The sequence below is a fragment of the Schistocerca nitens genome, chromosome 5, assembly GCF_023898315.1.
Source record: "Schistocerca nitens isolate TAMUIC-IGC-003100 chromosome 5, iqSchNite1.1, whole genome shotgun sequence".
Taxonomy (NCBI): Eukaryota; Metazoa; Arthropoda; class Insecta; order Orthoptera; family Acrididae; genus Schistocerca; species Schistocerca nitens.
Genome location: NC_064618.1, coordinates 585,152,049 through 585,286,338, shown reverse-complemented (window position 1 = coordinate 585,286,338; position 134,290 = coordinate 585,152,049). Strand labels below are relative to the sequence as shown.

The following is a 134,290-nucleotide window of genomic DNA, read 5'->3' as shown; positions in this document are numbered from 1 at the left end:
AGCGTCAAACGAAAAAACTACAAAGAACGAAGCTTGTCTAGCTTTAAGGGGGAAAACAGATGGCGCTATGGTTGGCCCATTAGATGGCGCTGCCATAGGTCAAACGGATATCAACTGCGTTTTTTTTTTTAATAGGAACCCCCATTTTTTATTACATATTCGGCTAGTACGTAAAGAAATATGAATGTTTTAGTTGGACCACATTCTTCGTTTTGTTATAGATGGCGCTTTAATAGTCACATACATAGGGCTCACAGTTTTAGACGAACAGTTGGTAACAGGTAGGTTTTTTAAATTAAAATACAGAACGTAGGTACGTTTGAACATTTTATTTCGGTTGTTCCAATGTGATACATGTACCTTTGTGAACTTATCATTTCTGAGAACGCATGCTGTTACCGCGTGATTACCTGTTAATACCACATTAATGCAATAATTGCTCAGAATGATGTCCGTCAACCTCAGTGCGTTTGGCAATACGTGTAATGACATTCCTCTCAACAGCGAGTAGTTCGCTTTCCCTAATGTTCGCACATGCATTTACAATACGCTGACGCATGTTGTCAGGCGTTGTCGGTGGATCACGACAGCAAATATCCTTCATCTTTCCCCATAGAAAGAAATCCGGGGACGTCAGATCCGGTGAACGTGCGGGCCATAGTATGGTGCTTCGACGACCAATCCACCTGTCACGAAATTTGCTATTCAATACCGCTTCAACCGCACGCGAGCTATGTGCCGGACATGTATCATCTTGGAAGTACATCGCCATTCTGCCATGCAGTGAACATCAATTGTCCTTCCTCCCATAATGCCGCACCATACATTAACCCGCCAGGGTCGCTGATATTCCACTTATCGCAGCCATCGTGGATTTTTCGTTGTCCAACAGTGCATATTATGCCGGTTTACGTTACCGCTGTTGGTGAATAACGCTTCGCCGCTAAATAGAACGCGTGCAACAAATCTGTCATCGTCCCGTAATTTCTCTTGTGCCCAATGGCAGAACTCTACTCGACGTTCAAAGTCGTCACCATGCAATTCTTGGTGCATATAAATATGGTACGGCTGCAATCGATTATGATGTAGCATTCTCAACACCGACGTTTTTGAGATCCCCGATTCTTGCGCGATTTGTCTGCTACTGATGTGCGGATTAGCCGTGTCAGCAGCTAAAACACCTACTTGGGCATCGATTCACATGTGGCTGGACACTTACTGTTTCCTTAAATAACGTAACTATGCGGCGAACGGTCCGGACACATGGATGATGTCATCCAGGATACCGAGCAGCATACATAGCACACGCCCTTTGGGCATTTTGATCACAATAGCCATACAGTCTATGAACAGTCTAATGAGTACACAGTATGGTTTGAGAGTAAATCGGAGAAAGGCGAAGGTAATGAGAAGTAGTAGAAATGAGAACAGCGAGAAACTTAACATCAGGATTGATGGTCACGAAGTCATTGAAGTTAAGGAATTCTGCTACCTAGGCAGTAAAATAACTAATGACGGACGGAGCAAGGAGGACATCAAAAGCAGACTCGCTATGGAAAAAAAGGCATTTATGGCCAAGAGAAGTCTACTAATATCAAATACCGGCCTTAATTTGAGGAAGAAATTTCTGAGGATGTACGTCTGGGTACAGCATTGTATGGTAGTGAAACATGGACTGTGGGAAAACCGGAACAGAAGAGAATCGAAGCATTTGAGATGTGGTGCTATAGACGAATGTTGAAAATTAGGTGGACTGATACGGTAAGGAATGAGGAGGTTCTACGCAGAATCGGAGAGAAAAGGAATATGTGGAAAACACTGATAAGGAGAAGGGACAGGATGATAGGACATCTGCTAAGACATGATGGAATGACTTCCATGGTACTAGAGGGAGCTCTAGAGGGCAAAAACTGTAGAGGAAGACAGAGATTGGAATACGTCAAGCAAATAATTGAGGACGTAGGTTGCAAGTGCTACTCTGAGATGAAGAGGTTAGCACAGGAAAGGAATTGGTGGCGGGCCTCATCAAACCGGTCAGTAGACTGATGACCAAAAAAAAAAAAAAAAAAAAAACAAAAAAAAAAAAAAGCCATACATCAACACGATGTCGACCTTTTCCGCAATTGGTAAACGGCCCTTTTTAACACGGTTAATGTATCACGAAGCAAATACCGTCCGCTCTGACGGAGTGTTACGTGATACCAAGTTTGTGACTATTACAGCGCCATCTATCACAAAAAAATGGCTCTGAGCACTATGGGACTCAACTGCAGAGGTCATTAGTCCCCTAGAACTTAGAACTAGTTAAACCTAACTAACCTAAGGACATCACAAACATCCATGCCCGAGGCAGGATTCGAACCTGCGACCGTAGCGGTCTTGCGGTTCCAGACTGCAGCGCCTTTAACCGCACGGCCACTTCGGCCGGCCCATCTATCACAAAGCGAAAAAAGTGGTCCAACTAAAACTTTCATATTTGTTTACTTGCTACACGAATATGTAATAAAAATGTGGGTTGCTATTTAAAAAAACGCAGTTGATATCCGTTTGACCTATGGCAGTGCCATCTAGTGGGCCAACCCTTCAAGCTAGACGAGTTTCGTTCCTTGTAGTTTTTTCGTGTGATGCTTATTTCGTGAGATATTTGGCCCGGTCACTATCAATGGACCACCCTATATATATATATATATATATATATATATATATATATATATATATATATATGAAATAAAAAAAGCGTATCTCTCTGTTTTCGGAAATTCAGTGTCTAAGGGGGTGAAATAGGGGCTGAAAAGCTTTATGAAAATATTTCATTGTGAAAGCAATCTACAGCTTTTGAAACATTAAGCTTTAGACTGCTTTCACAATGAAATATTTTCATAAAGCTTTTCAGCCCCTATTTCACCCCCTTAGAGACCGAATTTCCAAAAACAGAGAGATACACTTTTTTTTATTTCTAACAGAGAAACCCAAAACACATTTTCATAGCTCGTGCTTCAAAATTACTTGCATAAGGAAATATTTCCATAAAAACTTGCATTGCTTGTATCACCCCCCCCCCCCCCCCCCCGGCAGTTGAATTTGCAGTAACAGTGAAACACGTGTGTTATTATTTCTAACCTGGAAGCCAAATTCAAATTTACAGAGATTTAGCTTTAAAAAAGTTTTCTTAATGAAACAGTTTCTTAAAACATTTCATCCCTTATCCCGGTTTTCAAGAACACAGCAATCATCTTTAAAAAAAAAAAAAAGAAAAATTGCTGCCGAGAAGTCAAATACCAGTTTTCAGAGATGTAGCTTCAAAAATACTGTAGCAGTTCTTTAAAAATCATTTATTTTAAAAAAATATTTTCACGCACTATTTCACTCCCATAGGAGCTAAATTTCCAAAATTGTTGAAACAGGTATTTCATTATTTCTGGACAAGAAACGAAGTAGCAATTTTCGTATGTCTAGTTTCAAAATTGTCATAATAGCGACATATTTTTTTTTAAAAAAAACCTTCTTTCACCCTCTTAGGGGTGGAATCCCGAAAAAATCCCTTTTCAGACGACGCCTGCAGTATAAGATCAACATTTTCTATAAATTTAAAGTGTTTAGCGATTCGGAATGAGTGATGACACAGGACACACAAAGGAGCAGCAGCCACAGGAAACGAAACAAAAGACGACAGTGTCTCGCAACATCAAAACAAAGTACACGAGATGTACGTGCGACTACACAACATGAAAACGAAGATGCTTTATATCCAGGGTCAGTGAAGGGCAGTGAAATAAAAATCGAGCCATTATGTGTAAAAGAACATTTATGAATGAAGCAGGAAGTGAATAATCGTGAATATTGGTTGTAATTTAATACATTTACATCTATCTGCCTGACTGCTCTGCAGTTCACAACTACATGTCTGGCAGAGGTTTCATAACTACCTTCAAGTATTTCTCTTCCGTTCCACTCTCGAATAGCGCTCGGGAGAAACGAATATAAATCTTTACGTCTGAGCTCTGAAATCTTCGTACGTCACCAATTGTATGAACACTTCGTAAGTATTTCAAACTGACTACTTAACTTCATAGGATCATGCATCCTAGTTTGATGGTACGCTGCGTTTTCTTCTGTGTTGTCGTTGTACAGTTGTCTGGAGTATGGTCAATGACCGAAACGGTAGTAATAAACAGGTATTAGAAGGCAATATTGCGTCATGTATTTTATCATGTATATACTATGCTGTTTGTCTTACAGCCAATCTACAAAAAGGAAGTTTAATGACTCAATGCACATAACTGAAGTTAGTGAAGTGTGGAGCTGCAGTCATGTTTCTCGAGAGATGCATTGCGTCAAATATTGTTTCAACATTCACCCAAATGAAAATCAAGTTAAGGAATAAAGTTTCCAATAGACCAAAGGAGTAGTGTGATGAGAAATTTCTAAAATCAGCGCTTGAAGTGATGTATAGATTGGAGGCCGCTCTTAATAAAAGCCTGTCTATAGCTCACTTATTTTTAGTGAAAATGAGTTTGTGTATGAAGCAGTTGTTTCATTGACTTGGAAGGTGAGACTCAGTGTGAGACACAAAAAAAGATGGACAATTTGATTTTACAGCAGTGCTCCTATACTGAAAATCACATACATACAAATATCATATTGTAAAAAGCTTCAGTCCCGGAGACAGATAAAGGCATTCCTTGGCCATTATGTATAACATGAGTAATCTTAATTTGATTGAAGTTTTTGCTGCATATTATGTTCTAATATTAAATTGTGTCCCTAGAGATACTATCAAAAAACTTAAAAGAAAAATAAGTAACATACAAATTATATTCACTCAAGCTCAAATATTGTCTTGTGATGAACCCACAACCATCCAAGCTCAGGATCCATTCAAAAATCCATATAAATGGCACATCATTCAGGTAAACTGTTAACTGCATTAATAGCCCAGGCTATCTATTTTGCCACAAATGTAAAAAAATAAGAACAACTACGTTTTCCAGGAAAAATGTGTAATTAGAAATACCAGTGAGTTAGCAGATATCCAGTTCCCAGATAATACTATTTTATGTGCCTGTGATGTGGTAAATCTGTATACAAATGTACCAGATGATGAATCTATTGAGCTGGTCAGAAAAACCCTACTGCAAATGCAGAAAGTAAATATCTCATAAATTCATGGCACTAAGTGTGTGCTTGACCCATAATTACTTCTCCTTCAGTAGAGAATATTACAAGCAACCTGACTGCCTTTTCATGGAATGCTGTCTGCTCGACAACCTTGCTAATATTTTCTGAGATAACACTGAACATTGAACACACAATACATTATAACTCAGAAGTCATTAAAAATAATTCATCGTTGATGGCATGTAGATGGCACTAGCATTTTAATACATGGCGACATTAATGATCTCCACAACTAACTTCAGTTATTTGATGATGTATATCGATCTCTAAAATATGTGACTAAAATTGAAGACAATAGTGCGATGAATTTCCTTGATCTAGGAATAGAAATATATTATGGCAAGCATCAATTCAATATTTACAGGAAATTGGGAACTATTAACGATTTATAAATAATGACACCCATTACCCAACCATGTATAAGCATGAATTTTTCCCCTCCAAGTTAGACTGAATTATCAGAGTACCACTGAAGCTGAACTTGGTTTCTTGAGATAGAAATGGATATAACCTGCGTATTGTGGACAAATTAGCAAAAAAATATGAAAACCAAAGAGAAGACTGATAAATATGAAATAAATTTGAAGTAAATGACAGACGGAAACTAAGTATGCTATCCTTCCATATTGTGGGAAAGTTTAAGATAAGATTAAACAGCTGTCTAAGAAAAGTAATATGATATAGTCATTTCAGACTGACAACAGCCTGTGGACAAACTACAACACAGTACTCAACATGTGCCCATTTATTCTCAATTTGAAATATATTGAATCATTTGTCTACAGTATGACAGAAAGTAGGAAATTAAGGAAAAGATTTAGAGAACATTCATTCCATAGCAAATATATCCATTTGAGGCTCACATCTGAAAACGCACAAGTACATCCTCGGCAATATTTCTGACCAAATGGAATTGCTACACAAATGAGATATATGTGTGGGTATGAGTCATCTAGAGTAGACAGAGATTTATGATAGTACGGTTGCAGGTCCAGAAGGAATCATTCAGGACCACAGACCTAAGTAAGAAAAGCTATCTCAATAATTTTACAAATGATTTCAAAAGCACAGTTGCGATCAAAATGATTCCCATTCATAGGAAGGACAGTGCCGAAACGGTATGTGAATCAGCCAAAATCACCATGAGCTTTGGGGCAATCATCCCACCGATACAAGAAGTTGAAGAAAGCCATTTGTTAAAACAATTATGTGTATTTCTGTGTGAAGAAGTCCGTGACCTGCTTGCTCTACAGCCCCGTCCGATAGAAATAATCGAACCTCCAAGAGTTTTAAGGTCTTGAAGAAGTGATAATCGAATGACGAGAGATCAGGACCATACGGCAGGTGCATGGGTTTCTCCCACTAGAGTTGGAGTAACTTCTGTTTGACTCTCAGATCGATTAGCACCTTGTGTCGAATCGCGACCAGCACGAATTTTGGTGCACCATTCAACAATGGAGGTTTTCCATAGACATGCAGAACCATACTTATTCTACATTCTCTAATGGATGTCGACCGGTATTTTTTCTTTGGTAGACAAAAAAAGAACAATAGTACGTTGGTTCTATTTTGACCCTATTTGGCAATAACGTCACCATCGTTCACGTTTTCACATTTACCGCACACATGTCAGAAAGCCACGAATGCCACATTAATCCCTTAGCTACATGTTGGTCCTTGTACACCCGCATTTGGGTCGTACTACGTTGCAATGCCTTCAAACGACAACTTCTTGATCGCGCTTTATATACATTGTGTTTCACAATTCAACCAACGGCCTTTCCGCAGTGGTAACACCAGTTAAAGTCAGATCACCGCAGTTCAGCGCTGTCGGTTTGGGCTAGCAGTTAGATGGGTGACCATCTGGTCTGCCGAGCGCTGTTGGCAAGCGGGGTGCACTCAGCCCTTGTGAGGCAAACTGAGGAGCTACTTGATTGAGAAGTATCGGCTCCGGTCTCGGAAACTGACGTACGGCCGCGAGAACAGTGCGCTGACCACATCCCCCTCCATATCGGCACCCAGTGACGCCTGCGGACTGAGGATGACACGGCGGCCGGTCGGTGCCGTTGAGCCTTCATGTCCTGTTCGGGAGGAGGTTTTTTTTAGTTTCACAGTTCACGTTACACGCTTTTAGAAGTTTTAGAGAGGACGTAGTAGATTAGGTTTTACATAAGAACACATCTCCGGAAACGTCATCCAACGACGTCACAGATTGTCAAAAGTTATAGGCATCGGCGCCTGTAAATGCATGTATATAAAGGGTGATTCCATGATGATGGTACAAACTTCCAAGGACGATGGAGAAGGATAAGTATATCATTCTGTACCGGAAACGAATGAGTCGATATTACAAGCGAAAACCTTTTTAGAACCTTCAACAGTAGACTACATGTACTGGTACTGTTGTTGCTAAGATTGTAGGGTAGGCAACTTTAAGAGGTGGTAATATGGACCAGGACAAGAAAAACTGTCTAGTGACCATGGGCCAAAAATGCATTCCTGAGGAGCTATGAGCTTGTGTTAGACACATTGTAACCTCCCAGCAGAAATGTTTTAAATGAAAATGTAGCCAAGTGTAACCTCCCCACAGAAAAAATGTTAAATAATAATGGAGATGAGCCAAGTGTAACCTCTCAGAAAAATAATAATTAAATAAATTTTTTTTAATATTGTGACCTCTGTACAAAATTGGCTCCCATTTAGTAATCTGTGTGCAGAAATGCATTCACATTTAATATTCCCACAAAATTCTTTTCTCGTTTAATGTCAAATTCGAAACAGAAAAATTCCTAAACACCAAAATAATAAAAAAGTTTTGCAACCTAATGAATTTATAAGGACAGCAGCGCTGACTTCGGCCCTGTATTCTGAATAAAAAAAGCAAAAATTCTTACCTCAATAAAACTGCAATTATATCTGCTCTTAATTAGTCATTTTTCGACACAGCTTCGTGCAATGCTGGCGTATATTTTTTTTTTTTTTTTGATTCTTGGAAGCAATGATAATGCATTGGAAATTCTTTAAATTGAAATGAATGTTTTTCTTTAAAAGAGTTGCTTTATATTATAAAAATTATTATTGGGGCATTTTTTGAACAAATTAAATTACAATTAACATACATTATTAAATATGCGCAAGGCTGCTTCTTTACCTTGTAGAACAATACTCATCCTCCAGAGTTCTGACCAGAGTCGCGAGCAGAGCACACAGCCGACGCATGCCGACTTCCGCAGACTATTACTGTCCACTCGCTACTAAAGCCGACCGACTACTACTGTATCCGGCTGATTACTACTGTCGACTCGCGCAGTCAAGCGCAGACTAGCGACAAGCAACAACTAACGATAAACTACTCTCTGGTCAGAGATTCTGTCATGCCTCGCCCATTGCCGACAAAGCATACGTCTTACATAACCCTCCACTGGGCGGGGGGGGGGGGGGGGGGCAAAAATTTGGCAGCGATGGTGAGTCAATTGGACTTGCCATGAGCAACAAATTTTTTCTTAATTAATTAACTTTACAATCACAGAATATATACATATATATAGGTGCAGAACATGAAATAATATATAGTGCACATGCACTGAGGACAGAACATATCAGGTAATGACAAAAAGTATACACAATGAGTACAAAACATATTAACAAATGGCAAAAGTGCACACGCACTGTAAAACTCTTTAGCATTTTTACAACAAATAAACGTAATGAGTACAAATCATATTGACAAATGACAAAAGTGCACACGCACTGTAGTTCAGAACATATCAGAAATCACAAAAATGTATATGCAATGAATACAAATCATGTTAACAAAATGACGAAAGTGCACACGCACTGTAGTACAGAACATATGAGGAAATCACAAAATGTATACGTAATGAGTACAAATCATATTAACAAATGGCATAAAGTGCATACACACTGTAAAATTCTCTAGTATTTTTACATAACATATCATGGAGTGAAATAAAGTGCACACGCACTGTATAAGTCTTTAGCATTTTTAGGACAACTAATCTTGTTAACAAATGCACTGTATATGTCTTTATCATTTTACAAGAATTGGGAAAGGAATGGGAAGGATTGCGTCATGGTTGTAGCACTTTAGGTTGCACGCAGCTGCACTGAAAGGCCATATCTTTCTACAGAAGCACAACACTAAGTGAGACAATCTAAAGTTCTTTTCCTTGAAGTATTAATCAGTGTAGCCAAGACACTGAAATGTCGTAATAATATTCCATGCTATCATTTTGGTAGTACACTAGGTACACCAAATAGTGGGACCATAATAACATCTCCATCGCTCAAGGTGGTGGACAGCATGTCGTGTCAACACCACTTTCTTGTAAAGTACACCAACGTAGAATTAGTGCAAAAACCAAATATAGTGCTCCATGATCATGAGGATAGACAGGACAAACGGATATTGCAGTAATTTCTGGTAATTAGGTCAGAAGGTGAAGGACATTAAGTCACATAGTAGTCTTCATTGAGAATTACACTAGTCTAACAACTGAACTGAGTAATTGGTGGCACTCATCGCCCAGTCACTGAACATTTCTGTACCATGTATGTAGTATTACAGAATAATGTTCATAAATTATCTGAATATAATAATTATTGGTACTCATTGCCCAGTTACAAACCATCAGAAGTCATCATTCAAAACGGAAGCTAATGAATGTCATAGTATTAACATAATTCACTTAATTATAGTAATCATTGGCATCATAGGTCATCTTATTACAATAAACAGTGGCATTCATTGGCCAGCTACAAAGCATTTTTTAAATGCATTATCCAGAAGTCATTATTCAAAATGAGTTAATTATTGGCATAGCATTTATACATAACTAATCTAATTATAGTAATCATTGGCATCATAGGTCATCTTATTACAATAAACAGTGGCATTCATTGGCCAGCTACAAAGCATTTTTTTAATGCATTATTCAGAAGTCATTATTCAAAATGAGTTAATTATTGGCATAGCATTTATACATAATTAATCTAATTATAGTAATCATTGGCATCATAGGTCATCTTATTACAGTAATCAGTGGCATTCATTGGCCAGTTACAAAGCATTTTTTTGTATTATTCAGAAGTCATCATTCAAAATGAGTTAATTATCGATATAGCATTTATACATAATTAATGTAATTATAGTAATCATTGGCATCATAGGTCATCTTATTACAATAAACAGTGGCATTCATTGGCCAGCTACAAAGCATTTTTAATGCATTATTCAGAAGTCATTATTCAAAATGAGTTAATTATTGGCATAGCATTTATTCATAATTAATCTAATTATAGTAATCATTGGCATCATAGGTCATCTCATTACAATAAACAGTGGCATTCATTGGCCAGTTACAAAGCATTTTTAATGCATTATTCAGAAGTCATTATTGAAGTGACATACTATTCAGAGCTGGTCAGTATTACTCAGAACTCTCTTAAACTAGTAGCATTATTTGGAACTGGTAATTCCTTTGTTTGCTTTTGAGTATTGCTGCAAATGAAGATGTGTAACGTCATTCGTCATGAGTCAGCTGTAGCAAGGTTATGAAACAAGTAGAGTATATGTGATCACCTTCATAAACGACATAGGTTTAATAAACAACAGCTTATAGCACATTAATTTCATGAATAATTTCTCCTGCCAAATATACAAAATGGATTATTAAACTGAAAGAAGAAACGCATATTATGCTGAAAAGTAGTGAACTTCGAATTAACAGGTAGTGAAATGTGTATAAAAATATATATGTTCTCTAGCTGTCCTTTCCAAAACCTTCAGTCATCATACCATGCGATATGAGACATACTGTTAAAACGAACTGCAACAAATACTTAAATAACTACATAGCATCTCTTAACTAACAGTAAATATATAAACTTCATCATTATTTTCATCTGCAAAGAAAAAACTTCATTATCCATATTATCATAACTCCATTATTATCATCCCCTGTAAAGAAAAACTTCATTATCCATAGTAGCATATTCTTCATCGTCATTCATCACCATTCATTATCATCTGCAAGAAAGTCACTTCATTATTCATTATACAATTATTCCTTATTTCTAGCAGATTTCATCACTAAAACTAAGATGTGTAGTTCTGTCTGACAGCCTGCATCAATCGCCTCGTATTCTGAAAGAAAAAATTAGTTAAGACTGCTATCATATGATGTGTATAGTATATTCTTGTTAATGCTTGTTAATTCTGATCCATTTACTCTTCATCACGAGGTATTGCATCCTCTTTCGTTCATTCCGAAGGTGAAATTCCCATTTCTGTTTAATTTATTTCGTTTACACGTTATTTCTTTCTGAAAATGATGAACAAATATTAATGTCTTTCATTTAATTCATATCCCCATTAGATAATAACTGGTTTATAGTAACATAATTGAGCATACAGCATAGCATGACAGAAAATGTAATATGTCAAAAACATCGACAGTGTTCAGAAGCAAAAATGTACACAGTGTATCACAATGTAGCAGCAAAAGAAAAAGTAAAGTAGTCACGATGTTGAGATATCATATGGCAAAATGTTAAAGTCAACTGGTGTTTGTTATATCTTAAATATTTCATAGTGCATACAAACAAAACAGGAAAACAATCATACATACATTAAAAAAATGGAAAATATGCACGGTCTAGGGTGTATAACGACAAGAAATGTGATCTTCTTTGTGTACAGCTTGTACGTTGTGTAGTTAATAGAGGCGAGAATTGAAGACTTTAATGAAGAGAAAATTTGATAAAATTAATATGTCACTAGATAGAATTGCATAATTATTCGTAAGATACGTAATTTTATCTGGAAATTATTTTATGCACGGTCTGATGTGTAACGACAAGAAAAGCGACCTGCTAACCTTACCTTGCCGGGCACTTGCCAAGAAAAAATACGACAATCATCATTAAGTAGTCACATAAATATAATTGCATAAGTGCTCATAAAATGTGTAAGTTCATCTGGAAAAATATGCACGGTCTGATGTGTAACAACAAGAAGAGCGACCTGCTAACCTTACCTTGCCGGGCACTTGCCAAGAAAAAATGCGATAGTCATCAGTAAGTGTTCATGTGCTTTATATTATAAAAATAATTATTGGGGCATTTTTTGAACAAATTAAATTACAATTAACATACGTTGTTAAATATGCGCAAGACTGCTTCTTTACCTTGTACAACAATACTCATCCTCCAGAGTCCTGACCAGAGTCCCGAGCAGAGCACACAGCCGACACGCGCCGACTCCCGCCGACTCACGCAGACTACTCAAGACTACTACTGTCGACTCGCGCAGACAAGCGCAGACTAGCGACAAGCAACAACTAACGATAAACTACTCTCTGGTCAGAGATTCTGTCATGCCTCGCCCATCGCCGGCAAAGCATACGTCTTACAACATCTCCTCTATTGAACAGGTGATCGTAGATGTTAACGTATGCGTTTTAGAGCAGAAATTTTTTCTTGTTTTGGTCCATACTACCAACTCTGAAAGTTGCCTACCCTACAATCTTAGCAACAACTGTACTGGCACATGTATCCCACTATCAGGTGTATTAGAATGGGTTTCGCTTATAACTTTCGAATCATTGATCTCCGGGAGAGGGATCCTTACCGCATATAGAAACATTGATGCTTCTCCATCATCCCTGAAAGTTTGTAACATCATTACGGAATCACCCTGTTTACATGATATTCACCGGCGCTGGCGCTTATAACTTTGACGCTGTGTTGCGTCGTTAGGCGACGTTTCCGGTCAAGGTTTCCTACGTAAAACTTGATCTACTAAGACCCCTCTACAAACCTCTAGAAGAGTTAAACATTAATTATGAATGTGTCATATGACTCTCATGTGTGGCCATGAGAAACATTAAAAAAATGTTTGCGTTTTCGTATCCCCCTACAGCGTCGCCCCAATTACTTCTCTGCACTTATACTTTGCTCACTCCAGTAAGGTAGTTTTCTATGAGTACGAATTCATGTGTTGTTAGATAACTTGTGGCAGATACAACTGATTATGACTCATTATGGCTATCTCCACTTACAGTGTTGTACATCATGCTATTAGATTACCTTAGACTATTCTGAATCTTATATGAAGGTGCACAGGAATGCAATATTTTTATTTTTGTCCTTTTACCTTTCTCATTACACTAATCTATCACTATACGCTTCACAAAGCCTTATTTTTGTTTTAGGCAACCATACTGTTCACAGTTTCAGTCGACTTGAATTGCAAATACGGTTCTCAGGTGACACTCTGTTTAGCTGAATTACATTTGAACTTTGTTCTGGGTCAGTCTATTTCGCATTGTTTTAATGCTGGGTTTTAGTTTATTTCTGTGCATGTGGAGTAATTATTTTCACTTCCATTATTGACGGCAATACTATTTCCCCTTTTCATCCCCCATACCACATCTCATCCCCCCTATTTTCTTATGTGAATTAGGAAAGTGACTGATGTATTACGAAACTATAAAAGTCCTTATGTTATCTCTGGAGTACTGCCTAAAAATTGGTGTGTTGTAAGATATACTCCTGAATACTGGGTTACTCTGCAACAAGTGTATTATGATTCGATCATTACAGTTCCTTTATAAGAATATTTACTCAAGAAGTAGACATAGATTTGCTACTACATTTATTCCTTAATATGTCTCCATCATATGGGACTTATGTAAAGTCAGTTAATGGAGATCCATTAATGAGTTTGATTTTCATATGTTCTTGAAATGTGATTTATGACTTCATGTATTTTATTGCATGTACAACCAGTGACTTATATCCTAATTTTTTTTCTTCATCTATATTAGTTAATAGTTTTTAATTCTTTATGATATGGAATTTTATACAGTTTTTTTTATTATAATCTACGAGTTTTTCAAAGGTAGTCTGAATCTTATGTGTAAGTGCATAAGAATATAATGTAATTGCTTTCCTGCATTAAAGCCCTTCCCATTTTCCATTGTCTTTTAGTGCATAATTCATGAACTCTGGATACATGTCTTACACAACCATAATGCTACAGGTTTTTTCATCACATAAACACTCACCTAAACAGCTGAACATGTTCCTGTACTTGCTTCAATACTGGAGAGGTGTGCCAGCCCTATATCGAATATGCCCAGCAAATGAATAATGAGGGGTTCTATTTACAAGCAGTTCTGCTTTTAGCTTATCATTGTGCACATGGAGTAATAATCTCATGTCACCCCTCCATCCCCAAACCCATGTCTTATTATTTTGGAAGACTATTGCAATTAGTCGTTTTTTAATATTGTTACCAGTTCTGGGTACCAGCTTGTTTCCATATGTGAGGGTGTACAGGTTTGGCTGTCGAAATTTAGTGCTGTTTTATCGTTGTATAGTAATGCTGTTGTTAATGTGAGTGTGTCTTCGCGGTGAGCGTTGAGAGTGCCTCGATTTATCTGGTGTTTTGATTTAATTGTTTAGCTTGTTTTGTTTTTATGTCTGCTTGTATTTTCTTATTTAATGTCATAATTAGAGATTCTTTGTATCCATTGTTTTTTGTAGTTTGTGTTATTATGTCTAGCCTTTTATTGTTGTGTTTCTCTAGTGACACTGTGTTTAATCTGTGGAGCATGTATCTGTGAGTTGCTAGTATTTGGCATTGTAGTCATTTGACGATTTGTGTAGTGTTATGTCTGTAGTGGTGTTTTTCCTGTAAATACTGGATTTTAATTATAACTAGGAAATTATTTGCCCTGCTTCTTCTTTCATTAAAGTGAACTTTATATTTTGGTGTATTTTGTTTATCTTTGTTTGTAGTAATTCTATTTTACTTTCTGTTTCATCCACCATGGGTACAATGTCATTCATGTATCTCCACCAGTACATTAGATACATTAAATGAGATCAATGTAGCTGTATCTGGAATGTATATGTCCTTAATGTGGACTATTAGTTCCTCTGTGGTTTTTACTGTTCTTTCATTTTGTGGTTTGTACAGTTGTGTTCGACTTTTAACATACATCTGGTGAGGTTTATGTCTGTCAACAAGTGTGTTTTCTATAGTCCTCAGTACATTTTTTGTTCTTGTGTTGGACCTTTTTATTGGATCTGACTTTGCTTTTTTTATTTTATTCTGTGTAATAAATTATTGTGCTTTGTCATTGCACTGTTGTTTGTCCATGATACTCCCTTTGTCTGCCTTGGTCATGATCTTGTTTTCTCAGCGCATTTTTCTCTAAGACTATCGAGAGTTTTAGGTTCTGTCGTTATCTCTCTCATTTTATTTCGTTCATATCTTCCACCTCTGTTTTTGATTTTATTTGCCTATTATCAGTAATAAAAAAAATTTCTAAAACTACAAGAAAACTTTAAATTCAAAACGCTATCACAGAAAGGAAACATTCAGTAAACGACCAAACAAACATCAGGAACAAAACGTTATTTAAAGTAACAAAACAAATAGTAGGTACATTGGAATCTGGCTAGCCAACACATCAACAGTATAGAATGAAAAAGTCTACACATCCACTCATGATCGCCCGCCACACACACACAGAAGTTTGGACTCATATCCCTCCTCCAAGACAAAAATGAAGCCATATCTTTCCCCTCACTCACCGAACCACATCTTTTTTTTAAAAAAAATGTATAATCATCATCGCACAAATGCCCATATGGACGACATAGTAACAGCTAGTACGAAAACAGCAGAAAGATTTGATGGTAAGTCACCAGGTCGTGATGGAATCCCAGTTCGGTTTTACAAATAGTGCTTTAAAGTTTTGGTCACTTACTTAGCCTGCATTTATTACGAATCTCTCGGCCAGCGCAAAATCCCGAGCGACTGGAAAAAAAGCGCAGGTGACACCTATAGGTAAGAAGGGTAAAAGAACGGACTCGCAAAATTACAGACTAATATCGTTAACATCGGTCTGTTGCAGGTTCCTTGAACATATTCTCAGTTCGAATGTAATAAATTTAGTTGAGAAGAACAAGCTTGTGTCCCCAAATCAGCATAGATTTAGAAAGCAACGTCGGCAAATCTCAGCTTGCCCTTTTCTCACATGGGATTCTGCGAGCCATGGATGAGGCGTAACAATCGGATTGCATATTCCTAGATTTCCGTAAAGCGTTTGACACGGTGTCATACTCCCTACTGTTAACGAAGGTACAAGTATACAGACTAGGTTCCCATACATGTGGGTGGTACGAAGACTTCTTAAGTAACAGAACCCAGTATGCGGTGAGTGTTTATCAGAGACAAGGGTATGGTAAGGAATGTCCCATGGAAGTATGGTAGGACCACTGTAAATGATGTGGCGGCTGTCTACTGACGAATCTGTGGTTTACGGGAATGTATCGTAGTTGAGGGACCGTAGAAGGATACAAGATGACTTTGACAAAATTTCTAGTTGGTATGGTGAATGGCAGGTAATTCTAAATGTAGAAAAAATGTAAGGTAATGCGTATCAGTAGGAAAAACAAGCACATAACGTTGGAGTACAACGTTTGTAATGTGCTGTGAAACACAATCATGTTGATTAAATATCTAGACGTTACGTTCCATTACAGTATGAAAATAATGAGCACGTAAGGATTACATTACAGAAGCCAAAGGGCGGACTTTGGTTTATTCGAGAATTGTGGGAAAAATGGTTCAAATGGCTCTGAGCACTATGGGACTTAACATTTGTGGTCATCAGTCCTCTAGAACTTAGAACTACTTAAACCTAACTAACCTAAGGACATCACACACATCCATGCCCGAGGCAGGATTCGAACATGCGACTGTAGCAGTCGCGCGGCTCCGGACTGAGCGCCTAGATCCGCTAGACCACAGTGGCCGGCGGAGAATTGTGGGCTTGTGTGGTTCATCCGTAAAGGGGACTGCTCGTAGGACACATTATGGAGTATTGTTCGACAGTTTGGGATCTGCACCAGGTCGGATTAAAAGAGAACTTCGAAGCAGTTCAGAGGAGGGCAGCTGGATTTGTTGCCAGTAGGTTCGAACAACACACAAGTGTTACGGAGATGCTTCGGAAACTCAAATGGGAATTGTTGGATGTTAGGCGACCTTCTTTCCGCGAAGCACTATTGAGAATATTCAGAGAACCGGAATTTCAGCCTGACTGCAAAACGATTCTACTGCCGCCAACGTACATTTCTCTTAAGGACTACTAAGATAAGATACTACACCACTGGCCATTAAAATTGCTACACAACGAGGATGACGTGCTACAGAAGCGAAATTAAACCAACAGGAAGAAGATACTGTGATTTGCAAATGATTAGCTTTTCAGAGCATTCACACAAGGTTGGCGCCGGTAGCTACACCGACAACGTGCTGACATGAGGAAAGCTTCCAACCGATTTCTCATACACAAACTGCAGTTGACCGGCGTTGCCTGGTGAAACGTTGTAGTGATGCCTCGTGTAAGGAGGAGGAATGCGTACCATCACGTTTCCAATTGATAAAGGTCCGATTGTAGCCTATCGCGACTGCGGTTTATCGTTCCGCGACATTGCTGCTCGCGTTGGTCGAGATCCAATGACTGTTAGCAGAATATGGTCTCGTATCACTAGCAGTCGAGATGACAGGCATCTTATCCGCATGGCTGTAACGGATAGTGCAGCCACATCTCGATTCCTGAGTCAACAGATGCGTACGTTTGGAAGACAACAACCATCTGCACGAACAGTTCCACGACGTTTGCAGCAGCATGGACTATCAGCTCGGAGACCATGGCTGCGGTTACCCTTCTCGCTGCATCACAGACAATAGCGCCTGCGATGGTGTACTCAACGACGAACCTGGGTGCACGAATGGCAAAAGTCATTTTTTCGGATGAATCCATGTTTTGTTTACAGCATCATGATGGTCGCATCCGTGTTTGGCGACATCGCCGTGAACGCACATTGGAAGCGTGTATTCGTCATCGCCATACTGGCGTATCACCCGGCGTGATGGTATGGGGTGCCATTAGTTACACGTCTCGGCCACCTCTGGTTCGCACTGACGGCACTTTGAACAGTGGACGTTACATTTCAGATGTGTTACGACCCGAGGCTCTACCCTTCATTCGATCCCTGCGAAACCCTACATTTAGCAGGATAATGCACGACCGCATGTTGCAGGTCCTGTACGGGCCTTTCTGGATACATAAAATGTTCGACTGCTGTCCTGGCCAGCACATTCTATAGAAAACGTCTGGTCAATGGTGGCCGAGCAACTAGCTTGTTACAATACGCCAGTTACTACTCTTGATGAACTTGTTGAAGCTGCATGGGCAGCTGTACCTGTACACGCCATCCAAGTTCTGTTTGACTCAAAGCCCAGGCGTATCAGGGCCGTTATTACGGCCAGAGGTGGTTGTTCTGGGTACTGATTTCTCAGGATCTATGCACCGAAATTACGTGAAAATGTAGTCACATGTCAGTTCTAGTATAATATATGCGTCTAATGAATACCCGTTTATCATCTGCATTTCTTTTTGGTGTAGCAATTTTAATGGCCAGTAGAGTAGTAATGAGGGCTCGCAAGGAGGCATATAGATACTCGTTTTTCCCTTGCCCTGTTTGGGAGTGGTACAAAAAAGCACATAACTGGTAGTGGTTCAGGGTACTCTCCACCATGCAGCATACGGTGGCTTGCGGATTATGAATGCAGATTAGATAACAGTTTCTGAAGAACTGCATGACATACCGCAAAGAGCTGCGCATGAAATTTCGTTATTGAATAACTAGTTTCGGTCCATAGACTGTCATCAGGTTCAGAAACAATAAATCCAAGTAGGCAATAAAATCAAATTCGTCAAATAATAAAATCCGAGAATTCGTTACTGTTAAACAGTAAAAGGTATATCGTCAATGATAAAAATGTGCCAAGCAGTGCACTTATTCATATTGCATTAGCAGCTTCCCCTTTTAAGGCCTACAGCCCGCTGCCCACTTTTCGGTGTGTGGCGGAGGGTACTTTGTGTACCAGTGTCCCGTCCTCGTTTTCCTGTTCTAATCGCTTATGGTTCACAGGAGGTACTATTGCTGGTAAGCCTTCGTGTTGGGGTCGAATCTTCTTAATGTCTTCATGGTCTTTTCGATACGTAGAAGGAAGCAATATAATGGTTGACTCTTCTAGAACATACCCTCTTAGAACTTTAAAAGCGAGCAAAATCATGATGCAGAACGCCTCACTTGCATCATCTGCCACTGGTGTTGGCTGAGCGTCTTCTTGACACTTTAGCGCTTACTAAATGAACCTGTAACGAGACGTCCTCCTCATCTTTGTGTCTTCTCTGTTGCCTCTAACAATTCTTTCTGGTACGGATCCCACACTGACGAGCAATATCTAAATATTGGTCGAAGAAGTCTTTTTCTCTTTTTCTTCCCTGAGGATTCTACAATGACTCTCAGTCTGGCATCTACCCTCTATTAATTTTATGTGGTCATTCCACTTCAAACTGGTACTTAAGCAAACTAATAGATATGAGGACTATTCGGAAAGTGAGGAACGATCTGTCACGAAATGGAAACCACTGTGAAAATCCGACGAGGGAGGCTTTTCACAGACGTTTTGGGCAGTGTCTCTGGTATGCCTGGCGATCGCATGAAGACGCTCTTTTCAGTTGTGAGCTCAATGTGAGCGAGTAAAGGTGCCCTCTGAGAGGCTTCGCCTTAATGAATGCAGCCCACCTAACACAACTGCCACACACTTCCTTCTTCATGGCAATTCTCAGCCGCACTCTGCAGGGGCAGTGAAGACGCTCCTGCAGCCTTTGCGATGGAAAGTGTTCGATCACCCACAACACAGCTCTAATTGGCTCGTAGTGAGTGTCATCTCTGTTCAGATGAAACGCTGGATACGAAGACAACACTAGGGCGCAGTCTATGCGCTATAGACGAACGTATAGAATTATCGGAAAACACAGGCGGCTGCCTTCTATGACAATGGTGTTGGAAATTTGGTATAACGCTCCCACAAATGCCTAAGTCGGGACGGCGACTATGTAGAGAAGTACCTGGAAGTTGTAGCTAAATGTGCAAATAAAACAGTTTTGATTTTCACTGTAGTTTCCATTTCGTGACCGATCTTTCCTTACTTTCCGAACAATCCTCGTATTTTATAGAAGTAATGGCTTCCAGTGATTGTTCGGAAAATGTATAATATCCAGGAAAGTGCCTTTTTGTCTGTATGTATATAGTACATCACATTTGTTTATGTTGAGGCTTAACTGCCACTCTTTGCACAACGCGTCGATCCCTTGCTGGTCCTCCTGCATTTCACTACAGTTTGCGAATTCTCCGTATACAGCAGAAATGCATCCACACGTTGTCTACTAGGTAATTGATGTATACTGTGAAAGGAAATGTTCCTGTTATCCTCCCCGGGTGTACGCGCGAAGTTACTTTTGCGTCTTCGAATCAATCCCACTGTTGGCCTTATAATCCGTACTCTCGTATTTTGTTCGTCCAGCAGCAGTGGGAAACTATCGAACGCTTTGCGGAAGTCGAGGAACACGACTTCTACCCTCGTGCCGGTATTTACTGCTGTGTGGATCTCAAGGGCGAACAGGGTGAGATGCGTTTGACACAATCGTAGTTTCCGGGACTCATGATGATTGCTACTGTTTTCTGGGTGTCATGGACGAACGGAGTGAGCTGGGTTTCACACAATCGTAGTTTTCGGGACCCAGAATGATTCCTACTCCGGAGATTTTCAGGCTTCAGAAATGTCATATTACTCGAGCTTCACGATTCTGTAGTAGACCTACGACTGGGATACAGGCCAATAGTCTGGTGAGCCTGGTCGACTACCTTTATCAAAAACCTCCTCTAGAGACCAACGATATGCTGCTGCTAGAAGAGAAACAAATTTTTCGTATACTCTGTGTAAAATGGAATTTGTATTCCGTCGTATCCAGCAGCCTTTTTTCTGTCTAGTGATATTAGCTGCTTTTCTATCACTTGACCACTTGTTTCAATATCTATCATTTTGTCATTCGTGTGACTATTTAAAGGAGGTATTTCAGCACGATCTTCCTCTCTGCAACAGTTTCGCACAAGACGTTTTGTATTTCGAATTTTCTGTGTCATCCTCTGTTTCAGTGTCATTATGGTCACAGAGTGTTTGGATAGGTTTACTGATTTAACATAAGACTAAACTTTTTAGAAATTTCCGTCAAGTCGGACTGAAGAATTTTCCTTTCGAATTCATTGAACGCTTCAGGCATAGCCCCCCCACCCCCCCTTACATTAATTTGCTCTCAGTTGTTTTACGTACGTCTCCGATTAAGTGGCATAACATTTCATGCTCTGTCCGCTTGGATCACAAATATCTTTTTCTGATGGCGACATCCTTATGAGGAGTTATCCCTTCCTGGATATTTCATTCAGGAAGCCATTATCATCAAACGACACGGCAGTGCTGTACATCCGTCCATGAATATCAAGGCCTCTTTTTCTATTGCCTTTCCTAAGTACTGGTGTGACCTGCGCAACTTTCTAGTCATGAGGTGTGGTTGTTTCGTTCAGAGAGCTGTATTTATGATTGCTGAATATGGAGGTATTACCTCAGTATACTCCGAACAGAATCTAGTTTGCACAGGAAGACTTCAGTAAGTGGTTTATTTTGCATCGCTACACCGACTGTATCTGCTTGTATGAGGACGTGGTGAAAAGCAATGCCTCCGAATTTCTTACGTGAAATCGCTTATGGCTTTTTCAATGAAGCAAGCGTTATTAGCTTTCTACATCATTATTGTTCGTGTCTGCATATTTATATCTCAATCCAGCCAACACGACGATGAATGTATTTTTATCAACGAGAGACCTTTTTGTTGATACCCTCACAGTAGAGAATGTTTGACTTTGTTCACGGAGTTGCAATCTTACCTCTGCTTGCAGCGCTTCATCACTAACAAAGTGAAATCCTCGGAGGTGCTCTTTAAGTTTTGGAAACAGATGAAAATCGGATGAGGCCAAATCGAGACTTCTCGAGAGAGAATGAGCAAAGACGGTGTACCCAAGGCGTCGGATTGTTTCAGATATCGCATTATTAAGATGCTGAAGGAGACGGCGCTCTGTGCGTGGACGAACTCTATGAATTCGAAATTTGATCACAGCACGCTGTTTCTCACTCACAAAGTTATACATCGCCGTTTTACACGGTAGAATTCGGAGCAGTCTAGTGGTAGAGGGCTACAATTATGTGGACGTGAAGAATTAAGATGGAAGATGTTTATAACGTTTTTTTTATTTGAAAAGCTTTAAGAGCTTTCACACAAAAAAATTCGGAGTCATTACTTTTCAGCACGTCCTCTCGAATTATCCATATTGGCAGCTGTTCTAGAATCTATTTTTTTGAATATTGATCTTCATCTTAGCTGGTAAAGGAATTTTGCAAAAAACATGTTTTGTAACTCCGCTGTCATGTAACGTTACCATGACTACCCCGAAGTTTCTGTAGGTTCTACTTCCTGATCACGAGTCAGCGAATGAAAAACCGCCAAGGGCAAAAAATGGCTCTGAGCACTATGGGACTCAACATCTGAGGTCATCAGTCCCCTAGAACTTAGAACTACTTAAACCTAACTAACCGGAGGACATCACACACATCCATGACCTAGGCAGGATTCGAACCTGCGAGCGTAGCGGTCTCGCGATTCCAGACTGAAGCACCTAGAACCGCTCAGCCACTCCGGCCTGAGACCAAGAGCAGTTGTAATTTTTGAAGACAACTAGCAAGACACACCTAACAGCCTATCTGTCTACGATTCAGTTTTTCTATAGCCACAGCGCCAGTCACCGGCTTGCTTACCAAAAATACCAAAGCGTCGTTCCGACATAGTCTTGCGCGTATCAGACGCCACTGAGCATCGTAGTAAGTGTTCGACTCTATTCTCAGACTGATTATTTAGCAGAGGACTTCATCATTATGTTGTGAATGATATAGCAGTTAATGTTTCTTAACTCAAGTCAGGTTGGTAAACTATGTTTCGGGACTGTTATGTAAACTACTCAAAAACAGTTTTCCAAAATCTTCATTTTGTTACGTCTTTTTCTTCATTATGCTCTTCCGGTGATAACTCTAAAAACAAATTGCGATCAATTTTGAGAAACATACATCTGCTTGCATGAACCGATGACCGTTGAAGAATCTAAGAACAATAACGCGCCCCAGGCTAACTGCACGTGTCACGAACAGGCAACATTCTAGGTACCCATATAATCAAATAAAATTCTTCAAACTCTATTTCCTTCATCCCATAGCGAGATGTGGCTCTCTTTCCAGTTTTAAAAGTAGTTTTGGTATGTCAGCTACATTTAGTATGGAGCAATGTAGCATCTAAAGTGAACCAAACGTAAAGGAGCTAGCGAATAAAGTTTTCACTGCAGATCCTTCAAATTTAATGACGTAGACTTCTTGGAAATTAAATGTCTCAGTAACTACGACTAGTATCGAAAAAACAATTCATCATCAAGATGTGGTGTGAAGTTATAAGATACAAAAACATCGATGCTGTTGTAACCTCCCAACAGATAAATTCGGTAACCTCACAATAATAACGTGACTAATGTCTCAATAATAATTGTGGCTTACTTATAACCTTCCAATAAGTAACTGACTGTCAATCTAAACTGCTAACTTTAGACATCAGCAGTGCTGCGTCATAGCCCTGAAAGATCATGCTGAATAAATTGAAAATTCTTACCTCAATAAGGTCGCCGGATAACGCGTATATATCTGCTCCTATAAGAAATTTTTCTGGCATAGCTCAGTGCAATGCTGGCCGATAGATTTGTCATGTATAAAAAGAAACAACTGATTTTTCTTTACAATAATTGGGATGACCATGGATTGGAGAAATTAGTAAAATCTTTAAATTGAGATGAATGATTGTCAAAAGTTACTTTTTATTAGAAAGATTATTATTATGAGATTTAAGAAAACGTTTACATGGGACTTGATTTTAACAATAGTAAATACTATCGAGGCTGCTTTTACCTTATACTACAACGCTCAGCTACCGCCATCGCTCCCCACGACCGGCCCAGCCAAGTCGATACACCAGACTGCTAGCTACTACTTACTCCCACTGCTACACAGTTCCTACTGCAGTCAACACTGCTCTTTGGTCTGACATTCTCTTATAGCTTACCTATCGCAGGCAGCGCATGAGCAGTCCATCGAAATTACATCAGCTCGAGTTCGCTAGCAATAAATTCCTTGGTCATGGACCTCTTACATAACCCTCTACTGTAGGGGAAAAAATTTGGCAGCGATGGTGAGTCAATAGGACTTGCAATGAGTAACAAATTTTTCTATAATCTATTTAGTTTACTAAGTCTACAGTCAAAGAGTATATACATGTATATAACATTTTTTTATAAATAATATTAGTACAGAACATATTAAGAAATGAAATAGAGTGCACACTTACTGAGAACAAAATATATTAACAAATTACATAAAGTGCACGCGCACTGTAAAAGTCATTAGCATATTTACATGAACTGAAGACATTAAGAAATGAAATAAACTGCACACTCACTGTAAAAGTCTTTAGCATTTTACAAGAACTAGGAAAGGAATGGGAAGGATAGCATCATTGTTGTAGCGCAGTGGGTTGCAAATACGTAGCTTCACTGGAAGTCCATATCTTTCTACAAAAACACAACACCAAGTGACACAATCTGAAGTTCTCTTCCCAGAAGTATTTATCAGTGTAGCCAAGACACTGAAATGTTGTATTATTATTCTGTGTTATCATTTTGGTAGTACATTAGGTACACCCAACAGTAGGACCATAATGACATCTCCTTCGGTCACAGTGGTGGACAGCTTGATATGTCAGCACCACATTCTTGTAGAATCCATACTCTTACATCAACGCAGAATTAGTGCAAAAACCAAATATAGTGCTGCATAATCATGAAGATGGACAGGACATACGGATATTGCAGTAATTGCTGGTATTAGAGCAGAAGGTGCAGTACATTAAGTCTTATGCTAGTCATTATTCAGAATTACACTAGTGTATCAACCGATTTGAATAACTATTGGCATTCATTGGCTAGTTACTAAACATTTATGTAGTATAAATGGAGTATTACAGATCATTATTCATAAGTCATCTCATTACAGTAATTATTGGCGTAGCATTTATGCAGTATTGTAAAACATCATTCATAAGTCATCTCATTACAGTAATTTTTGGCATAGCATTTATGAAATGTAACAGAACATTATTAATAAGTCTTCTCATTACAGTAATTATTGGCAAAGCATTTATGCATAAGTCATCTCATTACAGTAATAATGGTATTCATTTATGCAGTATTATAAAACATCATTCAGTATTACTCAGAAGTCATCATTCAAAACAAGATTTATTGCGTTTAGCATCAAGCTGCTTGTGTTTATGTTTGATATCATGCAAGTGACATAAAACATATTGAAAATGTATACTGGTAATAGCTGGGACTGGTAAAAAAAATGTTTTTCGTGCTAGCATTGCATTGGAATCGACAGTCGATTGCTGGGGCAAGGAAATATTTGCTTTTGACTTATTGCTGGAAATAAGGATTAACAAAGTCATTCGTCACGAGTCAGCTGTAGCAAGGTTATGAAACAAGTAGAGTATATGTGATCACAGTCATAAATGATAGACACCTGGGTAAAAAGAAATGCAAGTATTAGAACAGGTTTCATAACAAAGTGCTTATAGCATATTAATATCATGAAAAGCTTCTCCTGGAAAAAATACAAAATGGATTATTGACCTGAAAGAAAAAATGTATATAATGCTGAAAAGTAGTAAACTTCGAATTAACAGCAAATGAAACGTGTACTTAACATGTATGTACTCCAGCTGTCCCTTCCCAAAACATTCAATCATTATACTATGCGACATAAGACATTCTGTCAAAAGGAACTTCAACAAATACTTAAATAACTACATAGCATTTCCTAACTAATAGAAAACTTCGTCATTATCATCATCTGCAAAGAAAAACCTCATTATTCATATTACCATATTATTAATTCAACTATTCATTATTTATCATCATCTGCAAAGAAAAACGTTATTATTCTTAATACCATATGCTTCATACAACTATTCATCATAATTAATTATCATCTGAAAAAAAAGACACTTCATTATTCATTATTCATATTCGTATTACCATCCTCCTCATACAACTATTCATTATCATTCATTACTTCATATATTATAGAGTTTCTTACTGCTAGCACATTTCATCACTAAAATTAACATGTATACTTGAGTCTGGCAGCCTGCAATAATCACCTCGTATTCTGAAAGAAAAGTAATTAGTTAAGACTGCTATTATACAGTGTGAATAGTATATTCTTGTTAATGCTTGTTAACTCTGATCCATTTACTCTTCATTGCAAGGTATTGCATTTTCTTTCGTTCATACCGATGGTGAGATTTCCATTTCATAGTAAACCACTGTGGTTGTTTAATTTATTTCTTTTACTCGTCATTGCTTTCTGAAAATGGTGAATATGGATTAATATCTTGCATTTAAATCATATACCCATTAATGAAAACTTGTTTCTAGTGATATGTCTAAGCAAACAGCATAGCATGACAGAAAACTTATTAGGTCAAAAACATAGACAGTTTTTAAGTGCGAAAATGTAAACACAATATCATAATGTAGTAGCAAAAATGCAGAATAGTGAAGATATTGAGATATCATAAGGCAAAAATGTCAAAGTCAACTTGTTTGTTACATCTTAAAGATTACATGGTACATACAGAGAAAATTCTACTTTCAATACGAAAACAATCATACAAAAAACAAAAAAAATGGAAAATGTGCACAGTCTGATACATAACGACAAGAAAAGCGACCTGCTAACCTTACCATGCCGGACACTTGCCCAGAAACAATATAATCATCATTAGGAAGTGGTCATATAAATATCTGGAAATGGCATTACAGTGTGATAAATCATAAAGTATATTTATTCAATAAAGGATTTAATATTGGAAATATGGTGATTGCCCTTGGTTTTTCTGGTTCTCAAAGTTTCGACGTGTACTACACTGGGGTGAGGAATGCTGCGAATTCTATATGGACCTGCGTATAGAAGCTCAAATTTAATGCACCTACTCTTTCCTTTGTTCGACAAATAGTGAGTGCGTACTAATATCTTCTGTCAAATGTGAAAGTCACGGCGTGTACAAACCTGTTTTTGCTGTCTTCTCCGCCGTTCTGCGGCACGTTTGATGTTGCTGAGCGCAATGTCAATTATTTCATGGTGGCGTAGTCGACGTGATGTAGAAAAGGATACTGATTCTTTAATTTTGTAAGGTGGTTCAACATTTTTCAATATAACAGTCGGAGATAGCATAGTAGATTCATTTGGTATGGAGTTAATTACATCCTGGAATGAGAGTATGTGTCTGTCCCAGTAAATACGTTTTTTATGGCAGTATATTCTACATAGTTTACCAATTTCTTTCATTAGTCGTTCACAAGGATTCGAAGAAGCGTGATACTTGGATATATGGATCGGAGAAATGTTTCTAGCTCGTAACATACGTGTCCATATTACAGATCGAAATTGTGATCCATTGTCGGAAATTACTTTCAATACATGCCCTACATGAAATAGAAAATGTTTTACAAATTCACTCGAAATAGAGTTAGCAGTAGCTTTGCGCAACGGAGTGAAGGTAACAAATTTCGAAGTGAGTTGAACAGCGACAAAGATGTAACAAAAACCTCTATTAGGTCTGGGAATCGGACCAAAAATGTCTACAGCGGCCGTATGTCTCAATTTAACGGGTACAATGGGATGTAACGGAGGAATATGTGAAGTCGTGTCTAATTTAGCTTTCTGGCAGATTTTACATGACGCAAAAACTCGTCGAATACGTTTCTCCATGTTAGCAAAATAACAGTTCTGTCTCAGTATAAGGATACGTTTTCTGGCTCAATAATGTGCGTAACTTAAATGAGAAAACTAAATTAATTTGTTAACAAGGTCGTGAGGAATACATAATAACCAGCTGTTGCTGTCAGGGTGAGAGCGGCGAAACATAATGTTATTGCGTACTGTGTAATGGTTTCTAATGCTAACGTTATTCTTATCTTGCCAAAGGTGTTTAATTTCTTTCCGTACGTTGTCTTTGCTCTGCTTTTGTGCCATGTCTCGTAATGATGACGAAATGAAATTTTCAAATGCAATTCGTTGAATATACATGACGCTAGAATTTTCTTGGCATAAGTTGGTTGCGATGTCTTGCTGATTGTTGCTGAGAGAACGGGATAGTGCGTCTGATACAATATTTTGTGTACCGGGAATGTAAACAATTGTAAAATTAAATTCCTGTAAATAAAGTTTCCGTCTGCTTAATTTGTCATGAGTAAATTTAGCGGAAATTAAAAACTGTATAGCTCTATGATCTGTGTAAACGGTAGTATGTCTTCCGTAAAGAAAATGCCTAAATCTGGTAAATGCCCATACGACACATAATGTTTCAAGTTCTGTAACAGAATAATTGCGTTCAGCAGGTGACAGAATGCGACTTACAAAGGCGATGTTTTTAATTACTGTAGTACCGTCTTCTTCAATTTCCTGAAAAATGTGTACGCCTAAATCTATGTTAGAACTGTCGGTGGCAATTGAGAAAAATTTCTGGTAAGATCTGGGTGTGATAAGAGTGGTGCATTCAACAAGGCATGTTTCAGATTAACAAATTCAGACTGTGCTTGGCTATCCAAGGACCATATAGCGTTTTTACCCGTCAACTGGAATAATCTAACGGTGTTTAAAGCAGAGTAATGAATAAATTTACGGAAAAAGTTAATTAATCCCAAAAAGCTGCGTAGTTGTTTCTTCGTCGTTGGAACAGAAATGTCACGTAAAGCTTGAAGTTTTTCCGGGTCAGGCGCAATGCCTTCTGCTGAAATTACATGTCCAAGAAATTTTATAGAAGTTTTGAAAAAGTGTGATTTGCTAAGATTAACTGTGACTCCTTGTGCACGAAAAGTTTGCAACAATTGTTCCAGAATCAAATTGTGTTTAGACCAGTTAGCTTCTGCAATAAGGATGTCGTCTGCATACGTTGTGATTCTGTCTTTAAGTTCTGTCAGAAGTATAGTATTCAAACCGCGAATAAATGCTGCTGAAGAAATCGTTAAACCGAACGGTAATTTGCAAAATTGATAACAATCACCAAAACAGAGAAATGCTGTGTACTTTCTGCAGTTCAGATGGAGCTGAATTTGTCAAAATCCCGATTTAAAATCTAATGTGGGATAAATGGCAGTACCATGAAATTTCTGTAGAAGTTCCTCTACTGTCTGTGGGCGATCTGTTTCATTAATAATAATGTCGTTCACATGACGCCAATCAAGTACTAGGCGAAGTGATCCATCCTTTTTCTTAACAATGTGGAGCGGGTGTATGTACGGACTAACTGCCGGTTCAATAATTCCTTGGTCTAGCACAGCTTGTAATTCTTTCTTAACTTGTTCTCTGTGGATATAAGGAATGGGATAATGTTTGGCTTTAAATGCGTCGTGCTGTTTAACTTGAAATTCATACATAAAACCGGACATAGTACCAGGAATGTTGTCAGAAACTGGAGCTTGCTGTAAAAGAATATTGTGTAGTTGAGTACGTTCGTCGTCTGTACTTGCGTTGCTCTGTTTTACTTCATCAGAAATCATTTGCGTAACTTCATAATCAGCTTCTTCTGGTGTATTGTAGTTGTGTACGTACGTGTCTGTGAACAATGTGGAATGACAGTTTGTGTTACGCGACGTAGAAATGACCTCTGTTCGATTAATTGCTTGCTCTTCTGCAGATAAAGCGTGCTGAAATTCTACTGCCTGTTGTACATTCGCATCCTTTAACCTTAAATAGGAATTTTGGAAGTCAATAGTTGCGTCATGTTGTACCAAAAAATTCGTACCTAAAATAACGTCTGTTGTCAATAAGGGAACAATCCAAAAATTTGAGTGGAACGTATGACCTGCAATACAAAATGATAAGTGTGTGTGATTTTTTACATCTATTCCATTACCAGAAACTGCCCCTTTTACTTTAGTTTTGCCTAATGGTAACGTAGGACAGGTGTTCTCTTTGTTACATTCGTTGAAAGTTTCTTCATTTACAACTGACATAGGTGATCCAGAATCGATTTCTGCTGAAAATTTGGATGATACAATCTTTACTTCAATAACAGGGTGGGAAATGGTTTTTTGTATAACTGGTTTTTCTTGTACAAGTGTGTCTCTGATGTCGTCAAAAGTAATAACATTTTCGTGAACAAGATTCTGTGTGTCAGAAGTATTGCTTACGTTGCTGGAAGATGAAACCTGTACTGTATCTAGTCAAATTCTTTCTGACGTGCTGTTATTTGCTGGAGAATGCTGTGGGATTTCGACTATTTGTACAGTTCTGTTATTTCTTCCTGACGTATTAGGTTCGGGATGATACCGACTGTCTGGTTCATTCATGATAATCTGTTGTTGCGGATGATTCTGCTGCTGATAAGATCTACTGTTATTAAATGTACGCTGAAAACTGTGCTCATTACTTTTACGTCTGTCATAATAATCATTGCTATCCGGCGCATTACGATAGGAGTTGAAATGATGTTTTTTCTGTTCGTAGTGATTTCCTTGTTTCTGTGCGTTGCTATTTGGTAGGGCCGACGCTATACGTGTAGGTGGTGAAACATTAAAGCTTGGTTGACCTATCACATTAGATTGTTTGTTAGGTATGCTAACCGGCTGGTTTTGTTGTTGTTGTGGGGAATAACCTCTATTGTTGCCAAAATGAGTTTGCTGTTGCTGATAATTTTGAGGATACTGCTGATTAAAATTTTGTCTGTTATTAAAATTCTGGCGGTTGTCATTCCTGGTGCGACTATCACCTTTGCTATTAAAATAGCGTGGCTGATCGTAATTACTGTATGCTTGTTGGCCTTGGTTATTATGTGAAAAAATTTTGTTTATGAAGGAGTAGTCTGATTGCTGAACTTCCAATAGCTGTAACAGATCTCTAAATGCCGAAATATTTTCTTTCTGCTGTCCTGTTAAAAGTGATTCTCTTAACGATCGTGGTAATTTAGAAATACAATATTGTATAAGTGCTGATTCACTGTATGGCTCACGTAAGTATTCGTTTTGTTGTACCATGTGTTCAAAGGATTGCGTCAAGGTGGGTAAATTTGAGTTCTCATAATTCGGTAAGCTAATTAACTGATCCTTGATTCCGCGCTGTGTCGTCTTAGACCAATACGCTGTCAGAGAAGCATTCTGAAATTCGTCTACCGAATAACATTGTCTCGCGATCGGTCTCATACGAGTTGCCGGTTCGTCTTCCAAAAAACTGCAAAAAAATTAAAGTTTATGTGTTACTGGCCAAGTTGGTGGAAATGCAAAACTAAATTGTTGTATCCAATCCAAAGGGTGAATCTGTGTTCTGTCATTTTTAAATACCTTGAATTTCCTAACGGATAGAAAGTGCTTCTAATCATAATTATCGTCTCTGAATGTCTGAGCAGGTTCAGGATTGTATGAGAATATATTTGTCTCTGTCTGTTCGGGGTCTAAGTCATGTACTCTCTGTAAATTACCTAAATTATACTGGCTGTGTGAGTGTGACAAATGTTCAGAATGTGGCGTATGCTGTGACGTGTTAGTGGCTGAAACATTTTTCATTTCTGTCACTTCTTGCTGTAAAGATGACAATTTTCTACGTAATGTATTATTGGATGTACCTATCTCATTGATTGTCTGCTGTAAATTTTGGAATTCGGGTGTTTGATTGAACGAAACTGGAGACGAATCGTCTGATTTGGTGTCATTGTTATTTTCTATAACGTCAATACGACTGGGCAATTCATCAAATTTTTCAGTCAGTGCTTTTACCTGATCGTCGTTCTTAGTGTCACAAGCATTAATTTGTTTTTGCATTTTACGTGTGGTTTTGTTTAATTTCTTAACGCCTGCTTTAATGGCATCGGGATCCTGTATTAATTCCAATTGTTCAAGTCTGCTGGTCGCTGTCTGAGAGTCTATTGCGTATTTATTTTCCAAAGTCTGAATATTAGTATCTGTTTTTGTTTTTAGGTCGATAGTTCATCATGCACTTCAGTGTTCAACTGTTTGATCGTATTGACTTCGTCTGATACTGTATCAATGTTGTTGTCTACGTATGTTTTTGCTTTCGTAAATAACTTACGCTTATCTTCCTGTCTCTGTGCAGTAATTGTTTCCATGACTTGTTTCTTTACTGTGTTCTGTTCCTGAATCAATTTACGGTAACGCGTTTCACTGTTTTGTAGGTGGTGATTAAAACGTTCGTCAATTTGGCTGTTCTGTTGGTCAAATTTCGTGTCTACTTTCGCATCCAGTGTGCGTGAAAGTTCTGCTGCCATTAAGTTAAACTCGTTGCGAAACTGTGTTGCGTTTTCTGAACATTTTTTAGCAACTGCACTAATTTCATCTCTAAGTAATTTAGTTGTGGCAGCATGTGTACTGCGTATCTCTTCACTATTGTTCCTGGTACAGGCCTTAATTTCCTCACGTAATTGTTTTTTAGTTTCATTACATTGCCCCGCAACGGCTGTAATTTGTTCAGTAAGCTGTTCAACACAGGTGTCAAGTTTTTCATTAATTTGTTTGAACGATCTGTCCTGGTTTTCATTCGACTGTTTGAAACTTTCATTAAGTTTTTTGAAATTGTTGTAGTGTTTTTCATTCGACTGTTTGAGATTTTCATTAAGTTGTAGCAATACTGCCAAAATTACCGACTCTACTTTCTATGCTGCGTGATGGTGTATCTGCATTTGTCGCGTTTGTGTAACCATTAGGTCATTGTCTGATTCACTAAAAGGTTTGGTAATTCGATGTGCACTGTTCGCCACTACATCGGATCCAATAAATCTGACGTATTTTGAGTACATTGTTCATCTTCGTTAGAAACATTTATCAGTTCACTGTGTAAATTTTGGAAATCAGGTGTATCACTCTGGGCAGCGTTCATTGTAGCGGAACGCGCCGCGTCATCGAATATCGTTAAATTTAGTGTGCACATAGCTGAATTCGTTTGTTCAATATTTGGATTAAAATCATTACTGGTGGTCGGCACGCACTGGTTATCTGTAATTGGAAGATCACTATGGCACTGAGTGTCGCTAGTATTATCAGTCAAATTATTCAAGTCGACTTTTTCACTCATTGCGCATCGCGATGTACTGTTGGCAGTTTTTCGTGGCATTTTCACAAGTAAAAGATAAGCACAAAATCAAACAAAGACAAAGCAAAAATGGATCAAATACAATAACAACAAAGTGCAATAAATTGCCGATGATCTGTGAAAGAAAGAGCGACAAATTAGTAAATGCGCTGTGCCAGATGCAAACTACATTTAACATTGAGTAAATAACAGCAGATATATAAGTGACTACTTGTCAGAAATTCACAAAAATACGATCCTGGCCGGTTGTCGACAAGTGTAACCTCCCAACAGATACATTCCGTAACCTCACAATAGCAACGTGACTAATCTCTCAATAAAATTGTGGCTTACTTATAACCTTCCAATAATTAACTGACTGTCAATCTAAACTGCTAACTTCGGACGTCAGCAGTGCTGCGTCATGGCCCTGAAAGATCATACTGAATAAATTGATAATTCTTACCTCAATAAGGTCGCTGGATATCGTATATATATCTGCTCCTATAAGAAATTTTTCTGCCACAGCTCAGTGCAATGTTGGCCGATAGATTTGTCATGTATAAAAAGAAACAACTGATTTTTCTTTACAATAATCGGGATAACCGTGGATTGGAGAAATTAGTAAAAATGTTTATTGAGATGAATGTTTGTCAAAAGTTACTTTTTATAAGAAAGATTATTATTATGAGATTTAAATATAAACATTTACATGGGACTTGATATAACAACAGTACATACGCTCGAGGCTGCTTTTACCTTATACTACAACCTTCAGGCACAGCCATCGCTCCCCACAAACGGCCCAGCCAACTCGATACACCAGACCGCTAGCTACTACCTACTACTACTGACACACAGTTCCTACTGCAGTCAACACTGCTCTTTGGTCTGAGATCGTCTTATAGCTTACATATCGCAGGCACCGCTTGAGTAATCCATCGAAATTACATCAGCTCGAGTGCGCTAGCAATAAATACCTTAGTCATGGACCTCTTACACTGTGTAGCAATAATTTCGTCAGAATCAAATGAGGAATAGTATACAATGAAGGAAACACACCAAGCAGAAAGAAGTGTTTTTTAAAGAAAAAGGAGAACCTCCACATAAAAACTAACTCATTGACCACGTAGTTTTTCTTCATTTAGATGCAGTATTTTTTACAGCAAGAAAATCGAGTAAAAAGCCCTTTCTCTCACATATTATTATTAGCCGCAGGTCTCGCTAATTCATACGACCCGCTCATAATGCGTCTGCCGTGAGCGTCAGTCGTACTGCGACGACTGCCTCATTGGAACCACATCTTCAAAGTAGCAACCTTTGTGTACGGCTTGACAATGATGAGTCAATGTACAAGGTATAGCAACGGATGGGTTAATGTTACTTAGCACCTGAATTTGATTTCACAAATGACCACTTTTGAACAGATTGCTTTCATTTTGGTTACTGTTTGTTATTTACTTCACTTATTCGAAAAAAGTATAAGGCTTATGTTTCAGTTTCTGTTCCCCTTGAATCTATTCCCACAGTCGCTTGCAGGTGTTCAGCTGATGCTAAACCTTTCTTCTGCAGACTGCGTCATACATTATGAACTTTGATTGAAGCTAAACGGTTTTGTATTAAAACACAATACTTACAACTTCTAAAAAATAACTGCTTATTCTAGTTATCACGACAGCTACAAAACTGTATTTAACGTTGAGTTATTAAACAATAGATATCATCACATAGACAACAGATCTGATTTTGGATGGTATCCACCGTCGGCCAATACGAGTACAATATTTTCATCTTCTTCGCAAACACGTTTCGTTTAAGTTACAGCATCATCAGAATTTTTTTTCTTTTTCTTAAAAAAATTTGTCTTGTTACCACATGTTCGCCGGAAAAAATGACAGACTCTGAACACAGAATATCAGAAAAAGCACAGCATGTCTTAACAAGAAAGAAAATAAGAAAACCCACTGATGGAACTGTAACTTTAGCGAAACCTGTCTGTATAAAAGTCTGGAACCGCACGACCGCTACGGTCGCAGGTTCGAATCTTGCCACGGGCATGGATGTGTGTGATGTCCTTAAGTTAGTTAGGTTTAAGTAGTTCTAAGTTCTAGGGGACTGATGACCTCAGATGTTAAGTCCCATAGTACTCAGAGTTTTTTGAACCATTTGTCTGTATAAAAGACGAAAAAAAAAATTGTTTGTTCAAAGCGGATTCTATCCAAAAATAAATTTACTTATAAGCAACACGGACACGAAATCTTCAACTTCAAGTTGAGAAGAATAGATCATTATTTTCCGTAAAAAGTGTAAATTAGCTGACGTCCAAATTTTCTTGAGGCGAGATAGGAAGTGTAAGATTAAAAAGATTGCTATAGATTTCAGTTCCCTCATGAACTTCCTTTTCCAGTTTTGCCTGGATAACTGTGACAATGAAAAACTTTTGAAGGTCGTTTATGTTCAGTAAATGTGTCATTAGATATGATAAAAATATTTCGATCCTGTCATTATTCATTCATAGTGACGTAGTTATTCGGACCGATGTATACTACACATGTATTGTCACTCCTCAGCAAAGCTGATTAGTCTTCGTCGAATTTGGGAAGTAGAAAGTACTGAGACGCTGAAATTCTGCATCAGCCCCTTGCACTGATCCTCTGGAAACAGAGATATTTATATATGATTGACATGACACCTTTAAACGAACTGTTATTTTGTGTGCAAAAGCACAGGAAAAAATTAATTATATGACTGTGATGTATGTGAAAAGTAGTATCGATATTGCAGGATTATCCGTGGTTTTAGAACAAAGAAACAATAGATTTTCAGAATTATCTTGCTTTTGTTCGGATCTTCGTTTGACAGACGTGGATGGAGACATATGAAGCTTGTAACACACTTCTGGCCAATATATGCTGTTATTTATAACCAAACCACTCATTTCAGTAACGGCAGCATCCATACATGTTAGAAAATTTAATTGTACGTTTTTTCAGAGATTAATGATGTGCGGTACAGTGCGAGCTATAATTTTTACTGGCCGCCATTTGCAAGACGGCAGATTCTTGTTCGAATTAAACCAATATTAAATGGCGTAAGCAAAAATGGAGAGGGTTTACAAACAATTATTGAGTAAACATACTAAATCAAAATGAATTTAATTTATTTTGCAAAGAGCAAAATGGCTCTGAGCACTATGGGACTCAACTGCTGAGGTCATTAGTCCCCTAGAACTTAGAACTAGTTAAACCTAACTAACCTAAGGACATCACAAACATCCATGCCCGAGGCAGGATTCGAACCTGCGACCGTAGCGGTCTTGCGGTTCCAGACTGCAGCGCCTTTAACCGCACGGCCACTTCGGCCGGCGCTTGCAAAGAGCAGTATCGATATTAAACATTCTGTGGTTGCCGCTCCACAGCTACTTTTGGTTCAAGTGACGATATTTTCACATTTTAGAAAGTTATTAGGTTTGAACTAATAATAAGTGTACCATGCAAAAGGTGTATCTCCACTCCTTTCATTCGAATTAAAGGATATTACAACTCTGAGATATTTCTAAATGTAAAAGATTAAGTTGCTTCACACCGATTGTTCCTAATTTATTTTATGTAGATACCGACATTCCAAGGTGGTTTATTTATCGTGAACTTGGATATAGATAAAGACTTAACAATATCAAAAATAATAATACTCGCTCGTGATAAGAAGTTGTTGTGAATATGTTGTGTGTATCCTCATGTGAACTTGCGAGGTATTATTAACAACACAAGTATACACACACTCACATACAATACACAAACACACACAAAAAAATCACTACACCCTCAGATGCGTTCCGATGATTCGGAGGAATTTTCTCATCAAAATCGAACTGTCTCGCCCAGAATCTCAATGTGTTATAACGTTTTAAACTGTAAGAATGCCTCGTCATCTACGAATGTTAAATGGCATGAGTTAAAGTTAATTGAGTACACTCATTTATTATGCAGTCGGGAATCGGGAACCTGGGATCGAATTAACTGGTATTAAGCGATTTGGAATTACAAACGTATTTTCTGCGAAAAAGTTTTAATTTACATCGCACAACCGTAAAAAAAAAAGAAAATAGGCAAAGGGATTCCTTTTAAATATCGAGCATAGCAATAACAGTCTAAAGGTAAGGAGATAAAATACACTTAAATTTATGCATTTTTACACTCTGTCAAATAATATATATTCATTACAGAAGACGTATGTCTTTACAGGGTAATGCACTTCTGCTTTATGTTTTTTTATCGAGACATTCGATGTTAACAGACGAGATCTAGACTGCGCCTGTCCCACGTCTCCCTATGCGACAAAGTGTCCCACTGCGGTGGCGACGCCGCCGCTACTCGGGCCTGGAGTTGGCCACCTCGACGACGATGTTGAAGCGGCCCAGCAGGTGCGTGGCGTTCTTCAGGGAGACCGCCAGCCGGAACTCCCCCGGCGGCAGGCGGCGGGTCACGTTGCTCAGGCTCAGCTCGCAGTTGTCCAGCGTGTACTCGCCCTGCCAACACACCAGAACCGCGCCAATTACACAACCAGTCAGCATGTTATCTATTTCAACACACTCCTCGTACACGTCACGTTCTTTCTATTTCAAATTCATGCAGTGAGTCGACAAGTTTTTATTAAGCAGTACGTAATGACTTTAGAGGTGTACAGTTTGTTTACGGGTGTTTACAAGTATCCATCATGTACAGCCTCCCAAACTAGAGTGATTCTCTAATTTTACAAGTATCCACCATGGACAGTCTCCCGAACTATTTTGTTTCGTTTCATAAAATTTAAGTTACAGCAACAAATCAAAGTGCCGGAAAGCAGTGAGGAAGATCGCAACCATGGCCTAGTATGATGATAACCACACGGAGCAAATTAACTATCATCTGGATACCTCTGGGTAATGGATAGAGGACTTAAAAATAGGGAAAAAGGTAGTACAGGCATGTGGGGAATTTATTTTATTTATTAGCGGGAGACAATTTCTTGTTGTTACTTGTTTGCTTCGTTTCTTTTTTTAATATAAGTTTCCAGTTTCATTATTCTCTACAGGTGTTTTTTGTTTTTTTTTTTTTTTGTTTCAGATTTTGTCTTCTGATCGATATATGAAATGCTTAAAATGTCTACTATTAGCTCTAAAAAAGGCTCGTGGATTGAACTACTCGCTTCGATATTCTAGGTGTCTACTGTATCTGCTCAAATCCTTCGTGAAAAGCTGTCTTGAATATACTGTGAGCTTCAAATTGCCGTCCCTCCACGCACATAAATATAAAAATCCAGTGAATGAGATCAAGGCTGCTGAGCAGGCCAAGATGTAGCTCCAAGACCCGCTCATTTTTTTTATGTAAAATTGATCTTTCCTGCGGAGCAAAATGCGCTGGTGTCCCATCGTACATTAACGACATGTTCTGACGTAAGTGTAGCGAAACATCTTCGAGCAAAATGTTTAAGGGGACATGGAATCGACAGGTTCCCAATGTAAAACTGTATGTGATATAAGGTACCTTCTCTCAGAAACTATACACAAATGAATTATTTTTTTACAAATCATGCTCATACGTATCCTGTCAGCGTTGAAACAACAGTATTGGAAAATCTTGTTCGAAAACTCGAATATTACTTTTTTTCTCTATTAGCTACCCTTTTCAAAATAAATTCTTCATACCACTGCCTGTCATTATTTTATTTTGCAACTAATGTCATAATACTGTGTCAGTACAGGCACATTAGATGTCTAGTCACTCACAGAAAATTTGATAGTTCCATTTTCAGTAAAATCTGAGAAAAGGTACATAAAGATGGAAAAATGAAACTTTCGGAAAATTTGCTTCGAAGTTAAAAGAGTCCTTCACCTTCAAATGCCCCTTGAAGCCTTTTCACATTGCCTCATTTCATCTTCCGCGCTTTCTTTACTAATCTTTTGAGAGAGTTGTCTGCATCGTGTATCCTAGCCTAACCTAAGGGCAACATGGCTCTCACCATCTGGGAGCCAACAGGAATTCCTAGTAGCTCAAGAACCTGGTATTTTGTGATGTTACCTCGTTAAATGATGCCACAACATAATATAAACCAAAATGAAGCGTGTTGAAGTTCACAAACACTATTTTTGGGAAACGATGCCATATTACATTGTCCCCACCTTAATTTGGGTTCTGCTTTCTCCCGTGAAGACATTTCTTCAGGAGGTTTACATCAGACAGATCCATGACGTCTGGTTCAATTTCCTCCACTACAGCTGCTGGTAAACTGTGAGGATGATTGCAATTCTCTCCTGTTACTTTCCCCTGTTATATTTACACCAAATGAACATAACCCTTGACTAGGACACTCATTTGTAGAGACAATGTGGAAAAACAGTGCTCGTATAGCTTTCCTCATAGCTTTCACATCAATTGTATTTTGTCTGATTCCTAGACCATAAGAGTTCTGAATATAGTCTACGGCAGCATCAGTCAGCCTCCTTTTGCCATCTAATTTTTTTCTCATCACCTATCATTTTTTATTTCATTGTCGTCTTCAGACGTCTATGTCTAGCTCCCATTCTTTCCTGAACGTGCTCTACACACTCGAGCTCGTTACTCAGTTTAGTAGCACAGGAACAGTATTTTGACATAATAGCTACGTCAATCACAAGTGTCAACACTTGTAGCGGTAACAGCGTCATTGGTTGGATATGTGATCCCGTTTCTGCCATGTACCATCGAAAGCTACTGCGAGGTCACGGGAATTTTCATTTTCTTTGACTGCTTTCTCTACAGCTTCAGAATAGTTTTGTAGGATACATCCTCAGCTGCAGAGACTAATGCATAGTTGTACATGTCAAATTTTGAAGGTGGTCGAGTAAGATTCCCGCTGCTCTTCCTTTAGCGACAGCACACAGCCCTTACATTAATCCAATATTCACATTATAAACTTCAAGGTCATTGATTTTTACTGAAACTTGCAACTGACATTACATTCACTGCAGACCGATATGGCGTTCAACTTGTAGAGAAACGTTCCCCTTAAAACAATTTTTGCAGCCCAGATTCTGTTCAAGAACTTCAGACAATTTCCCGATGTCAATAAACTCAAAAATTTTCTTGCCATTTTCAAGTGTTTTATATATATTTTCAGCGTCTTTGAGTTTCCTACTGGACGCACTAGTAACAGGGAATTTGCACAGCATTCATTGAGGTTCTATGGATCAGCTGCGTTGGCACATCTTGGTTCTTCCACCGTAAGCAGAAAATAAGGGAACATCTTTTACAAGCCGGCAAACAGTGAAGCTGCAGATATGTCACATAACAGAAATTAATCACTGGAAACTAACGGTCTTGAAATCACGAAGAAAGACTGACAGATCTCCAGTCGACCAGGATAGGGAGAAAAACTGAACGCACCACTTCGGAAAGCTGGTAAATTCATATGGTTAGGATTAAAGTACAACAAAGTACAATACGTCATTTTAAGGAGGAAGTCTCGCAGAATATTTTAAGACAGTAAAAAAATTCAATATTATCGTCGAAAATACGATTCCATTTCCGCTTAAACGTTCCATTAAAAATTCACTGTATGATGACACACTCAGTGTTCAATGGAAAATGAAATGTCCAGTTAATCTGTCCCCAAGTCTTGTTTCTAAAACTGCAAAATGATTCTAGTCCATTCAAACATGAGTGTTGTGAAAATACCTGGTATACGGTGTTTCATCAGCGTATGATATTGTAGACAGTAAGCGTTGACCCTGATTTCACATCTCCAATACGAAAAGCTTTTCTGGATTGAACATCTGTTTCAGTAAGATGCTGAATCCTCTGACGATGATAAGAATAAAGACGTTGCTCTGGTATCACTTTGTGGACGATCAAATACACAATTTCTGTCTCTGATATTTCTCTGGCACTGCTGCCATTATTCTCCTCAATATGATGAAGTATTGGATCGCCTAAATTAATTAATGAAATAACCTTTTCGAAAAGAGTTTGTCTTCGCAAGACACGCATTTAATCGAAACCTCTGGCTTCAGACACATTGCTGTTCGTTAGTCCATATATCGAATGCATGTCAGCTACAGGGTGTTTCAAAAATGACCGGTATATTTGAAACGGCAATAAAAACTAAACGAGCAGCGATAGAAATACACCGTTTGTTGCAATATGCTTGGGACAACAGTACATTTTCAGGCGGACAAACTTTCGAAATTACAGTAGTTACAATTTTCAACAACAGATGGCGCTGCAAGTGATGTGAAAGATATAGAAGACAACGCAGTCTGTGGGTGCGCCATTCTGTACGTCGTCTTTCTGCTGTAAGCGTGTGCTGTTCACAACGTGCAAGTGTGCTGTGGACAACATGGTTTATTCCTCAGAACAGAGGATTTTTCTGGTGTTGGAATTCCACCGCCTAGAACACAGTGTTGTTGCAACAAGACGAAGTTTTCAACGGAGGTTTAATGTAACCAAAGGACCGAAAAGCGATACAATAAAGGATCTGTTTGAAAAATTTCAACGGACTGGGAACGTGACGGATGAACGTGCTGGAAAGGTAGGGCGACCGCGTACGGCAACCACAGAGGGCAACACGCAGCTAGTGCAGCAGGTGATCCAACAGCGGCCTCGGGTTTCCGTTCGCCGTGTTGCAGCTGCAGTCCAAATGACGCCAACGTCCACGTATCGTCTCATGCGCCAGAGTTTACACCTCTATCCATACAAAATTCAAATGCGGCAACCCCTCAGCGCCGCTACCATTGCTGCACAAGAGACATTCGCTAACGATATAGTGCACAGGATTGATGACGGCGATATGCATGTGGGCAGCATTTGGTTTACTGACGAAGCTTATTTTTACCTGGACGGCTTCGTCAATAAACAGAACTGGCGCATATGGGGAACCGAAAAGCCCCATGTTGCAGTCCCATCGTCCCTGCATCCTCAAAAAGTACTGGTCTGGGCCGCCATTTCTTCCAAAGGAATCATTGGCCCATTTTTCAGATCCGAAACGATTACTACATCACGCTATCTGGACATTCTTCGTGAATTTGTGGTGGTACAAACTGCCTTAGACGACACTGCGAACACCTCGTGGTTTATGCAAGATGGTGCCCTGCCACATCGCACGGCCGACGTCTTTCATTTCCTGAATGAATATTTCGATGATCGTGTGATTGCTTTGGGCTATCCGAAACATACAGGAGGCGGCGTGGATTGGCCTCCCTATTCGCCAGACATGAACCCCTGTGACTTCTTTCTGTGGGGACACTTGAAAGACCAGGTGTACCGCCAGAATCCAGAAACAATTGAACAGCTGAAGCAGTACATCCCATCTGCATGTGAAGCCATTCCGCCAGACACGTTGTCAAAGGTTTCGGGTAATTTCATTCAGAGACTACGCCATATTATTGCTACGCATGGTGGATATGTGGAAAATATCGTACTATAGAGTTTCCCAGACCGCAGCGCCATCTGTTGTTGAAAATTGTAACTACTGTAATTTCGAAAGTTTGTCTGCCTGAAAATGTACTGTTGTCCCAAGCATATTGCAACAAACGGTGTATTTCTATCGCTGCTCGTTTAGTTTTTATTACCGTTTTAAATATACCGGTCATTTTTGAAACACCCTGTATGTACTGATTAAAATACATTTTAGCCAGAAATGTACAGAATACACTAATCCAATAAGATCACGACCGAGCAGACGTCACTTCCGTGATTGGAAATTCGACACAACACGTCGCCCTTCAGCTGAGGTCGCTAACGCACGTTTGTTCGGTGGGGTCCGTCTAGGAGGTGGACAGTTCGGTTCCTGGGGGGGGGGGGGGGGAGGGAACGGGGAATGCTCCAAGCTGAACTGAGCAGTAAGCTCCATCACTGATTGTGTTGTCTAGTACAAAAGACTTCGTTTATTGACTATCAATATGGCAACTAAGATGGGGATAAGAAGGGTTTGCTTTAATACTTCCTAAAACAAACAACACTCGAAAAGAAAAATATCGTGTAGAGCCAAGCTGAGTATTTGACAACATAAAGACAGAAATGGAGCAAACAAGTAACAAAAAGAGTGTAACTAAGAAAATTAACGAAATGTATATATGCATTTTTTTTATTTTTAAGTCCTCTTTTCTTTCCCCAGAAATTTCCCATATGTTAATTAACACATGCTATACCCACTAAACCAAATTTCAGGCACTGGGTCCACACAGCGCGATTCCCTCTATAATAACAGCATTGAAAAATCTAACAAAAATTTGTCCCACACAGTTTTTTGTTAGAGAATGGACGTTAACATAAAGTTTATGATCAAGCGGACCAACGGCCTTGAAGAAATCTCCTACACACATTGTGTAATAAAATCCAGATTGCTGCTATAGTAGTTTAATTATGTACTTATTGTCATGGATCCATTTCGGCAAGACTGCCGTCTCCTGACTATCGGTGAAATCAACATAATATTTTTTTATTTCATTATAATGTTGCAGTGGTCGCTGTGACTATGTGTTGTATGACAACCTGGTGTAGATTTAGCACTCTTGTGCTATAAGCTGTTGTGTTATTTAACCGCCCTTTTTTTATTTTTATAATTTGCCATTTTATCGTCAGGTGGGACAGACTGACAGGTGTGACAGTTAGCCAATGATGCTACATGGCTTCAGTTTCTGTGGTGTGTTGATGTAACTTTGTGTTCTGCCTTACGGCAGGTCTGGTCGTGGGGGAAGCCTCATCAGAAAGGTCCACCGCATGAGCGTCTAGGGAAGTGATTCCAGTGGTGGTTTCCCGTTGCCTTCCACTGATGATGATGAAATGATAATGAGGACAACACAACACCCAGTCCCTGAGTGGAAAAAATTTTCGACTTGCCGGGAAAAACCCGGGCGCCTTGGCGTGACAGACCGCCACGCTGACCACTCAGCTATCGGGGCGGACTGTGTTGATGTCATGGAGGTAAGAAAAAAAAAAGAAGGGAGTTGTCATTAGGCCAGTTGAAGCCGACGTCGGCATGGCGGAGTGTGTAGTGGGAGAGGTGCGCATTGGCCTACAGCACAAGTCCACTTTCTGCCGCTCGCGTAGCTTCTGTACTAAGGGATCGGAGGTGGGGGAAACAATAACAAAAAAACCGTCCCTCGTACATATTGTTTAAAATTAACGTGATTTGACAACATTGTAATCTCATGTACGACATGTACCCTCATGTAATCTATGTGTGAGTGCTGCATAATTACTACAGTGGCTAGAGTTCAGCGTTATGGTATTGGAGTTCAGTTGCTGATGCAGGAATGCTGTTTTGATTTCTGGTTTTGATTTGTGCATTTATACTGTAGTACACTGTTTCTTAAATGATTCACATCCTTCAACTACAAGGTTTTTTTAATGTAGAAAATAACTATTACTGGCCAGACATGTCATGAATATTCGTAATCATTAAACATTATTTCTCAGTGAACATAAATGACTACAAAATTCAACACCGGTGGAATGTCAAGCGCAAAGAATTATGATGAGTAAGAGTGCCACTTTTTTCTTATTTCTTTCTTTTACGTTGGGAAGAGGTATGACTGAGGAAATGGATGGTAATGTCGATAATGGAGCGATGGCGTGAAGGTATATAGTACGTTGAAGAGAAAAGTGTACAAATTTCAAGGCAAATTACACTAAGCAACACAATTAAAAGATCATTTCTTTGATATCCCGTAATTGTGCCCCCCCTGAAACGCAGAGTTTTTAAATTTCTGTCTTGTCAGAGATGCCTATTTCTTCTCAATTGGTGTAATAGCATGGAGCCCTGCGACGTCACCCTCGATGTCAACACTTCAAACATAAAGGTGTCAACACGTGTTGGGAAAAAAAGTGCCAGGTCTCGGAAGTTAACGTGAGGTGAATGGTGGTTTAATGACGTCTTATTGTCGGCAAAATCCACCACAAATCTTCTCAACACCAAAACGGACGTGACACACGATGTGAAGACCGTCACATCCCCTCTTACCCACATTACCCCCTTTCTTTTGACGCCTCTGCGATGGAGGTCAGAATCGCGATGTCCAGTGTAGATATGGCGCAAGGACAAGGAAAACATTACAGGCACCCTGCCACTCATAAAATATTGCAGAGACAACGGAGCTTGGTATCGACGCGAAAAGGCCTCAGGTGAGAGGATAAAACGCGTCACTGAAATCACCGCCCCCCTTAGGTCGTGCCACAGGCTGTCAAGAGCGTTATGCTGTTGCTCATCGCACTGCGAACTGCCGTTTTCGAGCGCAAAATGTGTGGGAACAACGCCCAAAGGGAAGGGGTGTTTTAATTGATGTCCTTTATGCCATCCCCTGAGGCCTTTCCGTATCGATACCAAGCTCCGTTGTCTCTGCAATATTTTACTCAGCCACCTATAAGAGAATTGCGTGATTTCGACGCTAGGCGTCGTGGTTCCGATCTACATCGCAGAGGGTCAAAAGAAGGGGAGAAATGTGGGTAGGCGGGATGTGACGACCTGCCGAACAGTGGCTTTAAGTGGAACGATGACGAAATTTGGTGCCAGTGTGTCACCATTAACCCACCTTACATCTCACATTAACATCTTAGCCGTGGCTTTTTTTCCCGCATTGGTCGGCGCCTTGTTGCCTGAAGTGCCGCCGAGCCTGCGTTTAATGTCGAAGGACGCCGTACATTTCCGCCATTATAGGAAAGGTTGCAGGCACATTTGAGCCAAATTTCAAACTTCTGTGTCATAATAAGATACAACACCGGAGTTAACTGCGTCGCGCAGTATACATATTTAAAAGTGAGATAATGAGAAATATTCATTAATTCTACAAGTGTTCTATAAGACTTGCTTTGATTGCAATATAACTATGACGAAGCGTGATAGCTTACCACGCAGTCTACAGTCAGAAAATTAATTAGATCCATCACTTCCTTGTCCACTACCACATTGAATTTTATCTGTTATGAAGCCATCGTACAACTGTCTCATGATCCAGTATCAAGAATGTTAAGCACCAGTTGTCAAATGTGTGATATTTTTCTACATGTTTCAGGACTACGTTATCCCTTATCAAGTAAAATAAGGAACCAAATCAATACATGACAAAACTACATACACAGACAGCAATGTAAATATCGTTGTCGTCTTGCAGTACGACATACCTCAAAATTTCTGTGCCGTTGGTCAGCCGCAAAAGTAGCCTAGTAGCAAATATGCACTGTAAAATATAAATTCTTTCCTGAAGACCTCATGTTGGCGTATAATACTCCCACAACGTTCAGCTGTAAACTGAAGACAGCTAACTTCACCTCCAAAAGATAGTACCATGTTGTAAGGAATATGTCAGAGCCCCAACGATACTACTGTCTACCGCAAAAATGGCCAACAGGACACATTAAAATCTGTGCCGATAACTAGAGTAAGATGTTGTCTGCTTCTGAAGGAGGACGTCACTAAAGTGTGCCCAGGAATGCCGTCTGGACGCTCCTCTCTTCTCATTTAAAACGGTGACGCTTTCCCCGCGTTTTATAGCAGTTGGTAATGGGACAACGTAATCGCGAAACGCGTGGCAGCATATGTATCACACATATGACAACTGGTACGGAACATTCTCCATCTGCAGTGGTGCCGGACATATTCATCATGCTATCTCATTGAATGGAGTAGAATTGTCCTCATTGATGAGCTCTGATTCGAAATGAGCCCCGATGACCAGCGAAAGGAGATACCCTGGACAGTGGTGGGATACCAGCCTGACAGTCGCCCGATATCCCAACAACCGGGAATGATAGTCTGAGGTGCCATTTCATTTCACAGCGGGGTCTCATTGGATATCATTCGAGCCACCCACACAGCATAGCGGTACGTCGCCGATATTCTACGCCCCGTTTTGTTGCCCTTCGCGGCAAGCAGTTCTGGGCTTACATTTCAGCAAGATAACGTCCACCCGCACACTGCGAAAGTGTCTACTGCCTGTCTTCGTGCTTGTCAAATCCTAACTGGCCAGCAAGGTCGCCGGATATCTCCCGAATTAACAACGTTCAGAGCATTGCGGGCATGACCCTCTTACTAGCTCGGGAATTTGACGAGCTGACGCTTGTAATAGAATTTGGTACGATATCCTTCAGGAGGATATCCAACTCTGTCATTCAGTGTCAAGCCGAATAACTGCTTGTATTATCGTTATTGGTGGACCAACGCGTTACTCACTTGCTCATTTTATGTCACTCTTTCTCTTGAATAAATCATCCTATTATTCTGAAATTGTAAACATTCGTTTGTCTGTACATGTACATCAGATCTACCGATTTCCGTCTCATTCTGGTAATTCCCTTGGTAAGTCGTTTTCTTGTCTTAGAGTGTATTCTATATGTCGTAAACATGTTGCTGTTACATCCAAACTGGCTCACCTTACTCGATCAGATTTATAGCTCTCCTACTTTCATGATAATGTTTCTCTTAGTTTTCAGTGGGCAAAGTAGGTTCAACGCTAGCTATACAAGGGACACGCTAGTAACAGAACATAGATTATGTAATTCTATCCACTCCACTGTCCTATTTTTAAAGTAGAGCTTCGTGGAAGGTGTATACACACTTACTTCGAGAACTATCGCCTAGAAAATTACGAAGTGAGCTAGTGCTTGTTCAAAGTAATTTCTACTGGCACGGAAAAGTTAACCTATGTGGAATTAGGCTAGATGGAATTTTAGCATTTGTAAGTAATAACGATATAGTACTTACCTAGATGAAAGAGCCCGCAAGGTAATACGCCTTATAGAAGAAACGACTTTTATGGAGGAAGGTCATTGATGAATACCTGATGGAAGTTGAAGGAAGGAAGATGACGTTTAACGTCCCATAGACATCTAGGTCTTTATAGACAGAGTACAAGCTCGGAATGTTTTAAGGATGGGGAAGGAAATCTGCCGTTCCCTTTCAAAGGAAAAATCTCGGAATTTGTCTGGAGCGAATTAAGAAAATTTCGGAATATCTGAATTTGGGTGATCGGATGCGGATTTGAATCATCATCCTCCAGAATACTCCGAGTCCAGTGTACTAATCACGGCACCACACCACTCGGTCGTCGACTTTGAACTAATTAGTGACATCGCAATAGTATAAACACGGCAAAGAAACTACCTGGCATTGGTATGATTAAATTAATAGAAACTATAGAAAACTTAAATCGAGCCAATTAGCCGTGCGCATTTACTACCGTACCTAATGAAACTGTCTCCAGTGTCTCGACCGCTGCAGTACCTTACTTGGCAAATAGACTAGTGCAGTTATAAGAAAGAAAGAAACAAGCTCATCGTGCAGGCCTGGAAAGCCCAAGTAATGTGTACCGGCCACCGTGTCACCTTCGGCCTTTGTATTGTGATGAGGATGCTGCTATGGAGCGACACGTGTTCAGCACACCGCTCTTCCGGTCGATTTTCAGACCGTTCAAGCCGTGGAGCCGCTACCGTTCGGTTAGGTAGCTCCTCAACTGGCATCAAGAGGGTGATTGCAACACGTACCAGCCCTCCAAACAAGGAAAAAGCCTCGGAAGTACCGGGAATCGAACCAGGGTTCTCCGCACGGCACTCGTCTACACTGACCACTCATCTGTGGAGGCGGACATAACGTACAATAAGGAGAACAATATTTATACATAATTACCTTCGGGTAAGCACCATAGCAGTGGATAATATCTGAAACGTAATTATTGTTTATTTTGAACAGTAGACAGTTTCGGTTGCTGTATTGTGATCAGGCGGTAGGTGCTAGCAACGGACGATAGTTACACCACAATAATAATAAAAAATTGAGAGAATTACTATTTGCCAGTATAGCGAATAGGCAAAAGTTACTTTACAGGCACGAGGATAGTCCAGCAAGTTTCTCAGCTAAAAGCCAGCAGGCAGTAAGTCATATATTTTCTCTTCCCCCACCACATAGTTTTAATGGAGATAGTATGTCATTATTTTACTTTCAATAGGGCCTTACTGTCACTTACCAGAGTAGAGAAGAATAAACAGTGGAATCCGGACCGCTATGCTACTTCACATTTCTATTACCATGAAGTACCTGTACACATGAGTCACGTGAAAGTGCTGAAGGAGCATTAATAACCTACCGCAGGCACGGGACAGACTTCTTCGATGCCCATGCACTCGCTTATGGACTGTCCGAAGCTGGGGACTATCCCCAGGAAGCCGCGGCACGCGTCAGCGATGCGGTGGATGTGGAACGTGCGGCCCCACTCACTAGGGCGGTCCATCCAACGCGATATCTCCGTCACCGCCTGTGGAGAAAGTGCGTGTAACTGGTTAAGTGTCGTTTAATAAACCTGTAATTTGTTCGTCCTAGGTTCGCCAAACAATCCACAGATGTGAACATGTTAAAGTAACTTAGTTGATGTGAATTGCTATACATGTCGAACGCTACATAACTGACTGTCCAATATGAGGCACAAAAAATAATTACACTATGTATAACATAGTACAGTAGTACAAGTTTATATGCCAACTAGCTCTGCAGATGATGAAGAAACTGATGAAATGTATGACAAGATAAAAGAAATTATTCAGGTAGTGAAGGGAGACGAAAATTTAATAGTCATGGGTGACTGGAATTCGTCAGTAGGAAAAGGGAGAGAAGGAAACATAGTAGGTGAATATGGATTGGGGGGAAGAAATGAAAGAGGAAGCCGCCTTGTAGAATTTTGCACAGAGCATAACTTAATCATAGCTAACACTTGGTTCAAGAATCATAAAAGAAGGTTGTATACCTGGAAGAATCCTGGAGATGCTAAAAGGTATCAGATAGATTATATAATGGTAAGACAGAGATTTAGGAACCAGGTTTTAAATTGTAAGACATTTCCAGGGGCAGATGTGGATTCTGACCGGAGCCTATAGGTTATGAACTGCAGATTGAAACTGAAGAAACTGCAAAAAGGTGGGAATTTAAGGAGATGGGACCTGGATAAACTGAAAGAACCAGAGGTTGTAGAGAGTTTCAGGGAGAAGATAAGGGAACAATTGACAGGAATGGGGGAAAGAAATACAGTAGAAGATGAATGGGTAGCTCTGAGGGATGAAGTAGTGAAGGCAGCAGAGGATCAAGTAGGTAAAAAGACGAGGGCTAATAGAAATCCTTGGGTAACAGAAGAAATATTGAATTTAATTGATGAAAGGAGAAAATATAAAAATGCAGTAAATGAAGCAGGCAGAAAGGAATACAAACGTCTCAAAAACGAGATCGACAGGAAGTGCAAAATGGCTAAGCAGGGATGGCTAGAGGACAAATGTAAGGATGTAGAGGCTTGTCTCACTAGGGGTAAGATAGATATTGCCTACAGGAAAATTAAAGAGACCTTTGGAGAGAAGAGATCCACTTGTATGAATATCAAGAGCTCAGATGGCAACCCAGTTCTAAGCAAAGAAGGGAAGGCAGAAAGGTGGAAGGAGTATATAGAGGGTTTATACAAGTTCGATGTACTTGAAGACAATATTATGGAAATGGAAGAGGATGTAGATGAAGATGAAATGGAGGATAAGATACTGCGTGAAGAGTTTGAAAGAGCACTGAAAGACCTGAGTCGAAACAAGGCCCCGGAAGTAGACAACATTCCATTAGAACTACTGATGGCCTTGGGAGAGCCAGTCATGACAAAACTCTACCATCTGGTGAGCAAGATGTATGAGACAGGCGAAATACCCACAGACTTCAAGAAGAATATAATAATCCCAATCCCAAAGAAAGCAGGTGTTGAAAGATGTGAAAATTACCGAACTATCAGTTTAATAAGTCACAGCTGCAAAATACTAACGCGAATTCTTTACAGACGAATGGAAAAACTGGTAGAAGCGGACCTCGGGGAAGATCACTTTGGATTCCGTAGAAATGTTGGAACACGTGAGGCAATACTAACCTTACGACTTATCTTAGAAGAAAGATTAAGAAAAGGCAAACCTACGTTTCTAGCACTTGTAGACTTAGAGAAAGCTTTTGACAACGTTAACTGGAATACTCTCTTTAAAATTCTGGTGTTGACAGGGGTAAAATCCAGGGAGCGAAAGTCTATTTACAATTTGTACAGAAACCAGATGCCTGTTATAAGAGTCGAGGGGCATGAAAGGGAAGCAGTGGTTGGGAAAGGAGTGAGACAGAGTTGTAGTCTCTCCCCGATGATATTCAATCTATATATTGAGCAAGCAGTAAAGGAAACAAAAGAAAAATTCGGAGTAGGTATTAAAATTCATGGAGAAGAAGTAAAAACTTTGAGGTTCGCCGATGACATTGTAATTCTGTCAGAGACAGCAAAGGACTTGGAAGAGCAGTTGAACGGAATGGACAGTGTCTTGAAAGTAGGGTATAAGATGAATATCAACAAAAGCAAAACGAGGATAATGGAATGTAGTCGAATTAAGTCGGGTGATGCTGAGGGAATTGGATTAGGAAATGAGAAACTTAAAGTAGTAAAGGAGTTTTGCTATTTAGGAGTAAAATAACTGATGATGGTCGAAGTAGAGAGGATATAAAATGTAGACTGGCAATGGCAAGGAAATCGTTTCTGAAGAAGAGAAATTTGTTAACATCGATATAGATTTAAGTGTCAGGAAGGCGTTTCTGAAAGCATTTGTATGGAGTGTAGCCATGTATGGAAGTGAAACATGGACGATAACTAGTTTGGACAAGAAGAGAATAGAAGCTTTCGAAATGTGGTGCTACAGAAGAATGCTGAAGATAAGGTGGGTAGATCACGTAACTAATGAGGAGGTATTGAATAGGATTGGGGAGAAGAGAAGTTTGTGGCACAACTTGACTAGAAGAAGGGATCGGTTGGTAGGACATGTTTTGAGGCATCAAGGGATCACAAATTTAGCATTGGAGGGCATCGTGGAGGGTAAAAATCGTAGAGGGAGACCAAGAGATGAATAAACTAAGCAGATTCAGAAGGATGTAGGTTGCAGTAGGTACTGGGAGATGAAGAAGCTTGCACAGGATAGAGTAGCATGGAGAGCTGCATCAAACCAGTCTCAGGACTGAAGACCACAACAACAACAACAACTAAGTATGTCGTGTTGCCACCACGCACTGCAATTAGAGTTGCTATACGCCGTGGCATTGAATCAGTAAGGTTCTGAATACATTCCTGAGGGATTTCCCTCCACGCAGTTTGAATCCGAGCCCATAAATCTGTGACATCATTTACTGGAGGAACGTGACGCACCAGCTGCCGACCAACAATATCCCAGACATGTCTGGTGAACGTGCAGGCCACGGAAGCAATGGTACCCGTCGCTCTTCGAAGGAGGCCTGTACATTCCTCGCAATATGTCGCCGTGAATTGTCCTGTTGAAATGTGGCCTTTGGAGATGCCTGAAGCAGAGGGAGTACCTCAGGCTCCACAACCTCCGTTAAGTACCGGTTGCTGTTCAAAGTGCCCGCAATACGTACGAGGTGAGATTGGTTGTTTCAACCAATGTCGACCCAAACCATCACACCTTGTATCTGTCCGCTACGCCGCTCTAGAATGCAGTCCTTCCTGGTTGCTCTCACCACGGTACCGCCGGGCATGTATGCGGCCATCACTATAGGACACATTGATAGGGGACTCATCCGAAAAGATTACATGTTGCCACTCAGCACCCCAGTGACGGTGTTCACGTGCCCATTGCAGTCGGACGAGTTTGTGGTTTCTGGACAATGGAAGCCGACTAATGGCATGTGTGCAACCAGTCCATCCTGGAGCAGATGGTGACGAACCGTCGATGCAGACAAGTTCACATCTGTTGCAGTGCTCCAGCGACGAGCTAACCCTGTGGATGACGCTGTGTGGTCCGTAATGGCCATGCGGACAAGATGAGGGTCATCCGTAGTCCACTTCCCGCTCCTCACTGCATACGATCTTCCTCTATCCACTGCTTCCACACACGCATCACTGTCGCAGCAGCATGCCTTGGGGGAGCGGAAATGAAATGAAATGTCATGTTGCTAGGGCCTTCCGTCGGACAGACTTTTCGCCGGGTGCAAGTCTTTCAATTTGACGCCACTTCGGCAACTTGCGCGTCGATGGGGATGAAGTGATGATGATTAGGACAACGCAATACCCAACCGGGAATCGAACCCGGGCCCTTAGGACTGACATTCCGTCGCGCTGACCACTCAGCTACGGGGGCAGACAGAGCCGAAATGTCACGATATGAGAACCCCGTTTCCCGGAGATCATTCTGTCCCGTTCGAACTCGCTCACATGGCGAGCTGGCACGGTAGCTCAGTGTGTTCGGTTAGAGGGTTTAGCTGCCCTCTACATAAAAAACTGAGTAAACGGATCAACGAGCAACCTGAATGTCATCGGACGTCCACCACAAACAAATTCAACGAACAATACAGAAAAAAATGAGATAAAAAATATGGCTCCCTTTGACGTCGACGAGGCATACTGGCACTCACTGTATCGCTTCCGCCTTGTGTGAGAGCTCTGCACCAACTACACTTGGTGCAACACCGACCTTGTCGGACAGACACGAGAGGGCTCTGCTCGGCCTACGTGAACCACATCTCGCTGCAAAACGTATCACGTATTGCGTGCACACCCGTCGCCACTTCCACCAAGTATGGCGGTATTCGGGTAATTCCTTCTCGGTATTGCACTTTTCAGAAACGGCAGTGTGTATTTCACTTTCCACGTACTTATCTCTTAGCCATGCTAGGATATTTGCTCCTTTCTCATTTGAATTTCTATCTTAGGCAACCTTTGCTTCTAACTTCCTTCTGTACAATTTATATTTTCTCTTTCACCAGATCAACCCATTTCTCTAGTTCTGTTTTGCAGCTTCTGTCATCTCCCGTGGCCCGTTCGTATGCACTTCAGGGTAGTCAAAATTGCCAAAAGCTAGTCGAATTCAGCGGGTTTCTTCTGGATGCAAGGCAGTTTCAGATAATGTGGAAGACAGTTTTGTTGCCATCAGCGTTTCCTTTCATCAGTGATATTGAATTCATTTTCTGTGAGAGACCTGGTTGTGATAAGAGGGAAGTATCTTGTTGTTAGCATTTTTCGCTCTTCAGGAAATACATCTTTCAATAATGGATGGTCTGTGTTATTAGAAATGTTCTGGTGTTTAAGTGGTAGGGTGCTCTTCCGTCTGGTATCTAGAGGTGGAATGTGGCTCGAGACAGCGAACCAGTACGTGGGCGTACATTGTACTGACTTACTAAAAAGGGGTTGACCTCGTGCTCTACGTCTATCTTTTTTACATGTGGACTATTAAGCCCAACAGACGCACAGACTCTACTGCTGAGTATACCAACACGAGTTCTGATAGCCGAAGAGTGTCTGCGCAACGAGTGCCGCATAGTTTATGGAGAATGTGGTCCCTGATATTGAGATTAACAGATGTTCGTGCCAGGTGCTCCTTAAAAGAAAGAGTCCCATCTAACGTGATCCCAACGTATTTTGGATACATGTTATGATGAAGTTTGTCTCCCTCAAAACAGACATCGAGGGCTCTGTGTGCCAATCTACTGAACAGGTGAAAACATAAATCTTCTGTTTTATTTGTGTTTGGAAATACTTCCACTAAAGTAAATGCTGGTCAGAAGTTAGGATTTCTTGAGACGGGCAAGAACGGATACTTTTGAACAGCTAGTGTCTTTTCCTGTAAGTACTGTAAATGTCTTTCTAGCTAACATGTTGTGGATTAATATTTTTCCATCTGCATGGAGCAAGTAACAATAATTTATAAAGCAGTCCTTGTCTCATACGCTCCAATTAGATCAGCGAAAGCAACTGAAGTTTTCTTCTTCACTTGGTATCCCTCTTCAGTAAATTTTGTTAAAGATGAGAACTGAATAGCTCAGTTCCTTCATGTTCGGAATCCAGCTTGCTCAACAGGCAGCTTCTGAAAGATCACTGGAGTGGCCAGATTGTATAGTCGTTCAAGGAATTTATAAATAGTGCTCAATTGTGTCACTGGGTGATAGTTCTGAGGCAGATAAAATGCTTTACCGGGCGTTGCTATTTCTATAATTTTGACTGTTTCATTTTTTGTGCGACTGAACCAGATATCTTAACGTCAGAGAAGAAATCTGCGAACGGGTGGGGTAGCCGCGCGGTCTGGGGCCTTGCCACGGTTCGCGCGGCTTCCCCCCGTCAGTGGTTCGAGTCCTCCCTCGGGCAGAGGTGTGTGTGTTTTCCTTAGCGAAAGTTACTTTAAGTTAGATTAAGCAGTGTGTAAGCCTAGGGACCGATGACGTAGGCAGTTTGGTCCCATAGGAACTTACCACAAATTTCCAAAATTTCCAAGAAATCGGCCAGCCATCTTTTAGCGTAGTTACCATTATTCGAAAGAAATTCTGCTAAGTTTCATCGTTCATGGTGCCTTTCTAGGTTTTGGAGTTTTAAGAATACCAGGAATTTTAGGTACAGAGGAAGTTCTTTATGTCTGATGTATTGCATATGAGAAAACGGCCGTGCCGCAGTGGATACATCGGTTCCCGTCAGACCACCGATGTTACGCGCTGTCGGGCGTGGCCGGCACTTGTATGGGTGACCACCCGGGCCGCCATGGGCTGTTTCCATTTTTCGGGGTGCACTCAGCCCCGTGATGCCAACTGAGGAGCTACTCGACCGAATAATAGCGCCTCCGGTCACAGAAAACCATCATCACGACGGGAGGACGGGGTGCTGACCACACGCCTCTCCTATTCCCATCCTCACCTGAGGATGACACGGCGGTCAGATGGTCCCGATGGGCCACTTGTGGCCTGATGACGGGGTGTTATCATGTATCAGTTTTATCCCATGGCGCTCTTGATGTGGACAGTAAATGTGACGCAATCCTATTAGCTAATATATGAATGTTGTTCCTTACTTATATTTGTTTCCATCTAACTTACTTTGTTATGATCGTGCACCTCTACTTTATGGTTGGACACTGAATGACTCAAGCAGCATATAGAGAGGCAAGGATATCACTAAGAAAGATGGATGGAAACAAAATTAAAGTAAGGAACAACACTCACATATGAGCTAATAGGATTGCATCACATTTACTGTCCACATCAAAAGCACCACAGGATAAAGCTCATACAGGATACATCAGATCCAAACATACATTACTCAAGAACAATTTAAAGCAAATTACAACTTCATGTATCAGCTAATAAGATTGCACTCACTAATTCTGCGTAGACAAGTATGTCAGTCTCAGACAATTTCGGAAGTCTTTCAAAATTTTTTATTTCTTGAAATTATGATACTTCCTTTTGTTGATTTCTTTTAGTTTCGTCCTACAGTTCATCAACGTAGAGCAGTGTGTAAGCTTATATTAATTCCAATCTAAGTAATATGTAGCTTCAACAACTCAGTCTTAAAGATTTGTTTCTATTATATTCGACTATTATGAAGAATTAGTTACGTTTAAACAGATTGTTTTACTGTAGGGCACGACCATCCCAAGAATATTTCACACAACAGGGAATAAAGAGCCAAAAACTCATTTAAACATGGACAAATATGCATCTTGATGTGAACAGTCGTCTGAAGATGAACCTGTCTGTTCGAAACCGATTAGGAAGCTGTTTGTACAATTGGCTGGTGGCTTTTTGAAAGATGTGACCTAAATCTTGTTATCTTTTGCATTAACTCCTCCATCACTATTTGTGAAAAGTGTGTTTTCTAGTTAATTGAAGTCAAATCTCTCAGGATCTGTTTTTTTTTTCCACAACTGAGAAGAATGCCTCGCACTTGTACGATCTACAAATTCCAATCACCTTCACCACAGTTTATATCTTACATTTCATTACCGGTATACACACTAGTCTCCATTTCCACATAACCATTAACTTATTTTATTGTTAGAAAGTGTTCATAAAGTTTCTTATATTGTGAAGAAGTTTTTAATGTGTTGGATATTATCATAACTTGTTACTATTACCATGCCTGTTAACAATCTGCGTATGCAGCTGTTAGGCAATGTCGACAGAGTGAATATTATCTTCAGGTTCTCTTGGCAGAAATTTATCGTTCTCTCCGTTGCACATCATTCATCATTCCGTCGATCTTAGTCTGCCCGCTTCGGACACTGTACCTATAAACAAAACGTTTACACTCGATCCTCTTCTGAGTACCACTTCGCGAGTAGTCCCCGCTTGAGGGCAAATTTAAGGAGTGTGTTTAATATTTTGCGACTATAGACAAATCCAGAGGGTTTCATTTTCTGTGCACAAAATGGTTCAAATGGCTCTGATCACTATGGGACTTAACTTCTAAGGTCATCAGTCCCCTAGAACTTAGAACTACTTAAACCTAACTAACCTAAGGACATCACACACACCCATGCCCGAGGCAGGATCCGAAACTGCGACCGTAGCGGTCGCGCGGTTCCAGACTGTAGCGCCTAGAACCGCTCGGCCACCTCGGCCGGCTTCTGTGTACACACTATTTATTTATTAAAATGGTGTTCAAGAGCGTCTGAAGTTCCATTCCGTTGATCTTTATTGATTCCTGCAGGTTCTAAGTATAGATCTAATCTGCCAAGCAAGGGCGTTTTCTGAAATTACAATTTCTTGGATACTACAAATTTTTTTTCTTGAAAGAAAGAAAAAAATTAAGTAAAAGAAGAACGTTTAAATGACCTGGATATTGTCACAATAAAATTAGTAACTGGTTTATAGACAGCCGTTGTATTAAGTGATGAGTTCCAGAGTGTTGAAAGCGGATTTCGAGAAATATGCTAATATGATATGAATACAAGTATGCAGACACATCAATCGACGGTTTATGCCGGCAGCCGCATAAAGAGTGAAAAAAAGAAAGGTAGGTTCTCTAAAACTGAAGTGTAAACCTAAATTTCATTGCATTATGCACGGAGGTGACGAAAGTTATGGGATAGTGACATGCACATATACAGGTGGCGGTAGTGTCGTGTACACGAATTGCATTGGCGGAGCTGTCATTTGTGCTCAGGTAATTCATGTCAAAAGTGTTCCGACTTTATTATGGCCGCACAACGGGAATTAACAGGATTGGAGCTAGACGCATAGGATATTCCATTTTGAAAATCGTTAGGGAATTGAATATTCCGAGATCCACAGCGTCAAGAGTGTGTCGAGAATAACAGATGTCAGGCATTACCTCTCACCACGGAATATCGGTGGCCGACGGCCTTTATTTAACGACCGAGAGCAACTACGTTTGCGTAGAGTTGTCAGTGCTAACAGACAAGCAACACTGAGTGAACTAACAGCAGATACGAATGTGGGACATACGACGAACGTATCCGTTAGGACAGATCGGCGAAATTTCACGTTAATGAGCTGTGGCAGAAGACGAGCGAGGCGAGTACCTTTGGTAACAGCACGGCATCACCTGCAACACCTCTCGTAGGCTAGTCACCATATTGGTTGGACCCTAGACAACTGGGAAACCGTAATCTGGTCAGATGAGTCCTGATTTCAGTTGGTAAGAGCCGATGGTGCATTCGAGTGTGGCACAGACGTCGCGAAGTCATGGATCGAGGTTGTGAACAAGGCAACGTTCAAGCTGGTGGTGGCTGCATAATAGTGTCGACTGTGTTTACATGGAACGGACTTGATCTTCTTGTTCCACTGAACCGATCATTGACTGGAGGTGGTTATTTTCGGCTACTTGAAGCCCATTTGCAGTCATTCATGGATTTCATGCTCCTAAACAACGATGGAATTTATACGTATGACAATGCGCTGTTTCAGAGGGCCACAATTTTTCACGATTGGTTTCAAGAATGTTCTGTACAGTCTGAGCGAATGATTTGGGCACGTAGATCGCCCGGCATGAATCCCATCGATCATATATGGGACATAACTGACAGGTCAATTTGTGAACAAAAGCCTGCATCGGCATCACTTTCCCAACTACGGACAGCTACAGAGGCTGCATGGCTCAATATTTCTCAAGGGGACTTCCAATGACATGTTGAGTCCATACCACGTCGTGTTGCTGCACTACAAAGGGCAGAAGGAAATCCGACACGATATGAGAAGCATTCCATGAGTTTTGTCACCTCACTGTGTTTGACGCATTACGTTCATGATAAACCCAAAAAAAGTAGCAAGTCGTAATCAAACACTCAGTGTGCTCACTTAACAACACGTGTAAAGAATGAGTTTTATTATGAATTGGCATGTTACTTTCAAGACACTATTTTTTAGTTCTGGTGATGAGATTCAACAGTCGAAATCGATTAACTGTAATTTTGTCTGTCATATGCGATCAACGCATTTGCGAGCACAAGAGCGACCGTAAATAGACGGCGTGCTCCACTGGCTGTCACCGGCTGGCAGTGACGGTGGGGGTGGCCTCACCTGCACGTTGCTGTCCAGCGGCCGCTTGAAGACGATGCTGCCCGAGAAGAGGCCGCCGTGCTGGGTGACGGCGAAGCGCAGCTCGTCCGTGCCGCGGTCCTCACACTCCGAGAAGCTCTTCAGCTGCAGCGTCTGCTTCTGCTGAAACTAGGGCCCAGGTTAGCGTTGGTCCACATCGGTACGTGATTATCCAGAGAACCATAAACCAAACACTGGCTGTGAATGACGTCATTCTATCGAAACTAAAGTCAAGTTACTCGGGACAGAAAGCGAGTTTCTTGTAAATAATAGATTTCAGCTGTCAGTCGTCCTTTTGAAATTTTATTGGCAGATCTAGATTTCAGCTAGAAACTAGCCATTCTCAATGCTAAGAATACAACAGGTACATAGTTAGATAATGTCATAAAAAAGTTACAATTAATTTGCTTAACTCATATGGTTTGTATATTTCATGCCACCGTCATTTTTGATCAATGTACGTAATGCCTGTTGGTAGGGGCTTCATTCACAGTTCATTGAATACTAATGCTTGCGGAAGGCGGGCTGTGTGGAGAACACCTCGGTTGGTTACATGGCGCCATCTATGTGAACCATATATATACTTCAATGGAAGTAAACCACTTCAAATTTAATTACATAAGACGGAACATAAGTAAAATTCTTACATTGTCGTCCGACTTATTTCATATGTATCATCAAGTAATAAAATTTCCATGTTCACTCCTTGTGAGTCCGTTATTATTATTAAAACATTTAAATTACGTTTGATGGGTGAAACTTTTAATTTTTTTAAACATTTTTTAAATTTATAAAACACTCGAAGACACGTGCTGTATACAACCCCTTCCTTCCGCCTCCTTGATTTCTACATCACCATCTATGGCCGTCCTATCGCCCTCACTCCCACCCTTAAGTACCTTGGCGTCACCCTCGACCGTCGCCTCTCCTGGACTCCCCACCTCCGGACAATCCAAGCCAAGGCACGCTCCCGACTCAGTCTCCTCAAGCTCCTCTCTGGCCGTACGTGGGGTCTGGACCCCTCCACCATTCTCCACACCTATAAATCCCTCATCCGCCCTATCCTTTGTTATGCCCATCCGGCTTGGATCTCCGCGCCCCCTACTTTTTACAAATCCCTCCAAATCCTTGAACGCCATGCTCTCCGCCTCGCCTATCGCATCTGACTCCCCTCCCCTACGCGGATCCTGTACGATCTCATCCCCTTCCCCCACCTCCTCCGTTTCCTTGAAAGGATATGGATCCTGTCCACCTCCCATAAACTCGATCCTCCTCACCCACTCGTCTCCCCGATCCTCTCCCACCCACGCCCGCTGCCGCACCTGTATTCCCACGTCCCACCCGGTCTCCATCTCTCCACCCTCCTTACCCTCTCCCAAGGTGGCTTCCGCCAGCTCCCCCTCCCTGATGATGTCCTCCTCCCCTCCATCTACCCCTCCTATCAACTTTGACCCTGCCCCACCCCCCACTTCCGGTGTCCTTTCCTTTAGGCACCCTCCCACCCTTCTCTTCCCTTCCCTTCTCTTTCCTTTTCCCCCGTCCCCTCCCTTCACCCCTCTTCCCCCGGGCTTCCCCTCCCCCTTCCTCCCTCCCCCCTATCTCCCCTGCCCGTGGCATCTCTGCTCTCCCCTCTCGCTCTCCCACTCCCCTTCCTCCTCCTCCTCTCTTGGCAGGTCCCCGGACTCGCACACGCATAGTGAACATTCGCGCGCCGGAGATTATCGCCATCAGTGTCTCGTGTGTGTGCCTTCATTTTGTGTTTAGCGTTCTTTCGCAGTTACAACTCCACTGTTCACATGTGCCGTCGCCGTCCTCCGTGTTCTGTGCGCCGTGTCAACAAGTGTTAGTGCTTTTATCGTCCAGCGTGAACGGCTTCATGTTTATTGTTTTTTGTCTCTAGCTTTTTTGCCCGCCATTTTCATTGTATTGTCTGTGTCACCTCTTTGTCATGTGATTGTACCACTTAAGGCTGAAGAGTGGCGTACTATGCTGCTGACAGCCCGCCTGTATGAGGTGCTAAAATTACAATAAAGAAAAAAAAAGTGCTGTATACATCTATTGATTGATAAGGCTTAAGTATATTTATTTTTGTATTATATCTCCCTTTATTAATACATAATAAATATATTGTTCGTCATATTTACTAAATAGTTCATAGATGGCGCCAAACATCAGTCAGATGCATGGTTATTACAATTTGGCTATTCCGCTATAGGTATAGACGGTGCTAACTTGTTTCTTCCTTAAAGCCGATTTTCCTTGTAAATGTAAAACAATCAAAACATGGAATAGCTGTTAATAATACTCTTTATGCATCTGACCTAACATATCATGGAAGAAGTTCTGTTGGTTCAGAACTATACTCATAGTACTTGTATAGTATAATGCAAATGGTTGTTACATGTTGGCAAGACGGTAGGTGTTATCTATACCCCTCCTACCAACATTGATCCTCCCGCTCTCCTCCTGTGCTTGCTCCTCTGGGCAACCTCCCTCCCTTCTCTCCCTTTTCCCCCCCTCCTCCCTTTCTCCCCCCTCCTCCCCCGGGCTTCCCCTCCCCTGTCCCTCTCCTCCTGCCCCCCTCTCCTCAGCCATTGGCATCCTTTTTCTCCCCTCTCCTCCACCTCACCCCTGTTCCCCTCTTGGCAGGTCCCTGGACTTGCACACGCTAAGTGGACATTCGCGCGCCGGAGATCACCGCCATCAGTGTTTCGTGTGTGCCGTCATGTTTAGTGTTCAGTGTTCACCGTCACACTCCATCGTTCACCAGTGCCATCGTCTTCTTCAGTGTTTGTGCATCGTATCAACAGTTTGCAGTGTGGATTATCGTCGAGTATGAATGGCTCCGTGTTTGTCTTTATGTGTCTACTGTTTTATTGCCCACCGTTCTGTAACTTATGTATCTTCTCAGTGTTTCTTCTCTTTGTGTATCCTCTGGCTGAAGAGCGGCGTATAATGCTGCTGACAGCCTGCCTGTTGTACAGGTTTAAAATAACAATAAAGAAAAAAGAAAGGTGTTATCTCGTTCCCCCTGGGTCAAACCCTACACCGGTTCCCAGCTACAAATTCTCGAACAACTCCGAGAACCGTGCAGTTTTTGCAGAAATCTGACCGTTAATCAGGTTGCTGCCGGTATTTTTGTGATAGTACAAGATTTCGAGCTTTTCTAGAAGGTCGAGGAACCCGCCCTTTTCCCACCTATGCAGCAACCTCACATTGTGTGTCAAAGTCGGCACCTTATGTTTCGTCGTAAGCAAACGTGCCGCCATACTCGATTTTTCCATGGTATCTTTTCTTCCCAATGCGACGTGTTCCTCAAACCTGGTTTCCAGCCTCCTACCTGTTTGGCCAACATAACAGGCCTTACAGCCCGGGCAATCAATTTTATAAACTTCAGATGCATGAAATATGTTTTTTGCTTCTACAGAGTGTTGCAAAATACATCCTAAGTTATTTTTGGTACCAAAAGACACTGTCATATCGTATTTTCTAAGGATAGTTGCGATCCTAGTGCTCATTTCTCCGTAGTAAGGTAAGCTGACAAACTTACTATGTTCTTTAGAAGCCGTATTACTATCGTAAACCGTCATCCTATTTTTGTATTTATTAGCTATGTTCTTATACATAACATCTACAAAGTCCCATGGATAGTTATTTACTTTTGCGATGTGCCTTATCGTTGCCATTTCCTCATCGTGTTCGTCTTTTGACAGCGGAATTTTAAACAACCGATTGATAGCAAAATTGAAAAACGCCTTTTTATGTTGAACTGGGTGGTTTGAAGTAAAATCCACAATGCCATTGGTACAAGTCTCTTTACGAAATATGCCAAATGTGTGCCTGCCATTTTCATTTCGAATTGATAGATCTAGAAAAGTAATAGACTTATTTATTTCGGTCTCACACGTAAATTTAATTGTCTGATGCAAATTAGATGTGTTCTCCACACAGACCGCCTTCCACAAGCATTAGTACACATATAAGTGCTTTATAATATTGTGAAGCCATTTTTAGGATATTTTAAGCACTCAACCACAATATTTTATGCTGAGTAAAATTCTGTGTATTTTTAAAACAAGTTATATAACGTATGGGCAGTTAAGCCATACTTAGTCAGTCATGCACCGCCTCGTACCTCACCTCGAAACGGGAGGTTTTTTTTCATCACGGAACACGTTATATTTCCAAATGAACTGAGTTTAGTTTTCCCCGTCTCTAAAATGGTAATTTGTATTAGTTGTGACATATAGTGTTTCTAACTTGTATCTGGTCTGATGGTGGTTTTTCGTAATTTAATTTCACTTTCTGATTGTTGGTATGCAGTACAGCAATTACGTAATAAATAGACTACTGAATGCAGTATTGACAAGATTTACGCGGCTGCAACACTTTCAAATGAGAAAACAATACTTGTTTCTAGGTACATGACCATGTTGCAACCTGAAACAGTTTTTCAGATTTGGAAGGACTTAATTTTTCGGCTTTTCCCTGATATCAGAGTCATCAATAATGTGTGCCGAAACTAAGACAGCTCACCACAAACAGTCCGTCTTAAAATGGTTCGTCAAGTGCGAAGTTGAGAACGGTTGTGATTAACAAAAATGAATAAGATATCGTTTGACAATAGTTAACACATAAGATTCATGCAAACACTGTATGTGGTTTACATAGTAAGCTATAATAAATCTTTTAAAACATTCACCCGCTCACTTCTCTCAACTGCCAGTTCCCTGATGTCAGTGGCACTTTCATGTATTTTTAACAACGTATCAGTAATTGTGGCCTTGAAGACGGATATTAAAAGATTGTAGGTACGGAGCAAAAGTATTCGTGGGATACTGAGGAGATGAGATACTGGAAACGTATGTGATGTCAGTTGTTGCGAGATGCGATGTACGGCACCCGCGTCGTAAAAGGAGCGACCTGTTTATTCAGCAGTAGGTGACAGTTACACGAGCGCCAGAGGCAACTACCACTGCTTACTGTGGAGAAACACTGCGTGCAAAGACCACACTGGACGAGAGAAAGCAGAAATATCAGTATAAGCTTCTGGGCGGTGCCTTTGGTGTGCCATAATGCTCTTTTTTTTATAGCACTGAAGTCGTTTCGGTATCATGTGACGGCACTGTGATCGTTCTTCCTACTGACCTCGATGAGTTTCTACCAGCGCAAGCGATGCTCTTCACTGTGTTGACGAGAATTCCAGAAATGAGTATTTCAAGAATGTCATGTAGAGCTCATTTAAAGATGAAAAATTTGGAGATTTAGACTTCATCCCTCTTAAAAAGTCTCCTTGCCCGCATTAATATTGTAAACTTACTATAAGTAGCAGCTACATGAAAGCGAGGCAGATGAAAAAAAGTCAGTAAACTTTTATTTCATAACTGGATAATCGTCGTGACCGTTCATACATTTACTCCATTGTGAAACAAAGCTGACAATGCATTTATGGAAAATTGTTCTTGGTTGCGTACGGAACTATGATTGTACCCAGGAGTGAGTCTATTCTTCCGAAGCAAATCGATGGCCACGAATGTGTTTCTCCTGGGCTCCAAAAATGCGGAAATCGCATGGGGAGAGATCGAGACTGTACGAGGATGTGTAAGGGCTTCCCAGCGAAACTTCTGAAGCACAGTCGAACAGCCTTGGCAACATGTGAGCCCTGAAGTAAGACGATCGTGGCCGTCGATTTGCTTCGGATGCAGAGATGCACGTCTAGGTAAAATCAAAGTTCCGAAGGCAACCGCAAACATTTTTCCTTGAAGGGACTGACCACGTTAACAGTTATGGCGATTAGTTTTAAAATAATAAACAGTTTACTTACTCTTTTCCATCTGCCTCGTTGTCATTTGACTGCTCCTTATACACGTCCTGCCGACGTATTTGTTCTGCATCTACATTTGTATCCATACACCACAAATAATGAGGGTACTTGACTATCTTATCTGCTAAACTTCTGTTCGAGCATTTTATAAACTAATTTAAGAACTCGTCTGTTGATACGAATGTGCTCAAGCTGTAGTTTGTTAGAGTGCACTTCTAATTTTTACCCGCTTAATATTCGTCGAGTTCTCAGTGAATGCAAATTGTGTAGGATGTTAAAGTCTTGGTGCGAATGAAAAATTTTCCAACAGTTTTGTTGTTATGTCCTGCGACTGAAATAAGGCCATGCGTCTGTATGCAGCTCTTCTTTGTATATGAGGCTCAAGAGGAAAAAAAAAATCTCAAATTACAACAGCATTAAACTACACTCTGGAAGACACTGTAGAGAACAAAGCGGAGAGTACTTCGGATCAGATACGGCACTCCACTTGAAATGAGAATGAGACTTGAGATTTGGGAATTTTCAAATCGGTTCATGTAGAGCTTTTTCGTCAAAGTAGCACCTTCGGTTATTTCCAGGTAAGAAAAAAAAACAGTTTGTTCTTTTCCTTGAAATTAGGCACACTTCCTGCAGCGATTCGCTGCTCGTCTGCTGTCACTAATGACGCCTCGTGGGACAAAGCCTCATCCTAAATTACGCTTCAGTGTCATAGAGTCTGCACCAGCACTGCAGAGGAAAAGAATTTGAAACGCCTTGTAGAAAAGAGTAAAAGACTGGAGACATCAAACGATCTAAATGGCTAGTCTCACATGTCGAAAAAATAACAATAAAAAAAATCGGTAAAGTGCGCGTAGGACTCGCTCTTTGAAGGTTCCATGCAGACCTTATGTATGTAGCTAGTTCATCAAGTAAGTTTGCAAATAACAAACTATGTACATAAGTGACTGCATTCACTCAGAGGCTTAAATTTCTTATACCGTCAAGAGATCATAGACCTTAGTACACTATGTGATCAAACGTATCCGGACACCTGCCTGAAAATGACTTACAAGTTCGTGGCCCCCTCCATCGGTAATGCTGGAATTCAATATGGTGTTGGCCCACCCTTAGCCTTGATGACAGCTTCCACTCTCGCGGGCATACGTTCAATCAGGTGCTGGAAGGTTTGCTGGAGAATGACAGCCCATTCTTAACACAGTGCCGCGCTGAGGAGAGATATCGATGTCGGTCGGCGAAGACTGGCACGAAGTCGGAGTTCCAAATTATCCCATAGGTGTTCTATAGATTCAGTTCAGGACTGTGTGCAGGCCAGTCCATTACGGTAATGTTATTCTCATGTAACTACTCTGCCACAGGGTGTGCATCATGAACAGGTGCTCTCTCGTGTTGAAATTGCAACCGCTATCCCCGAATTGTTCCTCAACAGTGGAAAGGAAGAACGTGCTTAAAACGTCAATGTAGGCCTGTGCTGTGATAGTGCCACACTAAGTAACAAGTGGTGCAAGCCCCCTCCATAAAAAAACACGACCACACCATAACACCACCGCCTCCGAAGATTACTATTAGCACTACTTATGCTGGCAGATGACGTTCACCGAGCATTCGCCATGCCCACACCCTGCCATCGGATCGCCACGTTGTGTACGTTTTTTCACCGTTCAATTGTCCTATGTTTACGCTCCTTACACCAAGCGAGGTGTCGTTTGGCATTAACCGGCGTGATGTGTGGCTTATGAGTAGTCGTTCGATCATGAAATCCAAGTTTTCTCCCCTCCCGCCTATCTGTCATAGTACTTAAATTGGATCCTGATGGAGTCTGGAATTCCTGTGTGATGGTCTGGATAGATGTCTGCCTATTACACATTACGACCGTCTTCAGCTGTCGGCGGTCTCAGTCAGTCAACAGACGAGTTCGGGCTGTACGCTTTTGTGCTGTAAGTGTCCCTTCACGTTTCCACTTCACTATCAAACCCGAGATAGTGGACCTAGGGATGTTTATGAGTGTGGAAATCTCGCGTACAGATATATGACACAAGTGACACCCAATCATCTGATCACTTCGAAGTTCGTGAGTTCCGTGTAGTGCTCGATTCTGCTCTCTCACAGTGTCTAATGACTACTGAGGTCGCTGATATGGAGTACCTGGCAGTGGGTGGCAGCACTATGTACCTAATATGAAAAACATATGTTTCTGGGTGTGTCCGGATACTTTTGATCACATAGTGTATCTGACATAAATTTCAATAAATTTCACTTTCACACTTCTACCAGTTCCTGGGAATAACGGGTCTTAACAGACAGACGGAAAACAAATGGCAGAAAAAAACCTTTTTATGTGATATAATTGCAAATTAAAATTTTCGAATATTTTTCTGTAGTTGTACCGAATAACCTTGCTTCTTGCCAAATTTCGTGGTTCTAAGTCTACAAAGTACCCTGTAGGTTTTGATGAGTGAATCCACAGGTGATATAAATGGCCGTATTCTTTGAGTGCATTAAATTAGAAGCTTAAAGTTCTTAACCACCAAGGGAGCCTAGAGCGTAGTATTTAACATAAATAATAAATTGATACTGAACCCTAAAAACAATTTATCTCTTTTTGTACATTAGATATATCCAAAAATTTGAGGTGGTTTTATGATTTCCTTCATCTTTTGGAACGTGTAATAATTCTAGCGAAATGTAACAGGGCACAGCAAACACAAAGCAATAAAAACAAACTTTGTGACAAATTGATACTTAGAAGGAAATTTGACATTTACAACCTTTAGTTAGTGGCATTTTATTTCTGATCACCGTTATGTGTTGGTATAATGAGGACGTTAACTTCGGCAGCACGTTTGATAACTTTTGTGCAGGTTGTCTCTCAGTTCTTTCATATGAGAACTCTTGAATAATTATGACTATGCAAAATTAAGTGTTAAGCTCGATCTTTTGTAGTTGTCAACAATATATTGTTACATGCCTGTGTGATGTTATATGATGGTTTCGTGAGAAGAGACCATTATGCAGCTTCACAAAGCCCTTACCAGAGAACAGTATGAAATACCTCTATTTTCAGTACCTTCAATATTACACTTGTGTCATCACACCACGACTAATCGGTAAATATATTCTACCAGTCGTACCTTTCTTGTTTCACGTTGATAGATTACCAGAGTTGACATTCTGTAATAGTTATATATGAAAGTTCCACACCTGTCTAATAAAACAAAACATCTGAAACAAAAACGTGTTAATAACTGAACACTTTTTTTTTTAGTACTGAAGGTTCATATACGCCTTCGTGTGAAGTAAAGATCTAAATTCCATTACAAAGTGAACATTTGAAACTGTTTAGGAATATTGACGCTAACACACTAAAAGGTTTACTACACGACGAAAAACCACAGTTAGCTTAAAAAATGATGACTGGAAGCTCTAGGACGACTGCTGTGGTGCAACATCAACATGTTGTATGCTGGCATTCCTTTAAATGGACACTGAATACTGTCTTCATTATTACCTCCTTCGGAAATAAGGCCTTTCTACGTTTTGTGAACTCCCGAACTATGTTGTCGCACATATACCTTCCTGGAAGTCCATGCCCTTGTGCACTAATATTGTCCCAATAGTCATCCGTTCTGCACGAGACCACTTTCGGCGATAGGACATTTTTAAAACTTACATAATAAATGTCTCAATGGCGTTAATTTGATATTCTCTCTCTCCTATTACTAGCTGTAGAAAACTACATTGTATACCAGTGACCAGATAGGTGATAAAAGGAAACACTAAGCAAGAAATAGTGCAGGTGCAAAATATTTTCCCTTGTATGTGATGTTTTCGGAATTGTTTGGCTATGGCGTTCGGTATGAATATCTGTATGAATATGTTACCTCTTCTTTATAGTGGAAATTCTTACGCAAAATAAAAGTACTTTTCAATTATGAAAAGGGACAGAGACTGGAAAGCAAAAAGGGTAACAAGGTTTCACAATAACTGGTCGCAATTATAGAAAAAAAAATTTTGCTTATTTCTTCGCCTTTGATGACACGGTGCGCATCATAAAATATTTATGTTTAATCAGCCCTCATTTGATATTTTATTGTTCATGTAATGAAACTTCACGTTACATCAAACGGCTAGCTATAACAGTAACATGTTTGTGCAGAAAGGAAAGTACTGATATACAGAGTAATGTTAAGACACAAGAAGGAAACCGGGGTTTCACAGCTGGTAGATCATGTATAGACAATATTTTCAAATTATTACAGATTCTGAAAAAAAAAAAACATAAAGAAAAATAATAAAGCTTGTATCAGTTGTCATAGATTTAGAAAAGGCAGATGATCCCTTTGCAAGGAAACTGCTTTGGAAATCATTACATGTGACAACCATAAAGGATCCATTAGGCAAAATAGTAGAAGAAATGTACGAAGGCGAACTGAAAAGTAATGCCACCTATTTTTGTACGTGAAAACTCTTAATACTTTTAAAACAAAACAAACTTCATTAGAATACATCTTTATTGTTCATGTCTACCTATTTATTTCTCAACACAGGAACGTGGCGACCAACACATTTCTCTCAAGGAGAGACCAGTTTGTTATAATATTAATTTTTGTTGACGGAGTAAGAATATTCTCCCTGCTTTAACCGCTTCATCACCGTCATTGTAAAATCCTCAAAGGAGTTATATAAGTTTTGCAAATACTTCGAACTCCATCACTCACGTTGACGTTAGCACCACCGCTTCCCTTATTACCAACAACCCAACGTCGCACATTTCTGAAGTCGATACAACCATCACCTTACACAGCTTTCCTTCTTCTATGGATTTCCGTTGAAGGCACCTTTTCTGCCGTAAGAAAGCTGATTACAGCATGCTGTTTCTCACTCACCGCCATGTTGCGCGCTATAATTCGGAGCCCTCTAGCGGCAGAGGTTTGCTAACTTGCGTCAGCAAAGCGGGAAAGTCGAACAGAAAAAGAGAGAGACAGAGACAGAGAAATAAAAAAATAAACTAGTTGCATTACTTTTCAACACGCCCTCGTACAAAGAAAATACGATATTTGTTTTACGGGCACAAGGTCGTGGTCCAAGGCATATTCTCTGCTTAACGTTTCGTCTTCCAGTGTTCGAGACATCGTCAGAGAATTTAACTATTCATAAAGCAGTTTCAGTCTCAAATAAGCTCAGCAAGCCGAACTGTTTACATGTATCCACGCAACTGCCCGTTCGTGACGTCAACAGACAGCTGTCTAATATACAGTCGTCGCGCCAACGTACTCGTATGTTATGGAGCTTGTAGTCGGGAAGTATTTGGCACTAAGACCCACTATATTATAACCTTCTTCTTTTCTCTTAAAGTTTTTTCTGCTTTTGAATTTCTGTGGCCTCTCCGTATATACTAGCAAAGTAATGATTAGATTTTGCTGAAACCACAATTTCAGATAAATTAATTTGATGGTTCCCTGGTCGCAGTGCATGATATATTACTGCTGACAGTACTGGAAGACGATACGTTAGAATTATGCCTTGGATCATGGCCTTAATGCCCACAAAACAAATATCAGCAATAATGCAAATATTGGACGTGGAACCCTTCAAGCAAAGGTTACCCCTGTCGTCAGTGCTATTCAAAATGTATACAGATATTAGTCTCACCAAATGGTGTAAATATTAGATTATAGGATCAGAGACTGGAGATGGAACAGCCGGCCGAAGTGGTCGTACGGTTCTGGGCGCTACAGTCTGGAACCGAGCGACCGCTACGGTCGCAGGTTCGAATCCTGCCTCGGGCATGGATGTGTGTGATGTCCTTAGGTTAGTTAGGTTTAATTAGTTCTAAGTTCTAGGCGACTGATGACCTCAGCAGTTAAGTCGCATAATGCTCAAAGCCATTTGAACCATTTTTGAACCATTAGATGGAACATCTTTGCTCCATTAATGGCTTGCTGATGACCCAATCATCATAATACAAGATGGGAAGGACCCAAATTACACAGGGTATTAAGGATAAGTGCAGACAGTTCTATTGATGACTGAGAACATCGCATAGCACAACATTACATCGGTATTTACTTCGTTTGCAGACTAATAATTATAGCTTTTAGGTTGGTTGGTACATCCAAGTATGCCTGGCGCAAGCAAGCCGTAAATAAATGAAATGTATTCTCAGTTGCGAATATGGACAACCATCAGCTGTATAATGGAACCCGGATTTTCCACTTATCACGACAAGCGGGAAATCGAGACCCGGTCCGGCACAAATTTTCACTGACCATATTCGCCGCAGTGGTTTGTCCGAAGTAACACTGCATCGTAATTAAGAATTACACACACACTGCAATATCAAAAGCCATGAATGTTTATTTGCTCCTGGACAGCAGGTGAACTATTGAAGTGAGGACATGTGAATGCAAAATGAACAGTCTGTACTGACAGATCCAGCCCACGATTATATGGGAAACATTAGGTAGTAAATTAGGTTACGTGTGCGGAAAGACTGTTAGCCAGAGATGATGATGGTGAAGATGTTTTGTTTGTGGGGTGCTCAACTGCGTGGTCATCAGCGCCCGTACAAAGTCCCAATTTTTACACCGACCAATTTTTTTTTACACAGTCCAATCCAGCCACTGTCACGAATGATGATGATGATGAAATGATGAGGACAACACAAATACCCAGCCCCCGGGCAGACGAAATCCCCAACCCGGCCGGGAATCGAACACGGGATCCCGGGATCCAGAGGCAGATTAGCCACAGAGGGAAAACAGATAACACAATGAAATGGGTACTTATTAAAGTATCCTTCAAATGATCTGGATGAACAGTACATACAGGGAAAAAATAGAGAAGTTCGAGAATACTTGCCTCTTGATGTCAATTTTGGGAAAAGGGGGAAATTCAATTTTAGAATTAATAGATTTAGTTATGGAAACGAGATCATTGGGGTGCTCAGTTGTGTATAAGGAGTGGAGGTGTGAGATAGAGAACAAGGAGACCCATATTCATGTCGATAATAGAGAGTATAGTCCTTTATGGAGCAGAGACATGTACAACAAATCAGAGAAACGTAAACAAGCTGAATGTATTAATGATGAATATCCGGAGAATATTAGCAGGAATCTCAAGGAAAGAGCAAGAAAGCAACATGAAAGATAATGGAAGTGGAAGCAGTAATATGTAATGTAATGGACACAAAGAAAATTACTGTGGACGGACACGTAGGGATAATGGAGGAAAGAATAACGCAAAAATGGTACAGGGGCGAGAAATCGAGGGGAAAAAGAGACGAAGAATCCCTTGGTCCAAACTGTACAGATACCAATGAGAAGATCTGATGCAGATGAAGACCAGCTACATTTTGAGGAAATGGTGTTGAATACATACGTAATAAGTTCCTAGTGTATTGGAATACTGTTGAAGAGAAATCTCTGTAATGAGGGAATCTCAATAGATAAAAATAATAATACAATATTTGTGCAGAAAGCGATATTTTGATAATTTTTATGTAGGCTGTAGTCATTCAAGGTATTTTAGCTTCTAGTGGTAGACAAATGAAGAAATTCAATTCTCTCCGTTCACCACTTATGAACCAGTCTCTTACTGTTTGAGATTGTTGAAATGCTTTTGTGAAGTGTTATTGAAATTGTTCATTTTTGCTGAAAAAGAAGAGGATATTAGTGTTTAAATACATTCAGCTGATTGTTCCCTCAGTACGTTGTATAACAGTATCAAATTATTGCTAGCGTCGAAAAATCTGCTGTGTTATTAAATTCAGCTGCCTGACGTGATTAAGGGCTTTCTCTCTGTTACCACTCTTTTCCCGGGAGAGGAAATAACTTGTTACAGCTGCTCGTCAGCACATTCTTTATTTCAGAAAATGTAAAAGAATATTAGACTGTGTTGAAAATCGACCGACTAGATATTATTATTGCCGCTTCTGTTTTCAGTATTTAGCGTACAGGAATATTGTGTTCTTAAATAATTTGTCTGAGTAGTGTTACAATTTCATCGCAGTCATAAATTCTGCAATGTTACCATCTATAATTTATGTTTTTTATCATTTCGTGCCCTTCTTTATTTATGGTTGTTTTCTTCTTGTGTATTATCAATTTAAGCTGATGCACAATTTTTAATTTTAATCTTGACCGACTTTTTCACCCCGTACAGCGTTTAATGCTCCTGCTTCTTATTTTTAGTTCCCCTCGATAAATCTTTCTTTGATCTCTAAACCCATGAAGAACACAATCTTTCACTAATATTATTTAGTGATCCACGGATCCTGTAACTTTACAGGTGTGTTCTAAACCGAAAACAGAAAAGTGAAGAAAAAGTAATTTACTTTGCGGGACTAACGGTCTGTCTTCCGAACCATTCCAAACACATATCGCGAACTCACTCGAATAATGTTATTTTCTGTTTCCTACACCCATGAAACACACGGAGTCTCCCCAGTAAGACTTGCTGGATCATAATCGTATTGTTTGAAACACGTACAACAAAGAACATTATTTTCATGCTGCAACAATCTGTATCTAGTCCTTTTAAAAAAATGCGTAACACAAATGCTGACTTGTGCTGTATTTTATTCACTGACCGGTTTCAGTGAAAGAGTATGCTCACGGTAGTCAAAATGTGATTACAAATCCAGCACTAGATACAATAATCTTACGAAAACACGAAGCACATAGTCAATTTCAAACAGTACAGCTCCAATACACGGCGGCTGTGTGAGAGGCAGGCGCTGATCTAGTCCAATAGAATGTAGTTAACAGTCTAAGTAAAGTCAACTACAAATATTGGAAAGGTGGAAACCTATTTCCTTGAGCATGCTCACATTGCTCGGAAGGTAAACAGTTTATCGTGGGAGACCCATGTTTCAGAAACAATGCGTGCAAGGGCTTCTGCCATTTCACTCGCCTCTCCACTGCAGAGGGCCTTCATTATCCAGGAGTAGTTACTTACTTCTGTCGATATTGTGTACTTTCCTGAAGAGATGATAAAGAGCGTTAAGTCAGTAATTAGGTTTCTGACATTAACATTACTCTCCCGGGAGACACTATAAAATGAAACGTACCACCATCCTCTGGTGGCTGGGTATACGTCCTCGGAGGATATTGGAGGCTATGCCGGTGATATACTTAGCACCAGAAGAGTCGCTTTAGCCGAAGAACCGTTGGTGCAGCAACCATGCAAAATAAGTTTTATGTATGTGGGAAAGGTGGGCTCTATAGTTCTGACAAAGTCAATTTATCTTTGACAGTAAACTCCGGAAACAATGTCACCTGGCTCAGAAACAGCGAAGCTGCGTCCCCTACTGCCGCGCCTATAACACAGTCAGGAATATTTTCAATTACGAAAACACTAAACACAGGTATCTTATGTGGATTCCAGCGGAGGTAAAGCAGGCAAGATATGTGGAAACAATCAGGAAGAGAAGACAGCCCAAAAGTATTCCTTTGAAACTGGATCGATTTTGGTTAAAGTCGAAACAACTAAAGAACGAATTAAAGAAAGTCATGGTAATCGCACAAATAAGATGAATAAGAAACTTAAGGGAAACAAAAGTGTTGCTCTAGACATGATAATATGTTGGTGTTGGCGCACGACAGTGAAATCTTTAGTACCCGTACTAAAATTTCACAAGACGAGTGTGGATAGAAGCTGCAAAATAGTAAATCTTTAACGGCACTTAAAAACAGAAAGACGCTCTAAAAATACGCGTGCAGTCACACACACACGCGTGCGCACACACACACACACACACACACACACACACACACACACACACACACACACACGAAACATCTCGCATTTCGTCAAATGAAGATACTGAAAATAATTAAAATGTATAGCTGATAGTTGATTGCTGGAATACGAGGATGAGCAAGCTACTCTGAACACCCTAGAATCTCCAGTCTAAAAGAATAGCGTCGAGTCCACACACTTCACTTCACTTTAAGATCTTTACCACTCTCGTTTCGTCGTCAGCTGAAATAAACGGCAAATCTATATCTTAACTTGCTTCCGCCCTCATGTCAGGATTACATCAACAACAACATGATGATATAGCCTGGAGTGGCTAAGAAAAGAGTACATGTTGTAGTGTAACTACTTTGGTGCGTGACAAGCGGTCATCAAAAACAGTAATAAGTTCTTACCCACAAAAGTAATTGTGACAGTGAAGTTGAGAACGGATAGAGATAATCTGTTAATGTGACTGTCATTTGCGATTAGAAGAAAGGCGAGACTAAAAAAAGTCTATAAAATTCTATGAAAGTGTACGAACACGTCATCCGCGACTATATGAATTAATAGAATGTCGCCGAATCTCCAGTTACATCAGGTAGGTACATTGCCACAAGTTTTCACCGTTTTCACCCGTGTACTTCTCGGTCATGAAATCGATTACCTCCTCCGTATATAGCCTTGGTGCCAGCTGTGACGTCAGTGGTGCTCTGTCCATTGTTAAATAAGGCAATGGCTTCGTCCAGCTCCTGCTGCATCTCGAAATAGCCTTGTCCCGAACTGTCACTGAACTACAAGCTACCGTCTTCATTAATTTCGGTCACCTCTTTTATTACAGGAGCTCGTTGTCTGGCACAGTCTTTATCGAGTGCAATACTGTGTTCGTCGGCAAATCATATTCTATCACTGCTGACTTGTCTGGATATTCGTTGTGTTCGTTGTTTCGTTATATTCCAGAGGTAATAGTGGTCAACTCGTATAACTTGCAAAGTTTCGTTCATATTGATCACATTTTTGAGCCCCTGCGGCAAAGATGATTCAGGAATATAATGAATATATAAAAATAAAAATGTCCTACCAGTGCTATCGAAACTTTCATTCATAAATGCATATATTTTTATACAGGGTGATTTTTTCCACCGTGCACAAACTAGGGACTGATCGATCAGAGGATACGGAACAAAAAAGGTCTAATGAACTTATGTCCGGAAATGCATTATTTCCATGCTAGACACCATTAATTCAATCACAATTTGTTACAGTGAATGCGACCTAATACGCTGTGTACCATGCAGCCTCAGTCAGAGTATGCATGGTTTCCTCCAAGAGGGTGGTAATGTTCCGCATACGTCATGCCCAAGCACCTTCTGCTGCCATAGTTATTGATAATGTTGTGTCCGATTCACTTCTCTCGCTGACTTGCCTTCTAGCGGATGTGATACGGCGTTTTTCACGTATTCGAAATAAGAGCTTGGCGACATGGTGTTGAGTAACGGAACGGCAAGTGGCAACGGGCGGCGGGCAGTAAGTTTGTATCAGGCGACCTATCCCCGGCGATAACAACCACAGCATTCAAAGTTTGCAACAATATTTCGCCATTTGTTTGAGAGAGGATCGTTTGAGAAAGCAGGAAATCAGGAAGTACGTACACGAAATGTTCGGACATCAGACTTGGAGGGAAATTTGTTTAACACTGTGGAAGGTGACCGCCATGTCAGTACCAGTCATTTGGCCAGCCAGTAGAGGATAAGCCAGACGACCGTGTGCAACATCCTCCATGACAATTGTTACTACCCTTATCACTTACAGCGTGTGCGGGGCTTACTGACGACAGACTTTCCACATCGAGAGAAGTTTTTTCTTCAGCAGGCAACCGCGATTCCAGGATTTGTGTCATCCATCCCATTCACAGATGAGGCCACCTTTACGAGGAGTGTTATCTTCTACTTTCATAAGAGTCATTTGTGGGATAGTATGCAGAACCCCATTGGTACGGTGACAGAATCATTAGCAACGGCCGGCGGGATGGCCGAGCGATCCTAGGCGCTACAGTTTGGAACCGCGTGACCGCTACAGAAGCTTTGGAGACGCGCCAATGAAACAGTAGTCAGGAAAAGTAACATTTGGAGTGTGAACTGTTTGGAACGTCTTGCTATAGAAACGAGGAACGTAATAAAAGGACAAATAATATTACATCGAGTTTTCACTTATCATTTCCATCACTAACGCTCATAAGTATCGTCATGCATATGCTGTGAACATGCAGTATAGCACAGTAACTTAATTCTCAAGAAGAACTACTACTTTCCACATTCTATTTAGAATGATATTCTAAAAAGAAGATATACTATAAGATTTGACCAACCATAGACAGCGCTCTCTCTGCAGAGAGTACTCTGTCTTTAAGAATAAGTTTGTAGAATGGAGCTGTGTACCGGTAATTCGGTGTTTGCCAAAACCATTGCAACCATCAGCGTAAGAGTAGCTGTCACAGACATAGTGCACCATTTGGAAGACATCTTCTGTCGCTGTAGAGGTCCAGCCGTCTGGTCCAGTATGGGTAACAGTCCTGGAACACAAGAAATATCTGTGACAAAACTGCTTACTAATGATGATTAAAAGTTTGGGGTCAAGGGGACTATGAGGACTGCCCTCTGGAAAATTCGTATCATATAGTGATCACATGGAGTCCTGGCACAGTGGTTTAATTGGTCACGGAGGTATACTTCAACCTTATTCAGTTGAATTACAGCTTTATTCCTAACGACCTCGCTGTTGCTGAGACGTTAAAGTATAACTCCCCTTCATTTTCATTCCGTTTAGGGGTCACTAGAGATGGAGGATTAGCTCGTCTTGGACGAGGTTGGGGAAGGCAATGCCCCTAGTCTTCGGTGAATAAACAGTTATGGCATTCACTTTAAGTGACAGAAAGGTAATCTTGCTCCTTCCTACTGCGAATGCTGTGCCTCACAACTGCGCGTCTTCTCCTAGCATTGGAACTACAGTCTTATGCGAAACATAGCTGAGGAATGTCAACATCGGTGAAGTGCAATAAAGAATTTAAGCGTCACCGTACCTGATCTGTGGGAGAAGTTTGCAATTTTGTAGACGAAAGCGCACTACGAACTCGACTACATATAGATTAGATAATGTCATTACGTATCTTGGTATCAACCATGTCACATGACATTCTATACAAAATGTGTTCTGCGTATCCCATTCTACTGTATTACTAACATTCGAGAGCTCATATTATTCTTTCTGCAGATGACTGCGTTTAAGATGACCGACAGTGCTATTGTCTGCTTGATCACTGTTAGAAAACGATGCCAGTAGGTGTGATTGTCCAAGGAATGATTTCTGTTGGAACATTTTTGTCCTTGTAATTCTCCAACCATCTAATTGCGCAATAAAAAACTTACAACTTTTCAGGAGGATTAAAATGATTTATTGATTTTTCTTCATAAACCAATTTGAGCACAATTTCTAGAAACTTAATTTTCAGTTTCCCTTTCTTCTTACAACCTCTGTGAATTTGGCTGTTTGGTAAGTTTTGGATGTTCAATCTGATGACTAGGTTGAGACCATACATGCTTATTCATGAGAGGTATTGAACACCCAAATACCGTGTACATCTTCATCTTTGGTTGTCCTAAATAAGACGTAAAACAGGTTAGGTTAGGTTAGTGTTGTTTAACGTCCCGACGACAACGAGGTCATTAGAGACGGAGCGCAAGCTCGGGTTAGGGAAGGATGGGGAAGGAAATCGGCCGTGCCCTTTCAAAGGAACCATCCCGGCATTCGCCTGAAACGGAAAACCTAAATCAGGATGGCTGGAGACGGGATTGAACCGTCGTCCTCCCGAATACGAGTCCAGTGTGCTAACCACCGACGTAAAACATATAAAAAAGAAAACCAGCATGATTTCTGTTGCAACGTTTTTGTCCTTTTCCTGTTCCAAACACTTACTGGCGCAATAAAAAAATTTCAAGGGGACTAGAAGGATACCCGTACTGGGTCTACTCAGGAGGATGACGTCATCAGGAAAAACAAACTGAATGTTGTACCAGTCGGAGCGTGGAACGTTACATCCCATAATCTGGTAAGTAGTGTAATGTATCATGTTTCTCTTCATGAGTTTCCGTCAACCACAATTTTTAGTGCTGGTGCGGCAGTGAACTATAGCGCACCGTCAAATTGTTCACCTGGTTATCATCTTTGATTTGCATTGATTATTACAAATAAAGATAAAATTGCTTCCGGGATCTGTAAAAACCAACGAACAACCAAATGTGCAATACACTGAAGCGCCAAAGAAACTGGTGTAGGCATGTGTATTCAAGTACAGAGATATGTAAACAGGCAGAACACGGCGCTGCGTTCGGCAACGCCAATATAAGGCAAGTGACTGGGGCAGTTTTTAAATCGGTTACTGCTGTTACAGTGGCAGCTTATCAAGATTTAAGTAAGTTTGAACGTGTTGTTATAACAGGTACACGAGCGATGGCACACAGCATCTCCGAGGTAGCGATAGAGTGGGGATTTTCCCCTACAATAATTTCACGAGTGTACCGTGAATATCAGGAATCTGGTAAAACATCAAATCTCCGACATCGCTGTGGCCGGAAGAAGATCCTGCAAGAACGGAACCAACGATGACTGAAGAGAACCGTTCAACGTGACAGAAGTCCAAGCCTTCCGCAAATTGCTGCAGATTTAAATGCTGGGCCATCAACAAGTGTCAGCGTGAGAACCATTCAACGAAACATCATTGAATGGGCTTTCGGAGCCGAAAGCTCAGTCGTCTTGATGACTGCACGACACAAAGCTTTACGCTTCGCCAGGGCCCGCCAACTCCGACATTGGACTATTGATGATTGGAAACATGTTGCTCCTTCGGACGAGTCTCATTTCAAATTGTATCGAGCGGATGGACGTGTACGGGTATGGAGGCAACCTCATGAACCCACGGACCCTGCATGACAGCAGGGGACTGTTCAAGCTGGTGGAGGCTCGGTAATGGTGTAGAGCATGTGCAATTGGAGTAATATGAGAGCCCTGATACGTCTAGATGCGACTCTAACAAGTGACACATACGTAAGCAACCTGTCTGATGACCTGAATCCATTCACTGTGCATGCTGACGGACCTGGGCAATTCCATCTGGACAAAGTGACACCATACGTGTCCATAATTGCTACTGAGTGGCTCCAGGAACACTCTTCCGAGTTTAAACACTTCCGCTGGCCACCAAACTACCCAGACATTTATTGAGCATATCAGGGATGCCTCTCTACGCGCTGTTCAGAGGAGATGCGCACCCCCTCGTATTCTTACCGATTTATGGTCAGGCTTGCAGGATTCATGGTGTCAGTTCCCTTTAGCATTACTTCAGACATTAGTCGAGTCCGTCCCACGTCCAGTTGTGACACTTCTGCGTGCTCGCTGGGGCCCTACATGATATTAGGCAGGTGTACCAGTTTCTTTGGCTCTTCAGTGTATATTCTGGCTTGAGTATGTCATTTGCGAATTATAATTAACTGTGTCATATATGATTCACGAGTAATAAATGTCTCGCTTGATGAACATGGCGAGGCTTCAAATAACTTTGAACTATCACATTATAATTAACAGCTGAGAATAAGTTGGATTTACAATCTTCTCATGAAGTCTATGCGTGGCGTACTAGCAGTTTATGACAAGCACTAGAAGCTAACTTCGGTGACGAGTAGTTCCTACTAGCTTCGACAGGTTATGCCGATGGTAAATGTCTAATTGGCGCGTTTTGCACAAGGCACAGCTCTTTACCAGCCACCGACTCTGACTTTAAAGGTACATTCCGACATAATTACATGAAGTTGACTCTAACAACGAAGACAAACAAACAATCCAAAAATATTATTAGGTTGGAAAATTATAGTACGTTAGATAATTTAAAATGAGTAACTTGAACGTAGACATAATGGGAATTGGTAAAGTGTTGCGACTAAAAGAACGGGACTTCTGTTCAGGTGTGTAAAGGCTTGTCTACACAGAATCAAATATGAGTAATGTAGGAGTAAGTTTAACAATGAATAAGGAAACTGGAATGAAGATGAGCTATTAGGAACAGTACAGGGGACGTATTATTGTAGACGAGATAGATCCAAAGCTAACAGTCAAAACAGTAGTACATGTTTACGTGCTCTGTAGACGAAGAACGGATGAAAGAACGCTAGATGAGACAGAATGAATTATTAGGGTCGTTAATAGAAACAAAAATTTAACTGAGTTAGAGGATTGAAATCGATAGCAGAAAAAGGAAGAGAAGCAAAATCAGTAGGAGGACATGAATTGTGAGAAGGGAATGAAAGGGGAAGGAGCATCGTAATTATTTCGCACAGAGAACAATTTTGATTACTTCTATAACTTGGTTTAAGAATCCTTATAGAAGGTTGTATACATGGAACATGTTGGCGACACTGAAAAGTTGGAGACAGCTTATGTAATTGTAAGATGCAGAATTAGGAACCAGATTTTAAACTGCAGAACATTGCCAGGGATGATGTGTAATCTGACCACACCTTTCTTGCCATGAATTGCTGATAAAAACTGAACACATTGTACATAGGTGATAAATTAAGAAAATGGGACCTGCGTAAAGAACAGCAGTTTGTTTAAAGTTTCGAAGGGAGCATTAGACAATGAAACATCGGAAAGAAACAAAAGTGAAGGTAAATGGACAGCTTTGAGAGATGTATCAGCAGAGAAAAAATTGGGAAACGAGACAAGGCTCAGTAGAAATCCTTTGGTGCCATATGAGATATTCTATTCGGTGGACTAAAGGAGAAGTTATATAAATGGAAAACAAACGTCTAAAAGATAAGACGGTGGAATGATAAATGGCAAAACAGGAAAGCTGCATAAGCATTCACGATTCTGGGAAATGTGAGACCTGTAGGAAATTTAAAGAAACCTCGGAAGAAAAGGGACACGCCAGTCCTTATTACGCAGGAATAATTTTTATTTGTTTTTCGGTGTGTACACCTATAAAGTCAATCAAATTGTCATCCCAAAGTCTATATGGTACTTACGCCCAGGTGGCACCCAAACGTATATTATATGTTCTGACATAGATATGCAGATCCTTCAACACCAAGTTGATGGATGAAAATATCGATCATGTGCAATACGAAAAATTTTCTGCTACCTTTTAAGTAGGATTGTATCCTAGCATTTCGTCAATGACGAGACTATTTGAAGGAAAAATAGATTCGGACAGCACAAATGGCGAAGGAAAACGGCAGTCTTCCCTTCAATAAAACCAAAACACGTATGACATGGTGTCGTATTTAACTCCGATACAAAGCGATTTCAGTGTCTTACGCACTGGTTGAGCTCATCTGTGAAGAGGCCTTTCTGCATCACCTGAGGCCTTACACTTTAGATCAGCATAAACTTTTGTGTCAATGAGTACTCAATCCAAATGACACGTGGAAAATTCGTCACCATTATAAATGCCTCTGACAGCAGTACTGTTATCTGCGAAGCTGGAAATGAGAGGAATGACGCCAACATCAAGTCTGTCCGTTGTGGGATGCTCAGCTGTGGGCAATAATACGACTTACGGAATCACCGTAGCCGATGCTATGTAAATTATCAAATTTAATACATGTGAGTACGTTCCTGGGAAACAAAATAGATGCGTTCATCAGTGCAAGACACTGTGTAGGTATGACATTTGACGTAAGCATTGATTACGGTACTGCATTAATGATCAATAGAACTGGTGGTCTCTGCATAGAGGCGATATCAACTGTTACTCGCCCGGCACCGCGACGTGGACACTGCCTTTCACTCCACAAGAGTCAAGCTTCTCGATGGTTACACTGGAAAACGAAAAATTTTCTTGATTTTTTTTTTTTTACTTTGATAGCTGACCTTTATAGATTTTTATGAGCTAAATCCAAATCTAGCCTTAGTTTTTCTGTACTGACCCACATTTTTCGAGCAAAATGCTTTTTATTATATAGTATAAAAATCCTATGCTATACTGTAAACGGGGAAATTAATGAAATGCTTTGTTATTACATAAACATGGTTTGTATTTACAGTAAGCTACTTAAAACAATGATATGTGTTAATAGAGATTTCACTTGTCAGCTGGAAATGGATTGTATTTTTTTTCTCTGTTTTCTTTGAAGCTTCTTGTGTAGCATTTTCTACGATGAGTCGCTTGCTGTACTTCTCGGTGAAGTGACCAACAGTAATCCCCCATCATGTTGGTGTTCTTGCGGCCTTGGTAGCGTTTTTCCATCAGTTTAATATCCTGGTTAAAACGCTCTCCTTGCTCCTCACTAACATCTCCCATATTATCCGGGAAGTAAACAAGTGACTGTTCAAAATGTGAACTTTCAGGCTCATTAAACATTCAAAAGTTTTAAACTTCTTTAACATTATGGCTATAATAGAAACATATTCTGGGTCTTTTTCATGTCCTAAGAACTTTGCAACTACTTACTTGATTGATACCCATGCTTCTTTCCTTTTAAGGTCATTGTGGATTCAGAGTTAACATCAAACATCAATTTTCTAATGTGAGGTCAGACAAAGACGCCTTCTTTTAGTTTAGCTTCTGAAAGTGTGGAAACATTTGGCAGCGATACTTAAAACACGTTCCATCTTTAGGCAAAGCCTTTGCAATCTGTTTCATTAGGCCTAATTTTATATGCAGAGGTGCTAGGAGTACTTGTTTTGGATCTACAAGGTTTTTGCGTAGAATGTTTCTAATTAAAACTCTTTCTTACTATTGTTTTGTGATGTTTTGAATCGTGATGAAAGTCTTTGTGTGTTGAATGCAGCTTGCCGCTAACTTGGTGTAATGTTTGTCTGTACAGAAGTGTATCTGTCGTCTTTATCGTTCCTTCACTCTCACACTTGAATCAGTACAGTAAAGTCAGGGCTTCGTGTATTATGATTGGCTGATCCGTAAAAGGACAGACAAACAATTATACTACTGGAGGATTGTAAGTAATTTCTAGAATTACATTCACTCTCTCTCTCTCTCTCTCTATAATTTATCTGTGTACAATGAAAATATATTACTTGAGATCAGCCTCGTCGAATCTCTGGTAGAGCCCCTCGTCTTAATATTCAGCGGCAGTTTTGCTAGAAAAGATCTTTACGTTTGTTATTATTATTAAGCGCTGCATTCAGTTGGGAAAATCGATCGTTTGAACAATCCGTTCAATTTACGACAGATCTAATATTTCAGATGTGGACGAAGCCTTTTTGGACGATTTGTAAAACTCATAGATTGCAGGTTCTCTTCGTCACAGCTGAAACTTCCCAATTAATTACAGGCCCAGACAATCATCAATGATTCATACAGAGAACTCATTCTTCATTCACTCTGTAATAAAATGTTCACAAACCTGATTTCAGATGAACGGTTTATATTAAATCCTTTGTTGTACAGATTCCGTTTTCTGGTATTTTAAATCTCAAGAGATTTATTTTCACAGGTTTATTATTTCTTTATGTCTCCCACTAGCGGCACAAATTTCCCTTGTTCGCTTTAATGCGAAGAAGAGTACCCAAAAACTTCTTTAACAATCCGATTTTGGAAAAAGTTCCGTTCTCTCTCTCTCTCTATCCCAACTATAATAACCATGGAGCATACATATCTCTACCTCTGTTGTTCCAGAGAATAAACGTACTAGAAAAATACCTTGGCGTCGACGAGCTGTCGGCGCATATCTTACTAGAAAATCTGATCAGATACTTTTCAAACGTAAATAAATATGGATGATTTGATTAATCATTATTAATTAGTGCGTGGTAGAGGGTAATTTTCCGTGGGGATATTACAATGCCCCTCGCAGCGAGCGAAGTTTGTGAGCTCAATTTTGATTCACCGAACACACTTCGCGAGCTATCTATTAATGTGGATAACCCGGAAGTGATGATTGTCAGTCCTCCGACTGAAAAAGAATATTATGTTTGAGACAGACGAAGAAAAGAAATGTGGAAAACAGAAGAAATGAAGAGACAGGTATCGCGGCTGTATTGCTTTTACGTGCATCTCGGTGTTATGTTTGCTGTGCACAACCAAGGAAGATGATCTTTCATAGACTGTTGTCAGGGTCTACCCATTAGGGAACTTTCTTAAGCAGGGAAACCTTGGAAAACCTCTTAAGCTTAGACCCCCAGCCTACGATACATAGGAGATAGGAAAGCCTATAGAAGAACAAAATTAATTTTGACATTTGTCTTTAAAGAAAAGATAGGGATCAATTTGTCTCACAGTTTGGAAAAAGGTAGTTTGTGCCTCTAGCAAAAAAACTTTTTACAATAAATAACGTGAATTTGCGTTTTACAATCTTGCTCCTAGTACAATATCTTGCGGTGCTAAACTCCCCCGGGTCTTGCATGTCCCCGACGTCCACATTTGTAGTCGGTCTTCTACGCGGCCCCCTTTGTAGTAGATCTTCTACGCGGCCCACAATGGGAAGAGTAGAAGGAACCGGGATACTCGAATTGACATGCAACATTCATTCCCAAAAGAATTAGCAGTGAACAAAAAGGAAACTCTTCCTGTAAGAGAACTGATTAGGTTGCACCGTCCAAGATTCTCCTTTTTGAAAGCAAAATCCTTATGGCTTCATGTATCCTTTTTGTTACGACGTACTTCAATGAATTTAACTCTTAATTAATGATGTTGCCAAAAGCATCATACGATTTACTTTCGTTTGAATACTCCTTTTGACTTTGCCTACCTACTGGTACTTATAAGTCCAAACGCTTTAACAGATTTTCTATGACTGATTTGTCCTTCGTAATTTAAAGGATTCATGTAACTTACTATAGATTTTGGATTCAAATCATCGAATAATGGAAAGTGTAGTTCATTTTATACCAGACATCATCCATATTCCCTTAATAAGTCATATAATTTAGCTATCCTCAAAACTTTTTATTCTAAACACATATATTTCTCCGCTTTAATGCTGGAATTTAAAAGTTATTATTCTTGAGGAATGCGGATTCGCTTCTCTCATTTACTCTCTGATTCATACTGCGTTCATCCATGCTCATCTATGGAACTGGATTTTTCAAACAGAATTCCCAAACGAACACAAACCATTTAACAGCTATTAATTCTATAAATATTAATAATTTTAAAAACTCTTAACTCCTAATTGTGACACTTATTCCTTTTAAAGTTCAACCTGAATGAGTTTATTCTCGCACTTGGTGCGAGTCTCTTATAAAGCATATCTGTGTCGTCTCTATCGATTTTAATTCTCGCGCCGACGTCAACTGTTTTGCGCGGGAAATTGTCTTTGCGGCGTTAACTGTCACTCACGATTCACTACCACAACACATCCCTTCACACGTTTATACATCTAAGCGTTCACATGAGATTATATCTGAATATTCACTTTGAACCTTTTTTTGATTATTCAGCGTCCTTTGCGGGAAACATTTCATTTTTCTCGCAGGTCAGTCAGATACTTTATACATCTTGATCACATTAGCAAAGCTAAAGTCCTATGTTCACTCAAACCACAGGTGAAGCCTATCTCCACTATCCTTTTTACAACACTCAATAGTAATAATTAGTCACTATTTCTATATTCTATGTCATTGATTAACTATTTCATTTTAAATGTTTTTAACACTACACACACACAGTTTATGGTTATATTTTTTTACGAGCGTTCATCTCTGTCACTCGGAACACCATTCCTCCCTATCTTCTAATCTTCATTATATCTTTTTCAGTCATTATGAGGAAATAACCCTTTTATTTTGTTCGATCCCGTGTATGCTTTTGGCACGACCAACAATAGTGAGCAGTAGGGGTTGTGGAGGGTTCTATCAAACCCCATTTCAACATGCGATCTATTTCTTTTTGCACTTGAGCCTTTAACGTCCAGGGAACAGGATAGAATGTTCGACAATATGTTTCGTGCGGCTTAACGTAGAGATGGCATATGTATCCTTTAATCACTCCTGGCCTCTCATCAAACACGTTTTCATACATTAATAATAATTCTTTGAGCTGCTTCTTCTGATCTTCAGTGATGCAGTCAGATTCATTTAACTTCTCATACACTAATTGACCGAAATCCCCTTTGGCTTGGAACTCATTATTTGCGTGCTGTTTAGAATTCTGTGCAGTCCTGATTACTTGCACACTGATCCCACTATTATATTTTCTGGTAAGGCTTTCTTTTTTCAACAAGTCCAACTCAATTTCTTGTTTATTTATATTTAACCAAATTTTTCCTGTTTTAAAATCTATTCTGCATCCGTATTGACGTAGGCTGTCGACTCCAATAATGCAGTCTACCACCAAATTTTTCACAACAAGGAATGTGCTTAATATTGCTACATTTCCTACTTCTACACTAAGTAGTGACTGCACTTTTACATTCGCCGATCGAGCCCCAACGGCGCCTATTATTTTGCAATTTTGAACTGGAAAAATTGGTACTCTCCTTATATTTCTGATCTTGTTGAATAGAGCCTCTGAAATAACATTTGTGGTTGCAGCTGTGTCTAAAACCGCCACTATAGGTACAGTCTCCAAAATCACTTGCACTTCGGCTACTGCCACCTGTTCTTTATCCTCATCTTGGGGTTCTAAGTCTTCGGTCAATTCATCTGCCAGTAATCTTCCATCATTATACGTCAGCATGGGTACACATATCCTGTTGCCCCTCAACCTATTGTTGACCGCTCCTCCGGGGCACGAGTGGGTCCTTACAAGTTTGTTGGATTTTGATTCGCCTGGTGGTTGACATCGTCCGTCACTTCGGTAATTACCGGTTGATTCGTAGATGTCTGTCCCCACTGATGTTGGTTGTTTGAGTTTATTCCCCCCGGTTGATTCCACTTTCTATTACCGTTATTGTTCCAAGCTTGCGGTCTAGAATTCCTTTCGTTTCCCCATACGGGATTGTATCTTTTCCCATTCCTGTTATTCCTTGGATAGCCCCTCGCAAGACTATTACCGGTATTATTGTTGAGATTTTGATGAGTTTCTCCATTATTTATCGATCTCTGTGCGTTCCCTTGCCTACCATTAGCCGGAGGTTCTATCTCCCTATATTGGAATCTGCTATTACGTGCTTTCTGGCTGTTCTCTTCTATAATGTCTATATGATCTAACGTCGTGAGGAACGACTCCAGGTCTTTATCGTTGCCGTAAATTAATTGATTCCGGATGCTATTCGGTAATCTTGCCTTAAGTATGTTTATTATGTCTGGCAAAGGCATAGGTCTGTCCCAATATCTTGTTTTATTTATATATTTTTCAAAATATTTCCTAAGGCTTCCCTTCGAAAAAGAGAAAGGCTCGGGGTAGAGCACCTCCTGCCTTAGGCGTTCCTGTACTCCTTCTGACCAGAATTTCGCTAAAAACGCTTTTTCAAAATCTTCATACGTCGAGCAAACAGAAGTCATGTCCGAGGCCCAGATCGCCCCCGAACCTTGTATATACCCAGTAACGAAACTGATCTTCTGCCACTCCGACCAATTTCTGGGTAGCACTCCTCTAAAACTTCGAATAAAAACAATCGGATGGACCCCCCTTTTGTCAGTGTTAAAAATCTGAAATTGCCGATGCTTTATCATTTTTTCTTCGGCATGACAAAGGCTTTCGTAATCTCCATCCGCTAGGACATCACGCGAACAACTAGCTCGTGGCAATTTGATATTCGAGTTACTTACACATGTCGGTATTGTGTGCGAATGTGCAGTAACTGGGTCTATAGTCGCTGACAACTTCTGCTGTCGACCTGTATTCATTTGTTATGAGCCTTGTTGTGAAACGCGTATCGATTCTTCGATCGTTTGTTTCCAATGCTCGAGATCATCACCTAACTGCTGTCGCACTTCCTCAAGTCCTTTCGCAAACAAATTCTCTTCGTGTTTGGCGCGTAGACTCTGGAATGCTGCTTTAGCATTTTGCTCAACGTTTTCACACATTAGCCTTTTCTTTTCTAATGTGATTTCGGATAATTTACCCGTTAATACATTAATCTGGTGGTCAATAACGTCTTGACGTTCTGTCAGATGTTCCACACTTTCCTTTAGGTTCGTCTGCGTACGTGCCAATTCAGGAAGTTGCGCAATTGCACATGACATGGCATCTTGCTTTTGTACTAACTGCGGAACCATTTCCACCTGTTCGCGTACGGTATCTATCTTAATGGCCACATACTCCTTCATTTCTACACGTACACGTTGAGTAGATTCCTCACATTGAGCTTTAACCAATTCTATTTGTGCAGTTAATTTTCGTTCCGTCTCTTCGGCCTGATCTTTTAGTTCCTTTGTCTTTTCCTCTATCCGCTGCTCTAATTCGGAAAAACTGGCCTGTAAGTGCTGCTTAATCTCAGCTTTCAAATTTTCCTGCCCTTCACTGACTGAAGCTAATTTTGTATTCAAATGGTTTTGCCCTTCAGTAACTGAGGCTAATCTCGCATTAATGTCGGTTTGCAAATTTTCCTGCCCTTCAGTAACTGAGGCTAATTTTGTATTCAATTGGTTTTGCCCTTCAGTAACTGAGGCTAACTTCGCATTAATGTCGGTTTGCAAATTTTCCTGCCCTTCAGTAACTGAGGCTAATTTCGCGTTAATATCGGTTTTCATATTATTCATACTCTCGGTTATCATTTGCATCTGTCTCATAATAATTACTAATGGATCTAATCCATGTTGCATCCCTGCTGTTACATCTCCAGCCGTGTCTACCGGGCGTTCTATTGCGCTATCTGTAGCGATCGGTTCTACAACACTTCTTACTACCTCATTATCGTATGTTGCATCCCTGCTGTTACATCTCCAGCCGTGTCTACCGGGCGTTCTATTGCGCTATCTGTAGCGATCGGTTCTACAACACTTCTTACTACCTCATTATCGTCGGTGCTCACAGCTGAAGGCTGTTGCGTGTTGCTCTGCTCTGCTTGACTCATCTTAAACATTGCCCTAGTTAAAACCATATACTTCCAGATACAACACTTCTTACTACCTCATTATCGTCGGTGCTCACAGCTGAAGGCTGTTGCGTGTTGCTCTGCTCTGCTTGACTCATCTTAAACATTGCCCTAGTTAAAACCATATACTTCCAGCATACAAGCAAGCTTTAGTAAAAAAAATTATAGATCCCGCCTTAATTTTCTGCGCCCTGCATGCTGTTTATTCGTAGACCCCACTAATTCAGCTGCGAGTATTTCTTCTCTTTTTTCCAAGTTAGGTTGTCTCGTCGTCGTTCACATGAAACAAAGAACAAAATTATTTTAACAACGTCCAAAAACGTGTCCTGTCACGGATTGGCCATTCTAATTAAAACTCTTTCTTACTATTGTTTTGTGATGTTTTGAATCGTGATGAAAGTCTTTGTGTGTTGAATGCAGCTTGCCGCTAACTTGGTGTAATGTTTGTCTGTACAGAAGTGTATCTGTCGTCTTTATCGTTCCTTCACTCTCACACTTGAATCAGTACAGTAAAGTCAGGGCTTCGTGTATTATGATTGGCTGATCCGTAAAAGGACAGACAAACAATTATACTACTGGAGGATTGTAAGTAATTTCTAGAATTACATTCACTCTCTCTCTCTCTCTCTCTCTCTATAATTTATCTGTGTACAATGAAAATATATTACTTGAGATCAGCCTCGTCGAATCTCTGGTAGAGCCCCTCGTCTTAATATTCAGCGGCAGTTTTGCTAGAAAAGATCTTTACGTTTGTTATTATTATTAAGCGCTGCATTCAGTTGGGAAAATCGATCGTTTGAACAATCCGTTCAATTTACGACAGATCTAATATTTCAGATGTGGACGAAGCCTTTTTGGACGATTTGTAAAACTCATAGATTGCAGGTTCTCTTCGTCACAGCTGAAACTTCCCAATTAATTACAGGCCCAGACAATCATCAATGATTCATACAGAGAACTCATTCTTCATTCACTCTGTAATAAAATGTTCACAAACCTGATTTCAGATGAACGGTTTATATTAAATCCTTTGTTGTACAGATTCCGTTTTCTGGTATTTTAAATCTCAAGAGATTTATTTTCACAGGTTTATTATTTCTTTATGTCTCCCACTAACGGCACAAATTTCCCTTGTTCGCTTTAATGCGAAGAAGAGTACCCAAAAACTTCTTTAACAATCCGATTTTGGAAAAAGTTCCGTTCTCTCTCTCTCTCTATCCCAACTATAATAACCATGGAGCATACATATCTCTACCTCTGTTGTTCCAGAGAATAAACGTACTAGAAAAATACCTTGGCGTCGACGAGCTGTCGGCGCATATCTTACTAGAAAATCTGATCAGATACTTTTCAAACGTAAATAAATATGGATGATTTGATTAATCATTATTAATTAGTGCGTGGTAGAGGGTAATTTTCCGTGGGGATATTACATGTTCTTCTCACCAGGTTTTAAAGACTTCCTCACAGGCCATTTCTTTCTGCACCAGTGTTGATCCCTAGCCGTAGTGTCCCATTCACACAAGAAACAAGGAAATTTGTTAAAGCCACCTTGCTGACCAAGGAGCATTCATGTTACTTTTAGATCGCCACATATCATCCAACCATGAGCAGAATAGGCTATTTTATTTAGCACTATTTCTAGGTTTTCATAGCTTTCTCTCATGTTACAGAATGTCCAACAGATATATATATATATATATATATATATATATATATATATATATATATATATATATATATATATATATATGCATACATGTTACCATTGTGTAATAAAACAACCTTTAAACTAGTTTTTGATTCAATACCAAACTCATTCATCAGACAGGGAATGTATGAGTAGTACACTAAACCACCTTCTTGTTGAAAAACTTGGAAAATTGTTGCTCTCTCTTTCTATACATGTATATGCTGGTTCCAACTGCCAATACTTTTCTTTTAATCTAGAGCCAAGCAATTCAGCTTTTTCTTTCGTTAAGCCCAGTTCCCTAACCAAATCGTTAAGCTGGGGCTGAGTAAACAATTTGGGCTCTAGACTTTCTGTATTACAATGGAATTCATCATCATCTGGTTCACCTAAATCACATTGTACATCAGAAAATACTTCTGCTGGAATAGAATTTAAATCATCTGGTGGTTCAGGAACTGGCAAATCTACGCCATGCTCTACTGGTCGGATGGCGGACGGAAGGTTAGGGTAACTTATTACCTTGTTGTTTTTCGAATTGTGACCAGTAATATCAACACTGCAATAGTAGCAACCATCAGAATGATTTTTTGGCTCCCTCCAAATCATAGGAACTGCAAATCTAATGGCTTTTTTCTTCTTTTTGGACAATTTCCTCAGATCCTCAACACACATATAACATACCTTCTGCGGCGCCCAAGATTTATCTTTATCGCCAAGTCTAGATCCAAAGTATGATAGCTAAACTTTTTCACAATGTCTGTAATGTTTATTTGGTATTTTTAATCACAAATTCGCCACAAATATAACAAAAACTGTCAAACTGTCAACAGAGTTCTTACAACCACGATTAGACATTGTACTGAGCACATGTACAGGAAACAAGAAAGTGAGGTTAGGTTGCAAGTAAACAAAACACCATCTGTTACCACAAAATTAGAATCGACCTTTTTTTTTGCCAGCAAATGTTTTTCAGCAGTGCTACCAACATCATCTACATTCATTACACCTCTTTTTAAACTATTTTAACTACATAAAAGCTGTTAAATTCTTTAACAAATCGCTTAATTTAATAAATTTAACTGTAAAATATGAAGAAATGATGGATTATACAGTTTTTAAGTATTGTTTTTGGATTTCCCACACTAAAAAACATAAGAATAAGATATTTTCAGCAAAAAAGTTTTTCAATCGTTGGCCTGTGTTATCCAATAAATTTTCACGTCTTTAGCAACAGCATTCGAAAAATGCGCAATCCATCGCACATGATTCTCATAAGAAAAACGATTTATTATTGTTTTACATCATTTTGATTAATCTGCAAAATAATGGTGCTAATTATGTCGCAACAAGTGTAACTCACTGCTTCGTCGTACCTCTTCATTCCCAGCTTTGCAAGAACATTGTACCCTTACCTAGTGCACCTTAAATGTGTAGATGGCAAAAATGATTAACGCTATGTTTTAAAGATGAATTATTTTTCGTAGGTCCGTCTGCTTACATTAAACGATACACGTGAGTCAAACGAAAGCGAGACAGGTGGTAAAAAAGTAAGTAAACAGTTTATTATTTCAAAATAAATCGCCACAACTGAGACAAGACGGTCAGTGCCTTCATGGGAAAATGTTTGTGGTTGCCTAAGAAACCATGATAGTACCCAGGGGCGCACTCTTCGTCCGAAGCAAACACGAATGGATTTTTTCAGGACTCCAAAACCATATAAATCGCATGGGGAGAGACCGGACTGTAGGGAGGATGAGTAAGAGCTCTCAAGGGACACTTTGCACAACAGGCGATTATACTTGGCACAAGCAGGCTCGCCGACAAGTTGGAAAGTTGTTTCGAGTATGATGTAGACGTTTTGCTTGGAAGATAAGCGATTTACATAGTTTTGGAGTCTTGAAAAAAGGTATTCTTACCCGTCGATTTGCTTTGGAGGAACAGGTGCAGGTTAAAGTACAATCACAGTTACATTGGCAACCGAAAACATGTTTTCATGAAGGCACTGACCATCTTGTCTCAAAGTGGGATGAATGTACACACATCGTAAAAAGTTTTTCATCACCCCGGCTCCCAGAACTCCTGATGATAGACGTTGACTGTGCATGTTGTACAGAGACACAGTCCCTTTTACTGTTCAGATATGTCACTAAACCAGCCCAAAGGTGTAACAACTATCCACGAGCAGCGCCTGTCGGACGGAGGGGGGGGTCCAACAGCCGATTAGTTACAGTCATTCCACCAGGAAGGCTCGTGTTGTCTATAGTTCAACAATGCCTAGACGGTGAAAACCTCCGTTCGATCGCGGCCGCATTGTTACTTTGTTCCAGGAGGGGCTCTCAATAAGGGAAGTGTCCAGGCATCTCGGAGTGAACCAAAGCGATGTTGTTCGGACATGGAGGAGATATAGAGAGACAGGATTTGTCGATGACATGCCTCAGGCCGCCCAAGGGCTGCTAATGCAGTGAATGACCGCTGGGTACGAATTCTGGCTCGGATGAACCCTGACAGGAACGCCACCATGGTGAATAATGCTTTCTGTGTGGCCAAGGACGTCGTGTTATAACTCAAACTGTGCGCAATAGGCTGCATGATGCGCAACTTCACTCCCGACGCCCATGGCGAGGTCCATTTTTGCAACCACGATAACATGCAGCGCGGTACAGATGGGCCCAACAACATGCCGAATGGACCGCGCAGGATTGGCGTCAGTTCTCTTTACCGATGAGTGTCGCATATACCTTCAACAAGACAATGGTCGGGGACGTGTTTCGAGGCAACCTGGTCAGGCTAAACGCTTTAGACACACTGTCCAGCGAGTGCAGCTAGGTGCAGGTTCCCTTGTGTTTTGGGGTGGCATTATGTGGGCCGACGTACGCCGCTGGTGGTCATGGCAGGCGCCGTAATGGCTGTACGATGCGTGGAAGCCATCCTCCGACCGATAGTGCAACCATATCGGTAGCAAACTGGCGAAGTATTCATCTTCACGGACGACAATTCGCACCTTCATCGTGCAGATCTTGTGAATGACTTCCTTCATGATAACGACATCGCTCGACTAGAGTGACCAGCATGTTCCCCAGACATGAACCTTACCGAAAATGCCTGGGGTGGATTGAAAAGGGCTGTTTATAGACACTGTGACGTGCCAACCTCTGGCTCGCCGTTGAAGAGTGGGACAATCTGCCTCGCCGTTGAAGAGTGGGACAATCTGGACCAACAGCGCCATGATGCACTTGTGGTCAGTATTCAACGACGAGTACAGGTATGAATCAAGCAAGAGGACGTGTTACTGGGTATTTTCAGGTGCCGGTGTGTACAGCAATCTGGACCACCACCTCTGAAGGTCTCGCTGTATGGTGGTACAACATGCAATGTGTGGTTTTCATGAGCAATAGAAAGGGCGGAAATGATTATGTTGAACGCTATCCCAATTTTCTGTACACGTCCCGGAACTCTCGAGGTGACGCAAAACTTCTTTTAATATGTGTATTAACAGTTATGGCAATTAAGTTTGAAATATTAAACAGATTTACATTTGTCTCATTTTACTTTTATTGCTCCTTGTAGCTATAACAAGCAGTACCGTGTGGGAAAGGGGAGATTATGCCCATTCAGTCCGTTTACCTTCCACTCATGCAGACGCAAACTCCTCTCTCTCTCTCTCTCTCTCTCTCTCTCTCTCTCACACACACACACACACACACACACACACACACAACAGAATATATGGGCGGATTACAATGTACCTCCGTACACGTACACACCATTAGCAAATACGTAAATGATTAGAGTCGCAATACTTTGTGACAGGCAGAATGGTCAACAGAGTGCATTCGTGTTGTTCTTGTTTAGTGTTGTTACCAGGCCTGGTAAGGTTATAAGGAGGTCATATGCTAGTGATCACTATAAATCACACAGAAGAGATGCCTTGTACTTTTATCAGGCAGCATTATCAGCAGCTGACGGAGGTTGAAAGGAGCTCTTTGTTGGTCTTCAATTGGCCGGCTGGTCAAATAGTGCAATATTCATCTTTGAGAACTCTTGGGAACTTGAGGTCGGGTTTATTGCTCATCAAGGTGTTGGCGGTCCACGCGGTCCACGTGCGACCGCCACAAGGTGGGGTCGCCATATTGTGCACTGTGAGTATCCAACCTCTTCACAACTGCCCTACAAACTGATAACAAGTAAAGCACTCGCTACAACAATTTGTATTTTTTCGCACCATTGGTCAGCTTCCAGCGGCAGCCAGACTAGGTAACTGCCATCCCATGTGCTGGGTGACATTGGAACCACAACACAGTTGCGTTCGGGGTGGTGCTGTGATGGGAACGATGAATAGTGAATCTGCAGCACCCCCCGATGACCATCGCTGGTGGGCAAGGTGACGACATGGGGAGGCCTCCAATCCTTTCTATGTTTTGGAGAGGCACTGCGGTGTTAATCCTGGTGTCACGATGTGGGGAGCCATCGAGTATGATTTCAGGTCACGGCTGATGGAGACTGAGGGAACTCTGACCACACAACGATGTATCACGGACATGCGCACTCGTGTGTTACCTCGCATAAGACGGTATCGTGGTGTCATTTTGAAGCCTGACCACGCTCATCTACACAGGAGACATGTGTTTATGATATTTCTGCATGAATGAGATTTGCAGAGTATCCATGCAGATGTAGATGTAGATGGTGAGGCACTCCCGTGGCCAGAAAGATCATCAGGTCTGTCCCAGATGGGCCTGTCAGGTATTGTCGAATGCAGTAGTGTCGTAGTTATGGCAATGTACCTGTATGCCAGATGATCGAATATCAGATACTAGTCCAACTTTAGCTCCAGTCATTGCGTAGCTGAACTACATTTTCGTCTCTAATTGCCTAATATATGCGAAATTTTCTCCTTTCAGATAATTCTTCTTAGTGGTAACTGCTTAACTTTCATAACTATCCGAATTATCCACGGCGTTCATCACGCTACAAACAGTGGAAACTGAATTTCTGCTGCAAATCGCAAGAAAACAAACGAAACAGAAGTTAGCTTAAAGAAAATTCTACTTTTATGAATTTGAGGAACCATCACAACACGATTATTTCTATTTACTTCACTGCAGGTACTTCGTGAAACGTAACTACATGAAGACACACTTTTTTACACTTAGTTCCCTAATTATTCATTTTGTGACCTTAGTTATTATCCCACTGTCTAGAATAATTGGCAAATAAGTTGTGCATAACGGCACTTACGGAAACTAATTTAGAATCATCAAAAAATTTTCTCCTACTAACAAGTACACAAAATAATAGTCACAATCATAGAAGACTAAAATCAAAACAACAGACAAATCGGTTGTTTGTGAAAGATAAAATTAGATTCGGCAATCAGGTTTCGCAGTAGCAAGCTGTAGAGAGTCTACTTATTCAGTAATTGATCAAGATGGACCTTGTAGTGTCACTTTAATGAGTTGCAGTATGGTGTCTTGATAATGCCAAACCTGGCTCATTGTCAAATCCAGTTTCGTTACATTGTGCCTCACTATAAAATGATTTGGCAGCTATTTATTTTATGATTTTAGAGTTCTATGATTGTAATATGTAGCACTTAATTTCTTTGATACTTATGATTGTGTTTATACCATTATCCTTCAAGTGTTCTCTTTGTCAGTTATTCTGGTCGAGGTGTAACTGCCCTAAACCTAGGCTGCAAAAATTAATTGGCTAAAGCAGACGTTGTTTTCTTCAGTGCTATCATTCCATTAGTGACAGTGTAAAAGTCCTACTCTGGCCAGATATTTTTCTATGAACGTTACACATTCTGTTTCATATTGCGTTGTTTAGATCTTGGTTATGTATTTTCTTAGAGAAAACGAAATTTCTTGAAAACAAAAAAAAGAAAAAAAGAAAAGGTCGTACCAGCGTATCACTTGAAATGAAAGGTAAAAGTTTATTTGTTTTGTTGTACACGTCTAGTTCCACCCGCCAGGTTAGCTGGAAGCGCTAATACACTGCTTCCTGGACTCGGATAGGCCCGCCGGCCCCGGATCGAATCCGCCTGGCAGATTAACGACGAGTGCTGGTGTGCTGGCCAGCCTGGATGTGGTTTTTAGGAGGTTTTCCACATTCCCCAAGGTGAATACCGTGCTGGTCCCCAGGTTTCCCGCCTCAGTTACACGACTTGCATACACTTGAAAACGTCTGCACTCTTTCATGGCTTACACTAGATGCAGACAGCTGGGTTCACTAATGCTGTCCCAGGGAGTATGGGGTGGTGACAGGAAGGGCATCCAGTCACCCTCTCACACTAACATCGCCAAATCTATAGTAACGGGGCCGATCCCACGTTGATGGGGACAAAGGAACAAAGCAGACGAGGAATGATGTATACGTTTAGTTCCGTAGGATGAAATCGAAGAGCAAAGCTCCAAGGTCATTGTATGATAGCATGTGTAATGAGAAAAGAGTGTGTTCGGAAGTGAACACTTGCTTGGAGACGAAAGCAGTATCTTCTCCAACTAGATTCGCAGCTCATGAATTTAATGCAGGTCAAATCCTTAATTATTCGAGTAGTTTTAATATTATGTTACTCCTGCTGGATAGAGAACACGTCACTGTTGTTATTATCTCGTTAACTTTGGTACAGCTCTTCTGATTCCGCTGTGGAGAGCTTTCAGAGAGAGATATCGTTCTCCAACCATTGCATTGTTGTAGAACGTTTGCATCTATAAACACAAATATTAAAACCTAAATAATATCACGAATGAATGTGGTCATACCAATGGAAGAGAAATAAGAGTGTGTATTGCTGAAAAATTACTTGATTTTTGATCAAGTGGAATAGAAAGTATAGGGGAGGAGGCGTAAAACGTCATTTCTTCGAATACATCACATCAATGTGGTTTTACAATACAGATTCTAAGACATTTCTGTGAATTACTGCAGAAATAATCATTACATTGATGTGTCTTGTTTCACACCGATATTCGAGTAAATTTATGCCCAACATGTTTCAAAAAGGGGAACATTATGTCCACTCTGTAAATTATATTTACACAATTACTACAGAAAGAAGAGACTCTCATTCACTCACTAACTACGTGTTCGTAGACTACCACAAATTTCACAGGAGAAATGAAATTCATTATGCAAAACACGACGAAATTTAGTTATCCCAGTGTACTTATTCTCGGTTGCTTAATCACTGAATGTGAATAATAAGATAATGTGAATGTGAATCAACTATAAACATTAACTAAGGTGTCAGATAAGTGTGTCTACGTCCACCAGCACTTTCTGTTGCCAGTAATAATGCGGCTATAAAATATTACCATAAAACAGTGAACAACATTTTTACTAGCAACGATATAAGTTTGTCAGCTATACTGTTTACTAACGAGCAGGTCGTAATAGACAGCAATCAAAATAATATACAGACTGTGGTACATAAATTGAACCGGGTTGCACATATTCACAGCATGATAATTTCCACGAGTAAAATTAAAACCAATGACATTTAGAGAATTAGAAGAAGTAACATCAAGAACTATAGAAAATGAACAAATACTCGAACAAATAAGAGAATATAAATGTCAGGTGGATCTCATTAAGCATACGAAATCAGACGATGTTGAAGTGAAGCTTCGAAGATTTAACATTAAAACATGGCATACGAAAGGAATTCCTAGTCAACTTACACAGAGTGATAGCTTTTCCGTCAATGCTGTGCGGGTGTGAGGGATGGACTGGAACGTCGGACCAAATAAGACAAATTGTGTCGTCTGTAGCCTTTCTCCGCTATGTAGCGAGATAATTGCTCCTATGACATAAGAATAATATTGACATTAGAGAAGAATTAAATGTGGACTCAGTTAAAGTGGACGTATCATGTTCAAAATATTGAAGGCAAAAAAATTACAAAAATTTCTTTTCAATGTAATCCCACAAGAAAACGAAATATTGGCCACAATTCAAAACAAGACGGACTGAACAACTTTAAGGCTTAACACGCCAACGGGTATAATCTTGACGCCGATAATGACGACCTCAATACATTTTATCCTGTCGTTGCTATAAACTGAAAAAAAGATTTGTCCTATGTCTACAACAGTTTCTGGTTCTCATATCATTTTCTTTACTAGCAGCTCGTATCTTTCAGATGAGACAGTCAGTTGTCTTGAACTGAATTTCTTTAGGCATTTCGACGAAGCAACAATACAGCTACAGTGTAGCGAGGTATCAGGACATTCGACCGGGTATCCCAGTAGCCTCGGAGCGTGACAACTGTGGAATGTAAGACGCCTTACGAAAGACGCACGGCTTGCTTACGCTGCGCCACTATTGCGAATGCAGCAGACGAAACAGAGGTGTGTGTTTGTGTGTGTGTGCGCCTTGCAACGCCGTGCGCCAGGGACGACTACAATGCAGCGCTTACACAATGGGAAGCAGTTCCGTTGCAGCAGCCATTCTTCCAGAAATAGGCAATAGCCAACATGCAGCTCTAATGGAAACGAGCCAGAAGCTTAATGCTGTCACCAGACGGACGCGTTGTATGCCACACAGAGACGAACATACGTTTTTAGCGCCCGGCTACTGGTTCTGTGCAGTCTTTTGAAAGCAAGATAAATCAGGTTACTGTGACCGTGACGTAACCATGATTTTGTTGTTTCTTGTCCCAATAATTTTTTGGAAATCACAAACATGTAGTCTAAAGCCAAAAGAAAAATGTAACTAATTACTTCCCACTACTGAAAAGCGGGGTGCACTTATTACGAAATACCTTGAATATTATCTTAATTTATTTATCGAAGGACTCTTTCACATAGGCCTTAATAATCTCTTCTGACAAGCATAAAGAATTGTACAATGTGAAAGATATAGTATGGTTGGGCTGCACCCATGGTCTAGGGAGATAGTCTTTGATTAGTAACCAAAAGTCCTCAGTTCCGGGTTCAAAACGTGCCACCTCGTAAATTTTGATTAATAATCAGAATTGGCGGCCGAAGACTTCCGGCATAAGAAGTCACCCTCTTTCTGCCATTGGCCTGGTTAAAGAGGGCGGAGAGCGGACAGAGGTTCAGGGCACTCTCTTGTCCTAGGGGCGGGAAACTGCCCCTAAAGGCGGAAGAATCAGGAACGATCAACTGCATCAGGATGCAGAAGGCAATGGAAACCGCTACATTAAAGACACGTAATGTGTATCCACAGAACATGTGGTCTATAATTGATGAAGTTTCATGATGATCTCTCCATTGGCAAAAGATACCGGAATAGACCCCCGTTCGGATCTCTGGGAGGGGACTGGCAAGGGGGAGGTGACCTTGAGAAATAGATTCAATAATCAACGAAAGGATAACGTTCTACGAGTCGGGGCGTGGAATGTCAGAAGCTTGAACGTGTTAGGGAAACTAGAAAATATGGAAAGGGAAATTCAAAGGCTCACTCTAAATATAGCAGAGGTCAGTGAAGTGAAGTGGAAAGAAGACAAGGATTTCTGACCAGATGCTTATAGGGTAACTTCAACAGCAGTAGAAAATGGTATAACGGGAGTAGGATTTGCTATGAACAGGAAGATAGGGCAAGGAGTGTGTTCCTATGAACGGTTCAGTGACAGGGTTGTTCTTATGAGAATCGACGTCAAGCCAACGCAGACAACGATAATTCAGGTGCACAAGCCGTCGTCGCAAGCTGAAGATAAAGAGACAGGGAAAGTATATGAAGATACTGAAAGGATAATACAGTACGTAAAGCGAGTTGAAAATCTAATAATCACGGAGGACTGGAATGCAGCTGTAGGGGAAGGAATAGAAGAAAAGGTTACAGGAGAATATGGGCTTTGGACAAGGAATGAGAGAGGAGAAAGAGTAATTGAATTCTGTAATAAATTTCAACTAGTAACGTCGAATACTCTGTTCAAGACTCACAAGAGGAGGAGGTATACTTGGAAAAGGCCAAGTGATATTGGAAGATTTCAGTTAGATTACATCATGGTCAGACAGAGATTTCGATATCAGGTACTGAATTGTAAGGCGTACCCAGGAGTAGATATCGACTCAGATCACAATGTAATAGTGATGAAGAGTAGGCTGAAGCTTAAGAAATTGGTCAGGAAGAATTAATACGCAAAGAAGTGGCATACAGAAGTACTAAGGAATGAGGAGATACGCTTGAGGTTCTCTAAGGCTATAGCTACAGCAGTAAGGAATAGCTCAGTAGGCAGTACACTTGAAGAGGAATGGGCATCTCTAAAAAGGTAAATCACAGAAGTTGGAAAGAAGAACATAAGTACAAAGAAGGTAACTGCTAAGAAACCATGGGTAAAAGAAGAAACACTTCAGCTGATCGATGAAAGAGGAAGTACAAAAATGTTCCGGGATATACGGGAATATTGAAATACACTCCTGGAAATGGAAAAAAGAACACATTGACACCGGTGTGTCAGACCCACCATACTTGCTCCGGACACTGCGAGAGGGCTGTACAAGCAATGATCACACGCACGGCACAGCGGACACACCAGGAACCGCGGTGTTGGCCGTCGAATGGCGCTAGCTGCGCAGCATTTGTGCACCGCCGCCGTCAGTGTCAGCCAGTTTGCCGTGGCATACGAAGCTCCATCGCAGTCTTTAACACTGGTAGCATGCCGCGACAGCGTGGACGTGAACCGTATGTGCAGTTGACGGACTTTGAGCGAGGGCGTATAGTGGGCATGAGGGAGGCCGGGTGGACGTACCGCCGAATTGCTCAACACGTGGGGCGTGAGGTCTCCACAGTACATCGATGTTGTCGCCAGTGGTCGGCGGAAGGTGCACGTGCCCGTCGACCTGGGACCGGACCGCATCGACGCACGGATGCACGCCAAGACCGTAGGATCCTACGCAGTGCCGTAGGGGACCGCAACGCCACTTCCCAGCAAATTAGGGACACTGTTGCTCCTGGGGTATCGGCGAGGACCATTCGCAACCGTCTCCATGAAGCTGGGCTACGGTCCCGCACACCGTTAGGCCGTCTTCCGCTCACGCCCCAACATCGTGCAGCCCGCCTCCAGTGGTGTCGCGACAGGCGTGAATGGAGGGACGAATGGAGACGTGTCGTCTTCAGCGATGAGAGTCGCTTCTGCCTTGGTGCCAATGATGGTCGTATGCGTGTTTGGCGCCGTGCAGGTGAGCGCCACAATCAGGACTGCATACGACCGAGGCACACAGGGCCAACACCCGGCATCATGGTGTGGGGAGCGATCTCCTACACTGGCCGTACACCACTGGTGATCGTCGAGGGGACACTGAATAGTGCACGGTACATCCAAACCGTCATCGAAGCCATCGTTCTACCATTCCTAGACCGGCAAGGGAACTTGCTGTTCCAACAGGACAATGCACGTCCGCATGTATCCCGTGCCACCCAACGTGCTCTAGAAGGTGTAAGTCAACTACCCTGGCCAGCAAGATCTCCGGATCTGTCCCACATTGAGCATGTTTGGGACTGGATGAAGCGTCGTCTCACGCGGTCTGCACGTCCAGCACGAACGCTGGTCCAACTGAGGCGCCAGGTGGAAATGGCATGGCAAGCCGTTCCACAGGACTACATCCAGCATCTCTACGATCGTCTCCATGGGAGAATAGCAGCCTGCATTGCTGCGAAAGGTGGATATACACTGTACTAGTGCCGACATTGTGCATGCTCTGTTGCCTGTGGCTATGTACCTGTGGTTCTGTCAGTGTGATCATGTGATGTATCTGACCCCAGGAATGTGTCAATAAAGTTTCCCATTCCTGGGACAATGAATTCACGGTGTTCTTATTTCAATTTCCAGGAGTGTACAAGTCGCTGAGGAATGAAATAAATAGCAAGTGCAGGGAAGCAAAGATGAAATGGCTACATGAAATATGTGAAGAAATCGAAAAAGAAAAGACTGACGGAAGGACAGACTCAGCATGCAGGAAAGTCAAAACAGCCTTCGGTGACATTAATAGCAGGGGTGGTAACATTAAGAGTGCAACGGAGATTCTGCTGTTAAATGCAGTGGAGAGAATAGATAGATAGAAGGAGTACAATGATGGCCTCTATGATTGGGAAGATACAGTATTTCTGATTTGATAGGAGAAGAAACAGGAATCGACTTGGAAGATATAGGGGATCCAGTATTAGAATCAGAATTTAAAAGAGCTTTGGAGTGTTTAAGCTCAAATAATTCAGAAGGGATAAATAACACTCCATCAGAATTTCTAATATTATTGGGGAAGAGGAAACGAACAGACTATTCACTTTGGTGTGCAGAATGTGTAAGTCTGGCAACATAACATCTGACTTTCGGAAAAATATCATTCACACAATTCCGTAGACTGCAAGAACTGACAAGCGCGCGAATTATCGCTCATTTAGCTAAACAGCTCATGCATCCAAATTGCTGACAAGAATAACACACAGAAGAATGGAACCTAAAACTGAGCATATGCTAAATGACGATCAGTTTGGCTTTAGAAAAGGTAAAGGCACCAGAGAGGCATTTCTGACACTGCGGTTGATAATGGAAGCAATACTAAAGAAAAAGCAAGACACGTTCATAGGATCTGTCGACCTGGAAAAAGCGTTCGACAATGTAAAATGGTAAAAAATGTTCGAAATTCTGAGAAAAATAGGGGTAAGCTGTAGGGAGAGACAGGTAATATACAATATGTGCACGATCCAGGACGGAAAAATAAGTGTGGACGACCAAGAATGAAGAGCTCGGATTAAAATGGGTGTAAAACAAGGATGTGGGCTTTTACCCCTATTGTTCAATCTGCGCATTAAAGAAGCAATGATGGAAATAAAAGAAAGGTTCAGGAGTGGAATTAAAATTCAAGGTGAAAGGATATCAATGATACCGATTCGGTGACGGCATTGCTGTCCTGAGTGAAAGTGAAGACGAGTTACAGAATCTGCTGAAGGGAATGAACAACCTAATGAGTACAGAATATGGATTGAGAGTAAATCAACGGAAGACGAAAGTAATGATACGTAGCAGAAATGAGAACAACTAGATGGTCATGGCCGGCCACTGTGGCCGAGCGATTCTAGGCGCTTCAGTCAGGAACCGCGCTGCTGCTACGGCCGTAGGTTCGAATCCTGCATCGTGCATGGATGTATGTGATGTCTTTAGGTTAGTTAGGTTTAGGTAGTTCTAAGTCTAGGGGACTGATGGCCTCAGATGTTAAGTCCCATAGTGCTTAGAGCCATTTGAACCATTTGATGGTCACGAAGTGGATAAAGTTAAGGAATTCTGCTACCTAGGTAGCAAAATAACCAATGACGGACGGAGCAAGAAGGACATTATAAGCAGACTAGCACTGGCAAAGAAGGCATTCCTGGCCAAGAGAAGTCTACTAGTATCACACATAGGCCGTAATTTGAGGAAGAAATTCCTGAGAATATACGTTTGCAGCAAAGCATTGTATGGTTGTGAAACCTGGATTGTGGGAAAACCAGAACAGAAGAGAATCGATGCATTTGGGACGAATGCTTCAGACGAATATTGAAAATAAGGTGGCCTGATAAAGAAAAGAATGAGGAGATTCTGCGCAGAATCGGAGACGAAAGGAGTGTGTCGAAAACATTGACAAGGAGAAGGGTCAGGATGACAGGATATCTGTTAAGCGGGAAATGACTTCCATGTTACTAGAGGGAGCTGTAGAAGGCAAAAACTGTAGAGGAAGGGAGATATTGGAATACATCCAGGAAATAATTGAGGACGTAGCTTCCAAGTGCTACTCTGAGATGATGAGGTTGGCACAGTAGAGGAATTCGTGGCGGGCCGCATCAAACCAGTCAGAAGCCAGATGACACAAAAAACGTTTACGCTATCAATAATAGGTTAACTTAATGTAATGGTACGAATGTTAAAACAAACTTGCTTCTTATGGTGCTAATTAATTTTATTTGGAAATGAATGCAATATAAAACACAATACAAGATTTACATTTGCAGGATTTCTGCAGCATCAATGCAACCGAGGGCGACTCCAGTGCGTGTATATGAGCACCGACATGCACGTAAGGGGTCAGTGCGGTGTTCTAACGGAAACTTTTTGATCGCCCCTTATAGAATATTAAAAATAACAGTGCGTGATATTTTTATATGAGCCACAAGTTGTATGCGGTGTCTCCTTTGTAGGCAGCGTAGAACATATGTGTTTAACCTACTGTGGACGACACAATAGAATTGGACCACCAGTCTGTATTGGAATTTGGTGAAGATAATCGGATGTTGAATATATCTCTGTCCCTCCGAACTTGGTCCGAAGTGTTTTAGAAAAATACCGAAGGATCAAAATCAATCTACTCGCAATACCCCCTCCACGAAATAAATCGTTTACGAACACTAAATTTCTGTTTCTGTTTGTGACCTTCCTAAAATTTCTCTACCGCTATTTCCGTTCTCGATTGATGCGAGTATGGTGCAGTTTTCAGAATAACGTTGTGGGTAAATTTATATAGCTAGGACGACAGAAAATGACTAACCACTGTCAGCTAAATCAGTGGTTTCCAAACTTCGCGAGACCACTACCCGTGAGCGCAGTCAGATGTAGGCTAATATCCCCCCCACCGACCGCCCCTCCTTACGATACCCCGGTATCATCAACAACAGAGGCTAGCTAAAGTAACTAAATTTTTAACAAAGAGAAAAAGAATTTTCTTCGAGCAATGTCATTTTAAAAATGACATTTAGATTGTGTAGGTATTTTATTAAACCATGAACTAATGAGTCAGTGCGTCACTGGTGCTGTTTAACTGTAACAGCCTTTCTTTATATAATGATGAAACAATTTTCTGTGCATCGCGATTGCACTGTCTATATTTTGTCTCTACACTTCGAGCTTCTTTCGTATTCTGTTTTCCATTTTCATCATTGTAATCCTAATTCAATTTCTTGTATGGGAATGCAGGTTGGACTGGCACATCTGTGTAGTACCGACCACCACATGGAGCTCCAACAGGTCTCTTTTCGCTAGAAGACTGACCGATCGATAAATTTTAATTTCATTGAGCCGAACGAATATCTGTTCGTGTACCTAAATTTGCCTGTGTCAGGCTTTGCAGAAATGACGTTTCATGCGGTTTTAGAAGAATAACAGAATAGTACTAGAAGTGCATGCTGTTATGTACACACCGTAGTTTTCGTTCGCATGAATTATCGCGTGCTTTGAGACACAAGTAACCGTATCACCCAAATACCCAGTGGTGATGTCAAATGTAAAGCTTTTTCTGTGTAAACAATAATTTCACCTGAAGAAGTCATACTGATTAGATTTGTCTCTTGCTACACGATGTGTGTTGAGCGAGGGAAGAACATCGCCTTTAAATAATGTCTATTCCATAGAATACGATTCACTTTTCCTCTTCCCCCAGACATATTCCAACTAATTCCTATCTTCCCAGTGAGGCGCTGATAGAAAGAGGATCCTGCTTAGAAACTGTGTGACAAACGTGTAGTGAAATCTGTTCCCCATGTCATCATGTCGAAGTCTGCATATTAATTTTCGTTGTGCATTCAATTAACTAGGGTCAATAAGACAAATTTTCTTAGAGACTTCGCATGACATTGCACGCAGAGGAGCACGGATACGAGAATGGTGTTTCTCCAATTTAGAAGGATTCTAGAGCTCTTCAGAAGTCCATGATATATGACGAAAGTGATATCTAAAATATGAATATGAATTAGGAGCAAGAATAGCAATTCACAAATGTTCGTGCGAACTATTACTACTCACACTAGGCAGTGATCATCTGTAATTTTTCCTGGCTTTTGTAAACATGTTTCTAACATTGTCAACTCACTGAACGGAACTGAATGGTCTGCAAGCAGCTTCATAAATACAGGCGTTGTGTGCCAGGTGATTTATATTCAGCGTGTGGCAATTCTGATAAATTTCGAGAACATATAGAGACTGACTGAGAAACCTGAATAGCAAGATGTGTCTGGGAACGTCTTCCAATGATGATGCAGAATGTCACTCGGCGGCCTCTTCGCCAGGTGCTGTTAGCGTAGCACCATGCTTTGAGTCTGATGGCTTTCAGGACGTTACAGACGTGAAACTCGTCCATACACGTTGCAACACCGTAGGGCCACTGGTTACAGCGACTGCAGAGAAATCGGAGATGGGTTAAGGCAGTGTTACTTAACGTGGGTGGCCGGATGTCACTCCCCCCGCGACGGAATCCGTACATCCCACCTGTCAACGTCTAGAGCACAGCACATGTTCAAGTGTGAAGACATTTCATAAATATTTGCGTTGTGTAACTGATGGCGGAAAACGGGTACCAGCTCGGTATTTACCTAATTGAATGTGAGAAACACCCTAAAAACCACGTCCAAGCTGATCGGTTCACGAACTATCGTCATTAACCCGAGAGGCATAACACTCTAAGGAAGTGACTGTATCTTTGCTTATAGTTTTTGCCTATCTAAGATCCAGTGTCCCTTTCACTCGCCAGTCAGTTGTTTCCTGAAAAAGGCCTAATAAGCCGAAAACTAGTTTGAAAGAAACAAAATCATCTGAACAAGCTAGGTTTAAGTAGTTCTAGGTTCTAGGTGACTGATGACCTCAGATGTTAAGTCCCATAGTGCTCAGAGCCATTTGAACCATCTGAACAAAAACAGTGCACTTGTTATTCAGCCTTAAAAAAAGAGAGAAATTTGCTTGCTGCTACAGTAGAACAGTAAATTGCGTAACATGAACGTGTACTATAAGTCTCTAAATTAATGACCGTGTCGGCGTTCGTGGCACACTGATTTTTACAGCGAGGTATGGCGCTTACCTGTGACTGGCGTGTCGCTGCACTGTACGCAGGTGCGTGGTGCGTGTGTCAAGGAGCAGCGGAGCGGCTCATTCGCCGATGCGGTACGCGGGGCGGCGGCGGGGCGGCTGTTTGCCAGCTGCCAGCCGCCTTTGAGGCGGGATTACAGGTGGCGCTGCTGACGGCGCCGCTGACGCTGCAGACCGGCTCGCCTGCTGAGCCGAGCCTGGCCGCTGACGTCGCGGGCCGCGCAATCAGCTTAGCGCGCCGCGCCGCGCCGCGCCGCCCTCTTGTCGCACGCCTCCTCTTTACGCACGGAGTCGGCCGCACTGGGAGGGGAGTGGTCTCAACGCTTAACTCCGTGGGCAACTAATCTCAAAAATTAAAAGAACTTGTCAGCAACCGAGGATCGGTTCTAATGTGACACTCGTTTCCTACGCGTAACTATTACACGTGGTATGTCGTTGTCGTCCTCTGGACTTGCTCAGCAGGCCATACGAGGAACCTACAAGGAGAACGAAGATAAGAGTTTCTGCGTCTACATCCACATACGTACTCCACAACCTAGCGCATGGTGCTTGGCGGAGGGTATCTTGCACCACCACTAGGCATTTACTGTCCTGTTTCAATCGCAAACAGAGCGAGTGAAAACTTCTATCAATATGCCTCCGTCTCCTTCTTCTTCTTCTTGCGGATCATCTATACTGGCGCCGAATCCTCGCCACCCGTCGCCATCGTCTTCTGTCTTTGCTTTTCTCAAGGTTCACATTCCTTGCTCCCTTTGTCTCCTCCACATCGCCTTGCCAGTTGCGCCGTGGGCGACCACTTTTCTTCCGCTGTGGTGGTATCCATAGCAGCGTCCTATGTGCCGTCCCGTCTCCACCCTATTCACATGGCCAAACCCCGTTAGCTGGTTCTGTTGGACGTCGTCACAGATATCCCTATCCATTTTCATCCTTTGTTAGACCACGTCATTTCTTATCCTATACATCCTAGTTCAGCTTGAGCTTCAGTCTATTGATAAGCTCTTGTCTGTAATCTTATACATTCCCTACTTCGTTGTTTTTCTTATCTTTTTGTTCTACGGAACAGAGTTTATAGCCCTTGTTATAGCTCATCCTTAATTAATCCTACTTGTGGTTTCATCACTGCTTGTCCCCTCTTTAGTAAATAATACCCCAAGATATTTTGGCTTTTACACAACTACTAGTACTTCTCCAAATTACTAACAAACTGCCGCGCGAGATTAACCTAGCGGTCTAAGGCGCTGCAGTCATAGACTGTGCGGCTGGTCCCGGCGGAGGGCATGGGTGTGTGTGTGTGTCTGTCCTTAGGATAATTTGGGTTAAGTAGTGTGTAAGCTTAGGGACTGATGACCTTAGCAGTTAAGTCCCATAAGATTTTACACACATTTGAGCATTTACTAACAAACTGTATTCCTCTTTATCTTTCTTGTCACATGGCTTAGATTATCTTCATTTTTGGCTCGTACTATCTCGTCATCCTCAAAATAAAAGCTAAATATCTTGCTGTCTTCTACTGCCACTCCAATTACCTGGCATTTTCTAATCCAAATCTGCAGGATTGGTACTAGATACAGCTTAAAAAAGATCGGCGACAGCCCACACCCCTGCCGCAGACTTTTATTCACCTCGAATTCTTCTGCCCAACTGTTCCCAATCCTCACGCTCTCTGTGTTTTCATACAATACATGTGGCTCCGTACGAGTCCTAATTTCTCTTATCTTCATGGTTTTTACACGAAATATACGTTGGCTGCAGTAGAATCGTTCTGCAGTCAGCTTCAAATGTCGGTTCTCTAAATTTTCTCAGTAGTCTTGCTCGAAGAGAACGTTGCCTCTCCTCCAGGGATGTACAGGGTGATTATAAATAAACTTTCAAACCGCTATAGAAATAACACCACTGGTCATAATGATGTCAAAGTGCAACGGAATACTATCGGAGAAGGGGGAAAACGTATGGCAGAAGAAAAATAAATAGTTACAAAATGTAGTAATGGATGGCGCTGTAAGCATCATAATTTAGTAGTGGTCGACTGCAAATGACACATAAATCATACAACAATGCCTAAGGTGTACGTTTGACGTTAAACAAACTGTACTACTCCGTGTGCAAGGGTGTACAGGCGTGATATTGTTAGTTACGTAAGCCTATCCACCACGGCATGGTCATATCACATCGGATGGGAAAAATCGAGTTTTAATGGTCCTGAGGCCAAAACCGCATAAAAAGCATCAATCACAACGGTTTTTAATTGTCCTGAGGCCAAAAAGCGCCTAAAAAGCATCAGTCAAAATCAAATCGGATTACTGATTTCCTTGTGACCGCCGCAAAACATGTTCTATATGCTGTTCACCGTTTTCTGCAACAGGTTGAAATCGAGCATGATCCACAACTAATCGAAGTGTTTTCGGGGCCACGTTCAGAATGTATTGCGCAATGCGTGCCTTCAATGCAGCCAAGTTTGCAATCGGAACACTGAGCACATCATCTTTCAGATAGCCCCACAGCCAGAAGTAACACGGATTAAGATCAGGTGATCAGGACGGCCAGGTTGTAGCGAAATGGCGGCTGATAATTATAGCATTTCCGAAATGACGGTTCAGTAGTTGCTTAACTGGATTTGTAATGTACGGAGGTAAGCCATCTTGCATAAAAATGATCCCATCCACACATCCACGCTGTTGGGGAGTTGGAATGCGTAGCGCTTGCCAGCTACGGTGCAGGTAACAGGACAGGAAGCACCTGCCTCTTAGGAAAAATATGGCCCTGTAATAAATGATGCCGTAAACCCGCACCACAGTCACCTTTTGAGGTTGAAGTGGTACTGATTGAATTGCCTGTGGATTTTCCGTTGCCAATATTCGAAAACTGTCTGTTGCCATATCCTTTCAGATGGAAGTCCCGACAGTCACAGAGGGCGGGCCTATTAGTTATAGGGAGCTCCAACGTTAGGCGGGTTATGGAGCCCCTCAGGAAAATAGCGGGTAGGTCGGGGAAGAATGCCAGTGTGCACTCGGTGTGCTTGCCGGGGGGTCTCGTCCGTAATGTGGAGGAGGCCCTTCCGGCAGCTATTGAACGCACTGGGTGTGACCGGCTGCAGATAGTAGCACATGTCGGAACGAATGACGCCTGCCGCTTGGGTTCTGAGGCCATCCTTGGTTCCTTCCGGCGGCTGGCTGATTTGGTGAAGACAACCAGCATCGCACGCGGAGTGCAAGCTGAGCTTAATATCTGCAGCATAGTGCCCAGAGTCGATCGCGGTCCTCTGGTTTGGAGCCGTGTGGAGGGTCTAAACCAGAGGCTCAGACGACTCTGCGACTATAATGGTTGCAAATTCATCGACCTCCGTTATTGGGTGGAGAACTGTAGGGCCCCCCTAGACAGGTCAGGCGTGCACTACACACCGGAAGCAGCTACTAGGGTAGCAGAGTACGTGTGGCGTGCACACGGGGGTTTTTTAGGTTAGAGGGACCCCCCCCCCCCTTGGGCGAAACGATAAAATACCTGACGGCTTACCAGAGAGAACATTATCATCGTTGATAAAGAACGTCCGTCCTCAGAGACCAAAAACAGGAAAAGTTAACGTAATATTGGTAAACTGCAGGAGTATCCAGGGCAAGGTTCCTGAATTAGTATCTCTTATTGAAGGAAATAGTGCGCATATAGTATTAGGAACGGAAAGTTGGTTAAAACCGGAAGTGAACAGTAACGAAATCCTAGACACAGAATGGAATATATACCGCAAGGATAGGATAAACGCCAATGGTGGAGGAGTATTTATAGCAGTAAAGAATTCAATAATATCCAGTGAAGTTATTAGCGAATGCGAATGTGAAATAATCTGGGTTAAGTTAAGTATCAAAGGTGGGTCAGATATGATAGTCGGATGCTTCTATAGACCACCTGCATCAGCAACCGTAGTAGTTGAGCGCCTCAGAGAGAACCTGCAGAACGTCGTGAAGAAGTTTCGTGATCATACTATTGTAATAGGGGGAGACTTCAATCTACCAGGTATAGAATGGGATAGTCACACAATCAGAACTGGAGCCAGGGACAGAGACTCTTGTGACATTATCCTGACTGCCTTGTCCGAGAATTACTTCGAGCAGATAGTTAGAGAACCAACTCGTGAAGCTAACGTTTTAGACCTCATAGCAACAAATAGACCGGAACTTTTCGACTCCGTGAATGTAGAAGAGGGTATCAGTGATCATAAGTCAGTGGTTGCATCAATGACTACAAGTGCAATAAGAAATGCCAAGAAAGGAAGGAAAATATATTTGCTTAACAAGAGTGATAGGGCACAAATCGCAGAATATCTGAGTGACCACCATCAAACGTTCATTTCTGAGGAAGAGGATGTGGAACAAAAATGGAAAAAATTCAGAAACATCGTCCAGTACGCCTTAGATAAGTTCGTACCGACTAAGGTCCAAAGCGGGGGGAAAGATCCACCGTGGTATAACAATCATGTACGAAAGGTACTACGGAAACAAAGAAAGCTTCATCATAGGTTTAAGAGTAGTCGAATCATAGTTGATAAGGAAAAGCTGAACGAAGCGAAAAAGAGCGTAAAGAGAGCAATGAGAGAAGCATTCAACGAATTCGAACATAAAACATTGGCAAACAATCTAAACAAGAACCCTAAAAAGTTTTGGTCATATGTAAAATCGGTAAGCGGATCTAAATCCCCTATTCAGTCACTCGTTGACCACGATGGCACCGAAACAGAGGACGACCGAAGAAAGGCAGAAATACTGAATTCAGTGTTCCGAAACTGTTTCACTGCGGAAAATCGTAACACGGTCCCTGACTTCAGCCGTCGCACGGACGCCAAAATGGAAAATATTGAAATAAACGATATCGGAATTGAAAAACAACTGCTATCACTTAGTAGCGGAAAAGCATCCGGACCAGACGAGATACCCTTAAGATTCTACAGTGATTATGCTAAAGAACTTGCCCCCTTTCTATCAGCAATTTATCGTAGATCTCTGGAAGAACGTAAAGTACCTAGCGACTGGAAGAAAGCGCAGGTCTTTCCCATTTTCAAGAAGGGTCATAAATCAGATGCGAATAATTATAGGCCTATTTCGCTTACGTCAATCTGTTGTAGAATAATGGAACATGTTTTGTGTTCTCGTATTATGACGTTCTTAGATAATACAAATCTCCTTCATCATAACCAACATGGATTCCGCAAACAGAGATCATGTGAAACTCAGCTCGCCCTATTTGCCCAAGAAATTCACAGTGCCGTAGACACTGGCGAGCAGATTGATGCCGTATTCCTGGACTTCAGGAAGGCATTTGATACGGTTCCGCACTTACGTTTAGTGAAAAAAATACGAGCTTACGGAATATCGGACCAGGTTTGTGATTGGATTCAGGATTTCCTAGAAGAAAGAACACAACATGTCATTCTTAACGGTTCAAAATCTGCAGATGTAGAGGTAATTTCGGGAGTACCGCAAGGAAGCGTGATAGGACCTTTATTGTTTACAATATACATAAATGACTTAGTTGACAACATCGGTAGCTCCGTGAGGCTATTTGCAGATGACACGGTTGTCTACAAGAAAGTAGCAACATCAGAAGACTCGTACGTACTCCAGGAAGACCTGCAGAGGATTAATGAATGGTGCGACAGCTGGCAGCTTTCCCTAAACGTAGATAAATGTAATATAATGCGCATACATAGGGGCAGAAATCCATTCCAGTACGATTATGCCATAGGTGGTAAATCATTGGAAGCGGTAACGACCGTAAAATACTTAGGAGTTACTATCCGGAGCGATCTGAAGTGGAATGATCACATAAAACAAATAGTGGGAAAAGCAGGCGCCAGGTTGAGATTCATAGGAAGAATTCTAAGAAAATGTGACTCATCGACGAAAGAAGTAGCTTACAAAACGCTTGTTCGTCCGATTCTTGAGTATTGCTCATCAGTATGGGACCCTTACCAGGTTGGATTAATAGAAGAGATAGACATGATCCAGCGAAAAGCAGCGCGATTCGTCATGGGGACATTTAGTCAGCGCGAGAGCGTTACGGAGATGCTGAACAAGCTCCAGTGGCGGACACTTCAAGAAAGGCGTTACGCAATACGGAGAGGTTTATTATCGAAATTACGAGAGAGCACATTCCGGGAAGAGATGGGCAACATATTACTACCGCCCACATATATCTCGCGTAATGATCACAACGAAAAGATCCGAGAAATTAGAGCAAACACGCAGACTTACAAGCAGTCGTTCTTCCCACGCACAATTCGTGAATGGAACAGGGAAGGGGGGATCAGATAGTGGTACAATAAGTACCCTCCGCCACACACCGTAAGGTGGCTCGCGGAGTATAGATGTAGATGTAGATGTAGAAGTGTGCATCCGCCTGTCCACAAAATCTTTCACGGCCAATCATATTCCACTTCCATGTGAGCAAGAAATTCTAAAGCAAAGGACTCTCTTGCTGGCAGGTGAACAGGAAGCAAATCGTGCACGTGGGTAATTCTGAACGCATGGCAAAGAAGGATGTTTCATAGGATTTCACACACAGTGCCCACGGGTATGTCCAATGTCTGGGAAATTCTCCGTGCACTACAGGATTGCACACCACCAATCTTCTCCTCCTGCATTGCATGGCCACTGCTTCCACTGACGTCGAATCAATTCATTTCCTCCCTCTACCAGGTTCCACACCAAAAGAACCCGTCTTTTCGAATTTCCGAATCATTTTCTCCAGACTGTGGCGTCTGCGTCTCCTTAAAGCTGACACGTCTCGGTGGTGATGGTTGTCCCAGTCAGTATGACGTGAAACGGCGTCCGTCACTCACGACAACGCCAACCTGTAACTAGTAGAAAAATAGAAATTCCTCGCGTGGTTTGGTCATATTTCAGATACCGTCTTTCTTGATTAATGTCAATATTTCGATAGAGCAGCACCTCGGAGTGTGTAAGCCACTCTTCCTTCTTCACTGATAAACGCGTCAATTGCACAACTCGATGAGGCGATGACTCCTTTGACCTGAAATGATGACCACCAGCTTTCATGTGCTGTGAGTCCGCAACAGACCTTTCAGCTTGCGCGAACTAGCTAGTTGTAGTTCTTCTTTTTATTATGCCCGGTTAGATAATGGATGTTGAATATTAATGATATAAAGTCTTGAATCTTCAACTCATCACCCAAGTAGTGACCACGTTATGGAATTGCGAGGAGATTAAGTTAATAAATTGTTATCCCGTCATCAAGACGTCACTACGTCGCGAGTTCAATAACTACACTACGTAATTCCAGAGATAGCATATACTTAAGCAATGTTCAAAATACGTCGTAATCTTGGGACAAATCGATGACTGTTCACTGTTAAATAATCATGAATTCACTTTTCACTTCATAATATTCTAATAGTCAATTAATTTTCACTAATACAGATGATAATGTCTATTCAATTATGTAGGCGACACGAATAATTAAAGTTTAAATCCAATTTTATTGTTCCTTGTAATTAATTGTCCCTACGCTAAGCAGGCACACCAATTTCTCATTCAGCGAATTGCTTCCGTTTGCACCAGTAATCCTGTCGTTGACGACAACTTCTGACAACACGGCGCAAATGTACGTTCTTCGTGTTTGCGTTTGTCTGTTACCTACTCGAGACTAATAATTGTTTTTCTGTCGGCGAACTTCCCTTTTCAATGTCCTTGAATGTTCGTGCTTATTCAGTATCACGAAGGCTAAGTCCCATCACAAATCTCACACTATTTACTTTTGTCGCGAATCTCCGTATCCCGTTATCTTGCTAACGTTGAAAGATGACTTTGCTTTAGTATGACTTCTGAATAATACTTCAGTCTATATCGCAAAACTTTCAAACTTCCGATTAGCTTAAAACAATCCAGTAGCGCTCACATGCATACCTATCGCAATAGTACTAGAGAGCGACTAGATAGCAACTGAAGTTAACATTTCCATGTCCGAGTTACAATGTAGTCACATCGAACTTTCTTTTCGACCGCGGCTACAACTCTCTTCTATGGTAAATGTTATCTTTGGCCAATTTAACATCTAAGCGTTAACCTTCGTTATTAAATATTTTGCAATTCTTTCTTCGATGTTTTTGTTGCGTATCCTATCATATTATCTCGTTGTCTCTAATTCATGATAAATATTATCATTCACATGGCATATCTGTTGCTCAAATTATCACTAGTGTAATTTTTGTCGTCAGCATCTGCCGTCACTGACAGGCTCACTAATTTTCCTATTTCTTTTACAACAAAAGGTTGTTTATTAGGGGTTCTGTAATTGGGGTGTCATAAGAACCACAACCGTCATCGGTACAACGCCTTTTCTCAAACCCTTCAGTGTCCGGAACTTGGGCAGAGCGACATGTATCCAGTCATCATTCTTGTAATACAGCTTTACAAGCCGTGTTCGATCTTGCATTGAGAAAGTCATGGTGAACATCGCAGACGCGGAGGGAGGAAAACCCATGCACCCAGGGTGTTTATACCAACTTCAGTGAGTCGTTTGCATGACAGTTGTTTTCATTTGTATATTCTGACACATACAAATCCATCTACTGATCAATTTTCACACTATTTTTTTTTTCTTCTGCCGTATGACTCCCTCTCCTCCGATAATATTCCGCTGTAATTTCATGTCATTCTGACCAGTGGTGCTATTTACACAGCCTTTTGAAAGTTTAACTTTAATTATACTCACCCTGTGTGTAGAGAATTGCAGCGGTCCTGTCGCTCTTCTCTGGGTCACTACTGTCGATAGCCTTGTTTCTGGTGTACATTCGTGTGTCGAGGACAACGTACTGCGTCCTGTTATTTAAGAATTCTTCGAGCCACTCACGTATCTGAAAACCTATTCCGTTAATCGAACCTTCGTTAACAGTCTGCTGTTGGGCACTGTGTCAAACGCTTTTCAGAAATCCAGGAATATGGAATCTGCCTGTTGCTGTTCATCCATAGACCGCGGGATATCATGTGAGATAAAGGCAAGCTGAGATTCACACGAATTGTGCTTCGCTGATTTGGGAAGAGAATGATTTCCATCTCAAGGGAATTCATTACATTCGAATGAGAATATGTTCAAGAATTCTGCAGAAATCCGATGTTCACGATATTGATCTGTAATTTTGCGGGTCCGTTATTTCTTCGGTCTTTGGGAAGGGCGAGAGCTTCGCAAGAGATATATGGAGCCAATGCCGTAAAGTACTCTTTGTGAAACTGAATAGGATTCCATCTAGACCTGGTGGCTTTTTTCTTTTCAACTTTCTCAGTTGTTTCTGTACGCCAGGGTTGACTATTACTAGAACGATTTCTTAAACGTGATGTTTAAAACTTCAGCTTTCTGCACTCACGCCAGAGTGGGCAATGAGTGACTGCATAGATGCCCCGGCCCGTTTAGCGATTTTACGTAGGACCAGAATTTCCTCAGATTCTCGTAAGATCTTTTGCTAAAGCATAACGATGGTACCAGTTTTAGGCATGCTATCGACAACGAGGTGATTAAAGACAGTGCACAAGCTCTGTTTAGGGAAGAATGGGGAAGGTAGTCGATCGTGTCCTTTTCAAAGGAATCGTCCCAGCATTTGCTTTAAGCGATTTAGGGAAATAAAGGAAAACCTAAATCTGGATGGTAGGAAGGGGATTTGAACCGTCTTCTTTCAGAATGCGAGTCCATTGTGCTAACCACTGCGCCAATCAGCACGGATTTCTATGCATTCCAAATCACAGAGAAGTAAGAGATAAAATCATAGGAATGGTCAGGGATCCAGCTAGCGAAATCGGATTAGTTTTCTTATTTTGCCTTTTTTATTTGAAAATTTTGTTTGTTGGACATCCTTACCTCTCGTTAGGACCTTTCCATTTGCTCAGCTTATTTGGCTTCTTGGCCTGACTTTCATGTCTTTTATCTCCTTTGTTAGAACTTAACTTGTATATTCTGACACATACAAAGCCATCTACTGATCAATTTTCACACTATTTTTTTTTTTTCCTCTGCCATATGATTCCCCCTCCTCCGATAATATTCCGCTGTAATTTCATGTCATTCTGACCAGTGGTGCTATTTACACAGCCTTTTGAAAGTTTAACTTTAATTATACTCACCCTGTGTGTAGAGAATTGCAGCGGTCCTGTCGCTCTTCCCTGGGTCACTACTGTCGATAGCCTTGTTTCTGGTGTACATTCGTGTGTCGAGGACAACGTACTGCGTCCTGTTATTTAAGAAGTCTTCGAGCCACTCACGTATCTGAAAACCTATTCCGTTAATCGAACCTTCGTTAACAGTCTGCTGTTGGGCACCGTGTCAAACGCTTTTCAGAAATCCAGGAATATGGAATCTGCCTGTTGCTGTTCATCCATGGACCGCGGGATATCATGTGAGATAAAGGCAAGCTGAGTTTCACACGAATTGTGCTTCGCTGATTTGGGAAGAGAATGATTTCCATCTCAAGGGAATTCATTACATTCGAATGAGAATATGTTCAAGAATTCTGCAGAAATCCGATGTTCACGATATTGATCTGTAATTTTGCGGGTCCGTTATTTCTTCGGTCTTTGGGAAGGGCGAGAGCTTCGCAAGAGATATATGGAGCCAATGCCGTAAAGTACTCTTTGTGAAACTGAATAGGATTCCATCTAGACCTGGTGGCTTTTTTCTTTTCAACTTTCTCAGTTGTTTCTGTACGCCAGGGTTGACTATTACCAGAACGATTTCTTAAACGTGATGTTTAAAACTTCAGCTTTCTGCACTCACGCCAGAGTGGGCAATGAGTGACTGCATAGATGCCCCGGCCCGTTTAGCGATTTTACGTAGGACCAGAATTTCCTCAGATTCTCGTAAGATCTTTTGCTAAAGCATAACGATGGTACCAGTTTTAGGCATGCTATCGACAACGAGGTGATTAAAGACAGTGCACAAGCTCTGTTTAGGGAAGAATGGGGAAGGTAGTCGATCGTGTCCTTTTCAAAGGAATCGTCCCAGCATTTGCTTTAAGCGATTTAGGGAAATAAAGGAAAACCTAAATCTGGATGGTAGGAAGGGGATTTGAACCGTCTTCTTTCAGAATGCGAGTCCATTGTGCTAACCACTGCGCCAATCAGCACGGATTTCTATGCATTCCAAATCACAGAGAAGTAAGAGATAAAATCATAGGAATGGTCAGGGATCCAGCTAGCGAAATCGGATTAGTTTTCTTATTTTGCCTTTTTTATTTGAAAATTTTGTTTGTTGGACATCCTTACCTCTCGTTAGGACCTTTCCATTTGCTCAGCTTATTTGGCTTCTTGGCCTGACTTTCATGTCTTTTATCTCCTTTGTTAGAACTTAACTTGTATATTCTGACACATACAAAGCCATCTACTGATCAATTTTCACACTATTTTTTTTTCCTCTGTCATATGATTCCCCCTCCTCCGATAATATTCCGCTGTAATTTCATGTCATTCTGACCAGTGGTGCTATTTACACAGCCTTTTGAAAGTTTAACTTTAATTATACTCACCCTGCGTGTAGAGAATTGCAGCGGTCCTGTCGCTCTTCCCTGGGTCACTACTGTCGATAGCCTTGTTTCTGGTGTACATTCGTGTGTCGAGGACAACGTACTGCGTCCTGTTATTTAAGAAGTCTTCGAGCCACTCACATATCTGAAAACGTATTCCGTTAATCGAACCTTCGTTAACAGTCTGCTGTTGGGCACCGTGCTATCGACAACGAGGTGATTAAAGACGGTGCACAAGCTCTGTTTAGGGAAGAATGGGGAAGGTAGTCGATCGTGTCCTTTTCAAAGGAAACGTCCCAGCATTTGCTTTAAGCGATTTAGGGACTTTACCATTGGACCACAGAGCCACATTCCTAAAGAATGTGTATGGAAAACAACAAAAAATTGCTGACACTATCTTCCAAAAGCATTCACAGTCTTCGACATACTGGTACAGGTTATTTTACTTTCATTTATACTGGTGGACAATGCGGCCGTAAGGGCGGCATAAAAAGAAATAACAGAACAACGCAAAGTAATCAGCTGGCACTCAGTGCACCTTAGAAAGACTCATCTCCTACACGAATAAGCGCAGAAACGTGGAGTCAATTTTAATTTACGTGTAGAACCGCAAAGTTTTTATTTTCAAAAGTATCATTTTACAAAGGTATACCTTTTGCAAGAACGCATGTACGATCTTAGGATACTTTTCAAAATTACGTTTAAGATCTTATAGAAGCCCACAAAAAAGCGATCAGATGACCTCGGAGACAATGGTACAATGTGAGATCAGTACGGTCATTCCGCTGTGTGAGGTGAAGTGCCGTAGTCTCCACAAAATCAAGCAGTATAGTTGAAGCTGCATTGCATTTGTTGGAAAGCTGAGCACAAATAGCGCTTTGGCGTTGCGTTACCACCATCTTGACTCTATGCACGTTGAATAATTAATGAACCAGCAAACAATCTGTACAATTAAGAGTCCTCCCAGCCACAAAATGAACTGGAAACCTAAGACTGGTGCCAAGGTAAACTTTCAACTTGGATGCATAAGTTAAGATGTATCCCCTGTTTCATTCTTCTAGGTATTTGGGGCGTATTTTTCCTTATGTACCTAAACTAAATGTTCAAGCCGCGCGGTGTGAGGCGTCTTGTCAAGGTCAACGCAGCTCCACCCGTCGGAGGTTCGAGTTCTCCCTCGGGCATGGGTGTGTGTGTCGTCCTTAGCTTAAGTTAGTTTAAGCTAGATTAATTAGTGTGTAGGCTTACGGACCGATGAACTCAACAGTTTGGTCCCATAAGACCTTATATCAAATTTCTAAATTTCTAAAAGTTCAAATGAGTCACTGTTGTACTTGCCGGTTCATGTGTTGCCGGTAGGGTCTCATCTCATTTTTCAACAAGACATGGCGCCACTCTACTGCTAACCTAATATAAATGTATTTCTTAAAAACGAGCTGCCTCAAAGACGTTGCCTTATTGATGTCGTTCTTTAGTATCACTCTGCAAGATCGTCTGATTTGTCAGTACGTGATTATTTTCTAAGTGCCTAATTTTCAACACCTTTGGGCAACTACGACGTCGCCTAGTGACTCCAATGAGTCCAGAAACTCAAGAGCGCTCGCAAAAGTATGAAAAAGAGTCTATCTTCTGGATATTTGTTGTGCACCAGGTGGAGATCATACTGAACGTCTGTGAAAGGTAAGTGAAAACTTTGATTCCAAGCGTAATTGTAAAAAGTACCCCAATGTTGTATATGCATCCGCGTAAAATGTGAAGTTAAAATTTAGTGCAGGTTTCTCTCTCCATATAGTGTTCTGAAGTCGGATGAATCTTCTTGATGCACTGAACGGGGTGATTCCGTGGTGATTTTACAAACTTTGAGGAATGGTGAAGAAGGCTGAAAGTATGAACTTTGGGTAAGAGACTCTTGTCAGGAAACTACCGAGTCGAAAGCTATAAGCAAGTCATTTTGATATCGCTGACATTGGAATATATGTACCGGCACTGTTGTTGCTAAACTTTCAGAGGTGGTAGTGTAGACCAAAACAAGAAATGCGTACCTTAAGAGCTAGTAGCCCTTCTTCATTTTCGATATTGTGGAAAACTTCTCTTGTACTGGAGCCCTTTAGTTTTCATATTTTTTGAAGGAGGTAGTGCGGGCCAAAACAAGAAAAAAATATGCAGTCAATATGGGCTCTGAAATGTATACCATAAGGGCTATAGGCACGTTTGCAGTAGAAGAGGTGTGTTTCACAGTAGTGAAGACGAACAAGTGGTCACGGCTGTAAAGGTCTGCATTTTACAGTCCATATTTAGTGCACGTTTTTTTTTCCTTTTTTTGGTCCGTACTACTTCCTCTAAAAATATAGAAACCAAAGAGGTTGCAGTAGCAAATCCAAAAATATCAGCATTAAAAGTTTTGCTATACGGAGGATGATCCATGTAAGTCAGTTTTTCCGGTGAAAGAAGCAAGCAAGTCAGTGATGACTAGAGGGCGCAGCGAACTGAATTCTAATGCTGTCTCTCCCGCGGGTAAAGTGGAGGCAACGAAAAACAAAAAGAAGGTGGTTATCTGCATACACTTCGCAAAAAGGATCTCTGCCAAATGCAGCAACCAAGGACGTTTGCTTTGAGCGGTATCTTTCAATATATTCCATCAATGTCCATGTTCTTGCAACAGGTGGATCATTCTTTTATGCTTATCTTGAAAGCATTGCGAAAAAGGGTGTAAATGAAGTAATGTCACTCATTTTTCACTTAATCACTCAAGACTAGGATGAGGATACTGAATAGCTCTGTATATTTCGTGACACTAATGATGTTCAAACTAGGATTTTCACTATCTTACGCTTCACTCATTATGTCACTCTCTATCAAACGAGTGGTCTGAGGAAGATTAAAATTACATTTCCTGAGCATGGATATTCCTACTGGACTCAAACTATGCTGAGTAATGTAAAGCCTCCCCTGTGGCGGATAGGGCAACGCTCACCAGATGTGGTGGGTACCGGGGTGAGAGAGAGGACCATCAAAGGCTAAGGAAGAGAACTCCGATAGAAAACTCCTGTGAGCTTGACCCCTGTCAAAGGGCAGCCCTCCCATCCAGATAGGTATATGGGTCGATAACCCGTGAAGCTGAAGTCAGCATATCACAGAAACTGCAACAGTGAATACCAATAATGGGACGGATTTAAAGGTGACAACCTTATCAGTAAAAAAGGTGACCCGAATAGGGTTCTGGAACATAAGAACAACGTGGCACTCATGAAAACAAACGGAAGTGGTACAAGAAATGGAATGATACAGATTAGAAATTTTAGGACAAAGCGAATCAAGAATAACTGGATTGTGAGAAAGAAAGATAAAGGAAGGGCATATTATCCTTTACTCTGGAAGAAAGGATGAAACCCATAGTGAAGAAACTGCACTAATACTAGACCGGAGAGCAAAGCAGTCTTCGACAGGGTGGCACCCAATTATAGAGAGAATCATAGTCGCTCGCTTTGCAAGAGGGTAAGACCAGTGACCATTGTACAATGATACGCACCAACAGGAATGTCTGAGGATGAAGAGAAAGACAAGTTTTACAGCAAACTCCAAAATCCAAAAAGAGGTATCCGGCTGCTGATGGGTGTCTTTAATGGAAAAACTGGGACTGACAACCATCGGATAGACAGATTGTCGGGCAAGAGTCCGTCTAAAAATAGCTGCACGCAAGAGAAATTGCGGGCAGAAGAGGATCAGGCTTAACTTGTTGAACAATGCAAAAATCCGAAACGAGTTAACGACCCAACTGTGAAATCGTTTTGAAGTGCTTGGTAGAGGAATCGAAGATAACGACATTGAGGGTACGTGGGATACAGTAAAAACGACCTATGCATAGACTCCTGTAGAAATTCTTTGAACAAACGGCCGCGGCAGACAATAATGGATTTCTGACCATACTTGGGATGCAATAGAGCAGAGAAGAAAGGCTAAACTCCGGCTAAACTGCTCACTGACAAGGGAAGTAAAAGAAGACATCCGACAAGAACTCTGCACATTAAATAGAGTGGTGAAGAGGAGTTTCAGAAAAGATAAGCGAACATTCATCTCGCAGCTAAGGCGGAGGCAGCAGCTAATAGAAGAAACAGCAAACCCTACATAATACCGTAAGCAAACTGTCAAATAAGAAATTTGGACGTAGAAGCCAACCAATGACAAGCAAGGAAAATTACTTACAAATCGAGAAGACCAAATACAGAAGTGGAAATAACATTTTGAGAACCTTCTGAACCGTAAAACCACAGATTACACTGTAACTCAGCTGAATGTGGCGGGAAAGGACTCTCACAATATATGTCGATTAATGTAGAACCACCATCAGAAGAAGAAATCGCTGGAGTAGCACAACAAATAAAAAATGGGAAAGCTCCAGCCTGGGAACATCACTCCAGAGCTACTCAAAGTAAATCTCTGTATAACAGCGGAAATTTTACATGCACTCCTAACAGCCAAAAGGATGAATGAAGAAGTACGAAATGATTGGAACAGAGACATGGTCATCAAGCTCCCCAAGCAAGGAGACCTATCGGTTTGTGATAATTGAGAGGCATCACACTTCTGTCAGTCCCAAGCAAGATCCTCTCGCGGATAACCCAAAATAGGATAAGAGCATATCCAGACAAGGAAACAAGAAGAGCACAAGCAGGATTCAGGAAAGGTGGCTCTTGCATTTACCAGATAAACATCTTGAAAATAATAGCTGAACATTTATATGAATACCAATCGTCGCTAAGAGGCCTTCGACAGAATAACCGGAACAAAAATATGGAGCTCACTGAAAACATTTGGAATTCCCAAGAAAAAAATTACTCTTGTAAGGAGCGTGTATGAAGGTTCAACATCAAGGTCTTCTTTCAGACCCAATAGCAGAGAAAACAGAGGTTAAGCAAGGCTGCATGCTCTCACCGATGCCCGCATCCTCTTCTGGTGTTCATTCTCAGAAAAAGAGGAAACATATCTGGGAACACTGTTATTTATCTTGCGATATATTTCCCTGGAAAACTCACATTTTATACACCAGCTGCTGACACAACGAAGTAGGAATTGTACCATATACCCAATTGCAGAAATATTTCGACAGTTGACATGTTGTAAAGTGACTATTGTCGCTTTGTCGTCAATGAAAAACGAAAATAAAAAAAATTTTCAGAAGAGAATTGACAAAACCTTAGTATCAACTGCGAGGAAGTCAATCGTGAAAAAGAGAAAACAAGAACGTATGCTCACCACGTTGTAATTGGGAATATATTTGGAAAATTACAGAAATTCCTGACAGGCAGATTACTGAGGTACGTTAGGTCTAACAATGGACCCGAACTGACTGTTTGTAGGGTGCCTATTTCGTCACCATTCCAGGTGTGGAAGTGTGGGAGAGTCACTACGTCACACACAGTGAGGAGTGTATACGATGTGAGATATGCGGCGCTCTTCTGCTTCTTAATTTTTCTTCTTATGTGCATTCAAGCTAACTAAAATCAAATTGGGCGTTGGGTAAATGTACGATTTCGTTCAGCAGTTCCGTAGTGACTGATTTTAGGGTGAACGGTCGGTAATGAGGCGCAGAATTATTAACCTCTCAATCGTAACTGCTGAAAAGCTTCAAGGAAATCGCGTTCATGCGGAAGCGAAAAGAACTTCAGGAATAAAGAACTACAATGTGATTACAGTACGACGACACAGCAGTTTTCCGGCGAAGGACAGGAATCTTCCAGTTCTAAATGTAGAAATCATTTTGTTACGGTGGAGCGTCGGCATTTCTAGCATGTAGTGCTCCATTTTCGAACGTCAAGTGTATGGAGAAGTTTAGTGGAAAGTCTGTTCCCGAGAACACATCTTGAAAGTGCACTCTAATACAAAAGATCTACGTGCTACTAAGGAATTATTTGAATGGCACGGAAATCGATAGATGTGATGTATATGAGTAGACAAACAAACGATTAGACAGAGAGAAATCTGATAATTCATTCAAGACAAAGAGCTTCAGAAATTGAGCAAGTCAATAACGCACTGGTCCACCTTGTAAGAGGTCCATGATTAAGGAATTTGTTGCTAGCGCACTCGAGCAGATGTAATTTCGATGGATTGCTCATGCGCTGCCTGCGATATGTAAGGTATAAGAGAATCTCAGACCAGAGAGCAGTGTTGTCAGCAGTAGGAACTGTGTAGCACTAGGAGTAAGTAGTTGCTAGCAGTCGTGTGCATGGAGTTGGCTGGGCCGGTCGTGGGAGCGATGGCGGAGCCTGAGCGTTGTAGTACAAGGTAAAAGCAGCCTCGCGTATATGTAGTATTGTTATATCAAGTCCCATGTAAATGTTTTTTAAAAATCTCTTAATAATAATATTTTTCATAAAAAGTAACTTCTGACAGTCATTCATTTCAATATAAAGAATTTACTAATTTCTCCAATCCTTGGTCATCTCGATTATTGAAATGACAAATCTATCGGCCAGCATTGCACTCGGCTGTGCCAGAAAAATTTCTTATAGGAGCAGATATATATGCGTTATCCGGCGACCTTATTGAGGTAAGAATTTTCAATTTATTCAGAATGATCTTTCAGGGCCATGACGCAGCACTGCTGACGTCCAAAATTTACCAGTTTAAATTCACAGTCAATTATTGAAAGGTTATAAGTGAGCCACAATTTTTTATTATTGAGAGATTAGTCACATTTTATTATTGTTCCAAGGTTAAGGAATTTATCTGTTGGGAGCTTACACTGAATGTCAATTATAGAATTATATATTTTACTGTTGGGAGGTTATAATTATATTTTTACTGTTACGAGGTTATGGAATAATTCTGTTGGGAGGTTACACTTGTCGACAACCGGCCGGGATCGTATCTTTGTGAATTTCTGAGAAGTAGTCAGTTATATATCTGCTCTTATTTACTTAATGTTAAATGTAGTTTGCATCTGGCGCAACGCATTTACTAATTTCTCACTCCTTCCTTCACAGATCATCGGCAATTTATTGCTCTTTGTTGTTATTGTATTTGTTCCATTTTTGCTTTGTCTTTGATTTTGTGCTTAACTTTGATTTGTTAAAAGTGCCGCGAAAAACTGTTAACAGTACATCGCGATGTGCAATGAGTGAGAAAGCTGACTCGAATAATTTGACCGATAATATTAGCGACACTCAGTGTAATAGTGATAATCCTCTAATTACAGATAATCAGTGCGTACCGACCACTAGTAATGATTTTAATCCTAATGATGGACTAACTAATTCAATTATGTTCACACTAAATTTAACGACAATTGATGACGCGGCACGTTCCGTTACAATGAACGCTGCCCAGTTTGACACACCTGATCTGGAAAATTTACGTAGCGAACAGATAATTGTTTTTAACGAAGGTGAACAATGTACTCATAATACGTCAGATTTATTTGATTCCGATGTAGTGGCCAACAGTGCACATTCGATTGGCAAACATTTTTGTGAATCAGACAATGACCAAATCGCTACACAAAACGTGACACATGCAGATACAGCATCACACAGCACAGAGAATACAGCAGCTAATTTGGGCATGGATCGATTTATGACATTATTGCTACAACTTAATGAAAGTCTCAAACAACAACTTAATGAAAATAATTAAAATTTCAAACAACTTAATGAAAATCTCACTCAAAGAACAACTTAATGGAAACGTCAAACAGTTGAATGAAAAACACGACAACCTTAATGAACAGAACAAACAACTTAGTGAACAGATTACAGCCGTTGCCGTGCAATGTCACGATACTAAAGAACAATTACGTGAGGAAATTAAGGCTTGTGCTAGGAACAGTAGTGATGAAATTAGATCTGATGCACAAAAATTAAGTAATACACATGCTGCCACAACCAAAATACTTAGAGATGAAATTAGTTCAGTCGCTAAACAATGTTCTGAAAAACGCAACACAGTTACGCGACGAGTTTAAATTAATGTCATCAGAACTTTCACGCACACTGGATGCGAAAGTAGATACGAAATTTGAACGACAAAACAGCCAAATTTACGAACGTTTTAATCACCACCTACAAAACAGTGAAACGCGTTACCGTAAATTAATACAGGAACAGAACAATTACTGCACAGAGACAGGAAGATAAGCGTAAGTTGCTTACGAAAGCAAAAACATACGTAGACAACAACATTGCTGCAGTATCAGACGAATCAATACTATCAAACAGTTGAACATCAAATTGCATGATGAAATCTCTGATCTTAAAACAAAAACACACACACACACAGTAGTCTTTTAGACAGTGACCAGCAGACTTGAACAATTGGAATTAATACAGGATCCCGATGCCATTAAAGCAGACGTTAAGAAATTGAACAAAACCACCCGTAAAATCCAAAAACAAATTAATGTTTGTGACACTAAAAATGACGATGAGGTAAAAGCACTGACTGAAAAATGTGATGAATTGGCCAGTCGTATCGACGTTATCGAAAATAACAATGACACCAAATCAGACGATACGTCACCAATTTCTTTCAACCAAACACCCGAATTCCAAAATTTATAGCAGACAATCAGTAAGATAAATTCGTTCAATAATACATTGCGTAGAAAAGTGTCGTCTTTACAGCAAGAAGTGACAAAAATGAAAAATGTTTCAGCCTCTAATACGTCACAGCATACGCCACATTGTGAACATTTGTCACATTCACACAGCCAGTGTAATTAAGGTTATTTACAGAGTGTACGTGACTTAGATTCCGAACAGCCACAGATAAACAGATTATCACACAATCCTGAACCTGCTCAGACATACAGAGACGATAATTTTGATTATAAGCACTTTCTATCCGTGAGAAAATTTAAGGTATTTAAGAATGACAGAAAGCAGTCACCCCTTGGATTGGATACAACAATTTAGCTTTGCTTTTCCGCCAACTTGGCGCGTAACACACAAACTTGAATTTATTTGCAGTTTTTAGGAAGGCGAACAGGCAGCTCGTATGAGACCGATCGCGAGACAATGTTATTCGGTAGAAGAATTTCAGAATGCTTTTCTGTCAGCGTATTGGTCGAAGACGACACAGCGCGGAATCAAGGATCAATTAACTATCTTACCGAATTATGAGAACTCAAATTTTCCCACTGTCACGCAAGTTTTTGAACACATGGTCCAACAAAACGAATACTTACGTGAGCCATACAGTGAATCAGCACTTATACAATGATGTATTTCCAAATTACCACGATCGTTAAGAGTATCACTTTTAACAGGACAGCAGAAAGAAAATATTTCGGCATTTAGAGCTCTGCTACAGCTTTTGGAAGTTCAGCAATCAGACTATTCTTTCATAAACAAAAATTTTTCATATTATACCCAAGATCAACAAGCATACAGTAATTACGACCAGCCACGCTATTTTAATAGCAAAGGTGATGACGATCTAGGAATTACAACCACCAGAATTTTAATAACAGACAAAATTTTAATTATCAGTACCGTTAAAATTATCAGCAACAGCAAACGCTTTTTGGTAACAATAGAGGCTTTTCCACACAACAGCAACAAAACCAGTCGGTTAGCATACGTAACCAACAATGTGGTTTGCAAGGTCAACCAAGCTTTAATGTTTCGCCGCCTACACGTGTAGCGTCGGCCACACCAAATAGTAACGCACAGCAACAAGGATATCACTACGTACAGAAGGCACATCATTTCAACTCGTATCGCAACGCGCCGTATAGCAATGATTATTATGACAGACGTAAAAGTAATGAGCACAGTTTTCAGCGTAACAGTCGGTCTTACCAGCAGCAGAATCATCCACAACAACAGATTATTATGAATGAACCAGACAGTCGGTATCATCCCGAACCTAATACGTCAGGAAGAAATAACGGAACAGTACAAATAGTCGAGATGCCACAGCATCCTCACGCAAATTACAGCACGTCAGAAAGAATTTGACTAGATACAGTACAGACTGAATCTTCCAGCAACGTAAGCAATACTTTTGACACACAAGACTCTTGTTCACGAAAATGTTATTACTTTTGACGACATCCGAGACACTCTTTTGCACGAAAAACCAGTTATTCAAAAAACCATTTCCCACCCTCTCATTGAAGTAAAGATTAGATCATCAACATTTTCAGCAGTAATCGATTCTGGATCACCTATGTCAGTTATAAATGAAGGAATCTTCAACGAATGTAAACAAAGAGAATGTTTATCCTAAGTTACCATTAGGCAAAACTAAAGTAAATGGAGCAGTATCTAGTAAAGAAGTAGATGTAAAATTACAGACACACTTATCATTTTGTATAGCAGGTCATACGTTCCACTCAAATTTTTGGATTGTTCCCTTATTGACAACAGAAGTTATTTTAGGTACGAATTTTCTGGTACAACTTGACGCAATTATTGACTTCCCAAAATTTCTATTTAATGTTAAAGGATGAGAATGTACACCTGGCATTAGAATTTCAGCACGCTTTATCTGCAGATGAACAGGCAATTAATCGAACAGAGGTCTTTTCTACATCGCGTAACACGGACTGTCTTTCCACATTGTATACAGATACGTACGTACACAACTATAATACACCAGACGAAGCTGACTATGACGCTATGCAAATGATTTCTGAGAAAGTAAAGCAAAGCAGTGCAAATACAGACGACGAACGTACAGGGCTACGCAAAATTATTTTACAGCAAGCTCCAGGTTTTGACAACATACCTGGTACTATGTCCGGTTTCATTTATGAATTTCAAGTTAAACAGCACGACACGTTTAAAGCCAAACATTATCCCATTCCGTATACTCACAGAGAACAAGTTAAGAAAGAATTACAAGCTATGCTTGACCAAGGTATTATTGAACCGGCAGTTAGTCCGTACATAAACCCACTCCATATTGTCAAGAAAAAATATTGCTCACTTCGCCTTGTAATTGATTCACGTCATGACAACGACATTATTATTAATGAAACAGATCGCCCACACACACTAGAAATACTTTTACAGAAATTTCATGGTACTGCTATTTATTCCACATTAGATTTGAAATCGGTTCAAATGGTTCAAATGGCTCTGTGCACTATGGGACTCAACTGCTGAGGTCATTAGTCCCCTAGAACTTAGAACTAGTTAAACCTAACTAACCTAAGGACATCACAAACATCCATGCCCGAGGCAGGATTCGAACCTGCGACCGTAGCGGTCTTGCGGTTCCAGACTGCAGCGCCTGTGAAATCGGGATTTTGGCAAATTCAGCTCCATCCGAACTGCAGAAAGTTCACAGCATTTCTCTGTTTTGGTGACTGTTATCAATTTTGCAAACTACCGTTCGGTTTAACAATTTCTTCAGCAGCATTTATTCGCGGTTTCTATAGTATACATCCGACGGAACTTAAAGATAGAATCACAACATATGTAGACGACATCCTTATTGCAGAAGCTAAGCTGGTCTGAACACAATTCGATTCTGGAACAACAGTTGCGAACTTTTCGTGCACAAGCACTGACGGTTAATCTTAGCAAATCACACTTTCGCAAAACTTCCATAAAATTTCTTGGACATGTAATTTCAGCAGAAGGCATTGCGCCTGACCCGGGAAAACTTCAAGCTTTACGTGACATTACTGTTCCAACGACGAAGAAACTACGGAGCTTTCTGGGTTTAATTAACTCTTTCCGTAAATTTGTTCATTACTCTGCTTTAGACACCCTTAGATTATGCCAACTGACAGGTAAAAACGCTATTTAGACCTGGGATAGCTAAGCACAGTCTGAGTTTGTTAATCTGAAACATGCCTTGTTGAATGCACCACTTTTATCAGACACAGATCGAACCAGAAATTTTTCCATTCCCACCGACAGTTCTAACACCGCTTTAGGCGTACACATTTTTCAGGAAATTGAAGGAGACACTACTACAGTAATCAAAAACATCGCTTTTACTAATCGAATTCTGTCACCTGCTGAACGTAATTATTCTGTTACAGAACTTGAAACATTATGTGTTGTATGGGCATTTACCAGGTTTAGGCATTTTATTTATGGAAGACATACTACCGTTTACACAGATCTTAGAGCTATACAGTTTTTACTTTCCGCAAAATTTACACATGACAGATTAAGCAGATGGAAACTATATGTACAGGAATTTAATTTTTCAATTGTTCACATTCCCGGTGCCATGAATATTGTAGCAGACGCACTATCCCGTTCTTTCAGCAACAATCAGCAAGACATCGCAACCAACTTCTGCCAAGCAAATTCTAGCGTCATGTATATTCAACAAGTTGCATTTGAACATTTAATTTTATCGTCATTACGAGACATAGCACAACAGCAGAGCAAAGACAACGTGTGGAAAGAAATTAAACACCTTTGGCAAGATAGTAGTAACGTTACCATTAGAAACCATTATACTGTACGCAAGAATATTCTGTTTCGCCGCTCTCACCCTGACAGCAACAACTGGTTATTATGTATTCCTGGCGAGCTCGTTAACAAATTAATTTGGTATACTCATTTAAGTTACGCATATTATGGAGCCAGAAAATGTTTCTTATACTGAGACAGACCTGTTATTTTACGAACATGGAGAAACTTATTCGACGAGTTTTAGTGTAATGTAAAATCTGCCAGAAAGCTAAATCATATACGACTTCACATATTCCTCCGTTACATCCTATTGTACCGATTAAATTGAGACATATGGCCGCTGTAGATATTTTTGGTCCGATTCCCAGATCTAGTAGAGATTTTTGTTACATCTTTGTCGCTGTTGAAGTCACTTCGAAATTTGTTACCTTCACTCCGTTACGCAAAGCTACTGCTAAATCTATTTCTAATGCATTTGTAAAAGATTTTTTGTTTCATGTATGGCATGTATTGAAAGTAATTTCCGACAATGGACCACAATTTCGATCTGTAATATGGAGACGTACGTTACGAGCAAGAAACGTTTCTCCGATCTATATATCCAGGTACCATGCTTCTTCGAACCCTTGTGAACGATTAATGAAAGAAATTGGTAAACTGTGTAGAATATACTGCCATAAAAGACATATTGATTGGGATACACACATACTCTCATCCCAGGATGTAATTAACTTCACATGAAATGAATCTGCTATGCTATCTCCGACTGCTATGTTGAAAAATGTTGAACCACCTATCAAAATTAAAGAATTAATATCTTTTCCTACATCTCGTCGACTATGCCACCATGAAATAATAGACATTGCGCTCAACAACATCAAACGTGCCGCAGAGCGCCGGAGAAGACAGCAAAAACAGGTTTCTATACGCCGTGACTTTCACATTGGACAGAAGATATTAGTACACACACACTATTTATCCAACAGAGGAAAAAGTAGGTGCAGTAAATTTGAGCTTCTATACGCAGGTCCATATAGAATTCGCAGCATTCCTCGCCCCAATGTAGTACACGTCGAAACTTTGAGAACCAGAAAAAACAAGGGCCATCACCATATTTCCAATTAAACCCTTTATTGAATGAACATACTTTACGATTTATCACACTGTAATGCCATTTCCTGATATTTGTATGACCACTTATGCAATTATATCTACGTGACTACCTACTGATCATATTATTTCTTGGCAAGTGCCAGGCAAGATTAGGTTAGCAGGTAGCTTTTCTTGTCGTTACACATCAGACCGTGCACATTTTCCATTTTTTGTGTAAGTATGATTTCTTTCCTATCGAAAGTAGAATTTTTCTTTGTATGCACTATGAAATCCTTAAGATATGACAAACACCAGTTCACTTTGACATTTTTCCTTATGATATCCCAATATCTTGAGTATTCTACATTTTTTTTTTTTTGCTACTACATTATGATATTGTATGTACATTTTTTGCACTTGAAACCGTATGTGTTTGACCTAATACGTTTTCTGTCATGCTATGCTGTATGCTTAGTCATATCACTAGAAACAAGTTTTTATTTAATCGGCATTTGATTTAAATGCAAGA

At 40.7% G+C, this 134,290-nt stretch overlaps 1 protein-coding gene across 1 annotated transcript; it reads right to left on the bottom strand.

Annotated features, from left to right (window-relative positions):
* Positions 1-37,674: 37,674 nt before the first annotated feature.
* Positions 37,675-108,856, bottom strand: LOC126260193 (uncharacterized). Its single transcript, XM_049957471.1, has 5 exons — positions 108,770-108,856; positions 77,744-77,877; positions 59,729-59,866; positions 49,512-49,679; positions 37,675-37,946 (listed from the first exon to the last, which is right to left on the bottom strand). Exons 2-5 carry the CDS (start codon positions 77,825-77,827, stop codon positions 37,788-37,790), a joined length of 549 nt encoding a protein of 182 aa, XP_049813428.1. The 5' UTR covers positions 77,828-77,877; positions 108,770-108,856; the 3' UTR covers positions 37,675-37,787.
* Positions 108,857-134,290: the final 25,434 nt, after the last annotated feature.

What these genes read in the sequence shown, in the direction of transcription:
- LOC126260193 (XM_049957471.1), bottom strand. Translation starts at nt 77,827, where the DNA reads ATGTCTTCCAAATGGTGCACTATGTCTGTGACAGCTACTCTTACGCTG. An exon ending in TGGCAAACACCGAATTACCG is followed by an intron (nt 59,867 to 77,743) that starts GTACACAGCTCC and finishes TAGTTTCAGCAG; the next exon opens with AAGCAGACGCTGCAGCTGAA. An exon ending in CGCTGGACAGCAACGTGCAG is followed by an intron (nt 49,680 to 59,728) that starts GTGAGGCCACCC and finishes CTTTCTCCACAG; the next exon opens with GCGGTGACGGAGATATCGCG.